We start from the raw sequence: 125,979 nt of genomic DNA on the forward strand, positions 1-125,979 counted from the left end.
TGGCAATTTGAGTCTAATGAATTTAGAGTTTCGCCCTCCTGTGGTGATTTTTATGAATTACACCACTGCAAATCGAGCTTAATGAACATAAAAGAGTTTCGCCCTCCTGTGGTGATTTTTGTGAATTACACCATGGCAATTTGAGTCTAATGAATTTAGTTTCACCCTCCTGTGGTGATTTTTATGAATTACACCACTGCAAATCGAGCTTAATGAACATAAAAGAGTTTCGCCCTCCTGTGGTGATTTATGTGAATTACACCATGGCAATTTGAGTCTAATGAATTTAGAGTTTCACCCTCCTGTGGTGATTTTTATGAATTACACCACTGCAAATCGAGCTTAATGAACATAAAAGAGTTTCGCCCTCCTGTGGTGATTTTTATGACTTACACCGCTGCAAATCGAGCTTAATGAACATAAAAGAGTTTCGCCCTCCTGTGGTAATTTATGTGAATTACAGTTTCGCCCTCCTGTGGTAATTTATGTGAATTACAGTTTCGCCCTCCTGTGGTAATTTATGTGAATTACACCATGGCAATTTGAGTCTAATGAATTTAGAGTTTCGCCCTCCTGTGGTGATTTTTATGAATTACACCACAGCAAATCACGAGTAATAAACATAAAAGAGTTTCGCCCTCCTGTAGTGATTTTCATGAATTACAGTACTGCAAATCGAGTCTAATGATTTTGTTCTGTCCTCTCTGTCCTTCTGTTAAAATATTTTATGGAGACTTTTGTGTTATATAATAGAAACAGGACTGTTGTTGGGTTTGAACCCATATCCTTCTGGTAGTATTATCTGTTGTTAACAAGTGCTTAACCACTGCACCATTGTGGCTTTCATATCTGTTAAAGGTGTTGGGAGCATCTTGTTGGATACTTACAATTTAACGTATGCAAAAGGGGAATTGGAACTTGTGACTCCAAGATTAAAACACAACACTTTATCTCTTGAGCCTGACGTACAGACGGTTGTGTTGGGCTGAACTTTATTGAGGGCTTTGTTTTCTATAATGAAAAGTAATAGTAACAACAGGATTTGAACCAAGAACTCTTGGTATGATAAGCAAGTGATTAACCACTGAGCCACAGACTTTGTGATGTTTGATGAGGTTTAATATGGTTCATTTTCAGTTTAGCTACAGCATTTATTAAAACAATGTAATGTAAGCAATAGTGGGATTCGAACTCAGGACTCTATAATTGAATCGCAAAGCCTTACTGCTTGAGCCATTGAATTTGACACTGCAGCAAATGTTTTGGATGGGTTTTTCTTGAGAGCTTCGTTTTATATGATGGGAAAATGTTTGCAATTGTTGGACTTGATCCAAGAACTCCACATATGAAAGGCAAGTGATTAGCCACTGAGCCACAGACTTTGTGAAGTTTGAATTGCTTTATTTCGGTTGATTTTCAGTTTGTCTACAGCATTAATAAAAAAAAAAAAAAAACAATAAAACAATTTAACATATGAAACAGCAAATGCAATGCTTTACCATTTGAGCCACATGAAAAAAGGTGTGTTCGGCTTGAAGCGGCGTTGTGCAGACCAATCAGTGTAAGCGGTCGAAAGCATTCGTAGCTCTCTGGTCTCTAATCGCTCTTGCTTTACTTTATTGTCCCACACCAATCGGTCTGCACAACGATGCTTCAAGCCGAACAAACCTTTTGTCACATGCATCTTTTTTTTTTAAGTGTCAGTGGTGTGTGTCGCCCTCATGTGGAGAATCTAGGAAGAATTTAACTGAATGTCGCCATCCTGTGGTGAATTATGTGTATTGCACACACGCAACTTATTGTAAGGGCTACAACTCAAGTGCAAAAAAGAAAAATATTTTGCATTGATTCAAAATTGTGTCTTTGCAGTTACAACAGGACATTATGTTAGAATATAACTGACTGAAAAAAATGAGCATTACATTTTATAAGTAAACCGAAAGGTAACAAATCACAACACAACAAATAATGACTAGGGGCTGTCAATCTCCAAAATGATTATAAAGTTGAACTACCTCTTTCTAAGTGAATCTTGATAAATAACATTTCAAACCTGGAAAATGCATTGAGTACATAGTTTGGGTAGAGAACATTTCAGAACATCCTTTGTGCTGAAAGAACAATGTAACAGATGTAAATTTTCAAATTTTGCAATTTGCCTAAAAGATGGCTTTTGGTTACAACCAAATGACAACAAGTTAATTTCAATCTTTAGATTGATGGAAAGCTGGCTTTTACTATAGACTGTGTGTGGCTGTTAAAACAAACAAGCAGGACATAATTATAAAGATATAAATTAATTTGTTTTTCAATATGCTGACTATATTCATTTGCCAGTGTGGCACAGTCAACTACATTAGTAACATTAATGTCGACATTTTAAAACAACATGCAGAACATTCAAAAATAATTATATGTATTATATATTAAATAGTTATGGGATCATATTTTATTTATTTTTATTTGTTTAATAAAATATGTTATTAGAATATCAGAACATTTAATTTCTTAACAGTTAAACAATTGGAAACTTGCATTCTGCAACCAGCTCTAAGTTTGTTTGCTTTTGTTTATTCCACTAATAACCTGTGTAACAATCACCACTGTAAAGTATTACATTGTTATTAGAAGAACTAAAATAGTGTAAATTTGAAATGAAACAATTGCAATTTTATTCAAAATAATTTTGCATTATCCAGCATATGAGTTACATGTTTTTGGGGCTTTCTTTTTCTGGTAGACGTTCTGGAAGACTTTTCCATCTGGCTGAGTTTTCCAAGTCAGTGAGAGAAGTCCACTTATTTGAAACTTCTTCCTCATCTATGAAATTCAAATGAATGAAAATACAGAGAACAATAGTAACACGAACAGCCTTTAGATAACAGCAAAATTTAGTAAAGATGCAGCTCATTGTTCCTCCACTGCTCTCACCTCCGAGGAGAGTTTACTCGTGGTTTCAGGATCATTTGGGTTGATTTTGGGGTCAGTTTTCACCTCAATCCTCAACACCACTTTAACACCTGAGTGTGAGCCCTCGACAGAGCCTCCATCTGTGGAAGTGAATTCTAAAGAGCAGTATGAAAGATGCAAAGTTATATAGAGAAAAATGCAAAGTTAGGTTAGAAAAAGGTATATATATTTTTGATTTGATTGGCACTCACCATTGCAGATGACTCCAGCATCTTCCTGATGCCAGAGGCCGTTCGGCCTCCCACGCTCAAAGTCACATTGTATCAGTGTAGGCTCATTCCCAAAACAGTGAACATAGTTCATTAATATTGGACTACAGTTCCTGGTCCAAAATAAGCAGCACTCTTTGCCTCTACAGCATCCCCACAGCCCAGTTCTCTACACACCACTGCAGCATCTGACAGATCCCAGCCATCATCACACACTGTTCCCCACTGACCATCAAGGAGAACCTCCACTCGTCCAGAACAAATGTTATCACCATCTACCAGCCTGACAGGGGCTAATGGTCACACCGATAAAAAGAACAAAACACATTACATTTTTTTCTGATATACAAATGACAACTTATGGCCTTTTCACTATATATACCTAATGATATAATAACGATTTAGAAAATCATTCCAAATTTAAAAAGCATAGCAGAGTCCACACCACAACTACAAATATATGGTTGAAATCTATTTTAGAACGATTTTTCCAACAGATAAACAATAAAAACAGTCAATCAGAATACATCTGGCTTTAAAGAGCTTAAGCATTTAAAGCGGCAGACAAGAAAAAGGCAGAATGTTATTGTCCGCTGGTGCGGATGCAAATATATTTTAGTCATTGTTCTTGGTGTGAACGGGCCTTTAGTTTACTTAATTTACTATCCACTATCCAACATAATCTGTTCACGTAATAAGTTGCACTAAAATTAATCAATGATGAAATCAGCTTTCAAATAGAGTACCTCAGAGATGACGTGTTTTTGTATGCAAAACCCAGAAGCGAGTTATAGCATTTTAGGACTTCCGGTTTTTCCTAAATCACCTGAAATAAGGTTTGTGGTTAACAAAGCCTCTAAATATTTTCACATTTTGATCTATGACATAAATCACACCAGTTATAACCTGCTTGTGATTTTTTTAAGCCTTTATTGTGTCTTAAAAGCGGCGGTTGCTAACAAGTTGCTAAAAAAGAACAACTTCCTTTGGCGGGGACTTTAGACGTCATCATGACAAACAGGACATTTGGACAGCATTTCTCATGAAAAGTGGATAAGTATTCATACAAAGCATAGATCATAATCAGCGAGAATGTTTTTAAATAAAGTTTGAGGAAGCTTGGTGGTGGTGACGCTGATCCGCGACCATGGTGTGCTGTAGACCGTTTAAAGCCTACTGTTAGCTTCTTATATCTGACGACTTTATTTAGGCTTCAAAATGTATAAATGCTGTGTTAACTTGTAAAGATTATCTTGATAGAAAAAACGTGTAAGTGTCATAACCCTTTGTTAAACACAGAGCTTATTTTTTGCGATTTTCCAAAAGTCTATGGGAAAAATGCATAGGCTTTCGATCGAGGGAACCCGTGCGCCGCTAACTTCCGGGTAGGCCTACAAAAACACGTCATCCCTGAGGCACTCAACGCTTTCTCCAATCCGCTGTCAATCCCACAATGCACCACGCGTGAAGCTCAACTTCCATAGGAATGAATTGAAAACACTTGCTCAGCACCACTAGTGGGGTTAGATGCCATACTGCCGATGAATTTAATGCAGACATCGAGTCTGCGAGGGATATGTGTACAATCTTTACAATGACATGCACTGTATAAAGGTTCTAGATCACATCATTTTCACAACTCAAAACTTTTATGGAGTTTTTCTCTACTGAGCTTTTTTTTTCCCGGAAAAAGTTTCATCAGCTGAACGATTGAATTGTTTTTAAACAGCAGTACAATTCATTGAACGCACCGAATTCTGTTCCTCACAGCCTTGTTTTAATTCCTGTACTTACGCGGACAGATAACTCCGGCATACAAGTCAGGTTGGCATGAGTTTTGTCCCCAGTTGTCTGCTAAGCATTCTGCCAGTGAGGATTCATTCCCAAAACATTTCACATTACTCAGCCATATTTGTCCTGAGATCAGCCCATAATATCCCACTGCAGTCACCTCTTTAGTTCCCTCACAACCCAGTTCTCTACACACCACATTTGCGTCTAACAAATCCCAGCCTTCGTAACACACCATTCCCCATATTCCAGATCGGAAAACTTGCACTATTCCAAAACAGGGGCTGGTGCCTTCAACTAGTCTGACTGAAGCAGCCTTGCTTGACATGGAATTTCCCAAAGCTGCTTGTCATGAGAGAAAAAAACAAACAAACAAACAAACACAGAATCACAAATACGTTACTGCAGTATGTAGGGCAAAAAAAGTAGTTTGTATGTATATGAGCTGTGTTTGAGCACTTACTTTGAGGTAAAATGAGCCAAATGGTGCACAGCATTGCTGCTGAAAAGAAACTGAGAAACATTAAACACTAAAATATATATCAGAGTAACTGAGAACAATGAATGAAATCAGTGGATGAGCAGTACATTTTTGCATTGATTAATGTAATATGTGAAGTTTCTTATTCTAGACTTCCTAATGGTTAAATATAAAGCCTATGAATTTGGACCCCTTTTTGACAGTCAAAAGTAGCCCAATTGACCTGAATTTAAAACAATACAAAAACATATTAAGCTGACAGATCAATACTTAAACCATTCTCTAATTCTATTGTCTACATGAAAATTATTAGTATTGCTACTATATATATATATATATATATATATATATATATATATATATATATATAAAACAGAGAATATTACTTGAGAATCAATCACACTTTGAGACAGGACAAATGAGTAAACCTTTAACAATTAGCAGACAAATAGAAACCGCAGAAGACCTAAAGTACAAAATATGATTAAGAGTTTAAACCTTTTGAAGTGTCCCATGTATGCTTCTTTCTTCTTTCTGTCTCTGAAAGATAAGTTTGTATTTTGGCGATTTATAGTATATTTATCTACAGGGTACAACCTCCTGCCCATATGCTTCCTCCCTTCAAATGACCCTGACAATCACACCTTTTCAGTGTATTATTTTACATATATTTGAAAATTACAGCACAGGTGTTGTAGTTAGCGATTTGAACTCAAGAGGAAGCCGTGACATAAGGATGCAAATAAGTTAGACATCAAGAAACTATATGGTATTGATCACAATAGTTACAATCACTCTGTCTCTTAGATATGATCACTTTCAACTTTCTTTTTTCTGATTAACAAAATTTGGAAATCCTGTTCAAACTTGTGGTTTTGCAAACAAATAGCAATTGCTTGACACTAAACAGAAGGCTGTTCATTGTTTGCATTTTGTTTGGTTGTTCCTCCCTAATTATTCTGATAGGCCCCATTAACAAGATGCAAACTGTGAAGTTTTTTCATACATTTCACAAATAATCCTGCATTCTTTAGGACTGTCTGTCAAGTTTCAAAAAAGACAACAAAGAAAAAGGACTTGTGTGCTTTATTACATGTCTTCCGAAGCTATGTCTCAAAAAAGTGTAATTGTGCATGATGTTCACCTTGTTTTTGAATGGGAATAGGTTGATTTTCCTGCTAAATGTATGCACATGTCTGTTTCCGTTCATTAGCCATTGCAAATGGTTAACAAAACTCCTAAGTATTCGGAAAATACTATCCTGACAAATGAGACACCAGCTAATCAACCACAAACCCTGAGGCTTCAACAGTGCTATTATGACATGGGTGAAAAGATTCATTCTAGTTTCAAAAACAAAAGAACTGGAATAATTACCTAAATATGATAACATGAAGGTAACAGCAGATGAAAACTCACCAGGAAATTCTCACACTGATAACTAAGGCAAATTAGATTGTAACTTTACAATGGTCTGAATCTGATTCATGTTTGAGAATGCAATTAAATCAAAATGAATTATTATTAACTACACCCATTAATTTTTTTACAATTACAGTCTAAAAGTCCAGACAGGTTCATATATGTACAATATTGGCTATCGAGATTAGTGTATATATTACATGTACATTTTGGTTAGCAAGTTAGGATATGACACAAAGATATTATATGAAGCAGTGTTATTATATAAAGCATTGCCATGTATGAAAAGCTTATGTAAGATAATTATTATTTAAATTTATAAAAGGTCAGATTATAAGTATAGAAGGATGCAGCATTCAATTTGCTATTAGCTGATCTTTGCTTTCTTCTCTGTATGCCAGCAATGACCTGAGAAACCAACATCATTGTACATTGTTACTGTGGAAAATATTGAATTCAAAATTAAACAGTTTTAAAGTTAATGTTAAAGTCTTACCAAAATGTCAGGGTGCAATTCCTTTTCTCTTATGGAAGACATTTCCATCTGCCTGAGTTCTCAGTGAGAAAGTTCCATTTATTTGTAGCTTCTTCCCCATCTATGAGATCCAAATGAAAGTAAATACCATGAGCAGCCGGTAGATGACAGCAGTGAAGGATGCAGTTCAGTGTTACTCTTCCCACTGCTCTCACCTCCTCTGAAAGTTTATTCATGATTTCAGCACCATTTGGGTTGACTCCAAGTTCAGCCTTCACTTCAATCCTCAACAGGACTTTAATATCTGAGTGAATGTGAGAAAGTGTGAAAGATGAAAATTCTTGCTCAAAAATGCTGGCATAACATCCTTTCTAAATCCTTTGTAGGTGGGATGTAAATTTGGGAATTTTTTTGGTACTAAATCATCAGTGACATTGATATTTTAAAATGCAATTTGAAACCACACTTATGTGCTTATTAACAATCTAATTTTGTCTTGACATATCCCCAAAAAAACCCCAAACAGGATCTTTATTTGCTGAATACTACTGTTGTGCTCGATGGACCCTTTTCACATTTCCGGGGTTCTCAGAAACTGAAGTCTTCACAGTTGGGTTAACGTCTATAGTGGTGAACGGAAATTACAACAAATAAAATTTTTGCGTTCCCATTTGCCTCAATAGCGCAAAAAAAAAAAAAAGAAAAAAAAAGAAAAAAGATTACAGCAGTCAGAAAAGACTATTGTGACATACTGTATATCTGAGTGAAAACGGCTTCTCGAACAAAAAACTAAAAATGTAGTGCGGGACTTGATTTTATCCATGGAGAATTGATTGGATGTTTGGAACGTTGTGGTTTGCTATTGGTCAATCACGTGAGTGACAGGTTGCCCCGCCCTCGCGCCAGTAACCACGTCATCAGAGAAGAGATGTCGCAACAAGAGGAAGGGGAAGGGGAAGTTATTTTAATTAAAAATGTGAGGGCACATGAATTAAAAAATATATAATAAATAGGGCTGTCAATCGATTAAAAATTTTAATCTAATTAATTACATACTCTGTGATTAATTAATCTAAATTAATCGCATACATAATTTTTGCTGTGAAAGTTTTACATGCATTTTTGTTATTATTAAATTCCTGGGTCAAAAATGGTCTTCGGTGATGACAGACATGGTCATCCACACAAACAGTAAAAAGTGTCCTACCCACGTGATCTGCGAGCCCGATACTGACAATGAAGTACCCGTCACTCTCACTAATTCTTTCTTGCCCTCTTTGCAAAAAAAAAAAAAAAAAGTGATTTTATAGCTTTGTAAGAGAAGATGCTTTTTTGCTAAACCTGAAAAGTATTAAAAAGTAGCATTTTATATTAACTAATAATATAATTTTCTACCATATACAGTTGAATGCACCTAGCTAACAACAACTTGCTTTGTTCTGGTTTCACCTCACTCCAGTCTAAACTAACTGATTTTATAGGTAGGCCTAATTTACTACACATTGTCATTTAAATAACCTGAAAATATTGTGGATTATTAAGGCTAATTCTTGCTAAATGGGGTAAGCACACTTATGTTCTCATTTCAGAGTTGTTCGAGTAAATGATTCATTATAGACCATGTGGACAGATCAGTTGTTGTCATGATTCATTAAAATGAATCTGTTCAAATGAGTCATTAGGTCGCGAATTGGACATTAGCGGACGTTGACGCGTTGCGTGCGAATCGTGATTGTTAGGCTATAAGGATATCTCAAAATATTTGTCAACGCAGAAAACACTTCACCACTGGATAGGATTTTCTTTTTGTTTACTGAAAGTGTGGTTTATGTCAGCTGCACGTGCAGGGCGCCTGTCAGAGAAGATGAGGCGACGTTCTTTTGAGCACTATTCACACCCAGCGGTTATTCAGGAAAAACATTCTCCGAATGCGCCTCGTGAAACATGGATTCGGTCTTACGAACTTTTAGCATTGTGTCAGTTGATTTAGATATAACGTGTGAGGTAGAGAGAGTGCAAAGACGGTGCTTACTTTCTCTCGCGCATAGAGGAAGGAGCTCTGCTCGTTCTGTCCGTCAGCGCAGCAGTCGTCTCCCTCCTTCATTTTACAGTCGAAGGGTGGCTAGAACGGCTCCACATTCAAAGGTCAATACGGAGTGGATTAATCTGCGTTATTTTTTTTTTGCGTGTTATTTTTTCTCAGATTAATTAATCGAAATGAACGCGTTATTTTGACAGCCCTAATAATAAATACTGCAATATTTCATAAAAAATAAAAAATGTCCATTTTGATTTCATGGTGACTTTAAAAATTAAAACAAAAACTTTTCTAGATTTACAGAAATGCATCATCAAAGTTTGTGAAAAGGGTCCATTATCTCACTCGTAACAGTAAAAAATTGGCACTCACATCCACAAATGACTCCGGCATCTTTCTCATGGCCACAGCTGGTTGGACTTCTGTTATATGAACAGTTCATCAAAGTCGACTCATTCCCAAAACAGTTTACATTGCTCATCCATACTGTTCCTGAACCCTTTCCATAATAAGCAGCACTCTTTACTTCCAAAACAGCTCCACAGCCCAGTTGTCTACAGACCACTGCAGCATCTGACGCATCCCAGCCATCATCACACACTGTTCCCCACTGTCTATTTTGGAGAACCTCCACTCGTCCAGAACAGGAGCTGGTGCTGTTGACCAGCCTAACTTTATCTAATGCTCAGACAAAGGAAGGGACAGTTTGAACTTAATGCAAATATACAATCATTTTAGTATTATATTGACTAAATTGTATGCAATGTAACGATGCTTAGATTAGGGATATAAAGCATGCTGTTCATTATTTAATATCAGTTTGAACTCACCCTGACAGATGACTCCTGCATCTTTCTCATGTCCACAGCCCCCTTTCCCCCATCCACTTGATTTACAATCTCGCAGACTCGATTCAGTGTTAGAACACTGTAAATCACTTAGCCATGCAGGTCCTGATCCTTGTCCAAAATAAGCAGCGTTTTTTGTCTCTACAGCATCCCCACAGCCCATCTCTCTGCACACCACTGCAGCATCAGACAGATCCCAGCCAATATCGCACACTGTTCCCCATATTCCATTATAATGAACCTCCACTCTTCCAGAACAAGAGTTACCTCCATTAATGAGCCTGACAGGAGCTAAATGCCACATAAATGAAAGTAAAAGAAACATGTGAACTATAAAAATACATTTTTAGGATGTTTTCTCCCATTCAATGACTATTAATTGACTGTATTTCATTTTCAGTTCAGTCCCACACAGGGCTGCTCTAATCTCTTTTATAAATGAATAGAAATGAGAGAGTAGAAAAGCAGTGGATTTTACTTACAGTCACAGATGACTCCTGCATCCTTCGAATGGTCATACATTCCGAATTTACGTGATTCACAGACACTCAGTGTGGCCTCATTTCCAACACAGTTTACACTGCCCATAAATATTTTTCCTGCACCTGGTCCGAAATAAGCAGCACTCTTTGCCTCTACAGCATCCCCGCATCCCATCTCTCTACACGCCACTGCAGCATCTGACAGATCCCAGCCATCATCACACACCGTTCCCCACTGACCATTATAGAAAACCTCCACTCGTCCAGAACAAGAGGTGCTGCCATTCGCCAGTCTAATTTTAGCTAATGCCCACAAAAACGAGAGTTATAAGTGGATAAAATATGATGACTCAAAGTTTACAAGCTTAGATTAAAGGGTTAGTTCACCCAAAAGTGAAATTTCTGCCATTAATTACTCACTCTCATGTCGTTCCAAACCCGTAAGATCTTCGGAACACAAATTGAGATATTTTTCATGAAATCTGAGAGCTTCTGTATTCTGTATTTTAACAATGTCTTTACCTTTCTGGGCCTTGAAAGTGGTTATGACGTTGCTGCGTATGGGGAGGTCATCGGATTTCATCAAAAATATCTTAATTTTTTGCTCCGAAGATGAGCGAAAGTCTTGGGTGAGTAATTAATGACAAAAATTTCACTTTTGAGTGATCTAACCCTTTAAGGTAATGTTAATTTTTTGTACACGGTTTTGTACTCACGGCGACAGGCGACTCCAGCATCCTTCTCATGTCCACAGCTGTTTTGCCCCCATCCCTGTGAATTACAGTTTCTCAGTGTAGAGTCAGTGGCACATTGTAAACCACTTAGCCATACTGGCCCTGATCCCGGTCCAAAATAAGCAGCACTCTTTGCCTCTATAACATCTCCACAGCCCAGTTCTTTACACACCACTGCAGCACGTGTAGAATCCCAGCCATCATCACACACGGTTCCCCATCGGCCATCATAGAAAACCTCCACTCTGCCGGAACAAGTGTTGGTGCCATTCACCAGCTTAATAAGAGCTAAAGGCCAGACAGAGGAAAGCAAAACAAACAAGCAAACATATTAAGGATAGTTTACCCAATAGATTCAGACTTTTTTTTTTTTTTTACATTAGTTTATAATGCATGGAATGGCAATGGAAGGAACATATACACAAAGCTGTAGATTTCATTATATTGCAGTGACTTACCCTGACAGATGACTCCAGCATTATTTGAATGTGAATTGTACACTCCTAATTTTTTGAACTCACAGGCACCGAGTGTGGCCTCATTTCCAATGCAGTTGACATCCTCCAACCATACTGGTTCCCAGCTCGGTCCGAAATAAGAAGCATTCTTTGCCTCTACAGCATCCCCACAGCCCATCTCTCTACACACCACTGCAGCATCTGACAGATCCCAGCCATTATCCGACACTGTTCCCCACTGAACGTTTCCCCACTGATAATAGAAAATCTCCACTCTTCCAGAACAAGCGTTGATGCCACTTTCAAACTTAATTTTGCCTGAATAATGTCATAATGAGAGCTGTTGTCAGTGGATTGTATATGGTGCACTTTCTCAGATTCATGCATAGATAAGACTTGTGAGTCATGTTAATGAGCTATTCTGGATTATTTACAACCAAATTTCTAGTAAATGGACCAAATTCCATCCATTGGGATTATGTTGGTAGTTTTGTTTCAAATGTATGATTGACAGCAAAAATATTAATTTACCCATAAACGATGGTGTGTATGTTTGTGTGTATTTTACTGAATAATTCATGTTAGTGCTTTAACAAAAATAGAAGCTTCCCTACTTGGCATCCTGCTGCAAAAACAATTATTTTCTGTGGTAATCAACCGCATGCTACAAATGCTGCACATCACCCTAAACATTTTGCATAAAAGATTTTGTACTCACGGCGACAGGCAACTCCGGCATCCTTTTCATGTCCACATGAATTTTGTCCCCATTCCTTTAAAGTGCAGTGTCTCAGTGTAGATTCAGTGTTATCACACTGCACATCACTTAACCATACTGGCCCTGATCCCTGGCCAAAATAACCACCGCTCCTACGCTCGAAAACTTCGCCACAGCCCATTTCTTTACACACCACTGAAGCGTCTGACAGATCCCAGCCATCATCACACACTGTTCCCCACTGACCCTCATGGAGAACCTCCACTCGTCCAGAACAGGAGTGACTGCCATTCACCAATCTGACAAGGGCTAATTTCCACACAGAGCAGTCAGAACATATATAAATCAACTGATGCATTTAATTGCAAAGACAAAACTAGACAACTTACATTGACAGGTGACTCCAGCATCCTTTGTATGGTCACAGTTAAACTCTCCCACTTTCTTCGATCCACATATGCTCAGCGTAGGCTCAGTTCCAAAACACGTCACATCGCTTATAAATACTTGTCCCCAACCTGGTCCGAAATAAGCTGCACTCTTTGCCTCTACAGCATCCCCACATCCCATCTCTCTACACACCACTGCAGCATCTGACAGATCCCAGCCATTATCACACACCGTTCCCCACTGACCGTAGAAGAAAACCTCCACTCGTCCAGAACAAGAGTTCTTGCCATTTACCAGTCTGATTGATTCAGACGTACTTGAAATGGTATTGCCAAGTACTTCATGTTCAAGAAAAAGTACAGTGTTAAAAATGCTAGCATCGTCTCTAAAAAAGTTATGACCGTGCTCGTTTATGTTAGTGTTACTACTTACTCAGAAATGGAATGAGCCACATAGAGCCTGACATTGTTGCTAAACAGTCCACAAATATCATGAGAAGTCTAGAAAAAACTCAACAAGTTAACAAAATGCCATAAATCAGACATAAATATTAATACATACATCCACTTTTATAGAACACAGAAACAGAACAACCATTAGGTTATACCATATATTATCAAAATCAGTACAAAGAACAAATTTTCAAGTAAAAATTTGATATTCACATACACTCTGCAATCATCACACCTGCTTTTTGTCCCTGAATTGGCAAGTCCACTCTTGTTAAAGCGTATGATTAATGAAATGTCACTCCCATGTTGAGGTTCCCTCCTACTCCATGTTAGGAAGTAGACTTGTGATTGAGGTTCAAATTGGTTAAATCTGTTTGGCTCTGGCTCCTCCCACTTCAACACACCCTTTTACTTTCTTTACTTTATACACCTTTTTAGTCCAAGCAATTGCAATCAAATGTGTCTTACATGATAAAGCAAATGCAAGTTAATTTTATCATTCAATCCAAGGTGAAAGGGTTCATCTTCGAAACACAAATGAAGATATTTGAATTGAAATCTGAGAAATTTTTGTCCCTCCATTTACAGTCCACGCAACTACCACTTTGACACTTCAAAAGGTTCATAGAGAGATCGTAAAACTAATCCATATGAAATGAGCGGTTTAGTCTAAATTTCCTGAAGAGACTCAATCGCTTAATATGATGAACAGATTTAATTTAAGGCTTTGTTGCAACTGGCCCGGCTGAAATTAAGTGAAGCCAGAGTTTCATGCATTGAGCTGCTTTGAGTACTATTCAAATTACTTCTTAAATCACTCAACACTCATTTGCTTTACTCAGCAAGTAACTTTGCATCCAGTCTTTAATTTGACCACTAATCCCTCATTATTCCAGCTCTTAAATTGTAGGCCCTAAATTTCATTCATGCTGAAGCCGCTTTGTCCCCCTGTCCATTTACAAAGAATCTGTAGGATATATTTTGCCTTCTGACATATCTTCACAATGTGCCGTATGTGCATCTGTGTGATTAAGCGCAGTTACATTAGCACAAAATTATGCAGTTACAATGACAAAATTAAACTTACTGTTAAATACACAATGGAATTTCACTGAATTTGAATCTTGAAACCCATGAGACAAACATGAGGTGGCATTAATGAAAAATGTGAAAATTTGCATACCGTATTATATCGCATACCGTATTATGTATGGCAAAAGGTATTGCAAATCTGTATCTGTATTGCAATTGTGCAAGTGATCCATGTGGGGTAGAGCATATTCTGAAAAAGAGACTAAAAAAGTGTGCAATGACTAATGCATCTGCCCACATAATATATCCTTCCATGCACTTAAATAAATTATATATAAATGGAGAAAGTATAGTTCCACGAAGAGTAAAGGTACTATTAAAACGTTTGACACTTACCTGCATACAGCAACTATTACACCTGAAATTGTCGCCTCATTTTGCTACTGCTAATCCTCAAACAGTTGTGTTTGCGTATTCAAGAATATATTACCAAACAGCCTCTCTCAGTCTATGGCCCACCTCCATATAATGACGGCATATGTAGTCAACCATCAATCAGGGTCGTCCGAGTGCCACACTGTTTGTCTACTTCATCCCCTGTTGAGTAATAAAAACCAATGAGTATAAGTTCCCATTAATAAATATTCAGTCTAACCTAATGAAAACCTAATGAAAAAAAAAACAACTGATGCTGATCTATACATACGTTTTTGACACGAGTCTTTGGGTTCCGGGGGGAGTATGGTTGCAAAGCTGAAACTTAAAGGAATTGACGGAAGGGCACCACCAGGAGTGGAGCCTGCGGCTTAATTTGACTCAACACGGGAAACCTCACCCGGCCCGGACACAGAAAAGACTGACAGACTGATAGCTCTTTCTCGATTCAAAATGATTTGGTTCCACTGTTTTGGTTAATAACTATGTTGGCTTGATCCATCCAGAATATCAACCTATTTTTCTGATAGACTGTATGGCCTTCACACTTCAAGCTTTAAAAGTATTTCAAACTTCAAACTGAAAACCTTCAAACTTCCAGCTTTTAAAACCACTTCAAACTTTCTGGTCAGGCTTTCTCAAGCCAACATCTTGACAAACTTTTTATTATGTTTAGAAAATATTATGTAACCTTTTTGAGTATACATTATGCTGTTATATTTGCAAAAAAAAAAGAAAAAAAAAAAGAAAAGAATAAAATAGAGAGTAAATATAGAAATGCCTGGAAGTTTTTGGCTCATTAAGGTCTGATTTAATAACCAAATTTTCATGTGGTGAAAACTTCAATGGTCACTGAGAACTTAAAACTGCACATTCTTGTAATACATGCATAAGACCCTCAACAGCAGTGACCTCAGCTACTCAAATATTATTGTGGTGTGTTGTTTTGTTTATGGATAGATTAATGCATAATCTGCTTGGAAAGTATTCTACAACTACTGTACTAAATTCCACATACTCCAAATGTTATTTAATATGTACCTAACAAATATTAATTCTGAAATGTCAATTTGTTGATTGTAATGTTTAAATTATTAAAAGTAGCTCAAGACAGCTATATTGACCGTTGTGAAATAGGCACAGTTCCAGATTAATGGATTATTTTTTAAAAAGTATAAAATCTTCTTAAATTTGTATCTGCTTTGAATGTTATTGAGGCATAGACAATGTGAAATCCACACTAATGGGCTGTTTTGAATATTATTCAAACAACAGTTTTAGAATGATTTGCTCTGCTGAATAAATTATGCAAAGTACCTTGAATCTGACCATTTCCAGTCATCTGCCAATTTTAGGCTACAAATGTATCTTTATTGACTTTTTAGCGATTGTTATATCAGAACTACACATACAGAACTCTGTTTTAAAAAATATTAATGCACTACTTATGCTGTGAAGCTTTTCGTGCAGCTAGGCAGTTGCTTACAGTTAGATGCCAGTAGTATTAATCAAGTTAATGCTTGAACTCCAAATTAATTCTCATTTAGATCTCATTTAATGTGCCTTGAATCCAACTACTTGTAAATAATGGCCTAATAGGAATTGTGAATAATGATATACAAAATAACATTGGTATTGACAGAACATTTATTATGGAAAATATTGTGAATCACACACTGAATCAACTGAACTGACATTTATAGCTTTTAGTTTAACAATTTCATTAAATGTTAATTAACACAAAATGTATTCTATGGAAGACCTCGTGCAGAAGACTTATGAGTCTATGGACTACTTTTATTGGGTTTTTTTTTGACCGTATAAATCAGGAAAGCACTTTCATTTTATGCAAAACAACAGTTTGATGTAAATTTTGGGGTGAACTATCCCTTAAAATTGATAAACGCATACTGCAAGAGAGACATAAAAGATGTGTTTGTATGTGTGCACAAGACACTCCTTGTTTTTCAAACTCAGACAGGCATGCAAAGCTGAACATCTGAGTCTTCATTGATCAGATAATTGAAGAGATCATTGAGAACTGGACAGAGGGGCTCTGCAGAAGCAGAACTGGGAGACTGTTTTCTTTAACATCTCTTTCTGTGTATTATAGATTTAAAATAAAAGTATTTTGATCAGTTTCTCATACCATCAATGGCATAGCGATGAAAAGATTGTTTCTTTTACCTATTGCCCATCTCTGCATTATCTGATAACAAGGAGTGTTGTATGTTGTTCAGCCTCCCTCAACACATACCTGATCGAGACAGAGAAACACAAGAGTTCTACATATTCTCTTGTTCGCTCTTTCTCAATTAGATTGGGCTGTGATGTTTGGGAGGCTTTAGGATGATCATGTGACACAGATCATTCTGGTCCATGCAGGAGGTTTACTGTTGTACGGAATTCGGTGAGTATCAGATGCTGCTTTTCTTTGTTTATTTTCCATTACTTCCTGTCTCTTAATGCTGTTGACATCAGCTTGGTCTGACCATACTGGACTCTCCAGATCTGGACTAAATGAATAAGGGTTCTCCATAACTTTAAGTACCCGCTGAACCTGAAAGGGTTTAAAATAATGTAACCACACTGCAAAAAATATTTTCTTCCTCAGCATTTTTATATAGCATTCCAATCAAGACCTCTGACCTCTGAAAAATCACCCCTTTCAGCTGCTTCGATTGCATTCTGGGCAATGTAATTCCGCAGCACCACGACAGGATTGGTGGAGTTCATCGATCGGACCCGTTCTTTCTCAACTGCAGCAGGGTCGCTCGCTTCATCACATTCACAGGCCAGACGTCTCCTAATATAGTGAGCAGAAAAGGAGCTAAAACTGCTGGACTTTCAGTTCATGGTCATTTTCTTTGCTTTTATTCAATCATTAAAATACACTAATGCGTATATATATTCATTAACACTTATTTATACCTGTAATGTTTGACCCATCTCTGCCAGTGATCTCTCTGCTTCATTTTTAGCTCTACCTCATTGATCGTGAGAAGCTCCTTCAGCCTACCAATCTTCTCAAGCTGCTTGGCAACCTCTGGCTGATTGGCTACCATGTTGAACATACCGGGATTTGTCTCAGCCATGGAGAGAATCATCTCCAACTCACTAAGAAAGGACATAGAGGATCAAGAAATTAAACGAAACCTGTAAAGTGCTCAAGGTCTTATTTTTACATCCTCAGGCTGGCGGTACCTTTTTAGAGCTCATAATACTTTATTTTTATGCTTCAGTGTTTAGCTCCATTTTAAAGGTCGAAACCAATGCAAATTCATTCAGTGAACATACCAATTCTCTTGCCTTGCTTTTCTTGCAATGTGCTGACGGCATCACAGTAAGAGAAGAATGCAGAGTACAGGGAAATTACTTTTTAGCTTAAAACAATAGATTCTAGATCTTTATTTAAAAGAAACACTTTTCTACGATCTAAAGGCTTTGTTAAATTGATATACATGAAATTGTTTATTAGTACGAAGATTGGACCCTGAGAGGGTGCAGGTCCCCTCACCCGGGCTGCATTTTAGGATGGTTTGCCACCTTTAGTTCCTCCAGTGAGGCACACTGTTCCACAATCAGTTCCACTACAGAATCTGTGCTGTCTCTCTCTGCCTGCTCACCGGCAGGACTGGACACAGCACTCAGCAGACGAAATGTGTTTGTGAAGTCTGCACCTGGCAAAGGAACAATATGTACAATATGGAACAATATATACAAGATACAAATATATTAGATATTATTAAAGGGTTAGTTCACCCAAAAATGTACATTCTGTCATCAATTGCTCACCCTCATGTCGTGATGCGTGAAAACAAACCTTTTTGGTTCTTGCAGACTCTTTATCACTGCCCAGAATAAAATGCTACTGTAAATGTTGTCAGTGTGGTAATTAAAGCATATTATGCGTTTATAGATCCATGGACTGTCAATGGAGGGACAGAAATCTCTCAGATTTCATTAAAATATCTTCAATTGTGTTTCGAAGAAGTCTTATGGATTTGGAACAACATGAGGTAAATGATAACAGAATTTTCATTTTTGGGTGAACTAACCCTTTAAGTTATTTGAATCGACTTTTTTAACAGAAAAGCTAAGAGACATGTTAAATTTTTATTCAACGGAAAGGTGGAAATATTTCCTCCCTCTCACTGTACCTGTAATATGCATGGTCTTCAATAAATCAGCCACCAGTTCCACATCCTCTGGTTTTTGTTGTCTCAGAAGACCCAGCTTCCTCCTCATGTTGTCCAGGTAGAAACCCTCATAAAGGCTCATGAACTCATCTAAAATGGCCCCTGCTCTGGCTGGCTGGAGCTCTGTGCCAAGAGCCTCTGCCAAACGTGCCAAGTTCCAGCGGCAGACATACGGCTGAGCTTCATAAGAGTAACGGCCTTTCTTATCAGAGGCGTTGCACACAAACTCAGGGTCAAACCTGCAATTAACAAAATACACTAATAATCAAGCAGTTAGTAAAAGCACATCTTCTTTCAGGATGCATTTTGATTGCTAGACCAACCTGTCCATGAAGCCAAATGGGCCGTAGTCGATAGTGAGCCCCAAGATGCTCATGTTGTCTGTGTTAAGAACGCCATGGCAAAATCCCACACTTTGCCACAGGGCAACCAGTTTAGCGGTCCTCACAGTCACCTTGCAGGTCCACAAAATACATTAAGCCAAGTCAAGTCACATTTATTTACATAGCACTTTATAAAACACAGCAGTAAACAAGAAAATAACATTATTAATGTTTCAATTATTGAACACAACTGAATCAACACTGAACTGATTTGATCTCAATAACAACAACTAACCTCTCTAAAGAAGGTAGCATTCCTCTCTTGGCGGTCTAAATGTCTTCTTTGTATTTCAGGGTAGAATGTTTCAATGACATAATCCAGAAGTTGTGCACGGATATCAGTCCGTCCAGCACTAGGGCCCTGTCTACCTGTGAAGTCATCCACAGGGTGGAAGATCTCAAACGAGCCAAATCTGATGAGAAATATGAGAAATGAGTGCGAACATTTTAAAATACTTAATAAAACCAAAATTGAGAATGCATTTCAGTAGATTTTATTATTCAGAGACCTAAAATTAGTGATACATTAGGTATCAAAGCTTACAAAATACAATTTTACAAAATATTTGGGCTTGAGTAACATCTAAAAAAATAAAAAAAATAAAATAAAAAAAAGACTTCTTGAGATCCATCGCATCTCAGTGTGGGCCAAACCCAACTTCTCTACAATCTTCGCTTATGAGCTTTAACACCAATACCCAGTTTTAAGACTTTAGGGGAGACACTATAGGCTGTTTTTTCAGGCACCTGTCAATTTTGAGATTTTGCACTTTTTGGCTTTTCATAAAGTGTTTTTTCACACTGGTGGAAAGAAAACATCCAAAATACACTTTTAAGTGTACATTTTATAGCACTTGCATCTATAGATTTCAATTACAGTAAATATCTTTAAAGGCCGTTTTCTCAAAATGAGATTTTTCTGCTGCTCTGAGTCAGAAATCTCCACTTCAGCAGAACTTATATACACCAAACTTTACGGTTTTATTCCTATCTATATTCTGAAGGTTTTTACAGAGGGATTTGTTGATATATAATTTGCCTGATTTTATACAACATTTTATTCCTAAAAAAATGGTGAAAATAATTTTTTTTCTGACTGTTGATAGTATTTTCTGATTTATGGAGTGATAAAAAGAGATATCCAAAATGCCCTTTTTAAAAATCTTTGGATTTAATATGTCCAAAAAATTAAATGAGAACTGTGAACCTGACGTCACCAAATATTCAGATTTTTGTTCTAGAAATGTATGCAAATTAGCGCATATTTAATTAGATAACGCCTCATTTCCATATTTAAACATTACATTTTAGAAAACTTGAATTGTTTGCAATTTTTAATGTAATCAATCACCTGGGGTAGTATGGTGATATCTATTAGTTAATTTTTTTACCCTATTCACCTGGGGTGTCTCGCCTTTAGTAAACAGGCCCTTTGTTTTGCAAACTGGCCAATCACAACGCACAGACAGACACTGATCAACGTGAAAAATCACCAGATTATATGTCAGTTCTCCGACATTTCACAACTCGACAAACGCTGACTAAACATGTTCAATTGGCAAAAAGAAGCACTAACCAATGGCAACAAATGCCAACAGGGGTAACACACTGATCCAACAAAACCCAATGAACTGTCTGTTGCCATTGCTCTGTGTCTGTTGGTGCAGTGTGAATTGGCCTTTAAAATGTGCATCTGAGGATAAACATAAATAGATGTGCTTAACCTGATAAAGGTGGGTGCTATTCTGAGAACCACCGAGCACCTCTCTGGTCTGGGATTGCCACTGTAGAACACATCCCTCTGGACATAAAGATCAGAGGTCACCAGTGATCCTGCTCGTGTTGTGGGAATTCCCAGAGCAAACATGGCCTCACTGCACAGGAACTCCCGAATACTGGAGCGTAGCACTTTACGCCCATCAGACTGCCTAAAGTGCACAAACATTTGTTAAATTTTTTTAGCATGTGGGAATTTTTACCCATTTTTGCTGGGTGTGTTTTTTTCTACATGCTTTATTTTTTTTTTTTTTTTGGTGCATAACTGTACACTGTAAAAAATGAATGTGATTTTAACAGTAAAATATTGTAAAAACGCTACGGAAAAAAAATGTAAATAGGTTAACAGTAAGTTCCCGTATTATATACAGGGAAAAACTGTAAAAGCTCTTACCAGACATTTATGCAATTTTCACAGTAAAATGCTGTAAATTTGACAATTTCTATAAGTAAAAGACAAAATCAATGTATAATTTACAGTCAAAATCTGTAAAATGACGTTCCCACAATTCCCTGTCTGACACATTTGAAAGTATTTTGTTTAAATAATCATGTTTCTTAATAGTTTTTGTTATCAGTTATGTACATTAGGGTTTTATGTTACATCTTCTGTTGTTTAATGAATGTTTATTGCATTATTTAACTATAGTGGGTTACCATGATGGTGTTTTGCGTTTGCGTGAATGACTCTTTGCACCTTCTTTATATTATTATATACTTCAGCTCATGGAAAAGCTACTTGTGATGAACTCTGATTCTTCATGTGGCTTTCTCTTTTATCACCTGCATTATTACGGTGGTTGTCAGTATGTTAAAGGTACAAAACAGATTTTAGTAGTAGTGTGCATTGTTGAATTTATTGGTTTACATTCAAATTTTCTTAAATTACAGTTTTATCCTGTAAAATTTACAGTTTGTTCTGTAAATGTGTTTACAGTTTTTCTGTATTTTTTACAAAATTATTCTGGCCACCACAGCTGCCAAAATTATTTTGTAAAAACTACGGAAGTTTTGAGGCATTAAGGGTTTCAAGTGAAATCTCACCGATGGATGAATGCATCTATTGTTATGGATTAAGGGTTTATTTATACTCATTATTCTTCTAAGAGATCTACTTTAGTTAGCATTGTTAGAATTGTTAAGATTGGAAAGTAAAACATTTTAATGTCTTTGCAATGCTTTTACGCATCATAAATTTCTTATTTTTAACAAAAATCCCAAAAGCAAAAAACTTTTTTGTTACTTATAGCCTATACTTCATACGGATTATAACTTAATGCAATGAAGCCAGAGTAACGGTACCGAGAATAAGGCGTCCGTCCAGCGCCTTTAACCTGAATTTCCCACCGACCACAGGGGCTTGTGCTGGTCGGGTCAGAAGTTTGCTCAGCACCGGTCTCCACCTCCCCCAGATAACACACAGCACCGTCACCCAGCTGCCCAGCGAACTGACCGAACTGGTGTCCGCAGTAGCAGTGTGCAGCGGGCTCAGAGCCCGGAATCACCCGAGACCCGCTCAGATATTCTGCCGCGTGCGGGTCACGTAAAACTTCGTCTGCGTTCAGTCCTAGTAAAGCAAGAGCCGGTTCAGATAGCGCGACGATTGTGGGCTTGAGCAGCGGCTGCGGTTTGACACGGGAAAAACACGCTCCTCTCACGGTCCGTGATCCCGGTTCTAGTGATGAATCCAGCGGCAGTTTTTTTAATGCAATGTTGTTGAACTTTAGCCTTTGCAGTGGGGTGAGACTTTGGGCCATTCTGACACTAAATGGAAGTTTTGTCTTGCACTGTGAACCGTTTGCAGCTGCTCTGTTCAAGAATAACATAATCCTTCAGGGGATTAATGACTCAACACCACATGCACACAGTAAACCACAACAAATCCATCCATCCTTCTGTATGTTCATCTATCTCAAATATTCTTCCTATTGCCATCTGCATAGCCTATCATTGTAGCCTAATATATTTTACAGCAAGAGTCATCTGAGGGATCTAATCATAGTTGTCTGTGGATAGAGATGGCTTTCATTCCACTATGTGGCAGGTCATTAAAGAGGTAGACAGCACCTGTCACGGTTTCCAGTGATTCATCACTTGATTGTAATTGCAGCAGGGGTAGTGATAAAGAAATACATACCCTCATAAATAAGCTTGTTTGAAATTGCAGATTGTGGTTCGGCCAGCTATACCTTTGGGGAATCAAAACATAAATCAAGTGTCTATCCATTTCAGAAAGTACAATAAAATGTACCGTTTCGTTTCAACCACACAACCAGATGAAGCTGTGCATACTGGTTTCAAAAGTGAATTGTGTCTACAAAGTTAATAGTTGCTGTTGTTTAACCTTTTTTTTTTTTTTTTTTTGACATGACAGGCACATTCAAGGAGTTGAAATATGTTATTTTTATTTTCTCATATTATTTTCATTTTCTTTTTAAAATTGGTTTCTTTTTAAAATTACATTCAATCTGGCTCCATTCTTTTACGTAATGCACATTTTTCAAGGTCCAATCAGTTCCAATAAATAAAAAACACATTCCGCCATGCATATTTCTCATTTCAGATAATTCAGAATATTAAATTAAATGGGTTGCAAGCAACAATTCACAATTATGAATTATATATTGTTATTATACATTCATTTTTTTAGAAAGTAGTCATATCTTTTGTCTTTTTTTCTTTTAACTTTAAAGTGGCAATATTTATGTAATCAATGTACAGTTATAATAACCTGCCAGTGAAGCATTCAATAGCAAGAGTTTAGAAACCTTATAAGTAATTAAAGGGTTAGTTCACCCAATAATGAAATTTCTCTCATTAATTACTCACCCTCATGTTGTTCCACACCCATAAGACCTTTGTTCATCTTCAGAACACAAATTAAGATATTTTGATGAAATCTGAGTTTTTTTTTTTATCTTCCATTGAAATCAACTAAATTCCCACATTCAAGGTCCAGAAAAGTAGTAAAAACATTGTTAAAATCGTCAACGTGACTACAGTGGTTCAACCTTAATATTATGAAGTGATGAGAATACTTTTTGTGAGCAAAGACAAAACAAAAATAACAACTTTATTTTACAAATTGGTCTCAGTACTGAGCCGGTGTTTGGATGTAGAACCTGGAAGCGCTGCAATGTAAATAATGACATGAAGGTGAGTAATTAATGACAGAAATTTCATTTTTGACTAACTAACCCTTTAAACCCCATGGACTCTACAATCAGTGTAACATTTCTAATGGGCCATTAATAGAAAAACAATTTACAGAATATATATTAAACAAGGCACATAAGCTATTTCTAACTTTTTACACATAACACAATATTTCAGTCAGTAATCGAATAAAACTAAATGTCTACAATCATATCAAAGAGATACCATTCACCGATCTATACATATTACAGAACTCTTGACTTTTTTGTTTTACTTTGGATAACTACTGGACAAAAACACAAGTCATTCAGAGTCATGCAACAATCAAAGAATGTACAAATATTTAAATTATGCTCTACCTAAACATTTGCAGTATTTTTGACTTTTTTTTTTTTTTTTTTGCATTTGTCCATAAAATGTTGACTGCTTTCTTCCTTAAAAACTGATCTAAACGCAAGACACTGCAGCAAGTAAAAGCCCAGGCAAAGGAAATTCGCAATGCTTTTTAATTCAACGGGCTTGTCTTCGCGGTCTGGGCGAAAGACGATTGGCAAGCAGACATGCGAGGGCTATACCTGCCACCTGGATGAAAGCAAGGCCCAGGACTGTTGCTGCAATGTGAAAAACATTGTCATTTACCAAGCTGAAGACTTTGCGGAAACAACCGGGAGCATGAATCCCTGCTAGCTCGATGTTCATGCCTCCATTCTCTGGCAACGGTCTGTTGCGGCAGCCTTTGCGTTTTATGCAGCAACTGTCTGGTAAAGACACAGCAGAGGAATCATTCCCCAAACTTCCTGTTGAGTACACAGCATCTTGGATAGCCCAATCGGACATTAGCCAATCACGCCAACCCTCAGCGCCACAGCACTCCAGCGCCCTCTGAAGGCTGTCCAGCGCATCTGCACGGCCCTCCTCTTCTCCGTAATCTAATACAGCTTTCTGAAGTCCGCTACGGAAACCTTCAGCGATATCCTCCCTGTAGAAGAGCCCCGAGAGACCCGCCGCTAGTCCACCTATGAGTGTGACCAACTGGAAGAAGCCATACGCCCGCAGAAGGTAAGGAAGGTTGGCAGCCACTCCCAAACATCCTAAAAAGCCCCAGGCGGTCACAGCAGCACCTGTGCCTAACAAGACGATGGGCGCGTTAGGGTAGTGGTTCGCCGATAGTAGCATGTAGTCGGATAGCGAAGCCTGCGCCCATATGCCCAGAGTAAAGATTGCAAGGCCTGCTGCCCAAAAAAGGAAGCTGAAAATCAGGAGTGCAAGGCGCAGCAAGGGCATGACTCCCACCGCCCGGCAGCACGGTGGGGCAGCACCAACTGCAGGCACAGGGGGCGCCAGCGAGGCCTCTGAGCACAGTGATAATGAAAGACGTTGCTGCTGGTCAGCGTAATCTCGGGAGGGTGAGAGCAGATAGCCAGGGAGTGCCGAAGGCCGACGGGAAACAGAGGATAGAGCCGGTCGTAGAGGGGAAGATAGTCTTTGAGTAGCGTGCAACTCTCGCTCCCACTCCTTTGCACGGCAGGGACTTGGCCGAGCTGGCAGCGAGTCGTAAGGAGGCGCAGAGCTCATGGCCTCGTCTTTATCTACCACCATTTCACTCTCTCTCTTTTACTCCTCCCTTTGTTTCTCCTCTCTTGAAAACGTCCTTCCTCATCTCTCCCGCCCGTGCTTTATGGCTGGTCATCAACCCACCAGTGCCTATTCACACGCTCATTTCACCATAAATCGTCTTTGGATGAACACATGACACGCTTATCTTCGTCTGCAGATTTTCCACTCACTCTCCGCAGTATTTCGATGTTTATTTGCGGCATTTCTTACACTCTCTTGCTGCTGCAGTGGCCGTCTGTACTGCGTCTCTGACAATATGTGGGGGGGAGGGGGTTTGGTGATTATATGGCTATGATGCTGTTAACCCACACCACCCTGATCTCTCTTTACTAGTGCAGGAGCCCCGGTTCAGCATCATAAATGTCTGTTTTGATCGATATGTGGTCTTAATGGGCCTTTAATAATCTAATGTCTTTACAACACTGGTATTGATTAGTTTTTAGATTAAATCTTATAGATATTCAGCACTACTCATTCATGCTATAGTATGTGTGTTTGTGTGTATAAAATGACACATTTTGTATTAGATATTGATTGTCATAAATATTAAATTTGCTGTCCTATATCTAGATATGCACATTAGCTGAGATTAAATCATAAAACATTTAAACAGCATTGAAAGAGTTATGTTGTATCTTGACTTGTTGGCTGCTTTACCCTCACTATCTGCTCCAAAAAATAATTTTAATACATTTAATACATAAACATGTAATACACTTTATTTTAATTAAAAGTCATTCAGTTTGTTTTATTTTAAATAAGAAAATAAATAAATTATTCATATGCAGGCATAATTTATATATTTGTCTAAATAACATATTTGAAGCATTTAAGCACAAACTTAAGAAGGAAGATTTACATACCTTTACTTTTCCTACAGATGTGATCCATGTACTCCAGTTCAACCATGCAAAACACATAATTAACAGGCCAAAATTAACTCAGGAAAGCTGATGAAACATCTTCAAACAACACAAAATTCTCTAACCTCCTCTCTTGACAGCTAAATTACATGATCCGTTCCATAATAAATGTCCTCTTTCTGAATAATGAACAGCTATTTTGTATGACATTTCCTTAGGCAAACAACTTACCTTGACTGAACCAAATTAACAGTTCAATAATATATATAAATAGCTGGAACTCATTATGTAAACAAAAATCAAATTTAATTTAACAGCTGATGTTTTTGTTTATCCTACACACACTTTGTCACACTCCAGCCAGACTTTGACCTTTTGCATGCATTGCACCCATACAGATTCACACAGAGGAAACACTTAATGGTGATGATCTATGTTTATCAAATCTATGAATAGAGCACTATCTCCTTCAACAGACATTTGAAAAAGCTTGGGAAATGTGACTCTCCTTTTCTAGTGCACCAGCCACCCCCTCCTTCACATCATTCCTCCTTACACAGAACCATGATTCTTCTTCAAATTAATGCATTTTTAAGAAGACATCTGTCAGTGAAAGGCAGTGAAAAGTGAAGGAACACAAAATGTGAGAGAAGCAATATTGTGCTTGATTGGAGACTCTGTATCTATTCTAATGAAGATGTACCTACTGAATCTCACAACTCCTTTGAAATGCTATCAGTAAATCTGAAATATCCATGCACCCATGTCTTTAATTTTCTAGTAATGTGCATTTACTGTTACACTGCTTGATGATACTTACACTTGAGTTAATTCTTTGTTGGACAAAGCTGGACTTTACGTATCACCTATAATGCCACATATCCTTCACTTGCAACATTTTATTTTACAACAGGTGGCAACGTAGGACACTGCATCCGCCAGACCTGATGCGGTGTCGTGCATGTCCAAACACAACAAAAAGCGCGGAATACAGACCCACTTCCGGCTTCTTCCGGTATCCCGTTCGAGTGTTGTTGTTCGTTGCTTCGGTCAACTTCACGACAATCGTCCGCAAGTGCGTTTAACCGTTATTATGGTTTGAGTCAGTGACATGAGGCGTTCAGAGTTTGACTAAAAGAAAGTATAGATTTATTCTAACTTTAAATAATGGAAATCCTTAACGTAGAGAGTCGCGAGGCGGGTGAGTATTTTTTAGCTTGTGAGCTAAATGCTAAGAGAGTGAAGCTAGCACAACCAATCCTATTAAAGTTACTCACACACCACAACTCAAAACACACTTGTTTATATTATTATTTTAAGAAGGGTCTGGTAAACTAAAATCTTAATTTATTCTGTCATTTGCCATTATTGAAACTGTATTATTATAGAAAAGTGTTTTTAAGTAGTTTTGATGCCGAATAATGACTGTTAAAAATACATTTTCTGATTACAGTTCAATTTATATTATTAATTACAAGTTGTATTTAGTCTTTAAAATAAGATTTAAATTATTTAAGTTTTATTCCTACCCAGGTGAAAAAATATAGTAATTTATAGTAAATTAACTATAGTGAACTGATCAACTGTAATAAATACTGTAGTATACTTTAGTTCTTACTACAGTAAACTGTATTATAAAATACCGTATAGATTAAAGTAAACTTAGTACAGTATTGGGTAATGTAATTTGTTTATTACTATATATTACCACAGCAACTATAGATTTACCAAAATAAATTAATTCAAATACTTTACTATAGTATGGTCCAAAAACACTATAGTATTTACTATAAATTACTATAGTATTTTTTTCTCCTGGGTAAGTATAAAGTTTTCAACATGTATGTAAAGTTTAATGTACAACATGCAAAATTATCATCTTATTTGAGCCATGTAGAATTTGCACACAACCGGTTACAGATTCATTTAACATTAACACTTAACTGAACCAGATTTCTTCTTTGATGGAATAAAATGTATTATTGTCTATAGCCTATACTTATAAAAGGATGTGTATGTGTTCATTGTTTATCTAAGAACAGTAACTGTTTAAAACAAGAAATAGACTTATACATCTGAATTACAATGAAATTCATCAAAACTTTTCAGAAATATGAAGATCTATATATTTTCAGCTAATATTTATATTTATCTGCACCACCTTTATTAACCCCCCCCCCCCCCCCCCCAAGCTCTCCCTCTCTCTGCCCTGCGTCTGGTTGTGCCACCTCTTCGGCTGATGTCAGCGTTTCTATGGCAGGTGATACAGCGTCGTAATGTGACGCAGTACGGGAAGCTGGAGCAATTTGTGATGCTGGTGACAGAGACCGTTCCAGACATCATGAGCCGAAGTCTGGTTAATAAACTGATCTTTCACATGCGTAAAAAGGTAAATCTTATTTGTGCAATATTTAAAAAAAATATTTTTAAGTAAGTATTGCACAGGTAACATGGGATTTTTTTTCATTTAGGTGATCTTGGAGCTTTGTCTGAAAGATCAAATGCCAGATCTGTGGATCATTCAGGCACATCTTGATTCTCTTCGGAATCTCACACATAAAGTAAATGTTTTTTGTTTTTGTAATTGCACTAACCATATACAGAAATTGTATTTCAGCAAGTTGTTGCATAAGTATCAGTGTCTTGTTTCTTTGCTTTCAATTTGTTGCAGTGTAAAGATGTGGAAAGTGAAATTATCAATAACAAATTCATTAGAATGGTGCACAGCATTTTAGAGGACACAGAAAAGAAAGAGAATTTCATCCAGGTTAGTCTTTGCTTCATCTCTCTGTAAAAAGAATGTATAAAACATTAATGAAAATTAAGTGTTTCCATGTTTCACCTCTGTTTCTCTGTCCTCAGCATGTCTTCCCTGTAGAATATGGTTCAGGATATGATGCCGTATTACAGAGCCTTGCATGGGAGTTCCTGTCTCGAGTAGAAGACTTGCTGCCAGTGCCCAACCTTAAAGAGGTGTGTCCTCATTCAAAGACTGCATGATGAATGTAGATTTTTTTTTTATCCAGTTACAACAGAAGTAGAACAGGTAAATCCTTCTGTAACTTTGTAAAATTCAAGGTAACTGATTTGAAATCTGATGATTTTCTCAGACAGCCTCACGGCTTTGTGGTGGCCTCGCGATGATGGAGGAGATTGTGCAGCCGCTCTCTGATCCAGTTGAGATAAAGGATGTGCTCCAGCACTTTAAAACCAGAAGATTGCACGCAAAAAACAATGAGCACTCTCAGGGAGTTATCAGTGAAAGTAAGCTTTACTATTGCTACTGTACCACATTTTAAAGGTGCCCTAGAACCAGTTTTTACAAGATGTAATAAAAGTCTAAGGTGTCCCCTGAATGTGTCTGTGAAGTTTCAGCTCAAAATACCCCATAGATTTTTTATAATTAATTTTTTAAACTGCCTATTTTGGGGCATCATTAACTATTCACCGATTCAGCGCGCGGCCCCTTTAAATCACGCTTTTTTTTTATTGTGACAATTAAGCAAATTGTAATTTATAATACTTAATTGTTTATTATTTTAAAGGTGCAGTAAGCGATTTCTGAGAAACACTGTTGATATTTGAAATCAACCCAAACAAACACACCCATCCCTTCATTGCTCCACCCCCAAAATGCACGAACATGCAATGCAAGAATGTATGCTTTAGCTATGATAAAGAGACAAAGTAATGCTTCAATGACACTCAAAACTGTCCTGTTACTATAGCTAACATTACAACAGCAGCATATCTTGGTTCTGTGAAACATAGCAAAACCAATATTACTCGCGTATGGTACAACGCAAACCACATCCGAATGTTTTTTTCTAATATTAACACAGGTCCTAAAGCTCTTGCCTGATCATAATCCATCTTTTTCCAGTGATATTCCTCTGAGCTTCTCTCTTTTGTAATGTCTCTCAGCCATCACTATTTCTACAGTCTTTCTTCAAATCTCCCTCTTGCTCACTCTCCTCCTCCATCATGAGTGGACACACCCCCTACTGCTGATTGGCTACAAGTGTTGTGGTGCTCGGTCCAATCCACATTCAACAGCATTTCTCAGACATCGCTTACTGCACGTTTAACTTAAATTGTGACCTGAACATGATATTGTGAGATTCATCCATAAACACAAAGTTGTATTCATTTCAATAGAATTATTGTGAAGACATCATTTGAATATTTCCTAAGGAGTTTTTTTTCTTTTGGTCTGTACAGTGTCCATTCCTTCTACAGCTGAAGTAGTATGTTTACCTCATCCAATCGTACAAGAAACAGTCTCGCCAGCCATTACCATTGAACACGAGGAACCGTTGCCCCCCACTTCCATTGCACAAGAGACGATTATAATTGAATCAGAAGGCACAGAGAACCAATCAGAATCTGATCACGCGGCCATTGCCATAATGAGCCCCTCTCAGAGTTACACAGAAGAGGCTGAGCCTTTAGCTGAAAGTGAAGAGTTCACAGTGATAGCTGGCACTGAAGAAGCAGAGGATGGTTTACAACAAGAAGAGACACTTTGTGAAGAGAAAGATTCAGGCATCTGTGAAGTCCAGCAGATCTACCTCACTGCCGACGGCTCCGCCGTGGTGGTGTCAGAGTATGAGAACGAGGGAGAGGAGACGACTCAACTGCAGTTCCTAGAACAATCAGAGATGGTGGAAACATCTGGTGTGAGGCAAGTCAGTTTAGAGCAGTGGATCTCAGAATTAACTGGAAAGGGCGTCTCTCTACCGGCTTTGCCTCCAACTCCTGTTGAGATTGTGAGGGAGGAGACAATCTACGTTCCTGTCATAGAAAGACCACCATCTGTAAAGTCCATTATTCACAGAAAGAGCAGTCCACCTCGAGCCGCTCTTTCCAAAAAGGCAGCGGCCGCTGCTTCAGAGTCCCAGACAACGCAGGAAGAGAAAAGACACGCGTGTCCCGAATGTCACAAAGAGTTCCGTTTCGAGTGCCTGCTGAGGAATCACATGCGCACACACACTGGCGAGCGGCCGTTCCAGTGTTCAGACTGCGGCAAAAGCTTCAGGTGCCTCAGCTTCCTGACCAATCACATCAAAACGCACTCGCTCGCCAGACCTTTCAAATGCTCACAGTGCGTCAAGACCTTCCGCAAAAAAGCGGACCTCATCAAGCACATCCGTGTGCACACTGGCGAAAAACCATACAAGTGTACCATCTGTGGAAAGAGCTTCTCCCAGGGCTCATACTTGAAGATTCACCGCGAATGTCACACCTCAGAGAACCTGCACCAGTGTCCTCACTGCGACAAGAGCTTCCCGACAGCATTTAAGCTGTCCATCCATGTCCGCTACCATTCCATGGAGCGCTCGTATCAGTGTAACCAGTGCGGGAAGAGTTTCATCTATGCCAGCCTCCTCCGGAGACACAAAGGTTATCATGCAGGCGAGCGCCAGTACTTGTGTTCCATCTGCGGCAAGTCCTTCGTCTATATGTTCGACTTGAAGAAGCACCAGCGTAACCACGAGAGACCCCGGCTCAAGATCCCGTGCACCCTGTGTCACAAGACGTTTGCGGGACCAGAGATGCTGAGGTGCCACCTGCGCATACACACCGGAGAACGTCCGTTCCGCTGCAAGATTTGCGGAAAAGCCTTCTCTCAGATCGGGAACATGAAGAGACACGAGCGCGTGCACACGGGCGAGCGTCCGTTCACCTGTGAAAGATGTGGAAAGACTTACAAGCACTCATCTCACCTGAAGAACCACATGCTCAGCCACACGGGTGAGCGGCCGTGGCAGTGCTCTCATTGCGGGAGGAGCTTCAAGTTCGCTGGGCCTCTGAAGAAGCATGAGAGGATTCACCTGGCCGAGCGAGGCAATCGCAGAAGGACCTACGACCAAACCCGTGGCCGCGTAAAGCTAGAACCCAAAAGCCCTTGACTGAACATGAACATGCAAATCTGCAGATTTAAAATGACTAGTTAATTTTGTGTCAGCGGATACTTTAAAAAGGTAATGTTTTGTTTTCCAAACCATGCTTGTTTATGCAACCCATATTTGAAAATGCACATGAAAATACTTTATAAATTTGTACTTTACATAGTTGGTGGCATTTATAAATTTAAGTTGATAATAATTGAGTTCTTCAATCAAGAAGGCTTGTTGTCATAGTCATGGGGATGTCTGAATCATGCTGGTCAAGTCATTTCAACAAACAAATAAATAATCTGTTTATTGCACAGTAAAATGCCTAAGAACAGAATCAATGTGGGGTTTAAAAAAAAAAAAAAAATCCTTAATGGTTGTCCACTTGGCCAATTTAGAAGCATATTGGATAAACTCACTCCAGATTGTCTGGAAGAGCTGTAACAATAACACTGTCCGCTCTTCCACCGTCACTGAGCAATGCAATGTGTTTTTGTACACAAACATCCTTTACTGATTCTGATTCTTAAAGGGTTAGTTTACTCAAAAATAAAACTCTGTCCTCAATTATTTACCTGTGAGACTTTCATTCATCTTTGAATCAGAAATTAATATATTTTAATGAAATATATTAATTGTCCCTTCATTGATTGTCCCTTCATTGACATTTTAACGATTCAAAAAGTTCACAAAGAGATAGTAACACTAATCCATATGAATCCAGCGGTTTAGTCCAAAATTTCCTATAAGACTCGATCGCTTTATGAACAGATTTAATGTAGGCTTGTATTCACTGGTGATCTTTTTGAAGCAGGGACAGTGTTTCGAAGATGAACAAAAGTCTTACAGGTTTGGAACGATTTCAGGGTGAGTAAATGATAACAGAATTTTCATTTAACCCTTTAATTTGGCTCATGCCAATACACATTGGGTACACTCTTAAATTGAGATTTAGGCAATGACCTTTGGCATCCTGTGTAACAGTAACTTACATTTGTATAATATATATATTAAAATTTGTTAAATCTAGCAAATATACTTTAAAAGCTAATGCTTTTGTACAAAATGGAAATTATTTTCAGTTTTTTTTTTTTTCTCCATGTAGCACAAATTTGATTCTTTTTATGATACAAATATACAATATAAATCCATTTTCTGGAAGTTTCTTTTTTGGAAAGATTATGCACTCGGTTGAGAAATCAGTCTGCACCAGGAAGAATTCCCTACAGTTATTTCATTATGTTCTAAAATACTTCAGACAAGGTCTTTTTGTTACAATGAAAGAGTTTTGCTACGAATTCATACTGAGTTTTTCTAATTCCTGTTACTACTTGCTGTTAATTGTTCAGTAATAGACGTGTGACTTCAGGATGCAGTTTGCATCTTCCTATGCAAATCCAATAGAGGGTATGCATTGACGTCATCTTCCTGCTGGAATGTGCTCCCTCAGCCAGACTGAGTGGCAAAAGAGCCTGCTGCATGTCTGGATTTAATAGAGGAAACCGCGAAAACGCAAGTAAAACAAACGATTAAACTAAAGGTTGGACATAACAGTGTTCCTGTTACAACCAAAGATCCAGTAATCCATGGATACTAACATCCAGTCAGGAATCGTGTTTACAGACATTTATATGTGCCTGATTCCAACTCCGGGGAAAAACCTAACGCAAATTTGCATGAGAACGCTTATATATATATATATATATATATATATATATATATATATATACACACACACACACACAATATAGGTAGGTCTAAATCCGGGTGATCACTTATATCAATGTTATTTATCGTCCAAAAACTTACATAGTTTTTGTCAGTGTTTATTTAAAAACACTCAATTATGCAGAATATAAGATGGTAAAATTTAACTGATGAGTTGTCAATACAATATATAGGGCATGGTTTTACCCCAAAATTCAACATATTGACAAAATGATAATATCCTTAGATTTTTTTTTGTCAAATCTATTTGTACTGTCAATTGCAAAGCTCTTTCTCATTTTGAATGTGTTGTTTGTTCTCGGCATTCACACTGAAAACCAATGCTGCCGCTCAGTGGGCGTAACGGCAGTCACTCTGGCCGACGGTGACGTCATGTGCATACCCTCAATACTGCCATCCCAGTCACACAAACAGGAAGCGGCCAAGCAGCTGAGACAAACTACATTTCAGCACTAAATTTTACCCTGTGAAAATGTGTGATCAACTGAGACCACATGACAACAGCACCATTAGGCAAATGTCTTTCAGATGTACATAAATATTAATGCAGAGAGAACCTGAACAGCTAAGGTCCTGTATTTCTGTTTCTTGATAGTGGAAGAATGTTTTATTTTTTTTTGGCAAGTTCTTGGTTGGATTTCAGGCAATTAAAGGTCTGTGTGTGTGTCCTTAATCCATCCTCCACAGTCCACATGACAGAAAATACCTTAGTCTGATCTGATTTATATTCCTAAGCCCAGATATCCAGGAGAATGAGTCTCGCTCCCCCTCCAGAGGTGATTCAGGGGCATTAGTGTAGCGTAGTCAGACTGAAAACGTACAGTAACAAAATATGGTTAATAACAAATATAGTAAAATGTGTTTTTCTACCGTTCAAAAGTTTAGGGTCTGTAGGATTTTGTAATGTTTTTGAAATAAGTCTCTTTGGCTCAACAAGAATGCATTGTCTTTCATGGAAAAATACAGTAAAACTGTAATGTGAAATATTATTACAATATATAAAATACCTGTTTCCTATTATTTGAATATTTTTTAAATGTAATTTATTCCTGTGATGCAAAGCTTCAGTGTCACATGATCCATTCTAATATGCTAATTTGCTGCTCAAGAAACATTTATTATTATTATCAATGTTGAAAACCGTTGTGCTGCTTTTTGTGGAAACTGGGATTTTTTTTTCATAATGTTTTGAGTAGAAAATTCAAAAGAACAACATTTATTTGAAATATAAATCATTGTCTATACTGTCACTTTAGATCAATTTAATGTCTTTGCTGAGTAAGACAATTAATCTTTCAAAAAAAAAAAATGTAAAGACCCTAAACATCTGAACAGTAGTGTATATTTAAAAAAAAAAAAAAAAAAGTTTGCATTTACACTTGACATACTTGATGTACATTTTCAATGTTAAAATACATTCTCCTCATTCTCCATTTGTAGTTTGATGCCTCTGTAAAATGTGTGCACTTTATTTTGGTGGAAATTACACACTTCACCTTTAAAATCAGGAAAAAAGTAAACATTTTCACAAGTCAGATTCACCTGAGCTCTGTGCTTTTGCAGACCTACTGGGGTTTTTTCTCCCAACTGCCTCTGGCTCCTGAGCCGTGGTGGTTTCGGTCTCATCTAGAGGGTACTTCTCAAATATTTTATTTAGCTGCTTGAAAAACTTCCACTCCACCTGCTCCCCTTGGTTTCTATGAGTTGAGAAAATTAAAAAATATATATGCAATTCTTACATTTCAATATTTCATTTTTGAGGTCAAAGTTGTTGTATCTACCTGTAATTATCAAGACACTGGCGGTAACTGGCCTTTAGTCTTTTAATCCTGGAGCGACACTGTTCATCTGTCCTGCTGTAGCCCTTCTCGGCCATGACCAGTGCGATCTGCTGGAAAACAGGTTTGCGTTTGACACAGCCTTTCAGCCTCTCCTGGATATGGTCGCTCCCCCAGATGGATATAAGTGTGTGCGTCTCACTGTCACCCCATGCCAGCTTTGGCCCGTCCACAGTTGGCGGTTTGGAGAGAGCTAGGGAGTCTAGACATGCAAAACAAGGCCCAAATGCATCACCTACATATCTTCACAAATTATATTCAAACTGTTTGATATCATGAAGAACTTCCAGTTCTAGAGATCCCCGTTAGAAAGGGAGACAATACATTTGAGAACGCATCTTTTACCTTTCATCCACACTCAAAATGCCATTTCTGCATTGTAGTGTTGACAGTGAAAATGGAGGTATTCAAAAACTACGCATGTTTAGTCAAGTGATGATGTATTGACAGACATCTGTGTTTATACCGGTATGTATTACGTTCCTGTAAAGATGACAGAAAATTTGCCCACAATTGCTGTCCCTGCGGCAAAACACGAGGACCTGGACGCATGTAAGTGGTGAGATATTTTGCCAATACAATGATCATGCCAGAAGAATAGTGTGAGAATTTTATTATGTCTGATCTCTCTGTATCATCATATTTATGCTTGCTTGTGCAGTAAAATGTTTTAAAGGTCCCGTTCTTCGTGATCCCATGTTTCAAACTTTAGTTAGTGTGTAATGTTGTTGTTAGAGTATAAATAAAATCTGTAAAATTTTAAAGCTCAAAGTTCAATGCCAAGCGAGATATTTTATTTAACAGAAGTCACCTACATCGAACGGCCAGTTTGGACTACATCCCTCTACTTCCTTCTTTAATGACGTCACTAAAACAGTTTTTTGACTAACCTCCGCCCACAGGAATACACAAGAGTTGTGTTTGTAGAGTGTGTTAGTCGCCATGTCGTCGAAACGCTGTTATTTTCATCCCGCAGTCCAATCACCGGGTCTGATTCCGGCTCAAATTGATAGGGTAAAATTAAAGACATGTTTACAATAACACTGAGCGCGTGCATCTCCACGTTATGGTAAGAGGCGTGACCTTTCCGGGCAAGGTTCGCTAAGCTGCTGTCGAATCACAACACAGGAACCGCTGGCACAATCAGAACTCGTTACGTATTTCTGAAGGAGGGACTTCATAGAACAAGGAAGTCATCAGCCCGTTTTTATGACAGTGGAAACAGCGGTATACAGATAAGTAAATTATGTGAAAAATACTGTGTTTTTTTACACGCGAAACATGAACACATGTTATATTGCACACTATAAACACAATCAAAGCTTCAAAAAAACACGAAAAACGGGACCTTTAAAGGGGCTATATGTAGAATTCAGAAACCCTTGTTATTAGCAATACCAGTGGCCGTTGAGTGAACTGCAAACAGAAACTTATTGCGATATATTAACGAACATCCGATGCTGCTGAGAGCGACGTTTAGATGAATATGTAAATATGTACCATGCGCGTTCCTCTCAATAACAAAAACACAACAAAAATGACAGCAGTGAGAAAACTGCAGTTAAGAAAGCATCTGATCATTGCGATGTGGATGTTTGCACCAGCTTTGTAATTCACTGGCATCATGTCGACAGATGAGGTAATAAAGTTACAGAGTTATGATATGTTGATTATAAAGTATATTTGAGACTATAGACTGTATAGCTTTAGCTATGTGAGGCAACAGCTCGAATTAATCCCTTTTCTTTGCATGACACATTGACATTACAGTACAGGATAGCTCGTTTGGGATTATCCTGAACATTATAAGCATTCATATGTCAGTGAACGGAAAAGAGGCTCTCAGTAGCGTGCATAAACGTCATATATTTTTCAGTCACGTCCTTCACATAAAAATCAGTTGACAGGCTTTTCATTGACAACCTAGCAGAAAAAAAATACCTGAATCAGAATCAGTTATGGATTCCAGCTCACTGATGTCCTGGTCATCAGCTGTTCTGTCCTTTAAAATAATCTGCTCCAGCTGATCATAGAATTTACACTCCTCCCTGCTGAAAAACGCAGAATTGAAAATAGTATACCTCTATGTTCAGAAAAGCAGTCTACCATACTACATACTATACCACATATTATGCATTTATGCTGTGCAGTTTTCTGAACACAACCTTTAAAAACTACTCATCAATGTAATAACAGACTTCAACTCACTCACCCATCATAGTAAAACTGAGACTTGAGTCTTTTTATACGCGAGTGGCATTGAACGCCTGTTCTGTTGAAACCCAGTGCCATCATTCTCTTTGAAATATATCTGTATATGTGCCTGTTTTTGGGGCAGGACATGAGGCTGTGCTGCACACGGTCATCACCCCAGATGTCGAGCAGGGCCTGCGTCTCCCGGTCTGACCAGGTCATCTTCCTGCCTGATTCAGATACGGCTACCATGGCTGCCTGCTGGTATTCTGAGGAACAACAAGTGGAGAGTGAAGAGTTTAGGTTAATGGAGTGATGTCATGCTGTGATTGGTCTGCTCTGCTCTGATTGGTCAGACGGACCAGTCTGTTATTATGGGAATTTCTCTTTTTGTGTGTGGGGGGGGGGGGGGGGGGGGGTAACCTTTGAGATTCACAATGTATGCATGTATGTATCAATGAATTAATGAATGAATGAATTTCAAATCACAAACCTGCATCCTGGTCATCTTCATCAAAGACATCCATGGAAAAGGCCTCATCACCCAGAACCTGCTCCAGTTTATCATAGTATTTACAATCTACATTCTCTATGCCACATCTAGATGAGAACAATAAAGAGGACATTATGAAACCTCAGCTAAAAACATTTCACCCATTTCATTTTCAACGTCAACAAGCAAAAATAAAGCCAAACTCACTTTTTCCTTTCGTAACACTGTCGGAAATTCTTTGTCAGGTTCTTGATCTTCCATCTGCATTGCTCTGGTGATTTGAAGAATCCCTGACTGTTCAGTTTCTCAGCTATATCAGCAAACACATGGCCATTATGGACGGATCCTCTCAGGGCCTCCTGCACCTCATCTTCTGCCCAAATGTCTATTAGAGCTACAGTTTCAGAGTCTGACCAGGATGCTGTCTGGTCCACCCTGCTGCAGGTGTCCTGGGAGTCTGACAGAAGATGTTAACATGTTATTTTCAACTGAATTATCAAAAACAGGTATTACTACAATATACAAAATCATTTTAAGGTTGAATTTCTAGAAAAAACAAATATACCGTAATATAATTATGTACTATGTTATAAAATGACATCTCATATTCAGTTATCAAAAACTGAAATAATACACATTTCATTTCTGTAACATAGACATTTAAAAGGGACCTATTATGCCCTTTTACAAAGTCTTGATTTTGTTTTTGGGCTCTACTAGGATAGATTTACATGCTTGAATGTTCAAACAACACCTTATTTTTCACATATTTTACATTTTTGCAGCTCCTCTCTTCCCAGTCTGTCAGTAATACTCTGTTTAGTTCCTGTCTCTATGAAGCCCCTCCTTCTGAAAAGCAAAATGTGCTCCGATTGGTCAGCTCGACCAGTGTGTTGTGATTGGTCAAGCATTTTGAGTGTGTTTGGGAAATGTCACACCCCTTAACATAACCGCCAGTTTCAACACACTACTAACTCAACCAGGTCCCGCCCCTTTGTTTTGCACATGCCTTGGCCGGGAATTATTTAATTGAGGAATATTGTGACGTGTTTGTTCCTGGACTACAACGGAGGCGTTTCAGAGAGTTCAAAAACAGTGCGCACTGATATATATATATTGTGTTTTATAACTTCGCAGACCTTATTCAATCTTAAACAGCAACATTACATGCTAAAGAAAGTTGAAAATGTAAAGAAGCACAATAGGACCCCTTTATCAAAAGTACCTGATTTGATGCCATTGTTGGGTTCATTATCTCCTGACACTCTGGATGAAGCATTCTTCTGAAAAATGTCTTCCATCAGATCATAGAACTTAAATTCTATGCGTTCAGCTTCAGGTGAACTGCACAGAAAAAAAAAAAAACACACACTGAAACTATATGCACATTCCATTAAAAATATATTTAGTGCTCAGGCCATATTCACAAATAATGTGCTCCCTTATTTGGTGCTGCATAACATAAATGCACTGACCTGATGCTGTCCCTGCACTGCCTGTAGCTGATTTTGAGTCGTTTGATTCTGGTATGGCATTGCTCAGCCGAGCGCAGGTATCCGTGAGCGTTCAGCTTCTCAGAGATCTCTAAGTAGATGTGGCCGTTGTGAGGGCAAAGCTGAAGGTTCCGCTGGACCTGTTCATTGCCCCATAACTGGAGGAGAATCAGCGTCTCGGCATCGGACCAGGCGACCTTCTTTCTATCATCCATGCAGTTCATTGCGGTTTCTGTGTTGGGTGATGATAGGAGGACATGACACATGTATAAAGACAAAGGCAATTACATCATGCTTAAATATGTATGAATCCCCATCCATGGAAACTGAAATGGCTAGAAGATCAAATCAAGCATTCAAACGTTTAGGGTCTGTAAGATTTTTTTTTAATGTTTTTTTGAAAGAAGTGTTTTATGCTCACCAAGGCTGCATTAATGTGATCAAAAATAGAGTAATATTGTGAAATATTATTGCAATTTAAAATACCAGTTTTCTATTTGAATATATTTTAAACTGTAATTTATTCCTGTGATGCAAAGCTGAATTTTCAGCATCATTACTCCAGTCTTCGGTGTCACAAGTTTCTTCAGAAATCATTCTAATGATTATTATTATTATCAAGGTTGAAAGTAGTTGTTCTGGTTAATATTTTTATGGAAAGCTACCGTGCTACATTTTGTCAGGATTCTTTGATGAACATTTATAAGAAATCTTTTGTAAAATTTAAATGTCTTTACTGTCACTTTTGAGTTAATGCATCCTTGCTGGATTAAAAAAAAATTAATTCTTTAAAAAAAAAAATCTTACTGACCTCAAACATTTGAACAGTAATGTGATACAAAACAATAGTCTACAGGAGAGTAACAGGAACAAAGAGATACCTATTTCCTGGTACTTGTACACCTGATATTCGATGTCTGTTGACTCCTCCTCTTTGATCTGTGATGAGCATGATTCTTCATTAGCCATAATTCTCTCCATCTGTTTATAGAATTTAAAGTCAACTTGCTCTTTGCCCTCAGTGCTGCAAAAAGAATTCAAGAACAGCACTTTCAGTTATTTAAAATACAATAAAACATTTTCACTGCATCATGAATTTTTTAACAATGCCAAAGCACTCACTGTTTACTCTCGTAAGACTGTTTGAAGCACAGCTTCAGTCTTTTCACTCTACTCTGACATTGCTCTGCTGTTCGAACATAACCGTGAGCGGCCATCTTTTTTGAGATCATGGCAAAGATGTGTCCGTTCTGGAGAACCCCTCTCAGCTCTCGCTGGGTTTTGTCTTCTCCCCAGATCCTGATGAGGGTTTGTGTCTCTAGGTCTGTCCATGGGATATTCCTGGTGCCTTGAGAGGGTGCAAGTAAAACTTTGGTTAATAATATGGCAAGTTTTAGATTTGCTGGACATATTGTATGAACTATATGCGTACCCTCTAATCCAACATGACCAAGAACATCCCAGTCAGTGTCGTCTTCTGCCTGCTGTCCTGGGGACTCTTCTGGAATGCTGACATCATTAATTCCGTCTTCCTGTTCTGTAGAGTCTTTACGGCAGATAATTTTCTCCAGAACATTATAGAACTTCCATTCCGGTCTTTCTCCTCTCACACTGCCAAACAAACACAGATTCAGTTCAGTTATAATCAAAGAAAAAAATAAAAAAAATGTTTATCTGAAAAAAATAAAAATCTGAATTCAGTTTTTTGGGTGGCATTTATTTGATCAAAAATACAGTAAAAACAGTAATGTGAAAAAATAAAAGTAAAATATTTGAATACATTTTAAAATGTAATTTATTCCTGTGGTCAAAGCTGAATTTTCAGCATTATTACTCCAGTGTCACATGATCCTTCAAAAATCATTCTAATATGCTGATTTGATTTGAAACCATGATACATTTTTTCAGGTTCAAAAGAACAATGTTTATTTGAAATATAATTTTTTAACACTATAAAATGTTTCTTTACTGAAAGATAAAAGATTTTAAAAATCTTACAGACCACAAACTTTTAAAGGGTGGTGTATGTCATGTCAATGTCTTATGTAAAACGATGGATCCTTTTTTTAACTATACACAAAGTTATTTGTTGCAAAATTGATGTCCCTAGAATATTTCTTGACATTAAATGACATTCACAATAATAACAATAAAACCAAAAACATTGGTTTTTGGAAGTAAGTAAACTTACTAAGGAAGTAAACAGAGGTTATTTTGACTTAATGTCGACTTCAAATCAAGGTTTTTATCATCAACTAAAACTAGAACTATTAAAACATTTCTGTTAATTGAAATAAAGCTGAAATAAAATAACATATAAATATTAGATGAAAAAGGTAAACGAAATGTTGCCTTGACAATAAACGGAAAGTTTCAGTTTAAGCACTAAAATTGTTAACTAGAAATAAATAAAACCAAAAACTAAAACTGAAATAAAAATAAATTAAACCTAAATAGCAATATTTAAAAAGACTAAAAAATTACAAAAAATGTAAGTAAGTAAAAATTAAAAAATAAAAGCTCAACTTATTAATAAACTACAATCGAACTAAAAATAAAACAAAAACTTAAATAACACTTTCTAAATTAACTCACGTGTTTTCATGGCATTGTCGAAAGCTCATTTTCAAGCGCTTTATCCTGGTGTGACACTGCTCTGCTGTTCTGGTAAACCCTCTCTCGAACATCTTCTTAGAGATGAGGTTGAAAATGTGTCGGTTGCGGGCACAGTCTTTCAGACTCCGCTGGACGCTGTCTTTCCCCCATATGTCAATGAGGCCGAACGTTTCTTCCTCTGACCAAGGAACTTTTGAAGCATCAGAGGTCTGGTAGGAAGACTCTTCTGGGTAAATGAAGCAGAAAAGCATGTAAATCCGCTCAGTTGCTCATATTTGCATTATTTGAGTTTTATACTAGATTTTTAAGCTAAAGTCGTCTTCATGATGCTAAGGTTCTGTGGGTATAAGCCAAAGTGTAGCTTATACCATAAAGCCTTAGCAAGTGCCACTAATAAATTAAAATAAAGAGGTGTTTTAAGTGATGATTTAAAGAGGAACTATTACACCCTTTTATAAAGTCTTGATCACTAGAGTAGGTTTTCATGCTTGAATGTTCAAAAAAACCAACATATTTTTCACATATTTGACATTGTTGCAGCACCTCTCTTCTCAGTCTGTCAGTAATGCTCTGTTTAGTTCCTGTCTCCCTCCTTATGAAAAGCACAACGTGCTCTGATTGGTCGGCTGGATCAGTGTGTTGTGATTGGTCAAGCGCTTTGAGCATGTTAGAGAAATGTCACGCCCCTTACCATAACCGTCTCTCAACACTCTACTCCAGGCCCCGCCCCTTCATTTTGCACATGCCTTGAGCGAGAATTATTTAAATGAGGAATATTGTGATGGAAGAAAACTCAAGACTACAATGGGAGCGTTTTTTCATGCTCAAACAGCAACATTACACACTAAAGAAAGTTGAAAATGTAAAAAAGCACAATAGGACCCCTTTAAAAATGAACTGACCTGTGTATGCCCCCAAATGATTGATAAATGTGAACTCTCTGGACACTTCTGCGGCATCTTCTCTTTTCCTTTTAGAGGATTTTTTGGAGGTTTTTTTGGTGTGTGTCTGATTCAGCCCTTCACCAATAGAGCTGTCATAACTGTTCCTCTTTCCTCTAGATTGGGCAGCCGCGATTGGCCAGTTTTGATCATCGTCATCATCATCCTCTTCATCTTCTCTCTCCTCTGTCTCCATTTTGAATTTTCTCTTTTTAGCAGCGCAGCTAGATGTATCTGTATCATCTTTGTCTTGACCATCTAAATCGGCTCCCGATTCAGACGGGTCACCAGATTCTGTGTGATCGCTGGATATGACGACTCGAACCAGCGGAGGGAGAGATTGAGATGAAAATGTACAGCTGTTATGAGCAGAGTGAAGAGACTCTGCAACAAAGAAAGACAAAGAGACACAATTCATTGAAAGTAGTACTGCAGAATACGTAAATGTTCAAATTAAGTGTTTGTTGCATTCTTGATTGCATTTTTAATGTTTAGTAATACTGTTAAGACCTCCCAAATGGTTCACTTTAATGAAACGGTTTCTTTGTAATTCACTGTTCTATTGTCATTCTGACTGTATATGCCATCTGCTTTTACAGCTTCACAAGCACAGATGCAACTGACTGAAATGTCAAAACTGGTTGTTGTATTCACATAATGCAAATGCATCTTATATAATCTTTCACATGGATATGGCACTGTTATCATAAAAACTTCTACCATTGTCCTGAAGATTTCCATTAGCTCTGTGGTGTTCAAGCAGGGTCTTCATTTGCTTCGGGACAGAAACTGAATGAATGCATTCCTCCAGAAGAGACGGACAGGCCCTGAGCCAAGAGACCGTCTGAGGAACAAAATCAGACAAACGGTTAGAGAAATAATACAGTAACAGTGTTCTTTACTAGTGCTTATTGAAGTACCTGTGAAAGGTCTGGGACTGAAATCATCTGGTCCAGCTGTAGGAGGAAGACTTCCATAAGTGTCTGTAGGTTTTTGTCAAACTTGGGTCCGTATTCTTCTGGGAAGATGTTCTATTAATTGCAAAGGGGGAAAATTAATTGCATGGCACTGGAAGAAAAGAGCCAAGTGCGTTGTGACTTTTGTGTTTGTAACCTTGAAGAAATGCTCCCTCTTTTCGGGATTGCTGATAAGGGTCCGAATGAGGTCCAAAAAACAGGCCTCAGATTCCTCCATGTCTTCATCAACAACCTGCAGAAATATACTTGAATTTTTACCTAAGCACAAACAGACAACCTCCAAATGTGAATGATTTGACCTCACTGACCTCACTGTTGACTCGAGGAGCACGGATTCGATCCATGTGAGGCTGAATTTCTTCCAGGTCGACATGATGTTGACCACGACACAGCTCCAGAAGACGCTGTGCAAAATAACAGATACAATACTGGAACTAATGTCTTCTTTAGAAACTGAAAAGCCATTTCTCTTTTACATGGTGGATCCTAAATGTTATCCGTTTTTGTGTACTGTGACATTTCGTACCCTTGCTCTTAAGCCAAGTATAAGCTGGGCTGTTTGATGGTCATTTAGAAGCTCTGGCACAGTCTTTGTCACCATGATTACAAACTCCTCCAGCATCCCATAGTGCTTCACCTGTCTCTGTTCTGTCACCTGCCACATGGCTGCTGACAGTAACCTCAAGTGTGGCACCATGAAGCTCATCAATGAAAGAGGGTCTGATTAAAAACAAAAACACCATTAGGAAACCATTTTGGCCTATTTTATAATATCCACTTTGAAAGATGGTATCCTTAAAAAATTAAAATAAATGATTATAATCTATTCCCAAAAGACGATGCATGATACACGTAAAAATTACTGAATTAATTACAATTCGTTCTATTATTTGAACATGTTGGTTTGTAGTGTTGTATTTTACCAAAAAGGAAAAACAAACTAGGAAAATAAATTACTCACCTTCGATTTTTGTCCATAGAGCTTCCATTGTTTACAACTTAAATCAACTTTAAAAAATCTCGATATTTATATTTTCAACAGCCGTGTAACATGATTCAGAAGAACGGCGATAAAAAAACGGAATACTTTTTAATTTCGATTTAATTTCCACCTGATCATTTCGTTCGTTTCAAAACACTGGACTGAACGACACAGATTCCGGTCTAATCCGCTTTGGTCTGGTCTACAGTGTAGTTCGAGTTCTCCCTCTGGTGGTGCAAAACCACATTATACTAGTTTTGCGAGGCCATCTCACAAACCCAGCTGCCAAACCATTCTTTCAACTCGCGATTGCTTTGTACGCTTTTTACTGTTAATGTGGTTTCATCTAGACTGGTCTGGGACAAGGAGTTCAGAAACATTATCGATTTATGTTCATATTTTAAAAATTATAAAATTAAAGGGCTTTTATTATGAAGGATGTGGCCGTGGATTTAGCTCATGAATATTTAATATTATCATGCCAACGTTGCTTTGGTAACCTTCCTGGAGTTTCAATCACGTGTTCTTATTAATATTCATAAGCCACCAGATCAACGTCTGCCATTGGCGAACGTCGCGTTACGTAATTGACGTTCATGATTCGTCATGATTTATAACTCCGCTGTCTGCAATTTAAATACCTCTGTTGTTTAAGTATCAAGTAAATATAATATACATCAAAACAATGTTTGTTAATGGCTTTAATGAGAATTATAAGGTTTAACAAATAAAAAATTAAGATTAGAGACTTATTTTTTTATAAACTACTTTATTTCAAATCCTAAAAAAAAAATGGTTACAGATAGACAGAGTGAAATAAACACAAAAAGCAAAATCATTTGACTATGTAATATATGTAAGATTTAACTACAACTAACTTCACTAAGTTGGGAGTATTGTAAAATTCAAAGGTTAAAATAGCACCAAAGACAAAATCCAAAAAACATATATCGCATCATAGATCTTTGTAAGTCAAGGTATTTCACAAGCTTCAAAACACTTTGCTATAATCTGAGACAATGTTTATTACAGTAGTTTGGCAGGGGTTGTCATTTAGATAACAGTGAGAAATCTTTCTAAAACATTGATAGATTGCTTTCAAGTGATCAATAACAGCAGACTGAACCAAAGCTGCAAAACAATTTGATTAACCAACCATGACTGCTTTCAATACATGTCTGCCACACAAATAGGCCTATATTTGGACCTGTATTTGGTTTTTAGAAAGAAAATGCTAATCTAGGACTAACAGGACTAGACCCTTCTGTGTCTATGCATGAAGCACTAAAAAGTGAATCAGGGATTTTCTTTATGGAACTGAACGGTTGTGGCCCTGAGAAACCTCATCTACACAGCCAAAAGCAGGGTAATAGGACAGTGGTCACTTCCCATGGCCGTGTTTCGGATCTTGCTGTCGCACAGACCTGGGAGCAATGCGGCCGACAGCACAAAGTAGTCCAAACGCCAGCCGACATTTTTGGCTCGAGAGTTCATCATGTAGGTCCAGAAGGTGTAGGCATTGGCTTGTTCCGGATACAGATCCCGGAAACTGTCGGTGAAGCCGGCCTCAAGTAGCTGTGTGAAGCCCTCACGCTCCTCGGGGGTGAAGCCTGCATTCTTGCGGTTACCCTTAGGGTTTTTGAGATCGATCTCTTGATGGGCCACATTCAGATCACCACACAACACCAGGGGCTTGCGCTGGTCCAAGCCGCTCAGGTAGGCCCGGAAATCCACGTCCCAGGTCTTGCGGTAGTCGAGCCGCACCAAACCGCGGCTGGCATTGGGCACATACGCAGTGACCAGGAAGAAAGATGGAAACTCAGCAGTGATAACCCGACCCTCTTTATCATGTTCCTCTTTACCTATATTCAAGCAGAAATACATATTGAACTTTAAAAAAAATTCAAGATTTGGATCTTGGACAAGAGTTTTATATTTTTTCAGGAAAATGTGAGGAGTCACTAAAGATGACATTTTGAAAAATGTTGATAACAAAACAGTTTCAGTTCCTGTTGACATCCATTGTATTTTTTGTCCATAAAATGGAAGTCAACAGGAATTGAAACTGTTAAGCTACCAACATTCTTCAAAATATCTTCTTTCCACAGAAGAAGAAAAAAAGTTTGAAACATCTTTTCATTTTTGGATGGACTTTCCCTTTAATACTACTACTACTACTACTACTATTAATAATAATAATTATAAAATAATTTTTTTTTTTTTACAAGACAACAATAAAATTACAATACTATTTAAAGCTGTATTTCTTTGCTTTTTTTTTTAAAACCTAACCAATAGAGCTTTTATATTGACAGAAAACAGCAGGGAGACCTTAAAGCATCTCTTTTGCTGATTTATAAACAATTCTCACTACAAATTTATGGTTGCATGTGTTGCGTTTACACTATAAGCAGCACAAACTATCAGTGCTTGCAGAGACGATCGTTACACAATTCACCTGGGTCAGAATCACATCCCTTGTTACACTTACCAATACCGTAGGTGACATTGAGGGGTTCGGTCTTGCAGAGCATGGCCACTCCGCTGTATCCCTCCTTATCCTCTGATCCAGCCCAGTACTTGTGTGGATACTCGGGCATTTCAGTGATATCAGACGGCAGGGCTTTCTCAGCGCACTTAGTTTCCTGCAGACACAGTATGTCTGGGTCCTCCTTACGTACCCACTGAAAGCAGACAAGAAAGGAGTGGAAAATGGCCCATATTTCTAGTAATCTGACATAGACTCTGACACAAATACTAAATAATGAGACAGAGAATACACAGTGTTCAAGAAGGACCATGATATACATGTAAAACACAATCAATGTGTTAAAAGTGCCCCCATTATTACTTTTTATGTAGTCTGTTATAAAGCTGTCTGTGAATGCACGATATATAGAGTTATTGTCTCCTAAAGGAAAGAACTGATTCTGAACTGCCTGAAATGATTCGTCAGCGATTCCAGTCTTACTTCCTGCACAAACCTATGTAGGTTTGCAACAAATTGGCATAATGCCAGTCTATAGTCTTCACCGGCTGCTGCAAATGTTTACTTTGACTCGCCCTCAAACACTGCAGTTATAGCGGAGGACACGGAAAAACTGACGCCATCATTACTGTTCGTATCACTGTGCATCAAGTGCTGAGGAGCTGAAATTCGGGAGTTTTGTTTCTGATATGCAATGCAAGCAGTAGACCAATCACAACAGACTGGGCCATCTGACCAATCAGAACAGAGGAAGCTTTTGGAAAGGCGGGGTTTAGAGAGACAGAAACCTTTACAAACTGTTTCAGACACTGTGTGAAAAGAGCTGATGCTGCAGTGTATATTATGAAAACGTTAAAGTGCTTATTAACCTCAGATGCATGAAAATGAAAATCTATTGCAGGAGACCTCCAAAACAAAATATGAACCTTAAAATTAGCATTATAGGGGCACTTTAAATATTAAGTGCACGAGTCATGTGATCTCTTACATCAAGGCCGTTCTTTTTCACCCATGCACGCAGACCATCCACGTTCCAGGAGGTGATTTTCATGTTGGCTGCACGGCCATCCTTACTGGTCGTCTTATCTGGAGGGTCTTCATACAGAATCGGGGCCTCTGGCTCTTTCCCTTTTTTCTCTTTCTTTGCAGGTGCTGTGAAAGAAAGGTTAATGTTATCAGATGTAATCTGTAAGGATGCCAGCTCTTTTTCTTTTATAGGTATTAAAACAATGTACCAGTTCCATTGCCAGTCTCCCCATCCACAGCTTCCTCATTCTTCTTGGCTCTTTTGGGCATGTTTACAGTTGTTTTAAGGCCACACACACGAAAGAAACTGACAGCACACACACGAACACCTACAAGAGAGGACATGCGCAATGGAATGTGTAAATGTTCAATGAATCGTGCGCTGCAAGCCATGCAACCGTCTACAACAAAGACCGTAAAAGCGTATTTAGTTCGCACACAAGAGATCCAAACACTTACATAAAATGCGTGAACTGTATAAACCAAAATGCATGTGCTTGCAGTAAGCTGAAATAACGAACAAACATTAATTAGCAAACTGACTTTACAGTCTGTAAGTTGGCCAAAAGTGCGGCCTGAATGAATGAAACAATAAGAACCAAATGTCTCGCTCGCTCAGCTTTTGGACATGTTTACATTGACCGCGATGAAAATTCGTTAAATATAAATTTGCATTTCATTATATACAAAAATCTCTTTCTTACCGAACACTTTAATCTTTAGTCGAGATTACACTGAAAACACAATCTGTGCAGAACTATGAATTGCTCTGCACCGACGAAGCTTTCCGCTGCAGTGCATGAGGCGCACGTTTCCACATTAAGAGGTGCCCGATATACTGCCTGACTAAAATAAATGTTTTAAAATGTTTTTTTAAACACCATACATTAATTTTCAGTACATTAGAAAGGACTTGGCAACTTTTTGAAATTTAAAATACATTAATGTATCTTTAAAAGTTTATTATCTCACTTATGCCCATTAATTTCATCCAGGCATTTTTTAAAAGCCATTTTAACTGTTGTTATGGTCTTACAACCAACGAGTGTTTGGTAAGTGTGAAGAAGATGTGGAAAATAAGAGATTAAACAGACAAAATTATCATTTTAGTATATGCATTATTATAATTAACCAAAACCATGATAATCCCGACAGTTAAATCAATATTATTAATGACCAAGCTCTTTTATCCAACAGCATGTGATACAGAGCTCCGTGACAGCCAGACATCAGCAGACAATTCATTAGAAACCATTTATATATAATATACAGTTAATGCAATTATATATAATAAATTTAAGTGTGTATTTTAAACCTGTTAGATTAATATTACATTCACAACACAAGAACAACACAGTGCTATGCAGGACTAACATTAAGACTTGTATAGATATTGGTAACACTTTAGTTTAGGGTAAAATTATCACTATTAACTAGTTGCTTATTAGCTTGCATATTACTAGGATACTGGCTGTTTATTAGTACTTAGAAAGCACATGATATTAATGCCTTGTTCTTCATGACCATATTCTGTCACTAATCCAATACCTAAATCTAACAACTACCTTACTAACTATTAATAAGCAGTAATTAGGAGTTCATTGAGGCAAAAATCATAGTTAATAGTTAGTTAATAATAAGAACTGGACCCTAATCTAAAGTGACCAATTTCTATACAAGTCTTAATGTCAGTCCTGCAAATGTTTTTGAGAAAACAATGGTGATGCAGTATTTTCATTAAAAGATTGATGTTTCATCCTCCCAGTAGACACCATGACTGTGGTGATTGGATTTGAGGGCAGTGCTAATAAGATTGGTGTGGGTATAATCAGAGATGGGGAAGTTCTGTCAAACCCCAGGCGCACGTACATTACCCCACCTGGCCAAGGTGAGCTCATTAGACCTAGATAGTATTTCCTGTCAATCTTTAACTCTAATGAACAGTGTCATTTTGATGTAAAAAGTGCCTCCATGCTTTCTTAGTACTATTTTAGTATTGCATATTCTTATGATCTTCTCAGGGTTCCTACCTGGCGAGACGGCCAAACACCATCGCGGTGTGATTCTCACTGTCCTCCAGGAGGCTCTTGATGAAGCAGGGCTGAAACCTGCAGACGTTGACTGTGTGGCGTACACTAAAGGTGAATGTTTTTACTTATCTGTAGTACATTGTGCATTTTTCCACACTACTCCGCTTATCAAATATCTCCTGTTGTACAGGGCCAGGAATGGGGGCACCTCTGGTGACAGTGGCAGTTGTGGCCAGGACAGTCGCTCAGTTGTGGGGCAAACCATTGTTGGGGGTGAACCACTGTATTGGGCACATAGAAATGGGCCGTTTGATCACCAATGCCCACAACCCTACTGTTCTATATGTGAGCGGAGGAAATACCCAGGTAAGAATTCTAGAATTTAGTTTTTTTTAAATTTGTGTTCTATAATATCAAGAGCAGACATATCAATATTTGCTGACGTTGCCATTCTTACATTTCTTGTAATTGATATGAACATGAATTCTCTACAGGTTATTGCATACTCTGAACGACGTTACAGAATATTTGGAGAAACTATCGACATTGCTGTGGGAAACTGCCTGGACCGGTTCGCCAGGGTCATCAAGGTCAGTGCTTATTAAACTTCAAAACACATACAGTATATAGAATCTTATGATTGTTTGGTTGATAACCTTGTGCGTTTCTGTATTTTTTTGTCTGTGGAGGAGTGGAAAATAATCTTTGATTATTGAATTATAAGGTTTTGATGTAATTATAAGATTTACCTATATTCACAGATATCAAATGATCCCAGTCCTGGATACAACATTGAACAAATGGCAAAGAAGTACGTTTCCATGCACGTTAACAGTTCATGTACAAGCATTAAATATCTAAATTGAATAAAAGCATTTGGTTGATTTATGTAAATGTTTGCATTCTTAAGGGGAACCAAGTATATAGAGCTGCCATATACAGTGAAGGGTATGGATGTGTCATTTTCTGGGATTTTGTCTTATATAGAGGTGAGATGAATGATTGGGAGATTTAGGTCTTTTGTTTCTTAAAAAAAAAAAGAAGCAGCATATTTTCACTCACTAACTTTTTCACATGCAGGATGCTGCTCACAAAATGTTGAGTACAGGTCAGTGCACACCTGAGGATTTGTGTTTCTCCCTACAAGTATGTATTTGAACCGTTGCTCATTATGCTTCCAATAAGACACACATTAATTTATAATTATGAAAAGTGACTAAAAATAACATGTGATTGACAGGAGACTCTGTTCGCGATGCTGGTGGAGATCACAGAAAGAGCCATGGCTCACTGTGGCTCTCAGGAGGTTATGATCGTCGGTGGAGTCGGCTGTAAGAGCTATATTTAAAATATGTTTAGTCTCATTGCGAGAACTGGGTCTCTGTACTGCAGTTTTGTCAGCATCTGAATGCGTGCTGTTTTGTAGGTAACCTGCGTCTGCAGGAGATGATGGCGGTCATGTGTAAGGAGAGAGGTGCTCGAATCTTTGCGACGGATGAGAGGTGAGAAAGATCACCTTCTTTCCGGATGTCACTACTGAAAGTTCTCATTACATTAAGTCAGTGTTGTGGTTGTAAATCTCTTCATGTGATATCGTGCCTTCAGGTTTTGCATAGACAATGGAGCGATGATTGCACAGGCTGGTTGGGAAATGTTCCGCTCGGGTTATGTCACAGAGCTGTCAGACTCCTGGATTACACAAAGGTAAACAATTTCACAAATAACCAACAAATACATCAATATCACACATCAAGAAGCTACACACGTATTTGGTTGATAAAACGTTTTGCTTTGTGCATGTTTTTTGCTTCCCATGAAAGATAACACTGCCATTTTATCATTAGGCCACTGATTTTACAATTGCATGCTGAGATTAAATATAGACCCAAGATAACAGTCGTTTCTCGTTTAACTGTGACTGTGATCATTCATTAACAGTCTGTTGTGTTTTTCAGGTACAGAACAGATGAAGTAGAGGTCACATGGCGAGACTGATGTTTTTGCTGCAACTGATTATTTATGAATATGAATGTCAAGTTGTAATCTATTTCTTTTCAATAAAGTCCATGATCCTATAATTCAGTATTTGTTTTCACAACAGTGACAGAAAAGGCTTTATATCCTAGGTGAAGGCAGAATTTTGTCAAATATTTTGGAAAAACATTCCAAATCTTTTGATTACAAATGTGAAGTGCTGTATAAAAGGATTATACTCACAAACAATCATGCATCAATAGCATTAAACGGATGGACAAACATGGCAGCAGAAATGAAGTACTGGTAATGAATCAGCAAAGATGTAAATCCCAAGATTATTCAGTGCAGGAGATCTTCAGGATGAGCCAAAACATTATGACCAATCACAGGTGAAGCGAATATCATTGATCATCTCCAAACAAAGCCACATATTAAGGTCTGGTTTTGACAAGGGCCAAATTGTTATGGCAAGGCTACAGGGTCAGAATATCACTAAAACGGAAAGGTTTGTGGGTTGCTCCTGGTCAGCAGTGGTGAGAATTTACCAACCGTGGTCCGAGGAGGGACAAACACAAACCGGCAACAGGGTGTTCAACGCCAAAGGCTCATCGATGCACAACGGCAACAAAGGCTATGCCATCTGGTCCGAGCCAACAGAAGGTCCACTGTGGCACAAAATTAATGATGGTTATGGGAGGAATGTGGCACAACACAGTGCATCACAATCTGCTGCGTAGCAAAAGACCAATCAAGAGTGCCTATGATGACCCGTCCACTGTTGAAAGCACCTACAATGGGTATGCGGGCAATAGGCAATGTTCTGCTGGGAAACCATGGGTCCAGCAATTCATGCGAATGTAAATTTGACACATGCCACCAACCTAAACATTGCTGCAGACCAGGTACACCCTTCCATGGTGTTCCCTGGTGGAAGTGGCCTGTTTTAGCAGGATAACACTGCACACATTGTTCAGGAATGGTTTGAGGAACATGAGTTCAAGGTGTTGTCCTGGCCTCCAAATTCCAATTGAGCATCTATGGAATGTGCTGGACCAACAAGTTTGATCCATGGTGGCTCCACTGCATAACCTACAGGACTTGAAGGATCTGCTGCTAAAGTCTTGGTGCCAGAGACCACAGGACACCTTCAGGGTTCTCGTAGAGTCCATGCTGTTTTGGCACGCCGAGGACCAACAGCAGGTGGTCATAATGTTTTGGCTCTTCAGTGTATATTACTGAAACACTCAATGCAGACAAGCATTTTATAAAATGAATGGGATTCTGAATACTATATATCCACCATTTTATTTAGTATACATTTCTAGGTTGTACAAAAACCAAAAGACCATGAATTATTTTAACAAGTTTATTCATTTTTATTATGCAACACTGTTCGATTAAATCTCTGAACACCTTCCAGTGTAAATTATTTGTATGTTTCTTAAAAAAAAAAAAAAAAAAAAAAAAAAAATGAGGTCATACACAGCAACGGATTCCTATTAGGATTTATGACCGACATTCAATCTGGGTGAAATATATATATTAAAAAAACAGCATTAAGACCAATAGACATTTGAAGGTGCTGCCATAACGTGCCAGCTGCACCTCTGTAAACTTCATGAGAACAATTTGTGTGGGAAGAAAGGGATTATTGTGGGAGGGAAGACTGATGAAAAGACATTCAGGATTTGGTTCTAAAAACGAGCTCAGTCTTTAGAGAAAGGGATGACGTGTTCAACTACAGGTCAGAAAGTGCTTGATTTAACCACTCGCACAGTAGGAACAAGGGAGGAATAAAAGGGATTTCTTAACTGTAAAACTGCAGTTCGCTGAAATAAAATTGCAGCTTGATAACGCTTTTTTTTTTCCTTAAAAGAGACAAATCTCCACCATTAAAATGACAGAGGTATGCAGAGGGACTCTGCGCCTGAGGCAGACTCTGTTGTAAGGCAACCGAGAAGTCCAAGACATCGATCTTCAAAGGGGAACAAGTCCAAAGTGTCTCGGCAGAAATGTTGAGGGGACGATAACCTGAGTGCGGGGTGTGTCTCGAGTGTGTGTGTGTGTTTGTGGAGCTGTGTTAGTGTGTGCTAGGCAGGTGACTCCAGGGCGTTCTTGTACCAAACAACCTTTGCAGGGTCTGAAAAACAAAGCGAGTTTGTTAATGACGGTCTAAAAATAGTCATTCTGTTCTTAAATGGAGATAATAGTGGTCAACCGATACATCACCAAACCGGCCAATATTTGGCGTTTTTTAAATTACTGGCTTTGGCAGGTAAGTTCTCTTTTTGGCTGATGTGTCGGTAGTAGGACTTTTATTTTGACAGCTCAAAGAATGCAAGTACCCAAGTGTCTTAGCTCTTATTCTCAGTTCCATAGTATTTTTTTCCTACTATGGAAGTCAATGGCTATAATCAACTCTCTGGTTACAAACATTCTTCAAAATATCTTTTGTGTTCAGCAGAAGAAAGAAAATCATACAGGTTTGGAACAACTTGTATGCGAGTAAATGATTTTTGGGTGAACTATCCATTTAACAAGTCTTTGAATATCTAATAAACGTTTCACAAACTCTGGCGAATCCAGCCATGGGATCTGAAGTGTGCATTTGTAGACTACATAAAAATGTGTAACGGTTGGTTCAAGTGAGTTGGATGTGGACAGGAGAGTTCAACTTCACTGCAGATGCATGATGGGCAAACTTTAAACCCTATATTTCAAAATATACTGCACTATGTCCAGTTGATCACTACGTCTTATTCATGTCATATTCACTGTGCTGTGCATAAAATTAGCGTTACCCATCTTTAAATGACAAAATACATTACCAGATTACTGAGTGCACTGTTGGTTACAGTGTTTACTTTTGTTTTACTCATTTTTCTAAACAATTTCTTTGTGACAAATTCTATGGTAGTATAACAGAATCAATAAGTTACCATATAAAGTATGTTTATTTTTAAGATTTATTTTTATCAAGTTAAAATTAGTTTTTTTTTTCTTCTGTCATTTATTTTAAAGTAAATTTTATGAAAATTAATTTCTATGCAAATGTTTTTACTACCTTTAAATAGTGAGAAATAAATACATATAGAGCAGGGGTTATATAAGATATCAGCATTGGTCATCAAAATAAATAAATAAATAAATAAATAAATATCGGTCGACCACTAATTAATGAAAATTAACAGACACCAACCTTGTTTTTGTTTCCATAATATTGCGTTCCATTCTGTGGATTAAAAACAATCAGTGAGATAAAGTATAGTGTGTTTAGACAAATGCATTGTGCAACCTTAAATTATATCATCTTACCTTGTGTGTGATACTCCAAGGCTTCCTCCAGGTGGCGACAGCTAAGCAGCAGCTCCTCTGAACTCTCAGAGCCTCTCAGGACCTGATCGGGCAAAGACTCAGAGGGTTTTACAGTAACCTCTCCAGCTACTGGGTGGACAACCGGACTCTTCTCCTGGGGAACATCTGCCTCCGGGCCATCGCTGATGAAACTCAGTCCCCACTGGTTCTGCAGCAAAACCCCGATACCAGGTGGCTCTTCTGCTGCCCCAACAGAACCTCCTCCCGCCTTCACCTTGGAGGCATAGCTGACGGCCGGCTGCAGTTTAGCAGGGCTGTCTTTCACAGGGAAAGCAGGTGGAGGTTTGAGCAAAGACAAGCTGTTGTCCACCCATCGTTCTTTCAGACCGGTTCGGGAGTGTCTCTCATCTGAACGTGGCCCCGCTCTCGGGCCATTTTGTCGAAAGCTTCTCGCTTTATTTGGGGTGCGACGCTCTCTGTCGCGGCTTGATGTGAAGGTCTGGGTGTGGCCCACCCCGTTGAGAGAACCTTCCAGGCTACTTGGTGAGGCTTGACGTTTATCCATCCCAGAGGAACAGCCCCCTCCTCCCCCACCGCAGCTGCCAGAGCCGGGGGAGAGGCGACGGTTACGGATCTGTGGTTCTGATTTAGTGGGTGACACTAGGACGGCCGGATCACACAAGGGGTCGGACTCGCACACTGCATTGCTTGACTCCCAAGTACCTAAAGAACAAATCAAATTCAATTATTCAATCATGAAACACGTTCAGTTGTCTAAAATATTGAGTATATCCAACTTTAATGCAATCCCAATCATATCATCCCCAAAACATTTCCGTTACATTCATAACTGTGTTATAGTATAACACAGATCTTAAAGAAATACATGGGAGAATTGCATTCAAATGTCCCAAGCAAAGCAGGGAGTCTTGAATCGGTCAGCCGTAGCAAGACGTAACTGGAAATTTCTATCAGCCGCCTCATTCACACATCAAGCAAACTCGGAGAGGCCTAACCAAAGAAACTAGGACAGCTCTGTAAAATATATCCAACTAAATAACGCTTATTAACATCTCATTACAGTTGACTGATTTCAGCGACTTTTTTTTTGGATTCACGCTTTTTTTACACCACCGGTTTGGAAACGACACTAACACGCAGATATTGGCGCACATTTTATATAGTCTAAATGAACAAAATAAAAGCGTTTGAAAGTCTAACCCACTATTAAATCGCTAAATATGAGTCAAAATATAATTAACACCGTTTGGAGGTTTAAGTGTGTTGAAGATTGCTAACGCTAGCAGCAGGCCGCTTGTGTTTGGATGTTTAGCGCCCATAACAACCGCCTTCAGCAGAACAAACCCGAAGCGTCATATTAAATAACAGCGACTGCTTGTTATTTCAGATCATTCAAAATCTAAGCGACAACAAAGAAAGATGGTAGTAACCTCGGAAAGGTCCAAAAACATCCAGAATCAAAAGTTTCATAAGTCTTGAGCTCATTCCGTCCCGCCTCGAGCACAAACAACTTCTTATTACAAAACACACTCGCGTTTGAACGCTCAAAACTAGCAAAATACAATTTTAGGATGCTCCTCACCTGTTTTGATATGCATTTCGATGTGATAAATCCGGATTTTAAAAGCGGTTTGGACTTTAGTGTGTGTACGTGAGTGTGTCGCGCAGCGGCGTGTTGCTTAATACGATCATACGGAAGTGACAGTCGCCAGGGGGAAATGGGGACGATGACGATTTCCGGTGTGCTGGAGGCGCGAAGAAGAGCGGGAACGGATTTGAATTTATATGATGGATTTTGTCAAGATAACTCTGGTCATTATCATGTAGTTTGTCATTATATTAGAAGCAAATTATGTGTATTTATGTACAAAAAACTTAATTTGACAAAACGGGATACAATGTGATTAACAGATTATACTTGTGGTGGATCCAAAATGGTCAATATTCATATTCATGCATTTTATTTATATTTTATGTAAATCATTTATGGCTTATGATTTATCAATAATACTTTTAATTTCATATATTCATGTACCCCTCCTCCATATATTAATCCTCATCATATTTTGAAGTATTTACTCTTTATTGTACCCTTTATGGTTATTCTTCTTTTATATTTAAGTGTATGTATGCTTGTTATATTCAACTGTTCTTCAAAGTGTTCCAGTGTGAAAGGTCATGTTGACACGTTTGTGGTTAGATATTGGACGCCTGCCAAGTACCGCAGAAGCGATGGTGTTTTCAGAATTAGTTGCTCATTTGAATTTGATGTATCAAAATATGTCTGTTTCCATTTCTTCAGACATGTGATAATGCAAGATCTGCAAAATTTCCTAAAGGGGCATCCCTAAACATCCCCTATATCTATTTTCTTCTATTTTTGACATTTGACCAGTTTATGACATAATGGTAAGTCCATTTGATCTTTTCTTATTAAGCCAAGTTTGAGTGGGATGTAATTTTTTCTATGCTTATGGCATAAAACGGACTGGGTCTTTGATAGTTTAGCTTTTTCTTTTCTCTTTTTGCTTCTCGCATCTCTTCTGCGTCTTCTACTTCTGGCTGCTTCTGTTCTCATTTCATTCTGCAAATGTCTTAATTTTGTTCTTTCTTTCTCTATATTCTGATCTTCATCTATTAGATACAATACTCTAGATTTTATTATTAACTATTAATTAGTTAATTAATTTGTTTGTCTCTATAATTTTTAATTAATAAAGTTGTTATTCCTTATTCAAATTTGATCTCTGACCTAATCATTGCCTGGATCTCATTTTCTCAAGTTTTTGCATCATTGACAAAATGGGATAAAATGTGATTAACATATTGTACTTGTATACAGTATGACATGAAATATGGTTTAGAAAAAGGTATAAAGTATGTTTCATGCTCAGAAAGGAATTTTTAGTGGCTAAATATGTGAAATATTAAAATATGTGTAGCTGTGAAGCTAGTGTACCAAAAACAAATGGACCAAAAATATTGATGACTCATCCTGAACAACACAGATTATTGTCCAATCAAAAGCTCTCTAACGAGAATGCCCCTCCCCTAATACAACTTGCAACTCACTAGGTCATCATGGTTTATTGCTAGATGCATAACTACAGCCTATTGGTTATTCATGGCGTCTTTAAGGAAAGAGAAAATGCACAAAACTGTCAGTCTACACAATAAGTGCATGCATAGATTAATGAACATCTCTGGGGTTTAAACCTTGTCTTACCTTTAGTGTCCATTCTGTCCACTTAATCAATGTGTTTCTTTCATAGATGCAAGTGTGCCATGGGCTTTCCTCTCTGTTTTTCCCCTCAACGTTCTGGTTACTTCTTCCCTTGCTGTCTTTCCTGGTCTCTTCACAGGAATCTCTCCTGTCTTCATTACTTCTGAGTTTTTGTTGCTTTCCCTCAGTTGATTGACCTCTTGTCTCATGGAGTGCATGATCAAGCTGCTTATCTGTGTATTTCTGTTTGTATTGTATTTCGTCACTCGCTTGAGGAGGACACTCAGATTTGCTGATTGTTTGTGGTATTCAGGTTTAAGCTTTAACTATTGTGAACGTTGCCCTTCTCTCTGTGATCAATCTCTCTGAAACAATCACACACACTGAGAAAAGTGTAACACTGATAACAAAGATAAAAATACAGTTTGATTAGTAAATTCATGATTTCTTTTTTCATCACCTATTTTAATATTAAAGAGCAAGATGAGCTAAGCACAACCTCAAAAGTATATAGCTCTGTTGTGTATGAGGGAGTGGCATTTTGGTATTTCACTTTAGGGATTGGTTTATTACAGTATAAACTTCGGACCCATGGAAAAAGTTGACATTACACGTTACAAAACACACCTAACGATGATTCACTTGTGTTGTCCGTTTCAGCTGAAACAAAACTACAATAATGCTCTATGAAAAAAAAATACAGGAATTTGTAACATATATGCGAACCAATGCTAATGTTGTGTTTATGTATTTTGAATGGGAATAAAACACCTACATGACCTATTATGGCTCTAAAAGGAACTTCTCAGGATCAAAGTAAGTTTTTTTTACTTCTTTATATTTATTCACAAATGTCCTCACAGACATATAATGTTCATTATTATTAATGGTTGTTGTTGGAGGAGGAAAGTGACTCACGTACCACAGGTTTTTATATTTATACCCTGTGGTGTTTGTGATATCATTTGTCACCGCACCATTTCTATCTTCATCTATCAATACCTGCTATTTATTATTAAGTATATTTCAAACTTCTTATTTAGTAAGTAACCAATATTTGAGTCAGTATTTGTGTCTTTTAGCTGTCTATTTAGAAGTGCAAGTTACAGCTGTGGATCATATTGGGTCTTTATAAACTATGCATACTTAGATGTATAATTTCAGGTTATATTTTAACTTCATGTCTCACGGTCTTGTCCATTTCTTGAATTATTAATCTGTTACTGCTTGAGGACAATAGAAGCACTGCATATACATTTTGGAAGACACCAGTACTGGCATGTTATATACCCAGCAAACAAAATAAGATCATTTTGCTAATGCTCCCATTAAGTGATGAAAAAGTTATTTCAGAATGTTCTCTGAACTCAAACATTATTAAATATCGGATAACTCTGACTAAACATTCTATTAACTTTACTTGAAGAATGTTTGTTTATAACTTTAAGAGAACCTTGCCAGAACGCCAGCTATAGTTCTTAGAACATCCTTGTTTGCTGGATATTAACCTGAGCTCCGAATAATGTAATGTCTTCTAATCTAAAACCATTGAAAATATATCACACTTGTCTCTTAATCAAGGGAATGGGCAGCATCTGTTTGACTTGAGGATCATCCTACTTGGAGGCCGAAATTCTGGAAAGAGCTTAGTGGGAAACGCTATCTTAAACCAAGAAGAGTTCGTCCTCCATGAACGGACCACTTGCCTGAAAAGAAAAGCTGAGGTACAAGGGAGAAGTGTGATGGTGGTGGATACCCCAGGCTGGTATTGTGACTTCTCAGCACAAGACACACCAGAGCTGGTCAGGAGGGAAATCAGACACAGTGTCTTCCTGAGTCTCCCAGGGCCTCACGTCTTTCTCCTAGTGGTGAAAACAGACTCTGTGTTCATAGAAAAGCGGAGGAGATCCGTAGAAAAGCATCTTGAGCTCCTCGGAGAAAAGGTTTGGGGTCACGTTCTGGTGCTGTTCACAAAAAGCAAAAACTTTGGAAATAAATCATTTGAGGATCATGTTCAGGCATCAGGTAAACCCCTCCAGTGGCTCCTGGAGAAGTGCAGTGGCAGGTTTCATGTTTTTGATACCCAAAAAACATGCAATGCCAGCCAAGTAATGGAACTGATGGGGAAAATCGACAAAATGGTTGCAGAAAATGAAAGACAACATTTTGAAATGGATGTAAAGGCTTTAAAGGAGATAGAGGACAGGAAGAGGGAAGTGGAGCTCAAGGCTCATCAGAGACTGATGAAGATACGCAAACAGAGATCTACTCTGAAGGGTAGGTACACTAAGACAATTAATGTGCAATTAAAAGACAATTCAGTAATATTATTTCTGAATGTTCAAAATGTCCAGTTTTTTTAAAATGTTTTTCATGGTTATGTGAACGTTAAGGAAACATTCCATTGCATCATGTTGCAAATATTACAGGAATGTTACGTTTGAATGTTCTCTGAACGTTCTGAAACAAGTAATGTTAGATGAATGTTCAACTAACCTTCCATAAACGATATAAAATAATGTTATTATTAAAGACCAGATAACTTTGAACGATCATTCTGTTACCATTACTGGAAGAATGTTTGTTCATAACTTTGAGAGAACCTTTAGAATTGAGGAATTTTACATCAGTATCACTGTTATTATCCTGTTTAGTATTTGTATAAAGTGCTATATAAATAAATTTGACTTGACACTAGTATTTTATCATATGCATTTATTTTGTAAAACTTAATAATTCTTTTTCTTCCTCCCTTCAGTGCACTCATCTCAAAACCAAAACATAAGACTCATCCTGCTTGGAGCAAAGGGCTCAGGGAAGAGCTCAACAGGAAACAGCATTCTAGCAGCAGGAAGTGACCTAAGTTTTACAGAAAAGAAGCGGACCACACAGTGCATGAAGAGAACATTAACAGTTCTGGGAAGAGAGGTCACAGTGGTGGACACACCTGGCTGGTGGATGAACTACTTCATCCAGGATTCTTCATCTTTCGACAAACAAGAAATAGTCAACAGTGTTTATTTGTGTCCACCCGGTCCCCATGCTTTCCTTTTGGTGGTGCGGTTGGACAGGTCATTCACAGAGATCTACAGGAGAGCCATTGAAGAGCACATTGAGCTTGTTAGTAAGGATGTCTGGAATCACTCTCTAGTGCTGTTCACCTTTGGCGACTGGCTTGGTGACACAACCATCGAGCAGTATATTGAAAGCGAAGGAAAGACCCTTCAGTGGCTCGTGGAGAGATGTGGAGATCGCTACCATGTGCTAAACAACAAGAGCGTTGGGAATAAGTTCCAGACAGCAGAGCTACTGGAGAAGATAGAGGAGATGACAGCAGGAAATAGCATGAGACACTTTCAAACAGATGAGAGTCTTTTTAAAGAGACTGAGAAAAAACGGCAAGTACAGGAAGACCGGGCAAAGCTGCGACGTGAAAATGTGCTGAGACGAAGAGAAAGCTTGAGAGCTTTTAAGAGTAAGTCAAGAACTTTTTCTTCCTGAATCATCTAATAAATTATGGCACTTTTCCACTGCAAGGTATGGCTTGGTACGGCTCGCTACGACACGAGACACCAAACCCGCTAGATTTAAATAGTCAGCAACAGCCACCGCAGTATCATTTGTTTGCACGACTTTTTTTAAACAACCGTTGCACACAACTTGAAAAAAGAAACGGCTGTATCGTGGTCAGTAGACGAGGAGCAGATGTTCCTCTCGTTGGTAGCCGAGGAGCGGATCCACGGCAGTAGAGGCGGCGCAACTATAATGATTAGTCTATAATCCACCCACTTTTGAAGCAGTACTAAACTTCGGTGGAAAAGTAAAGTGAGCTGTGCCAAGCCGAGCCTGTCGTACCACGCGGTGGAAAAGCACCTATGTCTTATGGGTTTGGAACAACTTGAGGGTGAGTAAATGATGACAGAATTTTCATTTTTGGTTGAACTATCCCTTTAAGAATTTTTTTCTTTCTCTTAACAGATCAAGTGCAATTGCCCTCAGCTATAAGAGTTTTTCTCCTGGGCGGCAAGCACTCTGGCAAGACGTCATCTGCATGCTGCATTTTGGGTAACAATGGACAAGAACCTGACAGCCAAAAACCCATTAGAGGTACCGTTATGTTCAGTGAGACAAAGTTTGAGATCATTGACTCAACAGGCTGGACATCTGAGTATCCAGATATCGCTGAGTTCAGCAGGAAACTTCTCGATGACTGGGTTACTGGTTCAGCCAGCGGGATTTGCATCTTCCTGCTGGTTGTCAATGCCAGTTCCTCATTCACGCTAAAGAACCTAAAAGCAGCTCAGGACCATCTGCGTGTTCTGGGAGGGAAAGCATGGAACAGCACCATTGTGTTGTTCACAAATGGAGACTGGCTCGGTGATGTTAGCGTGGAGCGGTACATTGAAAGTGAAGGAGATGCGCTTCAGGCACTGGTGGAGAAATGCGGAAATAGATACCAGGTTTTCAACAACAAGATCAAAGACAATGGCACTCAGGTCACAGAACTGATGCAGAAGATAGAGGAGATGGTGTTAGAGAAGATGCTAAACAGCGCAGAAAATCGAGGGAACATTCAACGACCTCTGGTACATGACGGATTGAGGTTCAGAGGAAGGATACAGATTGGGGAAGCACAAATGACCCTCCTTAGAAGCTTTACAAACATCCATTATGGCGAGTTATTATTTCTCCTCAGTTTATTATTTAAGCTTATTTTCACCACTGAAAAAAAGTAATTGCTACTTTAATCTCACAATTATAGCTCTTTTTCACACAATTGCAAATCTATATCTCTCAATTGGGACTTTATACTTTGTAATCAAAAGTTTATATAATGTCTCGCTTTTTTTCTTCCAGCTTACATAGTTTATTGCATATAGTTTTACTGCATTTAAGTCATCCTGAAAATGGATTTAAAGTGTTTGTAACTCTTTTTGTATCAGATGACACTGACATTCCAGGAGAGCATCAAATGTGTGGGATTTCTGAACATTTGCTCCCATCTACATCCAGTGATCCGAGAAATACCATCACTGACTCCAGCTTTTTGCAAAATGAAAATGAAGCACTGGCCTGCAGGAGTGTCCGATTAGCCAGGACCTCGTTACCCAGAAACTTTCATCAAAGACTAGTAGTGGTGCTCAACAGATCAGAATGGTTCCACCCAAATGAATCCTGGATTAGTGTGAATAGGATAAATGGGCCTGAAACCGGTTCTCTTGCTGTGCTCCATGTTTCACCAACTGAGCAACCAATGAATGCACAACGATTATTCAGGAACGAATCACAGGAGGAAAGGTTTTGTGGGCTGGGCCTTCCATATTATCACAGCAGTTCACCTTACACAGCTCAAACTGCAAAAGAAAGAGCCTTTATGGATTTTGTCCAATCAGAGAGCCTGCAGAATCTAATTGACCAATGGGGTGACAGTAACATTCAGGAGCTGGAGGCATTCATAGATTCTTATTTTGAGATGGTGTGGCAGGAGACTCAGAAGGAGCCGAAATACAGCAGCATGACAACAGTCAACTGTGAGAGTTCAGGCATCACTGAGAGCGATCACAATCAGAGACTTCTGGCCTCAATTGACAGGAAACTGTCAAAACTTGACATCCTGGAGGGAGTTCAAAGAGACCTGCGGGAGCTGAAGCAAAGCATCAGGCACTGTAGTGGAATATTTCAGGGAGTGAAGGACAGAAGTAAAGAAACACATGACCCCAGCAGACCTTCTGAGGCAACTGCGTCAGCAGTAAGTGAGGAAAGGGGTTGATCAGATGAAAAGTGAATGGAGCTTTCCAGTACTGAAATAACAAAAATTTACTAAAAAATAAACATATTTGTTAAAATGGGTCATAACTTCACAAAACGGAAACAGAAGTTGCGATAGTCTTTGTAGACAAATATCTGAGTGAAACAATTTCACAAACAAGAAAAAATTTAGGGTGGGACTTGTTTTTTTCCATCAGGAATTGATTGGATGGTTGTGGTTTGCTATTGGTGGATCTCATGTGAGTGACAGGTTGCCCCGCCCTCGCAGAAGTAAACATGTAATCAGAGAAGTTGCTGCTGTAAGAGGAAGGAGAAGTTGTTCTGAATAAAGATTACAAGAACACATGAATTTAAAAAAAAAGTGCACTTATAAATCATTTATAATAAATACTGCAATGTTCCAAAAAAAAAAAAAAAAAAGAATTGTCTATTTTGATTTCATGGTGCCTTTAATTTTGTGACAATAAAATGTTAATTTTTCTCTCTAGCAGAAAAAGAATGCAGAATTAAAATGCCCCTGTTAATAAATCACAAATATGAGTAGGTCCTTTAATTATAAATATTTTAATATCAATCTCATCTTTACTCGCTCCTTTGAAGGCATCTTGAGCAAAACCATTTTATATTTAACGAAGCACATACAAAAGACCTGAACCGGAAGCGATTGCTTTACAGAATACAGAAGTTTGTTGCACATAACCTCCATTAGGCTTCTAAGGTTAACTGACCAAATTTCACACCATCAAAAATATGCATTTCAAACAGTTCTGTGTTTGACAGTTTGTGTGTCGTCTCACCTGTGCCCTCAGACTCTGTTTACAAGTCACATGCATTATCTCCACTTTCCCACAATCCATGAGATGTTTTCTCTGAGGACAGACACATAAATGCAGCGAAGGGAGACACAGAAACAGGGAGATAGTGAGAGAAAAATATCTGGACAAATAAGGAAGTATTACAGAACAGCGTATTCACTGGTAGATTTTCTTTGACAACTAACAAAACACAGGTTTGAATGAAATTTTATAAAACCTTAAAAATACATTTAGAAGAGTAAGAACACAATAAGCAAATCAAAATATATAATAAATATTATGTAGGTTTCAATAGTGAACACATATATGATTCAAACACCATTTACACAGAAATATTACCGTTATCAGGGAGTCATTATACAGTTAACCCACGCACATGGTAGTTCAGTTTTGGTTGAGGTCATAATCCAGTCCAACTGCATTTCTGGATCCCATTTTACAATATTTTAAAAATATGTTCTAAAACATTTTGCTAATGTTCCCATTAAGTTCTCTGAACATTCAAAGTGGTTTTTTTTTTTTATGTTTTTCTTAGTTATACAGTAATTTTGAGAACATTCCATTTTATCATGTTACAAACATTATGGGAACATTACTTTTGAATGTTCTTTGAACATTCTGAAAGCAGTAACATTTAAAAAAAAAATGTTAGATGAACAACCAACTAAAACGTTTCAGAAAAAAGTTATATGCATTATATATAAATAATGTTTTTGTGCTAACATTTTGAGAACATTATTAAAGTCCAAAGAACTTTGAACAAACATTCTATTAACGTTACTGGAAGAACATTTGCTAATGACTTAGAGAAAACCTTGCCAGAACATTCTGAGAACGTTCCCTGTTAGCTTTAAATGTCAATCATGCTTTTTTAATAATTTGCATTCAAATCATGTTTAAATTGATAAAAATGTTAAACTAGTAGTTCACTATATAGCTAAAAGCCATTACATTTTTTTTTAAAAATTGAAAATATTCAAAGGATTGTTTAAGAATGTATAACAGTGAACATTTCCACTACAGTAACATTAAATATGTTCACACTTTGAATTACAGATTGACTGGAAGTTATGCAAAATACAAATAATACATTCACCGTTTTACTTAATGTCTTTATTTTGTTCACATATCATATAAAATGTCATATCAGTCATGCTTTTCACTGACACTATTGTCTGTATGGTAAGTAGATATGGTAAGTTGGCAGTTGAAAAGTTGAAAACTTTTGTTCTATAATTAGAAAAATAATCCATAGTGTTGAAGTGTCTCCACCTAGTGGTCGAATGATGAAGCTGCTGTTTTCACATTCAGTCACTAGAGTTGTAGTAGACATGCAGAGGATCATGCTATTCCATATTGTCTTTCAAGGATCCAAAATTGCAAGGCGAAATATAGCTTATGCTATTCACAGAGCACAAAAGAATAAAACACAAGAAAGTCTAAAAATGTAATAGAATTCTCAGACAAAGCTGAAGAGTATGTGACTCTCCTCCATTCAGCTAATTTCCCTGAAAACTCGTGACAGAGAATGTACCTCTGTGCTCAGGGAGCAGAATGCAGACAGATGAACCGTGAACGCGCACAGACCCCTTAAAGGCGCGTGCCAGCTTGACGCCGCTTCCCTTTAAGAGCCTGTTATGCGTCACCTGACCAGGTCCACCGACAAGGCAGGACCTTAACCTGCATTACCACAAAAATAAGCAACTGAATATTCAAGATCTACACGATATATCACTGAAACGTGAACAATAACGTGTCTTCATACCCTCGCCCTTGAAAAGGCTTGAAAAAGACACGTCATCAGCACCATCATCATCCGACCCGACGGGAAGGACACACGGGCTTTGACCGAATATTACCGAGGCTCCGGAATCCCGAACAGGTTTATAGTAAAGGATTAACCAACGGAACGTATTTACAACTGGTTTTCATGCGTTTATTTCTTTAATTCAATTGAAAAAAGGACCAGTTTAACGCAAAACGCTCTGTTATTTCGGTTAGATGGGTTTTTTTAATGCATATACTAATCAAAGGTGACAGTTTGCTGTATTAATTTGATTAATTATTTCCTACGAGAGCCAGAAAATAGCTCGGCGTAGGGCGTTACGTAATAGTGGCATTATCCATGGTGCTGAAACCAACCCGTTCATAGACTCCACGTTTTGTAGAATTAAATATATTTTTGTGCTTTTGAACACCATTTCATGCGCTCTGGTTGGAAACCAAAAGGAGAAATTGACATTGTCGGTTTCTAAAAAGCCACCTTGGATTCCGTCTCTTTTTTTTGTCGGCGAATATCATATGCATTTCGACTGTCCTTCCCCCTGAAGTTGATTCTTGAGGTGGTTGTCGACGCTACCGGGAGAAAATGTCGGGACAGACTCTGACGGATCGCATCGCCGCGGCGCAGTACCAGCTCACCGGATCCGATGTGGCTCGCGCCGTATGCAAAGCCACCACGCACGAGGTGATGGCGCCCAAGAAGAAGCACCTGGATTGTAAGTGAGACATTTTTGACTCACCCTCATTCCTCGACGCGTTCAGTCTCACTCAGACCTGGCGCTGTCCACTTCAGCACCACACCGCAGGCCAACGCGTAGTGTATATGCATGGCTTCTACTCAGTGAGGTTGCTTGCTACTAGTTGCAATTCTGTAAATGCAAAAGGGTGCATGTAATATAAGGAGTGTGTAAGTGTGTCTAGCTGATTGAATTTATTGTTAAGGCAAACTGACAGCACAGAACATACCCTGAAGTGTCTTTATGTGGGTGGTGTGGTCTGGAACTGAGAGGGAGAGACAGAAGCACAGAAGACAGAAGGAAAATCAACTGCATTTAGACAGGACGGAGAGGCTACAAAGCATCTTCGTGTCGCCCTCGAGCTCCGTGTCCTGCAGGAGAAGGCCTTCTGAATTATAAATCGATCAGCCAAAGCATGCATGTATTATTTACAAAGCCAAAGGTGAGGACACTGGTATGCAAGCAGAGGAATCTTGTGTGTAAATATCAGCAATCCCTTCAACAGGGAATCACACATGATGCTTTTGTGCGTAAGATGTGTCCTGATTTCACAGGCACTCCCAAAATCCATAGATTCATAAATCCGCTTGGCACAGTTTAGCATTGTTGGCCTGTCTACAGAAAGCAACACATTTTACTTTTGTAGTATCAGGTGTTTTATGACAAGAAATGAGTTTTTGTCTGTTGAATTGGAAGGCGAGAGGGGTGGTGGTGAGGTTGTCATGGAAACTGAAGTAGATTATTGGGAAAGGGGGAGGGGTGAGTGACATCATGATGACATGGTATCGGTTTGCACGAAAGGGTCTTCACACAGGCAGCATTTGCTTTGAATTAGAAAAGTCGCAGGACAGCAAGAAAGTCGCAGATTGTTAGTTTAACCTGGTTGTGCTGCTCATAGGAGTTTATTTAAATATTAATGCCATCACCGTCTTGTTAGATGCATTAATTAGGATTAATTTGTACGATCTTGCATCATGTACCAATGCACCCGATTGGCAGAGAGTTTAGTCATGTGCTCATACTGATGGTGCATGTGTGTGTGTATTTGCAATGTGTCTGTATTTACACTGTCTGTAATCCGGTCACATGAGCAATTCCATAATCCCAGTGAGCTGCACCTGCTCACATAGTCATAACCTATATGTACAGACTGCCAAAACAGGGACTGCTGCGCCATATACTTTAATATATTGTGACGTTACATGTAGCAACATATTGAATTAGTGGAAACACACACTGTATCTCAGTGTGGTCTAATCTGGACTATTCTTGGCTTCTTAACTCCACTGCAGTGTGCTCTCTAGCAGCCATGACTAACACATTGGCACCCTGAGCACAACGTTATATGGATTTTAAGAAGATCTCCTGTTGGGAAGTATGTCAGGGACGTAATGCGCTCCCATATCCAAACAAATAAAAAGAACATATATTTTGTTTAAAGAAAATCAATCCTGTTTTAGGACTACTGGGATTTGTTTTGCATTATTACATTAGTTTAAACACATTTTCCACCAAATTTCCAAATGTGAAAAATAACGATGCATCTTTTAAAGGATTAGTTCACTTCGGAATTAAAATTTCCTGATAATTTACTCACCCCATGTCATCCAAGATGTTTATGTCTTTCTTTCTTCAGGCGAAAAGAAATTAAGGTTTTTGAGGAAAACATTCCAGGATTTTACTCTATATAGTGGACTTCACTGGGGTTCAACGGGTTGAAGGTCCAAATGTCAGTTTCAATGCAGCTTCAAAGAGCTCTACATGATCCCAGCTGAGGAATAAGTGTCTTATCTAGCAAAATGATCTGTCATTTTCTAAAAATAAAAATGGTGAGCTGGCGTGACGGCAGCCATATTTGCGCCAGAACGTGTGCGGCGTGCGCACATAAATCCGCCTCTCGGAACTAAATTAAGTTCTTTTCACTGATTGTTGTGCTTAAACTGTCAAATGCACACAAAATAATGTCAAAATACCGGTCTTGGCGGGTATTTACATAAACATAGCCAGTTATGTTGTAAGTGAACGTAAACAGTTGAGAAAGAAATTGCATGTGTAACAGTATATTGGATCGGTGCTTCAGGTCTTAAAGTGACAGCAGCCTAATATACCTGCTGCAAAATTATGAGATGATATTAAAAATATCTATGTGGCAGTTTTCCCCCATGGTATCAATGTCAAAATTGTGGCCAGTGAAAATGCTGAGTGGCTAGTAACTTTGCAAAACCACTAGTCACAGTGGCTGGTGAGCAAAAAAGTTAATGTCAAGCCCTGCTTGGGCTACGGGGTGATAGCTGATGTATGTTGTTACATGCAAGAAAAATGCACAGGCATATTGTTGTTTGTCTCCGTGGGGCTGTTTCTTGCTTTCTAAATGCAATTACTGTTATGAATTTTCCCCTTGAGAATCTGTCTGCTGGTTCAATAATCATAAAACTTCATCCCCATTGCAGTATGTAGCTCTGTGGTGGTAAATGTGCGTGTGTTTTGTGTGCAGATCTGATCTCAGCCACCAACGAGACAAACGTGAACATCCCTCAGATGGCTGACACACTATTCGAGAGATCCACTAATGCCAGCTGGGTGGTCGTGTTCAAAGCTCTAACCACGACCCACCACATCTGCATCTACGGCAATGAGGTGAAGCAATACATTACCGTATAAACTTTATTCCTTTTAGTATCTTTTTATCAAGTTTAAAATAAAACTCCCAGATGTACTAGTTTCATTTGACATAAGAGAAGAAAACTGCATGCAGGATTGCATTTGCTTTTATCAAGTTCAGAGTTCATTTGGCATTTTGAGAATACGCAATAAAAAAATGCAATAAAATGCACCACATCTGCATCGGCGGAAATGAGGTGAGGGATACATGACTGATGTATTTACTATGAAACTAAGGGTGTGTCTCAATCAGCTTCCTAGTCCAGTATTCAGAGCACTGATCAGGGAGTCGGCCATTTTAGGGGCTGTCTCAATCGCAAAATCCTTCCAGCGCAAAATGCAAGCAAAATGCAAAGGGGGAACGCAAAACTTTTGCAATAGAACGCAAAATCATTATAATATATTTTTTTTCTCCCATCCCATATTTTTTCCACTACCATGTCCCTTTAGGGGCTCCATAGAAAACAGCATGGAGGACTGCATTTGCTTTTATCAAGTTCAGAAATCATTAGGCATTTTGGTATAAAATAAAATAATGTGTGTTTGAGAAATTTGTCCTTTTTAAATCCCTGCAGAGATTCATTCAGTATTTGGCTTCAAGGACTTCCTTGTTCAATCTCAGCAACTTTATTGACAAAACAGGCTCCCATGGTGAGTTTCTATACATTTGTGTGTGAGTTAAATGGATAAAGTCACATAAACTTCTATCAAATGTCACTTAATTTGTGTTTAATAATTCCATGAAATACTTTAAACTATAAAGCTGTTAATTCCTTTTCTGTCTCCAAGGCTATGACATGTCTACATTCATCAGGCGATATGCACGGTACTTGAATGAGAAGGCATACGCTTACCGTGCGATGGCCTTCGACTTCACTCGAGTTAAAAAGGGGTACGTCGATTGATTCTCGGAATGGAAGGCCACATTTAGACACTAGCTACTCCAAGTTATTCAATATTATGTCAGAGTACATTTTAGATAGCATGATGTTGTTAGAAACACTTTGAATTTACTCCCACAGTTTATAGATCACAAAGTGAATGTCATCTCTGAGTTAGAGCGAAAGAAAGGATGGTTTCTCAGGACTCAGCAAATATATGCAATCATTCTTATGCACTGCTATTTCTAACTATTTCTCCTCTGTGTGTGTGTGTGGTCCTAGTATTCCCTACATTATGTCCCCATGAGGAAACAAGCTTATAAATCATACAGAATGATCTTTTTTGAAAATCTAAAATAGCAGAAAGTTTTCTGTGATGGATAGGTTTAGGGGTAGGGTTAGCGTAGGGGGATAGAATATACTGTACAATATAAAAACCATTACGTCTATGGAATGTCCCCATAAAACATGGAAACCAAACTGTGTGTGTGCACTCAGAGCTGAAGGTGTGATGAGGACTATGGCTCCGGACAAGCTCTTGAAGGCCATGCCTGCCCTGCAGACTCAAGTGGACACACTGCTGGAGTTTGACGTGAGTAACACCTCACACAACATCTGGGACCTTCTGTGAAGACGTCCCATTAACTGAGACTGAGCATTATTTTTTATGTTGTTGTTGTTGCCAGAAACACAAGGTTAAATTTTATTGTTCACATTAATGTTTTAAATGCTCCCTTTTTTCTTTTCCCCCCTCAGGTTCATCCTAAAGACTTGAACAATGGCATCATAAACGCAGCATTCCTGCTTCTCTTTAAGGATCTGATAAAGCTCTTCGCCTCCTACAATGATGGCATCATCAATTTATTAGGTATGTGATAAATCATTTAATATAGATGATCTCAATCTCTGAACTACAATTCATCTTACCATATTTAAACAGTTCTTAAGGCCTTTATGTATAATGCATTATTAAGGTATTCACAATGTATGTTATAATCAGTGTTGAGGAAAGTTACTTTTAAAAGTAATGTGTTACAATATTGTGTTACTCTCTAAAAAAGTAACTAATTGCGTTACTTAGTTTTTTTTATGAAAAGTAATGCATTGCATTACTTTTGCCATACTTTTTCTCACCTTGGTTGGGCTTGCTTGTTTGATTTTTAACATAGAAATACATAAAAGTTATATTTTTGGCAAATGTAAAGACCATTTCACACTAAAAGTGAAATGAATAAGCCTTAGGCTTAAGAAAGTGCAGTCTTGCTCCCGATTTCTCTCAACATGGGGACAGGAGAGCTGTCAGTCTATAAATGGGAAAACAACTTTACTAGTTACTTGAAAAAAGTAATCTGATTACATAACTTGTGTTACTTGTAATGCATTACCCCCAACCAGTGTTGGGGGTAACGCATTACAAGTAACTTGAGTTACGTAATCAGATTACTTTTTCAAGTAACTAGTAAAGTAACGCATTACTTTTTCAATTTACAACAAAATATCTAAGTTACTTTTTCAAATAAGTAATGCAAGTTACTTTTTCACATTTATTGACTGACATGTTGTCCCCATGTTGAGAGGAATACAGTGCAGAGATATTGTGTGCGCTGTGTAAGCAATGATGGTTATTGTAGTTCTAGACTAAATGTGAACATGCATTTACTCATCTCACTTGCACGAAATCATTCAGTATTCCTCAAAATGAATAAAAACAGTGAAATGCAATCTCAGAATTTTTGCAAACCTGTAATAATTAACTATATTAAATTACACAAATATACTTTATGTATTTAATCTCAATTATTAACCAATGTCTTTGCTGCTGACCTTCAATTCAACCATACTAATAAGCAAAAAATACTTTAGATTAGATTTAGAAATAAGAACTAGAACTTCCTTCTACTGTATCTTATTCTTCTTAAATCCAGAACGGCAGCACATCTGAAAGATTTGTTTGAGCTGCGCCCTCTACTGTACAGGTGTAAATATGCTTTTCCTTCAGCCTAAGGCTTATTAATTTCACTTTTGGTGTGAAAGGGCCTTTTTGCCAAAATTAGAATGTTTTTGTTGTTATTAAAAAACAAACAAACAAGCAAGCCCAGCCCTGTTGAGAAAAAGTAACGCAAAAGTAAAGTAACGCATTACTTTTCATAAAAAGTAACGAAGTAACGCAATTAGTTACTTTTTTAGGGAGTAACGCAATATTGTAATGCATTACTTTTAAAAGTAACTTTCCCCAACACTGCCCCCAACACTGGTTATAATGCATTAATCTTTTCATAAATAATTATAACCAAAGTTAAAATGCATTATAATATTTTGCAGATTCCTTTTCCCTTGAAAAAGTAAAGTAAAGGATTACTGTAATTTAATCACAAATACTTCTGATGTAATTGCATTAAATACTGTATAGATTATAGAACAATTCTATATAAAACAATAGTGGAAATTAAACGTCTAATAATAAAAAAGTATGTTTTTAATGTAACCGTCTCACTTTAAATACTTTAGTCAGTTCAAGAATAATTATTTATTTGAAAGAATTAAAAGAGCAGTTTCATGTCTATCCTTGTATTGTTCAACTGGTCGAGGTTGATAGTAATTAAACAGTAAACAGTAATTACACTGTTGAAGATGTAATTAGTAGCTAGTAATTAATAACTTACCCAACATTGATTACATATAAAGCCATAAGTAAAGTGTTACCCAATTCTTATATCCTGAAGGCTCTGATCTGTCTTTTGCATCTACAGAGAAATATTTCAAAATGAAGAAGTCTGAGTGCAAGGATTCTCTGGAGATTTATAAGAAATTTCTGACCCGGGTTACCAAAATTGCAGAGTTCATGAAAATTGCTGAGGTAAGGCCAGAAGAAGAGATTTTTAAAGCCAAATATATTTCCAGAATATCAATTCACTTAGAATATGATTATTGTGTTTCTGTTGCAGCAAGTAGGAGTGGATAAGAATGACATCCCTGACATCTCTTATGTAAGTTACTATTGTAATACTCCAGTGACTCCAGACATTCGTCTTTTCATATGTGCCATTTGTTGGCGTGTCACTAACTCTAAAGTAAGAAGAATCAGGCCAAGTATTGATCTCTTGATGTCAACGGATTGTGAAAAATTTAGTCTAGCTTTTAAAATAATTAAGTAAAGCTTGTGTGAGTGTGATCGAGCTTTTCATCCATCCTAACCGAGCGTCATGGGAATTCCCAGTGTCTGCACCCCCGCGTAGTTGCCGACCTGGCAGATTCAGACAACGAAGACTGTCCCTTTAAAGACTGCCGCAACGAAGAGCCGGTAACCATGGCGACTGATATGGGACGCAGTATGCATCTCAGTGCATTGCTTTTACCTGCTTGTTCAGAAGCCCTTTCTGCCTGAGCTTGTTATTCACAAAACAGTATCGCTGTGTCCGAAATCACATACTGTATAGTAGGTACTATATTTGGTTTGAGACTTGCTTTGCGACCATTAAAAAAGTATAGTATGAACGTGTGTAGTGTGAATAAAATTCAGACGTACTATATCTGTCATGTTGTCACTGTCATGTGACTTACCAGCGTCAGTTGCTCACAAACTCTCTCCCGTGGCCTCATGGGATAGTAGTGTCCATCGAATGAGCATTTCGGAAGTTGTAGGTCTACTTTTCAGCTCCTGTTGTATAAATACTATGAATTCAGACATGGCTCGCATACTGTTTTTTGCCTACAGTATAGTGTGGGAGTAGGCATATTCGGACATAGCGAATGTTTTTGTATAGGCTGGTGGTTTTTAAACATTAAGAACTCATATAAGATGAGTTTCTGCCTTTCCTTTCCTTTCCTTTCCTTTCCTAAAAGGTGTCCTCAAAAGGCAAATAATATGTTCAAGAGCTGGGTAAAGCAATGCACTGAGGTCCAGTTCTGTCTCATGGTTTGTGCAGTGAGCTGATTTTGCGGTGCTGTGAGGAGTGGTTTGAGAAAAGCTTCCCAGCAGGTTTTGGTGTGGTGTTTTATTGTTTGAATTTGCTGTGAAAACTTGAGAGATATTGACATCAAATGTGCTCTGATGGTTTTTGTACTGTCATTGTATTATTCATCATGTTTGTGTGTGTTTTATTCTGCTGTTCTCAGGCTCCCAGCAGTATTCTGGAATCACTGGAGACACATATGAACAGTCTAGAAGGGAAGAAAGGGTATGAGACCCCTGAACTCTTTCTAAATCACTTTAAATGTCAGATGGGAAGTAACTCTGAACTTGTAAATCAAATGTTGCATGCTAGATTGGATAGAGAAGCCTGAGCAAGGCACATGACCATGGTTGGTCACCGTGATTTTGCCAAGTAAAACATGTTAAGTTGATCCTAGAACAACATTCCTGTCTGAAAATATAGCTTTAACCCTTTCCCTACCACTAAACCTAACATCCTTAAAGGGGTCCTTGATTATGATTTCCCTTTTTTAGAGATATTTTATTTTACCGAAATCACCTTTTTAGGACTACAACAAACGGATAGTAGGGACTACAATGAGCTTCTTTCAATGTAAGGCTGAACACCGTTACTGACAATCCTGATTTTGGCTGCATGAGATTCTCCAGCTTTGTTGTTGTTGAGCTGTTAAAGCTCCGCCCTCTTCTGGAAAGGGGGCGGGAGCAGCAGCTCATTTGCATTTAAAGGGACACACACAAAAGTGCGTGTTTTTGCTCACACCCAAATGGGGCAAATTTGACAAGCTATAATAAATGATCTGTGGGGTATTTTGAGCTGAAACTTCACAGACACATTCTGAGGACACCAGAGACTTATATTACATCTTGTGAAAAGGGGCATAACTGGTCCCCTTTAAAATCAGAGGGAAATGATAGGTGAATAACGCTGATGTAGAGGCACTTAAGTTTAGATATGATATAAACTGTACACATGTCCCTCAAATCTGATTGGTTGACTGGAATGTTGATCCAGGAACATATTGTACTTGCTGAAATCACTTTCACCAACCATGGCTTGTCTCTGCAGTTATTGTACTGTACATCTCTAACTAAATAAATATGAATCCTAATTTATGTTTTTTCCTTCTCTTGCAATGGTTTCTTCAGGGAAGGGTGAGTACATTTTAAATAATCTCATCAACATTGTCATCAGTTTTGTTATTTTATATAAAATCATTAATGTCTCTGCTTGTGTCCTTCAGGTCACCCACAAAGGTAAGTCAGCACGTCATTTGTTTATCGTTTTGATTTTGTTCATGGATCTCTCACACACATGCTTAACCTGTAGCTCTGCATTATGTTTTAGGGATCACCCACCAATAACGTGTCTCCAACCTCCACTCCCGCCAAATCTGCTGCTGCCGTCCCCACTTTGGAGCCGCCGCGCACCGAGGCCGCGCCTGCTGCCGAAACTGCCACTGAGTGAGTGTAACCATGCTTCCTGTAGGAATAAAATGCTAATCAAAACAAAAGATGATATCTGACTGTACAGCTTTCATGCGTTTATAAAAGTCTGTCTGTCTCACTGTAGTTCTCTTCTGGATCTGGACCCGTTGTCTTCCTCTGGACCTTCTGCAGGAGGAGCATCAGCTGCTCCCACGTCTTGGGGAGGTACAGTCTAAACACATACACACACATACATAACCAAGCCGCACCAAAACCCAAAATTGCTCAGAGAAAAAAAAAGAAAGAAAAAAAGCCCTTTCTGAAGGAGTAAGCTCAGATGCATGGCTATGCTGAGGTCTGACTCAAAAATCTTGGGAGTATATGTGCTAGCGTGCTCAAATTGGGTTACTTTAATATGAAACCATAAAATATTTATGATAATAACTGATCTTATCAACATGAAACAGCATTCACAAGCCATTTCATTTCTGTAATGTGACATATTTTAGAGTGAAACAGGTCATCCAGCTAGAAAAACTGCTTAAATCATGAATGTGGTCTCAATGATATCAGCTATAAAGAAACGTTTGCATTACATTTGATGAAAAATTATGAAGAGAACATTTGCAATAACATGCACCAGTGAATTTTTCACAACAGGAAAAGATTTTTTTTTTTTTTTTTTACTTTCTTTAGTGCGAAATGTTGCTGTTTGAGCATGAAAAGGTCTTCAAAAGCACTTCTCTATATAAATGTCACTGTTTCTTTTCTTGAGTTTTCTTCCGGGAATGATATATGCAAAATAAAGGGGCGGGGCCTGGTTGAGTTAGTAGTGTGTTGAAACTCGCGGTTATGGTAGGGGGCGGGACATTTCCCAAAAACCCCAATCACATCACACTGTTCCAGCTGACCAATCAGAGCACACTGTGCTTTTCAGCAGAATGGACTTCATAGACAGGAACTAAACAGAGCGTTACTGACAGACTGGGAAGAGAGGAGCTGCAACAATGTCAAATATGTGAAAACATTTTTTAAACATTCAAGCATGAAAACCTACTCAAGTAGACTAAAACAAAATCAACACTTTGTAAAAGGGCATAATTTGGCCCCTTTAATAAAGTAAATTGTATCTATTTTAATTTCATATTGCTCCATGACAAAACCAAACTTGCGGCAAACTGTCCAGAACACATTCCAAAACCAGACCTTTAACACACAAACTTCCTAAAACCTTAAAGCACCTGTTTTACATTCCTCATTACAAACTCTTAATGAATGCATGACCCAATTTGTTAACCAGATCTTTTTCTATCTGTCTCTGATGGGCCGCTGTCACATCAGATCTGCTGGGGTCAGGTAAGCGTTGTTGTCTTTTCATTTTACGTTAGTTGTGTTTTCATGTGATTTGATGTGTTAAATGTCTCATCCATTTTATTAAACATTTTGAACACTTATTATAGTTCATCTGGGAAATTGAAATGATCTATATATGACAAACCTAGTCTCCTGAAAGCCTTTTAGAGTGAGAATCCATTTAACCTCAGTCTTTGCTCAGTAGAATCTCTCTCTCTCTCTCTTTCTCTTTCTCTTTCTCTTTCTCTCTCTTATGCTCTTGCCCTCTTCTTTGGTTCCTTTCCTGGTTATCTGTTTATTTACGCTGTGTTTATATTGGTCCGTTTGGGGGCGTGGCTATGCAGAAATAGGTTCCCTTACTACAGAGACTCTCCTACCTGACCCAACCCTTGCCGTAGACTCCAACTCCTCAGCCACGCCCACCACCACAGCCGCTGAGGCAGCCGTTTCTTTGGCTCCTCCTCCTTCCGCTGCCGGTGCTTCCTCCGGTTCAGCGGATCTCCTCGGAGGTCAGTAGTGAGGTTTCTTCCTTAAGAAGATTTTTCTGGGAGAAGAGGCTGTGCCACATTCTGAAATAGAGGAACATCCCAGCACAGAAATTAAAGATCAGATCAAAATCACAGTTTGTGCTGTTTCATTTGTGGCATTTGTGATGTCTGTAGTCATCAATGATCCATTTCTGTCTGCTGTAGAAATCTAGATATTCTCATTTCCTTTATATCTTCCATGCTGCAGTTTTTATTTGACATTTATTTGCTATCAATGCTCCACAAGATCTTGTGTTAAAATTACATATATGAATTATAATCATTTGATTATTCTTATGTGTAGCTGCATTTTCAGACTGCACAGTAAGATTAATCAGGCTTTCATTTAGTTTTACATTCAGCGAATGCAAAAAGGTTTAAAGTTAGCATGAAATCAAAACCGACCCATTTTACTTTCTAATACATGTTCCAATAATACATGAGCAAGTTCTGTTAACTCTTTCCCCGCCAGCGTTTTTTTTAAAAAGTTGCCAGCCACCACCAGCATTTTTGATAACTTTCATGGTTCCCAAAATATTTGTTTGTATGAAATCTGAACATGCAACATATATATATATATATATATATATATAGAACATAGCCTCTGCTTTAAAATTTGTTAGCTTCATACATTCTTTTTCAACACTTGAATGTAGATACATTTCATAAAAAAGCTACATATTGAACAAAAAGCTGAGAAAATCATGTTTTTTTCAAAAACTACAACGTGCATAAGCAATGCTTTTATCACTTGTTTCTGCTCCTTTTTTGTCTGTGTTTTGATCTGGAGATTCTCTACTCTTTCAGAAGATGTGTAATAGCGCCCCCTACTGTATAACAGTGAAAACATGGAAAGCTGGAAAATCCTTTCAAAACGGAAGGGAAGCGTTGTCTCATAAATGATGGAAAATTCTGTCAATGGCGGGGAAAGAGTTAAAAAGAAAAAAAAATGTAATGCATTTTACATTGATAAGATCAAGTTTAATCCTACTTTCGTATGGTTGAATATCCTGGAAATATGCTATGTTACTAAAGTAAAATGGGTTACGAATATTTCATATTAACAAAATTGGTCAGAATTATTATATAGTACACTCTTAAAAATAAAGGTTCCAAAAGAGTGTTTATGGAGTGATGCCATAGAAGAACCATTTTTAGTTTCTCAAAGAAACTTTCAGTCAAAAAAAAAACCTTTTTCCACTATAACATTCCTTTTGAACCTTTTGTGCGGTCAGAAGGTTCCATGGAAGTTAGAGGTTCTGTCTTTATTTTTAAGAGTGCATGTTATTTTAAGTATGCAGGACATAATTTAAAATATTTCTGTGCAAAAGGTCTTTTTTTCCTGAAATTTGCATGACACTGATGTCTATCGTTTCTTTCTTTCTATGCTCTCTACTCTTTCTATTTCCTCTGCCTCCTTTCACCCTTTTCTTTGGCTATTATCCGTCAACCTTTGGCCCTCGTGTGCGGTACTCCAGACATGTTTGCGGCCCCTGCGGCTGAAACAGCTGCTGCTGCGGAGGGTGGGGCCTCAGCAGCCACGCCCACCCCTGCTGCCGATGGCACCGCAGCAAATGGTGGGTGACAACAGTTCAAGCACATATATGTGAGAATGTCGGTACATAATGGGTGAGAGAGCGAGTGTGTTTGCTTGTGATTGTTTTCATTTACCGGTTTTAAGAAGCACATAGAGCCTCCTCTGCAGGCTCTGCCTCCTCTGGTCAGTCTTGAGTGTTCTGAATTGGCATCAGTGTTGCCGTGGAGATTGCTATCTGTGTTGCTAGGGAAATAGTCTTTGAACATTGGAGTTCGGTTCTCTGGGGGGCACAAGCAGATGTCGACTTGTTAGACAGACAGCGTATCTGACAGATAATCAGCTCTAACTTCCGCAGAGAAAAGAAAATTCTTCGTTTTTTCTTCCTCATTTTTTCCCTCTCTGAAGTTTCATCCTCAGGGTGACTTTATCCACCTTATTTTTAATGTAAGAGCAGGTGCGGCTATTTGTAACTTGAATGTGCAAGACTTCCAGTGTCATTCGCTTCTAGTTATTTTAACAGTACAAAAACAGTCCATTACGCTGTTTGATATTGCATGGTTTTCTATTTTGCTAAATTGTGTGGGAGATTTACTATTTCATTCCCTCGAGTTATAAATTGTGTGCATGATTTAATATATCAAGGGAACGAATTAGTAAATCGTGCACATGATTTATAAATCGAGGGAACAAATTAGCATATTGTGCGCACAATTCATCCTACTATTTATTTCCTGCATGTCATTTGCAGGGCTCCGTAGAAAATATCTTATTCGCGCTTTGCAAAATAATGTCGATATAATAAATCACAACAGTCTTGGAGCCTTGAAGATGTTTTATGTTCACCCTCTTCACCCACTATAGATCCCTTCGCTCCAACGGCAGGTTCTGCTGATAACGCCCTTCAGTTGGACCTGTTCTCCCTGCAGCCAGTAGATGACAGTAATGCTCTCTTTAGCTCAGTGGCGCCCACTACTGGCCAGGCACCTGTCTCCACCTCCACTAGCGATGTAGCCCCCACTGCTTCCCCAGCACCGACGATAGACCTGTTTGCTGGTAAACCCCTTAGGCCAGAAATTTAGCATTTCCCACTTTTTAAAATTTGGAGTGATAATCTTTTCCTCTCCTACTATGTTTTTTTTTTTCCCCTTGACTTTTAAGAGCGACAATTAAAAATATAAATTTAGTTTGATTTGCTTTACCTTATTTTTTTCCCTACATTTTGATTGGTTTGGTTTGTGTTGTGTATTGTATTATTATTATTTGCTTATGTTTGTCTTTATAAATGTCATCTTGTTTTTAGGTTTTTTTGATCCCATGCCAGATTCAACTGTTCCCAAATCAGACCCTAACCCCAGTCTAGACCTGTTTTCAGCAGGTACACGCTGCAGTACATCCATCCACTCATTCCCTGCCTCACTTGATATTATTTTTTCTCCATTCTGTCCTTGACTGCTCAAGGTGAGCCAAATATGCTTCCCTCCTAGGGCAGTCGATGGAACTGTCCATCCGGCACACTCCCTCACTCCCTTGGGCCTTCATTTACTCCTTTTCTTTCCCAATCTCTCTGTCTGTGTTTTCTTGAACTGTCTCCAAGACCCATTAGTTACATTATCCCCACTTAGAGACATTTTTATTTTCACTTGTTCCCTTGGGCTTTCTCTCATTCACCTGCCTTCGTCTATGACCTAAAACTGATAAATCTTACGGGTTCAGTTGTGATATTTTAGTGTCCCTTTTACATAGATAGATGCATAAAGTTACCATTTAGATGTCAACAAAACTCGTTCATGTGCTCCAGATGTGTTTCGTCCTCCTGCCGCTGCTCTATCTGCCCCCATGAGCTGGCCAGACAGTGGGGCAAATCTGGACCTGTTTGGGGGTTGGTAACAACCCAAGTGTGCATGATTTGCAATGGTTTGATTTGCATGTCTTGCTCAGATGGTTGCTGTGGATTCTGTTATTGGGAAATAAAGCTGTTCTGATGGTTGATGGACACCAGACAGCAGTTGTGAGAGATTCCCTGACCTGACAGGAAGAAGTGAAAAGACTTTAATAAGGTGTATGTGTGTGATTTTGTGGTTCTAAACACTTCTTAGACTTTTATTTGTGTGCCCAGGTAACACAAATGTTCTAAGAACATTTTGCTAACGTTCCCATCATTATTTTTTATGTTCTCTTAACTTTCCAGTTTTTTTAAACGGGCTATATGTAAGAATTTTAATGTATGTATTGCTTTTTATTGCCAACATATGAACAGCTTGTAAGGAAACTTAAAAAACGAGACCTTCCCCGACTACCTAGGTTGTCTATGAAAGCCTGTAGAATGATTTTTATGTGAAGGACTTGAGGCATTTTTGCCAGGAAAATCAAAAAGGTGTGACATGTACGCTCGCTTCTGAGAGCCCTTTGAAACATGAAATGAATGCTTATACAATGTTCAGGATAATGCAGAAAAAGCTATTCTTTACTGTAATGTCAATGTGTCATGCAAAGAAAAGGGATTCAAACTATAGTTTCACATAGCAAGATCTGTATAGTCTATAGTCTAGTGGTATTGAGAGGAAAGCGCACAGCACATATTTACATATTCATCTAAACATTGCTCTCAGCGTCTGGATTTTCATTAACAGTATATTGCTGCAAAGGTATTTCCAACTTCTTTTTACTTTTAAAGAACAAAAAAGAGCTTCGCAGTGAGAATATCAAGCCCTTCAGTCTCTTGTGTGCATGAGCACGAGCACGAGCAGTAAGTTGCTGGCTGCGGTTCACTTAATGGCCACCGGTGTCGCTAACAACAAGGGTTTCTGAATTCTACATATTGCCCCGTTAAATGTTTTTTAAAAAAACTTTCTTGGTTATGTTAGAGACAACATTAAGGGAATGCTCCATTTTCTAATTCTGTAATCATTATGGGAATGTTACCTTTGAATGTTCTTCGAACCATCTGAAACTAAGTAGTAACATTTAAAAAACTTTAGACAAACGTCCAACTAAACAAAAAAGATAACTTCGAACTAACGTTTTGTTAGCGTTACTAGAAGAATGTTTGGACATTACAGTTCTGTTAGCTGGGTGATAACATTCTCTCTGTCTCTCTCTCTCTGGGCTTGACTCTCAGCGTAATGGCTTTGGCTCACTCAATCACTCACTTTTTTACCCTCATGCTGCGTGGATGGATCAGAATCTGCGGGTGCTGGTGAGGCCAAACCAGCCCCTCCGGCCGCAGCAAGCGCAGGAGGAGATCTGATGTCAGGTACGTCTCCTGCAGCCCTCGTGACTTCTTTCTTCATGTCATTTTCATGGTTTGTCCGGTGTTCAAAACAGTCACGTTTACAATCTTCATAGTCCATAGCATGGAAACTGCAGCATGTTCACATACCCTTAGGAAAGACAAATCACAAATCAGATCTCAGTATTTTCTCAACGAAAGCAATGAGATTAGATCATGCACTTAAATTCAGCATGAAATGAATCCTATTTTTTAAATACATGTTATAGATCTTATTGTGAATAATGCGTCCATGCACAGTATGTTTCATTTTAATGGTTAATCAAAATGTCATAACTGGTGAAGACTTCTCTCTCGTGACATATGCAGGACTTCTCCAATCATTTAGTCTGCTTAAACTCCGCCACTGAAATCTCGCCACGCCCACATCCAATCAACAACATCCAATTCAGTCAACATCCAATCAAAAACTGATGCCTAGAACCAAGTCCCTGCTCTACTTTTTTCCCATTTTTTTGATAATCCGTTACACTGACTTTATTCTGAGAAAAGAACTTTGTAATCTCACGTCTTTCAGATATGCTCAGATTCGCCAAAGTCTGTAATATATTTATGCAATCTACATTTATTCACTGAAACATAACTGAGAACTCAAATTAAGCTATTTTTTATATATGTCATTTTTTCTCTGGTTGTATGACATTTTAACAAAGCAAAGGTGTTTTTTGTGTGTTGATGTCAGTGTAGTGATGTGTGTGCGCTGTATATCGAGTCTAGACACGTTACATCTCAGTTGTGTTGTGGTGATACTGACATGTTGAGATGAGATCAGTGTTTCCATCTGTTTCTCTCATGCGTGGCGTTTATGTTCATCTCAGCTCTACGTGGACTGAGAAAGCCTTCTTCCCAATGCCTCGCTGCTTAATTCTGCTCTCTCTTTTCTCTCATTCACTCACTCTCTTCTGTGCTCATCTGATCTGTTTCTTCTGCTTGATGACACTTTCTTCTTCCTGATCATGTTCTCTTTCATATGTTCTTTTTCCACTACTTCTTCCAATGTTTCAAATTCCCTCTTTTTATAATTTGTTTTTCCATTTTCCATCTCTTTCCCTCCATCTGGCTCTTGGGTCATTGCTTGCTTCCTCCTGTGCTACTGGTGAGTTCTGATGCTCCTACACCAGCTGCAATCCCACAGTGCATTGCTGCATTGCAGAACAGGGCTTCAGTGAAAACTGAAAGACTGCTAACCAAGCTAGATAATGTATAAGATGGATAGATGAATGAATGAAAGTTTAGATGTTTTGCAAAGATCTCCAGTGTGCGATCCTGTGTGTTAACGCGTGTGTCTAATAGAAACTAATGGTAGTAAAGTGTATTATTAAGAATCAGTGCTCAGTAAGAGCTGTACAGGTTATTTTAGGCTTGTTTCACAACACATGCGTAAGCAGTAGTTACAGGATTCACACTGCACATGTAAGCAGTGCGACGCTGAGCCTATTTTTGCTGTGTTTAGTGGACAGAAAATATGTTGAAAATGCAATATAAACCTATTTATCAACACAATATTTTGCAATATAGCAGCAAAAAATGATTTTTTGAAAAAAGACAAATGTCATACTTGATTCCACATGCACACAAATGACATTTCTATTCAGTAAATCTAACTATAACTATAAAAACCCTGTGTAAAAAATTTTATTTATAGTATTGAGCTCAAAGCACAAAGCGAGCTTTTGGTAATAGTAAGTGCTGCCTATGCGTGCTGTGTGAAACAGGTCTTACGCTTCAGGTGTTTCAAAGATAAGATTAAATGTTATGATTGAATGAATGTTCAATGTGTCTGTGAGTGTAGTCGTGGTGTGTCTTATAACTTACATGATAGCGCTCAGCTTTCTTTCTTCCTGCTCTCGTTCTTACACCATGTCTACACCTGCAACAGTTAGAAGTTGTCCACACCGGATGTGACAAAGTGACCTTTGCAAATACATTTGTTCTTCGTAATAGTATGGGAAGAAGCGAGAGTCTATCGGACGTAGGCCGGTAAGAGCTGTGCCTGCAAACCTCACTCCGCTGATCTCAAGAGGCGCTCTAGCAACTGACGCTAGAAACTGTGGTCTTTACCCTCCTTGTTAGAGTGCCCGACTCCCATGCAGGCAGAACGGGGTTCGAGTCCCGCTTAGAGCTGGCGGTTCGAACAAACTCTTGAAGTACGTCAGGAATAGAACGGGGCATCGGTTTACCATCTGGAATTTGTCACGTCGCATCCTGTGTAGACAGCATCACTGATTAGAATGAGTTCTATTTGCTTTTGTCGCATCGCACTGTTTGCGTCTGGTGTAGACACAGTGTAGACACGAGACTTTTCTTGTACTGGTTGCCATAGTTATATACCCTGCATTAGGGTTTAGCTCCCGTTTCCTTACTATTACTGAAAAATAAGCTCACTATGTTTGTCTTACTCTTTACTTCCCCTTAAGCTTTCGATGGATTGGGTGATATGCTCATGCCAGCTATGGCTCCCCAGGCAACAGGGGCCTCCTCACCAGTCAAACCCATGGGAGGAGGAGACCTGGACTCAGCTATGGCCAACATGGCCAGCAGTACGTTCCCATCCACTTTTAATTTGGTGTACCCGAAACTCATAGCCAAAATAGAATTAAGTTATTACACTTTTTAAAAATTTTAATAAGTTTCTTATTGGCTTCTATGATGCCACACTCTTAAGGTTCCAAAAGGGGGGCTTCACAACGTTGATATAAAGAAGAACCATTTTTGGTTGCCCAAAGAACCTTTCAGTGAACAGTTCTTTAAAAGATCCATTTTTATATTCTTTATGGAACCATTGATGCCAATAAACAACCTTTATTTTTATTCGCAGAAGACCCTTTAGGGGTCTGCTTTCAGTGAACATTTCTTTAAAGAACCATATTTGTGTTTATATGAAGAACATGTTATTAATCTGAAGAACCTTTTGTTCAATGGAAAGGTTCTATGGATGTTAAAGGTTCTAAATCTTAATAATAAAGGTTCTTTATTGTTTTATTGTTCCATAAAGAATCTTTAACATCCTTGGAACCTTTCCATTGCACAAAAGCTTATTTATTGAGGAAAAAGGTTCTTCATGTTTTTCATACAAACACGCAAAAAATGTTCTTTTAAGAACTGTTCACTGAAAGGTTCTTAGTGGAACCCCAATGGTTCTTCTATGACATTGCTGAGGGAAAAAAACAAAAACCTTTTGGAACCTTTATTTTTAAGAGTGTGAAATTTAACATTCATGTAATTTTCCATTACACAAAAGGATCTTTATAGTGGAGAAAGTTTTTTAGAATAATAAAATATTCTTCATATACACACAAAAAAAACTGTTCTTTTAAGGACTGTTCACTGAAAGGTTCCAATTGTTCCAATTAATGGTTCCATTGAAACCACAGAGTGTAAGACTAGATAACAATTGTAAGAATCTAAAGTTGTATACCTCTGTGTGTGTGCTTTCAGATTTGGGAGCGGGGAACCAGAAACCGTAAGATACATTAACATTCTACTCTTGATTTCACCATAATTTCTTGCCCTCTCAAAATACATATTTGTGTATCTGTTCCTTCTCCATTTCTATCTCTCTCTCTCAGGGGTGAATCAGCTGGAGGGGCGAACTGGCAAGCGCAGGTACCCACCCCTAGCTGGGGCGTTACCATGGTAAATGTTGTGTTGTTCTGTAGATGTGGAGCATGGGGGTGGAGTCGCATGGCTTTGAGCAGCATGGCACGGAGCCAATCACAAGCTTCCTCTTCTCCCCGCCTCTCTCTTGGCTCCTATCATCTGAATGAACGGAACTAAAGAGGCGGAGCTTTCTCGTATAAGAAATTTAGGGTTGAAATATTGAAACTCTTGAAATATCAACCATACATTTCTCAACTTCTTATTCTAAACTGCAAAATTCTAAATTCTGGTAACACTTTACAATAAGGTTCTATTTGTTAACTATATTAGATAACATGAACTAATTAATTCTAAAGCATTTATTAATCTTAGTTCATGTTCATTTCAAAATATACTAATACATTATTAAAATCAAAAGTTGTATCTGTAATTATTACATTATTATTACTTTGTATTTTTATTATCTAATGTTAACATAGATGAATAAATACTGTAACATAGGTATTGCTCATTATACATTAATTATACATTTACAAAAGCAATCTTTATCAAACTTTATATTGATAATCTTAATCTTACATACAATTGCATTTGTGTGCAGTGTGAACAAAGCCAAATAGCAGCTTCAGATTCTCGCTTTAGGGCTTCAGACCTGTTATGGCTTGACAGCTGCTTCCTTCTCTTTGTTTGTTTTTTATTATAAACATATGTGCATGCACATCCCTTCTAAAACATTTAAATTCACACTTAAATCAAACTGCTAACCACCATCCCAGTGTGTTCCCTTCTGCGTGTCTGTGTGTCGTGTGTAGAGTCATTATGTTCAGGTGTTGTCCTGTTCTGTGTTGTTTGGTGTTAGTTAACCTTTCCCCCCATCCCTCCACCTGCTTAGAATTCCCCTCTCGGGGTCTGTCCTGTCATGGGATCCCCGTCACCGTTTGGCATGGTAAGAGTGTGTGTTTATGCGTATGTGTGTGTGTGTGCAGCGTATGTGTTTGTTTCTCTTACCGTGTCTCTTTGTGATTCACAGTCTGGAGCAGGAGCTGCTCCCATGATGCCTGGCTCACCGATGATGGCCGCTCAACAACCAATGATGAGGCCACAGTTTCCGGCAGGAGGAGCCCCTGGACAACCGGTATTTTAGACATGCATGCAGTGGAATTTTTCATTTAGGCATTTAGACAAGAAATGCAGACACACATACTTAATTATTGCTCCCGTCATGTGTGCGTTTCCCTCACAGATGTCTCCAGGAATGGCCCAGAGTCCCAGGAAGCCTCCCCCTTCTAAAGATCCTCTCGCTGACCTCAGTATCAAAGACTTCATGTAGATGAGCAGCTGGTGTAAGTTTAACTACAGCTAGAGCAGATGTGCAATCTGACGACAGGACACACAATGAGACACAAGCTGAAATTATGTTCTGCATCTGATGCATATCATTTTTAATATTAAGAATGTAGTTGAAAACAATGTGCTTGCAGGAATAAAACATTAACATGAAACATGGGGCCGTACACGGTTCAATTAAAATGTAATCAATTTATAGTGATACATTTTTTATTAATATCTCTTATATATATATATATATATATATATATATATATACTAAAACCTGTTTCTTTTTTTCTCTATTGCAGTCTTCACACTTATTGTGCAGCCCTGATGAATCAGACGTGTGTACTCTCTTCCGTTCATCACATTCTGGGCCTCCAGTCCCTCCTTCTCTCTCTCTCTTTCCCTCCCTGTCTGTTGTTGTAGCACAAAACGTGGACGTGACTAAGTACATGTGTGTACGTGTGTTTGTATTTCAATGTTCTCAGTTACTTCAGATCTATATATTTAAAAAAAAAAAAAATACTATGAAGAGTAATGGCAGATGCATTCTTGAATGTGCATCTGCAGGTCTCTTAATGATAGATGTGCATTCATTTTTCCTGGCTCGCTTTCCGTGGGAAATCAAATCAAAAGTGTGACGTTTTCTGTGGAAAATGGTTTTTTGCTGTGGTAAATATCACTGGGCCGGTCTGTGTCATCATCAGTCGAGTATTAGTCATCTTTTGACCATGGAATAACTTCTGTGGGAACAATATCAGCGTATTACGAGTTAAGGTAGTGTCTCACGCACTGTTTCTTTTTATCAATGCCCTGATTTTATTCTTTTTTTTTTTCGTATCTATATTGATTGAGTTACATGCAACATGTGACTATTCAATGAAAAAACATATGCATTTTAGAATATTTTAAATGACAGATTGTTTTGGATATCCTTAGTCTTTATTTTGAGATAAAAAGGTTGAATATATTTTAGTTATGTCAGAAGTTTACTTTGCATACTACATGGCTAGTTAGTAAATCCCATTTGTACAAAGGTCTGTGTCCATCACAAGGCACTGTCTGAGCCGATCGAGTCCTGCTTGTATGTACAATATAATATGACAGCATGTAATTCCTCTGTTGTGCAAAGGGGACGCCATTGAGCCAGATCAGATTCTATCAGCAGCAAGTTCCTCAGCCGGTCTTAAAATAGGACTGAACAGAACTGGCTGGCAAGTGTGTTGTTGTATTGCAAGTGAGTGTTTGCTGCAAGTATCAAGGATATCAAAGGGACAAACAGCAGTTTAATGGGACAGTATTGCATTTTATTGATGGCTGTTTTTTTATTTCAATTGAACATTTTGTTGATAAATTTTATTTTTGGATGGAATAACACCCTCTGCCCCTCCCACCTTTGTGCATGTTAGTCCTGTTGAAATGCAATAAACAGTGATCTGGAGAGAAACACCAGAGAGTCATTATTGGGTAAATATCTACGGTTACACTGATGCTTTATAAACTGAATTTGTGATCTCGTAAATACATAAGAGTTCCCAAAAATGAAGATCATATAAACATACATTTAATCCCCAGTCTGTGTCTCTCTCTGATGCGCAAGCATCTAATGTCACTCTGTTACAAAGCAAACATAAAGCAGTGTTCGGACAATCCAGGATGCCGAAGCCAAGATGAAGATGGCACAATGTATTCATGGCTAAAACGACACTGACACTGACCACAACCTCTGAACAAAGCAATGACGAGTGGAGACTGATGGTATGAATGGAATTCAGTCTCCCCATAGCTCTTTCTCAGTCAGTGTTTGGCATGACAGAAAATACCTCTTTAATATATGAAAGCGTAGTAGAAAAAGGCACTGATGGCTAACAGAGCGACGGACAGCATCATGTTCTTCCTGTTCTCTCCTCTCAGTACCTGCAGCTCCTTTTCTGAAGAATAAAACAAAGACATCATACAGAACTGCTCTCCCAAAATATGTTTTCAAGAAATTTGGTCATAATTCAATTAAATTTTTTTGTATGATTCATAACAATTTGCAGAAAATAGGTAAAGAAGTGTATTTGTGTAATCCACAAATTCATATACTGGGTATTATTATAAAATTTAGAAGTGATTATTTAATTGGGCATGAAACGGAAGCTGCCACACAGGGTGGGACTTGATTTCGTCCATTAGGAATTGTTTGGATGGTTGTGGTTTGCTATTGGTCGATCTCATGTGAGTGACAAGTTGTCCCGCCCTCATGCCAGTAAACATGTCATCAGAGAAGACAAGATGTCCTTGCAAGAGGGAGGGGAAGTTTAAAGGGTTAGTTCACCCAAAAATGAAAATAATGTCATTTATTTTAGACCTTCGTTCATCTTCGGAACACAAATTAAGATATTTTTTGATAAAATCCGATGGCTCAGTGAGGCCTGCATAGACAGCAATGACATTTCCTCTCTCAAGATCCATAAAGGTACTAAAAACATATTTAAATCAGTTCATGTGAGTACAGTGGTTCTACCTTAATATTATAAAGTGACAAGAATATTTTTTGTTCAAAACTAAATGACTTTTCAACAATATAGTGATAGGCCGATTTAAAAACACTGATTCGGAGCTTTACGAATCGAATCAGTGACTCGGAGTGCCAAAATCACATGATTTCAGCAGTTTAGCCATTTGATAGGAGATCCGAATCACTGATTCAATTCGTAAAGCTCCAAAGCAGTGTTTTGAAATCGGCCCATCACTATATTGTTGAAAAGACGTTATTTTGGGTTTTTTGCCGCACAAAAAGTATTCTCGTCGCTTTATAATATTAAGGTAGAACTACTGAACTCACATGAACTGTTTTAAATATGTTTTTAGTACATTAATGGCTCTTGAGAGAGGAAGTACCATTGCGGTCTATGCAGGCCTCACTGAGCCATCGGATTTAATCAAAATATCTTAATTTGTGTTCTGAAGATGAATGAAGGTCTTACGGGTGTGGAACGGCATAAGGGTGAGTAATTAATGACATTATTTTCATTTTTGGGTGAACTAACCCTTTAAAGATTACAAGGCTCATGAATAAAAATATATATATTCCTTAAAAAAAAAAAAGAATTGTTCATTTTTTATTTCATGTACGGTGACTTTAAATTCCACAACCAATGGACTAAATTTTCATTGTCAGACTGATGCATTTATACACCCCCAATCATTCCATAAAAGTGACTCACCATATTTCTGTATTCTTTCATTCATTATGGTCATCTCATCTTCCAGCGCGAGCCTGTCAGTACATGAAAAGACTCGTTTGCAACGTTTCTATATTAGATTATGCAGCAAAAAAAGCTTATGTCTGAAACACAGCGATATGTTTATCATAACCACCTGTCACTGTCCGAGAGCTGATGTTTTCTCTGTCTGAACTCTGCCCTCTCCAGGTTGTTTTTACAGTGTAATTTGCGCTCTTCAATGCGGTCAATCTATGAGAGCAAGTTTTGAGCATCATTTTAATATGAGAACAGACATTTTCACATTACAGATAAGACCTGATGGCACAAAAACATTACGTTAGGCGTTATTTTTAGTGCAGATACAGATTTTCCAATAAATTATATCTGGGCATAAATGTAACGTCATCATTCATTGACAATGTATAATGTATGAACCAGTTGACAGATACAGGAATGATGACGTTACATCATTGACATATACATATCTATGGTTTCATACGCATAAACGTGCATGTCTATTAATATGACATTTACCTCGCTTGCCACACTTATTTTCTCTTTCTTCGTCGTCCTTGATTTACTCATTTTGGAGGGTCTGAGGATTTTAGTGAAGAGAAATCGTGGGAATACTTCCGCACACAATTCTCTCACTCACCACAGTCTTGCTTGTCGCTCTCAGTCTATGACGAGATTCATACTGCCACCTGCTGTCGGAGCGGTGACATTTCACATCAGACAAAACAACAACCACACATTCGCTGAAAAGGCTCAAAAAGTCTATTATAAATATAGTCTAAATATAGTATTATAGTAAATATAAATATAGTATTTAGATAGTACTTTATGTCGAATGTCACATGAACAAACAGGAAAACAGGTCTCATCGCATCCGCTTGTTGGAGAAAGAAAGAGCCGATATCTAGTCTATAGATTTTACTGTTACTGTTAGCATTTTATTAAATTCTAATATCCGAATGTTAGTGAGAAGAAGAAAAATACAATATCAATATCAGTCTACTATGCTATGGACATTGGTAATGATCCTGTCATATCCCACACGAAAAAAATACTATAGTATAATTTATAGTAGCTAAATACTAGTGTTTTTGAACCATACCATAGTTGTGTGTAATTCTATAGTTGCTATGGTAATATAATAACTAATAAAATAAAAACATTATTTTTACCCAATACAGTACTAAGTTTTCTACAAATATAGGGTATATTATAGCCTACTATAACACACTACAGCACATACAGTATTTATTACAGTTTATCAGTTCACTATAGTTAACACCATGGTTGGGGAGTAACGGAATACATGTAACGGTGTTACGTAATCAGGATACAAAAATCCAGTAACTGTAATTCGTAACAGTTACATCAAAAAACACGATTGTTTAGTTTTAATAGGTTTTAAAAGTAACCAAAATGCTAAACATTAAAATGAAAGCAGAACAAACATAAACAGAAATGTTTGATCCGAGCTTGTTCAGTTTGGTTATGATCTGATGTCACTTTTATATTTTTAAGCTCTAAATACTAAGAACAGAAATTAAGAACTAATTAAAATTAAATTTAAAAATGGAATTTATTTATAGTAAGTATTTTCAAATTTCTTTTTCTTTCTTTATATAATATATATATATAATATAACCTATTATATGACCTTGAAGTAATCCAAAAGTAATCAGATTACATTACTTTCATATTGTGGTACTTGGATTATGTTACTGAATACATTTTTATGAAGTAATTTCTAACTGTAACGGAATACATTTTTGAAGTAACCCTCCCAAACCTGGTTAATACTACATTAACAAAGTGCTATAAATACTACAGTATACTACAATTTACTGTAGTATGGTTCAAAACACTATAGTATTTACTATAGTATTTTTTCATGTCCAGACAATTATTGTAATCAAAATAAGCATAAATTTATGACAGTAAAGCAAACAGCACAATGTATTTTCCTTTTGATTTTAAGGATGAACATGTTCCAGGTGTGTGACAGGACAGGGTTGTGAGATTTAATCTGTAGAATGTTTAGTCTCTTTGTATGTGTGTGTGAAAATATAATAAGACAAACTATAATATTTAATAACACTGTATTTTTATAATCACATAATCAATAATACAGTTTGTTGAATTGTTGTACAATGTTGAAGCTATTAAAGAGATATACAGTCCTGCTACTTTCTACTCAAGGTATGCCTATATGCAAGTACTCCCACTACCGCCACCAGGGCGGCGCCACCTACTAGCAGCACCGGGAGTTCAAAGGGCGAGGTGGAAAGCGGGCCTGCCTTTGAAACAACCTCTTCCGAAGATGACGTTGTGTGGTCTTGAGACATGCTAGGCGCATTAGTATGGGATTCCTCTGACAGTGTGATTTCAGAGGGTGGGAGATGATCGAAAACCTGTGAGATGATTTCAGGTATGGGAACAGAAGCCAGCGTGAAATCTGACGGCTCGGACAGAAGAGGGGTGTGAGTGAAAACTGGCTCAGAATCCACCTCTGTCTCAATTTCCTCCACAACTGGCTCCTCCATACACATCAGAAGTTCCCCCGTCTGTGGAGGCTTGAGATCTGATTCTGCAGCAGATGTGACATGCGCTCCAATCTCCGCCAGCTCCCTATCGCTGCCGATCATGCTCAGCATGCTGCTCTGAAGGTCCTCTTCATCATCTGACTCCACCCTCTCGTGGAGCTCCGCCTCTAAGTGGATGATGTCAGAGGTGGAGGAGTGGTTCTCGCTGTGGTCCTCTTGAACTAGAACCATCTCACTGGTTTCTAGACTTCCAAGCATTGGCTCCATGTCGCTAACAGACGCCCAGGACTCAGCCAGACTAGCGGTTTGCCAGCGGCCCGAACCACTGCTGCTCTCCTCCAGGCTTGAGGTTAGATCCTGGGGAGGCTCGGGCCCCGCAAACTGCCTGTCCTCAGACAGGATGGAAGATCTTTTTCTCCCCTCTAAAAATCAGACTAATATTCACAGGTTCTGTCTTCAGTGAGTCCTAAAGACGAGAGACAGAATGAATTCAGTCATGTAGCTTATTTGTTAATAAATAGTTGTAAGAAAGAGACCAAACCAAACTGAACTAAATAAATATGATATTCAATGAGTAAAAAAAAATATATATGTGGCACAGAAGATTTGACTAAATCTGTCCTCAGCATTTCATAAGTGTGTCCATGACAAATTACAAAGAATTACAAACATCCTTATCTGTTGTCATGTTCTGATCTATGTATAGGGCAGTAACACATCTGACTGGCTGTGCAGCCTATATATATCTCCATCTGTTCACATGAACAGTGAGTGTCAGATATTTCACATGGCATGACAGGATCATGGTTCAGTTCACGTAGGACATACTCTTTTATGACCACATTTTATTTAATTTGTAAGATTAATCAATGCCTAAACTCATAAATCTCCTGCTGACATGCTGAAGACGCACTACTGCCATTTATTTTAGCGTCCAAAACCGTCAATGAAGTACATAACATGATTGTTACACTGGTTACAGCATAGATAGATAGATAGATAGATAATGTTGTCATTAAGTTATGAAAACATTATTTCTGAATGTTCTCTGAACAATCAAAATGTCTGTTTTTTAAATGTTTTAAAAATGTTTTTTCTTGGTTATACGAATGTTAAGGGAATATTACAGTTTAGAATTTTCCACACATTATAGGAACATTATTGTTGAATGTTCTCTGAATATTCTGAAACAAGATGTAACATTTAAAAACAGACGAATGTCCAACGAAAATGTTTCAGAAAAAACATCCTGTGAACAATGTATAAATACAGTAATGTTAATAATCTCATCCATGAAAATGATTTCTGCCTGAGTCCCATCCCGATTCTTTTCCACTGGCTGTAGACGTGAAGACAACACCTCCCATGATTCCAAAAAATCAAGGTGTCATCAAGCTACACCTTTGTTTTGAATAAGCGACCTCTAGTGGCGAAAATGTACATATTGTGCCTTTAAATGTGTAGATAGATAGATAGATTGATAGTTTAGATAGATAGATAGACAGACAGACAGACAGACAGATTAGATAGATAGATAGATAGATAGATAGATAGATAGATAGATAGATAGATAGATAGATAGATAATGTCATTAAGTTATGAAAACGTTATTTCTGAATGTTCTCTGAACAATCAAAATGTTTGTTTTTTTTAAATGTTTTAAAAACGTTTTTTTTCTTGGTTATATGAATGTTAAGGGAACATTGCAGTTTAGAATTTTCCACACATTATATGAACATTATTTTTGCATGTTCTCTGAATATTCTGAAACAAGATGTAACATTTAAAAACAGACGAATGTCAAAACAAAAAGGTTTCAGAAAAAAATATCCTGTGAACAATGTATAAATAATGTTTTTGTGCTAATGTTTTCAGAACATTATAATTATAAAGACCAGAGAACTTTAAACAAACGTTCTATGAGTTACTGGAAGAACATTTGTTCATAACCTTGAGAGAACCTTGCCAGAACGTTAGCCAAAGTTTTGAGAGTGTTCCCTGTTAAAGGCACAATATATAAGATTTGTGGATTAAAATATCCAAAAACAACTAGAACAATGTTATATATTTTGTTGACTTGTGTACTTACATTATCCCAAATGTTTCCAAGAATGTTTAAATCCAGAGAAATAAGCAATCTTAACCAGGACACGGACTGTGTCCTTGTGTCTCCTATCAATGACATCATACTCACGTTGCGCATTTATTTTGTAGAAACCATGGAAACATCAAAGACGCTTTAATATATTATGAGTTTTGTTAGACAGGTGAGCAACTGTTTGGATACATTCATCGTCAATCTAGCTTACAGTGTGCAACAAGTGTCTCACAGCAGCCGCCGAGCGAACGCTCAGAGTAGCATTATAACAACTTTCAATACACAAATGTATAGAATATGATAAAACAGCACTGCGTTACCCCACATACGCTTGATCGGAAGAAGCGTAAGCGGTCGAATGCAGCATAATAAAAGTTCTGCTGTTCTCGAGACATGTGTCGCGTCTGTCTCTCTTTAGCAATGGCTTCAGCAGCCTTGTTTCAGCTCCCACAGCACTCGCCCTGCTCTGCTTCATACTACATTAATGTTAATAATCTCATCCATGAAAATGATTTCTGCCTGAGTCCCCTCCCGATTCTTTTCCACCAGCTGTAGACGTGAAGACAACACCTCCCATGATTCCGCAAAATCAAAATCGCCTTTGTTTTGCGACCTCTAGTGGTGAAAATTACAGATTGTGCCTTCAAATGAGTAGATAGATAGATAGATAGATAGATAGATAGATCAGTAAACTCTATGATTAAATAATGCCTAAACTATAAATATATTGCTGACATGGTTCCTAAAGACTCATTATTACTCTTCAGTTATTTTCGTGTCCAGTCCCATTAATGAAGTATACATAACATGATGGTAACAGCGATTTGAGTTTGCACCAGCACCGCTCCAGTCACGTCACAGTGAAAACATCTGCAGAGTCAACAGTCAGATTGTGAAGAGATAGTAAACTAAAGCCCATCGGCAAGATCAAAGGTCAGCGTGCTTAAAGGGATCAGATGTGCAAGAAATACTTTGACTTTAACCTCTGACAGAGGCAGCAGAGGTGGATGAATGTGATCCAGTGGAAAGAATGAGAAACAGGAGAGGACGACACCACAGGTCAAATATTTATGAATATTTCGACAGTTAATATAATATACTATCCTCATATAAAACAAACTTTGATAGAAAAGATGAAAGGAAGTATATCATTTGAAATTAAAAATATAAACTGTCCAAGCTTACATTCTGATACTACCCATACAGGAAATTAAAATAATTGATATGAACCATCAAATAAAACACGAGTCCTGATTTTGCTGAGTTAGACGCATTCCTGGGTCAACATTCCTGTCTGAAATTTAATCCTAACCATATAACTTATCTATAAAATCAGAGGGAAATTATCAGTAAATAACACTGATTTAACTTGACAAACTGTAAACTTGTCCCTCAAACCTGTTTGGCTGATTGGAATGTTGTTCCAGTATCAACAAAGATGTTGATCCAGGAACATGTTGCACTGGGTGAAATCAGGTGACAGTAAATTCTGGCTTTGTCATTCACCTTTCTGTTAGAGACAAAAGACTACACAGAGATACACCCAGTCATAAACTCCATATGCCATTTGATATTCTATAAAGCAGCCATTGAAAACAGATCTTACCTTGTCTGAGCACACGGTTTAGTCAGCAAATGAATGCAGACTGAGGCTTGAATAAATACAGAGGAGGGGTCACTGGAGCTTATGGGCATTACTGCAACAGAATGCAATTCAGCGCCTCCCTTTCCCTGTCCCCTAAACCCCACCCCTATCCCATTACATCTGTCCGACTCATGGGGATGTGACAAAGCGGTAAAAACTCCCATCCGTCCACTTATCTTTATTCTGTTCTATATTCAGGGCCATGACACATTGATCTGTCCTACTTTCTATAGGGAAGATGGAAGGATTAAAGTCCTGTTTGCTTGACGTGTTTGTTTAACCAAGTTAGTGTCCACCTTGTGGTAAAGGTCACTGTTATTTTGTTGTATTTTTTTCCTCTTATTTTTTTTTTTTTTAATTAAAGGATTAGTTCACTTTCAAATAAAAATTTCCTGATAATTTACTCACCCCCATGTCCTCCAAGATGTTCATGTCTTTCTTTCTTCAGTTGAAAAGAAGTTAAGGTTTTTGATAAAAACATTCCAGGATTTTTCTCCATATTGTGGACTTCAATGGAGCCCAAACGGTTGAAGGTCAAAATTACAGTTTCAGTGCAGCTTCAAAGAGCTCTACACGATCCCAGACGAGAAATAAGGGTCTTATCTAGTGAAACCATCGCTCATTTTCTAAAAAATAAATAAATGCAATTTTATATGTTTTAACCACAAATGCTCATCTAGCTCTCTTCTTCTTTTCTATTTGAATTCCAGCAGTGTAGACACTGCTAAGTGTATTACTGCCCTCTTCAGGTCAAAGTTTGAACTAAATTGTCATTTACAATATGCTAGTGCAAGGATATTACAATTAGTTCAAACTTTGACCTGTGGAGGGCAGTAATGCACTTAGCAGTGTCTACACTGCTGGAATTCTAATAGAGAAGAAAAGAAGAGAGCTAGTTCAAGATGAGCAATTATGGTTAAAACGTAGGCTATATAATTTTTTTTTTTTTTAGAAAATGAGTGATGGTTTCTCTAGATAAGACCCTTATTTCTCATCTGGGATCGTGTAGAGCTCTTTGAAGCTGCACTGAAACTGTAATTTTGACCTTCAACCGTTGAAGTCCACTATAAGGAGAAAAATCCTGGAATGTTTTCATCAAAAACCTTAATTTCTTTTCGACTGAAGAAAGAAAGACATGAACATCTTGGATGACATGAGGGTGAGTAAATTATCAGGAAATTTTAATTTGAAAGTGAACTAATCCTTTAAAACGTTTGCACTGACCTTAAAGGGATAATTCACCCAAAAAATTAAAATTCTGTCATCATTTACTCACCCTCAAGTTGTTCCAAACCTGTATGAATTTCAATTCAACTCAATTCATATTTATTTGTATAGCGCTTTTCACGATACATATTGTTTCAAAGCAGCTTTACAGGAAAGGAATTTCTTCTGCTGAACACAAAAGAAGATATTTTTAAGAATATGGGTAACCAAACAGTTGATGGACCCTATTGACTTCTATAGTATTTTGGTTACCCTTATTCTTCAAAATATATTTCTTTATGTTCAACAGAAGAAAGAAATTCACACAGGATGAATAAATGTTTTTGTCTATTTTATCATTTAAAACCTTTTTTTGCGAAATGGTTTGATTTTTTAAAAATTATTATTATTATTATGTCAAAGGTTCAAAATAAGCGCATGGCACATAAACCACAATAAAATCCCTACACGCGCACTGACATCTGATTGGTTCCCGGAGAGGAAACACGCGTCACGTGACGAATGTGTCATCGTTGACTGAGAATCAGCTGATCCTTCCAGTCTATTTTCACGGTTCTGACACTGTCACGATCGACCACTTTGTGCGTTTTTAAATCTTTAGGCTTTTTCCAAAATATTTTAACGTCTTCATAAATATAAGACGGCTTTCCGTTGCCGCGACACGAGCCTTTTCTGTCGGTGGAATTTAAAATCCTCTTACAGCAGCAGCAGCAGCAGCAGTCATGGCGCTCAGCGATGCCGACGTCCAGAAGCAGGTGAAAACACGTTCAAATGCATAATTTCATCTTCATTGCAGCATTACACTATAGCGACATTAACCATTCACGGCTTTGCTAAATGCGTTGTTTTAGACGAGCTTGACACGAGCATCGTGATATAATAAGATGATGTGGCCTTCAAGGTTGTTCGTCATTCATTCATTAGACACGCGCTTGCATCACGAGACCTGTCTAAATGATAACAGTGAATTTATATGAATACTTTAAATGGGTGTATTAAAGTAAATGTTGTATATGGAATCACGCACATGTGCATAAAGGATCAATAAGGTAAAATTAAATCAATCAGCTCATCCCAAAGGCAAATGCATCAAAGTAGCGTGATGAATGATATCAAAATATGTATCACAAGATACAGAATGCAGATGCAAAATATTAAGATGTAGGATGTTCTGCATAGTAATAACATGCGTGAAACTTACTAAACACACACACTAGACCGACACATTCCACATCCTTGTGCCAAAACAAGCAGCTCTTATTGCTACTCTGACTTGTTTAATCAGATTTAGGATTATTTGTTTTGATAAAATACATTTTAATGCTGATTTACACTGATTTCAGGTTCCATTATGGCCTTTTCCCCATTGATATTGAATTGTTCTCCTATCGTTTCCCTTATTTTTCCAGATCAAGCACATGATGGCTTTCATTGAGCAGGAGGCCAATGAAAAAGCAGAGGAGATTGATGCAAAGGTAATTTTTTTGTTAAATTATTCCATTAAAACAATGCAATGTTATAGTGGAAATGGTGTATATATATACAGATATGGTGATAAGTGACTCCCCCTGCAGGCAGAGGAGGAGTTCAACATTGAGAAAGGTCGGCTGGTTCAGACCCAGCGTCTGAAGATTATGGAGTATTACGAGAAGAAGGAGAAGCAGATCGAACAGCAGAAGAAAATGTGAGTGTGACTTCCTCTGACTGAAGCAACGCCCAAATCATTACTGTGGAAATTCCCAGTTTCCTCAAAATGTGTTACTTAAACAGGCGTTTCATGCTGTAAAACGGTTTCAGATCATTTAATTATTTATGAAATGTTCTACTTGTTAATTCCATGTCCCTAATAGTGTTTTAATTGTTTGCTTCCTGTCCACAGTCAAATGTCCAACCTAATGAACCAGGCCAGACTGAAGGTCCTGAAGGCCCGTGATGACATGATTTCGGTTAGTTCTTGACTTTTTTTTTTTTTTTTTGTGGCAAATCCGACCTTAAACAAAATGTTGGGTAGGAGTTTCTGTTGTTAATTCTGCGCTCTTTAGGATTTGCTAAACGACGCTCGTCAGCGACTAGCGAATATAGCCAGAGATCCATCTAGATACTCTGCTCTGATGGACGGACTTATCCTGCAGGTGAGCAATAAAGCAAACATAATGTAATCAGGTCTATCAAAGACTTTCTGTGAATTTTATGCTCTAATATTCTCATGTTTCAGGGTTTTTACCAGCTCCTGGAGCCCAAAGTGACCATCCGTTGCCGCAAACAGGATGTGGGGATAGTGCAGGTCTGTAGATGTATATTCAATGACAACTGAAACCAGTAATTTATTTTTATGCAAATTTTTGAATATCGCTCGGTGGAAACTCCAAGATGAGCATAAATTCAAAAAATGCGCATATGCGCTCAAGGCATAAACTACGATGGAAACGCATTTACAGAATAAATCCCTCGATGCACAACAAAAAAACTTGCGTGACTTTGCCTCAACAGTGGATGTGATTGGATCACTGGACTAACCAGCAGACCAATCGCATTGCACAGCCTCTCAAATGTTACTTTGATTATACTGACATGCATGAACCAAAGTCTGTCCTCAAAATAATTTGGTATAATTCCCTCCAAGAAGCGTCTCACACGAATGTGTTCATAAACACCAGGCCTCCGAACACAAGATAACATGACAGAGTTTATTGCGTTCGCGCTCTGAGATGCAAGTAATTTATGATGAAAAAGAGCCACCGTGGCTTCCCCAATTGCAGTAACTTCCATTTTTACTATAGATATTTTTTGGGCCAATTTCCCAGGAAGTGACAATTTTGTTCTTTTGATCACATGGGATGGAAACGCTGCTTTATTTGCAAATGATTTGTACGATATTCCAATTTTACAACTTTGGATGGAAACATAGCTACTGATACTAAAATAACACTGACCTTAACAAAATATGTCTTTTGTTAGGCTGCTGTGCAGAAAAACATCCCCATCTACAAGGCAGCTGTGAAGGACAGTCTTGAAGTGCGCATTGACCAGGACCACTTCCTCTCTCCAGAAATGTAAGCATATGCGCTTCCTAAGCAGTTCCTCATTTATAAAATTAGCCTGAACAATGTTAGCTCTTTTTTTTAATCTTTAAAATGAAAGTTTGTGTGTTTTCTTTGTAGCTCTGGAGGTATTGAGCTGTATAATGCTGATGGGAAGATCAAAGTGTCCAACACTCTGGAGAGCAGGCTGGACCTCATGGCACAACAGGTATACAGCACATGAGGGCTTGGTTGTTTGGGTTTTAGTAAGTTCTATTTAAGGCCCTTTCACACCAAAAGTGAAATGATGCAGGAGAAAAAGGTTCAACACTCTTACTTCAGCAATAAAAACAAAAAAATGACACACAAATGTGATGTTTAACTAAAGTCATTTTTTGCTGCTTAGTATGGTTGAATTGGATCATCGAAAGCCCAGCAGCAAACACATTGGTTAATAAAGTGGGATTAAATACTTTATGTATTATTTAAAATTTTAATTATTGCAGGTTTGCTTAATAGTTTGCATTTCACTGTTTTTATTCATTTTGAGGAATACTGAATCTGTTTTTGTGCAAGTGAGACGAGTAAATGCTCACATTTAGTGTAGAACTACAATAACCATCATGTTTACACACAACGCTTCTGTACTTACTCCTGATTCCTCTCAAAATGGCGGACAGGAGAGGTTTCAGTCACTAAATGGGAAAACAAAGTAACTTGCGTTACTTATTTGAAAAAGTAACTTATGCATTACTTTACTAGTAACTTGAAAAAGTAATCTGATTACATAACTCGTGACGCTTGTAATGCGGTACTCCAACACTGATTGAGAAGCAGTGTTAAAGAAATGCTAGATTTTGATTTGCTTTTGATTTCTTTCCAGATGATGCCTGAAATCCGAGTTGTGCTGTTTGGTGCAAACCAGAACCGCAAGTTCATGGACTGATTCTCACTCGCGGAGGGAACCTTTTAGAACCACGGCAGAACGCCATTGTTTGATGTTGTATTTTTATTTTCATTCTGATGTTAAAGACTCCATTCCTGTGTGTGTCTGTCTGTATTTAAGAAAATATCATGTGTATGCGTGTGTTCTGTATGTGGTGATTCATTATTGCTGTAAAAAGGATCAAAATAGTGTTTTGATTGGCTGCTGGAACTCCGGTCCTGAACATCTCATGTGTTTGATTTAGAATGCAGCTGGAATATAACATGTTTATGTTTACAGAAACGTAAAAATTTAAACTGATGTAGAAATTCCATAAAATTCCAAAGCTCTTATTAGTTTGCAAACTGACTCTAATAACCATTTCGACAACAGCTACATCTTGAACATCCAACAAACTGGTGACACAGACTTCATTATTACGATGTGTTCGGTTGAATGTTTATTTGCTGTCCATTCCTGTGGTGCAGAGCATGACTTGTATATCAGAACCAAACGTGTCTGTTAATACTGCAAAGATTATATTGATGTGAAAATGATATAATAAAAAAAAACAATATAGACCAGATCTTCTCTCATTGTGTTTTACTGAGTCTAATGTGGATGATTGTGGGATAATTGGGTAAATGTCAGTCATTTGGGGAATGTCATAATGAGAAGTGTTTGTGAAGGGTCTTATTCTACGGGTCATTTGAGATTTCACAGTATGTCACATGCTCTATTGTCATCACATTCTCAATATGTGCTGTCCTGCAGAATGAGGAACTTGACAACAGAAACAAGGCAGCTGAAATACATGCTCTCTGAATGCAAGACGAATAGCGGGGAACAAAAAGGGAGTAATGCGTAAAATAAACTTGAAGGTAAGGTCACGTTTAGCATTTCAAAGGAGTTTTTTATATATATATATATATATATATATATATATATATATATATATATATATATATATATATATATATATATAAAATCAATAGTAATATTTTTTACAGGTTTGCTGTTTTTCATACTGCGGAGTATATATTTTCTATATTCGAAATGTCAGTTATTTGATTATTGCAAAAGCTAGGAGTCAAGCTACCAAATTAAAACAATGTGTTGAATATAATAATAGTAATAGATCATGTTTGATCACAATAATAATAATAATAAATAATATTTATTAATAAAATTGATGTAAAAAGATGTAAAATACACCTAAAAATGTAGTTTATGTGCAAATTGTACTAAGTAAAAGAATGTGTAACCATCAGACACATTTGATTAAGACCATTCACTTTTTTAAAATAACTAACAAGCGTGGGAATTTCACTCTCTCATTGTCTCAGGATGTCTGTACCAGCATGAGGTGTCTCTTCGGGCATATCTTTAGCAGGGCAGCTCTGATCATGCTGATTTTACTGTGTATCAGAGAGTGTAATCCAATGCCAGACCCCCATCAGAGGGATCTGATGCTGAAGCAGGAGATCTCCCAGCAAGTAGGGGGCAGAGTGGAGCTCACTCCAGCCGAACTGCAGCTGGATTCACTCCTACACCAGCTCAAGCTGAAGGAAATGATTTATTCACCTTTCCCACCTGCCAATCACTTCTTCAAAGTGCGGCACATTGTGCAAAAAAGCCCTGTTTTCAAACTGCTACAGAAAATGCCAAAAGGTAAAAAATGGTTATATGTTTGGGATGTCTGATTTTTCCCCCCAAACCTGTTCAGCGCAAATCCCACCCGAGGTAATTTCATTGGTTAATGGGGACCTACTATCCTCTTTCACAAAGTCTTGATTTTGTTTTTGGGGTCTACTTGAACAGGTTTTCATGCTTGAATGTTCAAAAAAACAAACAAAAAAAACATTCTTTTTCACATATTTTACATTGTTGCAGTACCTCTCTTCCTAGTCTGTCAGTAACACTCTAGGTGTGTCCCAGTTCACATACTTATCCAATATTCTATGCTGTTTTGTAGTATAAATAGTGCAAATAGTGTGTTCACTTTAAATACCCGGGTAATGTACTTAATTAAAGGTGCTACAGAGGATCTTTTCGTCGACTGAGAAACCAAAGACTGTTAGTGAGTTTTTGAAATGAGCGCATGCGTAAGAACAGCCCCCCTCCTTCACGGCTCATTTCGAGGCAACGCCTCCCAAAACTCGTGCACGAGTATTGGAACACGAGTGTTTACCACTGGCATTTGCTGTGTCATGTTAGTGGATTCATTATGTCGGACTCACCGCAGGTAACTCATAATCTGCAGTTGTTACTCCTGTCTCCTGACAAAAACACTGCATGCGGCGCCTGTAGAGTGTGGAAAGTTACTGGAGCGCACTGGAGCGCGCAGCCGCGCACATATCTCTCAAGGAACGTCATGGCAGTGATTGACAAGCCAGAGGGCCAATCCGCGCACATCTTTCACAAGGAACGTAATGGCAGTGATTGACAAGCCAGAGGGCCAATTGTTTACGCGATGATCGCGTAAACGATTGGCTGATGTTTTTAAGGCCCTACTTCGTGCACAGATGATGTATAATAATATTATTCCTTTCAGTGCACCTAATAAATAGTCTTTTATCAGTTAGTAAAGACAGTTTCAAGTAATATTGCAAAAATGTATAAAACAAAACATCCTCTTTAGCACCTTTAACTTAAAAAAAAAAAAGAAAAAGGAAGTGTTTAATGTTGGACACTTTATGCACTCATACACCAGTGTGTTATGATTAGTCAGCTGCTTCAAAAGTGTTTGAGAAATATGCTCCTTACTATAACTGTGAGTTTCAATACCCTACTAACTCAACTTAACCAGGCCTGGCACTCACTTTTTTTAATTATTAAAAAGAAAGAAAACTAGAAGAAGACTACAATGGAGGCGTTTCAGGGAGCTTAAGGTGTATAGGTTAGGGTTAGGGGTTAGCATTTGTTGTAACATTGTGTAGACAATCAGCAATGTGATTGACATGACCAATGAAATCTCTGAAAGTTTGTGCTGAAATGGTTTGAGAAAAAAAAAATTACATATTTGGGGCACTTCTGTCCTTCAGATGACAAAATTATTCTGTGCCTTGCAGGTGCTGCCCTTCACATCCACAGCTCTGCTATGGTGAGTGTGGAATGGCTGGTGCTGAATGCAACATACAGGCCTCATTGTTACATCTGCTTCACGTGGGACGGGTCACTGCAGTTCCTTTTCTCTACCACTATGCCCTTTCCGCGTTGGGGATGCTTTGTCTGGAAACGGCTAGACATGCTGAGGGCCAGTCTCAGTGACGTCTCTGCCTTTGATAACAGGTGATTACACTTATTTCAGCATCAGGTATAAAATAACAACTGATACAATCAAGGCCAGTGGCCATTCAGGATATGTTATTGCTATTATGCAGTTCTGCCCTGAAACTCTAGATGGCGCAGGCTGATGAGTCCTTAATGTAACTGCTGATATTTACATTGTTAACTACATGGCACAAGCTGATTGTTTCATGTCGCATCTGCAGCCACTGAACCTGCTGCTCAACATTTAAATAGCTGGTTAGCATTCACTATAGCACTCTATCAGAGTTCCTCTGAAACCCTCCTCCTTCCCCAGCTCCACCTGTATAGATCTGCTATGGGTAATTATATATATTATTAGTGCAGCATTAGTATGTCTTACATGCTCATAGCAGCCTATCTGTGTATGTATTGGCAGTAGCAAGTTCTACAACAACAGCAATAATCAACAGCAGCAGTGTGTGTGTGCGCGTGTGTGTCCAAATATATTGATATTTAATTATAACCAGTTCTAAAACCAACAAACTGAAAATAGACTAAATACATGAATTCAATTTCTCAGTTTAATGCGGAATCTTACACTCTTCACGGAAGACCCGGAGACATCTTATCCAACACAAGATGCAGCATGGGACAGGTTTGAGAAGATTTTTAGTGCTCTATCTGGGCTGATCAACTATGCACCTGTTTTTAAGGACTACATTTACGAGGCTCTGAAGGAGCTTTATGAAGACAACATCATGTACCTGGAACTGAGGGTCGGACAGTCCAAGGTTTGCGACTTTTAAATCACATTACCATAAGTTTATACAGTATGTGCTCTAAAATTTACTTTAAGTGCCTCTATTATGCTATTTTAAAGGTTCTTAATTTTCTCCTACATGCATCCAAGGACAAAAAAGGCTTTCATTTTCTCACAATATACATTGCAGCATCACTTCGGCTCGATAAAGGATTCACGCTGTGTCTTAATATAAACGATATTATGTTTAGGCGTATGAACTGGATGGCACTACTCATGACAAAGCATGGTCTCTGGAGGTCTACAGAAACATCACTGAGCAGTTCAGAGCAAATCATCCAGACTTCATAGGAACTCGTATAATCTTCACTGTCCACAGGTAAAATAATGCTTCCTTGAAACATCAACTTGAGATTACAAAAGCAAAGACACATGCCATAAATTACTGCAGAGTAAGAACAAGAAACATTTTAGTGAACTCTCAGTTCAAAAAGATGAATTATATTGTCTAAGATTTTGTTTCGACAGGAGGATTTAATAGACTTTTCTGCTGATCTGAATGCATACGCAGGAATCTTTATGTGTATCAAGTGAAGCAGGCAGTGCAAGAAGCCATTGAAATGCAGCAAAAATATCCAGACATCGTCGCTGGATTTGACCTGGTAATCCCCTTTTTTAAAAGTATGCTAAATTTCTTTTTCACAGGGAAATTAGGCTTGATCAAGTCCCTGCATGTAACAGTTGTATTATTTTTTTCTCTGATTCAATCAATTTATTGCTGTAGGTAGGTCGTGAAGACACTGGAAGATCTATCTGGTACTTTCAAGATGCCTTATCACTCCCTTCAGAAATGAAAACACAACTTCCTTTCTTTTTCCATGCTGGAGAAACAAGTGAGTATTGTAGCTCACTTCATTTTCACAGTTACAAATCCCCAGCAAACAAAAATATGTTCTAAGAATATTTCACCAATGTTCCAATTATGTTCTGAAAACGTTATTTCTAAATGTTCTCTGAACATTCAAACGTTTTCTTGATTGTGTGGATGTTTGCTTTTAGATTTAGATGGGACAGATGTGGACAGGAATGTGTTAGATGCTCTGTTGTTTAACACCAGCCGCATCGGACATGGCTTTGCGCTGGGACATCATCCCCTGGCCAAGCAGCTCTCCAAGACGAGAGGGGTGGCCGTGGAGTTGTGTCCCATTTCCAACCAGGTACAGCTGCAGTGGAAAAAACACATGGGTGGGGGGTAGTTTGTCCCTCAAATAAAGTTTGTTGTACTTCACATGGTGTTGAATTATAGAGAATTATAATGTCAGTGTGACTGGTTGAATAGACAGTGTTTGGTTTTCTCCAGGTGCTACAGCTAGTCTCGGATCTGCGAAACCACCCCGCCGCGGCACTAATGTCAGACGGTCATCCCATAGTGGTGAGCTCTGATGATCCCACCTTATTCGGGACCACAGGGCTCTCCTATGATTTCTACCAGGCCTTTGTGGGTATTGGAGGGCTGAGCGCAAACCTGGGCACTCTAAAGGAAATTGCGATGAATTCAATCAGGTGCAAGATTAATTCATACACTTTCATTTGAGAAATAATTTCAGTTACGTAGACAAATTAAAGCTTGCATTTTCTTCCTTTTTAACAGGTACAGTTCCTTGTCAGCACAACTACAGGATAAAGCTATGACGATATGGCAGGAAAAGTGGAATAAATTTGTAGCAGAGAATTCAAAAGTTACTTATAGTTAGTAGAATGTTGAAAGTGGACCATCAAAATAAAGTGCAACCCATTTTGGCTGGATGTTCGAATGTTTAAAGAACACTCAAAAGTAAAATTCACATAATGAAGTAAAATTCCAATAATCAAGTTTGATCTGTGAGGTTTATACAAAGTGTCTCACATTTCAACAGCATTTATATAAATGAATTACGCATCCTACATTTCATAATCCTGAATTACCTACTGTATCGTCCAGTTTTGATTTCTGCACCCCTGAATTAAAACTTCATATTTTCCTTTGTGGTCATCACTGTTCTCCAGACAGCATTTAGTACCTTTGTTCTGTATAGCCCGTCACTAAGAATAAGAAAAAGCACCAGGTATATCCTCAAAAGTATTTGAACATGAGCGTTTTGGATGCAGAGGTTTTGGCATTATACTTTCTAGGTCATGATTTATCACTTGTATGAATTCCTAGTATGTGTTGCTTAAACCTTTTTGTATCTGAACACAAGTACAGCTCTGGAAATCAGCCTGAGCCTGGATCAGTTAGACAGCGGGCAGATTGGTGTGAACTGGACATATGGAGACCAATTCTTATCTTACTGCTTACTGTATAATAAAACACCTGTGTGAGGAGAAATATATATAATCACTGGCCACTTTATTATACAACTGCTGTTGTACTGCTCTTTAACGCAAATATCTAATCAGCCAATCACATGACAGCAACTCAGTGCATCTTCTGGGGCATATTTTCTTGGCTCACTTTGCCATAGAACCATTTTGGGTTTCCTAAAGAACAGTGAACCGTTCAAGAACCATTTTTGACTGGGTGAGAAGAACATTTTAATAAAGTAATACTAAATATACTTTTTCACTATAAAGAACCTTTTGTGCACTGGAAAGGTTCCATGGATGTTAAAGGTTCTATATGGAACTAAAAAAGAACCTTTATTTTTAAGAGTGTAATCATTTATAGATAATACACAGGTAATATCGTCTAATAAAACTGCTTCACACTAGTTATGAAATATTGGTGAACATCGTCGAGCTGAGCAAATATTGATTTAGGCTGTGTGTCCACTAAAGATGAAAATGCCATATTCACGCCCAGTGCGTCTACAGAACAATGACAAAAGTAAACTGGGTGAATCTATCAAAAATTTTAGAGCTTTTCCATGAACGACTGAAACTCACCTGTGGTCTCGAGTGTCCGGCAGCTCCCGATCCAGAGACATCTGGTCACTGAGGAAGGCATTAGCCGTATTTCTGAAAGAGGTCCTTATTTCCTCTGATCGTCCTTAGAAAGTTCCACAGTCCATTTCATGAAGAGATACGAGTTCTTTACTGGCTTCTTCTCATTTCTCACTTTGAGTTTTCTCTCCTCTGCAAGAATTTGTGTTCATTGAGAATTCAAATTCTACAACAACATTGAAGCAAAATAGATCTCAGTAACTCACCCACGGCATACAAATGAGCCTCCAGTTTGTCCAGCTTCTTGAGGAGAAGTGCACTGTGTATCGAGAAGCTCTGCTGGACTTGGTGAAGCTGCTTCTCTTGAGTTTGGATTTCCATCCTCATCAAACTCATATAGAGAAACACCACAGCAACAGACAAGACTGAAAACAAACTCTTCACACAGTAATTCTCATCATTTTGAACGCTCGAGCATTTCATTGAATAAAGACTTAAACTTTGACCTGTTCATCACGGTAAGTTATCATATGGTTTGAGAGAACCAAGAAATACACAAGTCATATGGACTATTTTTAGTCCTTTTTGGAGCTTCCCACTCATTTGTTGTATGGAAAACAACAGTCTGGATGTTCTGCTAAATATCTCTATTTGTGGTAAGTAACTGATGAAAAAAAATGTTTGGTTACTCCTTTAATAGACATTGACATTTTGTAACAACATGCCCCATTGAGGGCTGTTAGGAATAGGACAGATTACATAGAAACATGAAACCATTTCTAAACATTTCAGTAGTTTAAAAGCACATTTGCATATTCACACATCTCTGATGTCAGTTAACAGTCACATGACATGCAAGTAAAATTTTCTTGTGTTTTATTTTGATTTTTTTTATTTTAAAATTTGTTACAGCTGCAACATAAATGAATGCGTGCTCACTCACAAAAAAGGTCATATCAAACAAAAATAAATTAAAAATATTATAATGAAAATCAGTAACAAATGGATCAAATTCAGAAGTGGAAAAGTACAAAATAAACAAAAATAACTAGATTTAGTTCCCTCTAAATTACCTTAAAAGAAAAAGAAAAAGAAAAAAAAAGCACATCAAAAGAAAAATACAACACAACTTCCCTTACTCCCTTAACCCAAAACATAGAACAAACAATATATGCAAAAGAAATGGCGTCACACTCCCTACTTCCCATAACTGAGAATTTACAAATGTAACAGCAAGTACACACAATCAGAGAGGAAACTAAGACAGAGCAAAACAAATGACACGCATTAAGGTCCTTTTCACTGATACCTAATCAGATCTCTGCTGGCTTGAGTGCAGACCACACCTTCTCCTGCACAGACACACTCAGAAACACAACATACACATACTTCTAAAAGACATCAGATGTAACAAATTATTTATTTATGGGGCTGCAAGAACTGTGTGAATTTGAACTGTGAAAATCATAATTTTTCTCTTAAACCCTCTTTCCGATTATCAATTCTATTTTTACTTTCTCATCAGCCATATAATATTTTTGTGCCATTTTTAGTACCTAATTTTTTTCAGTTCGTAGCTGCATTAATTTTTTTAGCACCAACACTATCTGTGATGTTTCTCCAGCGGGCTCCAGTGTGTCAGCTGCGTTTATCTAAATTGATTAAATCTTGTGTTTCATAAGTCCTGAATTAAATTCTGTATCCTCCAGTGCTGGTTTCTGCACTCCTGAATAAAAACGTTTTTTTCATATTTTCCATTCTGCTCAGCGTTGATCTCCAGACAGCGTTTGGTTTCTCTGTTCTGTATGGCCTCTCCCTGAAAAACAAACAAGAAGAAGAACATTTTCTCATGCAATATTCAGATTGTGATATACCACAGTATCCTATCAGTATTTGGGGTTTGTTCACCTGTTTGAAATCCCAGTACATATGTTTTGTTTTTTCAGTGTCTGAACACCAGGACAGCTCTGGAAACCTGCCTGAGCCAGGATCAATTAGACAGCGTCTCCGATCATGTAAATGTGTTGGCAAGTGGCCATGAAGTATCTCACCATTTGCTGTATAGTAAAATACCTGTGTGAGAAGAAACTGAACTGCATCAAATATTCCTCAAAAATAAAGAGAAGAGAAGAGAAGAGAAGAGAAGAGAAGAGAAGAGAAGAGAAGAGAAGAGAAGAGAAGATTACCTGTGAGGAAAAGAAATGACATGGATATAAAATGGGAGTGTTCTCCTCATCTGGCCCCTTATCCAAACATAAACTTTTTTGCAGGTCATTAATCAGCTGTGTGATAGAGATAAGGACATTATATTAAACGTCTCTTATGTAAAAAATCTCTTGAGTCAAAGTGAACTGTATGTCACTCACCGCTCCATAAGCAATTATATACCTCTGACTTAACTCAGTATAGACATTTTCCAGATACCATTTGAATGGTTTGCATTTCAGTCTCTCTCTCAGTTTCTTTCTCTCTGAAACATCACCGATGTCTATTCCATGATTCTGTGGGAAAACAAGAGAACAGATAAGCTCAAGACTCCTAGAAGTAGTCGAATCTTTTCATTAGATTTACCTGTATGGGGACACCCCAGGCCATGTGGACATTGCTCTTGTATTCGTCCATCCAAACTTCTGCCACTCTGAGGGCATTTCTCTTCATTACACTATTAAGGTCAGGCATGTAGGGTTTGTGCGCCCTTTCAATGTGGGCAACTTTAGAGCAGGGAATAATCTCTATACTTCCTCCACAAAGCCACACCTGAGCCAAGAACAATCAACACTGAATATAGTAGAATATATAGAGTATAATATAAATCAGTAGTATGTTCATGCACTTTACCCGTATTCCTAATTCAACATTCTCTCCTCCATACACCTGCATCCCTCCATCCAGAGTCCCAATCTCTCCAAAGAACAGACGATCAACCACGAGTATTCCCATTACAGAGGGACTCCTGGAGAACAGGCGGAGAGGACGGATTTAATAGAGTACAATTCAGCAACATCAGCTCAACAGCACGATTGTCAGCGTGAAACTGCTTTCATGCAACAAGAACTTAAGGAGGCCATATGATGCTATTTTAGGTAATTAATTTGTTTTTTGGGTGTACTAGAATAGTTAACATGCTTTAATATTCAAAAAACACACTATGTCCAACAGACTGCAGCCCCTCTATTCCCAGTCTGTTGGACATGCTCTGATTTCCACAAAGCCCCTCCTTCCAAAAAGCCTAGAGAGCTCTGATTGGCCAGCTGACCCACTGCTTTGTGACTGGCCAAAAACAGAGCACAAAAACTCCATAATCGTGTCTCACCATCTTTATTAATACACCTTATAGTGGTGCAGGAATGAGGTCAGAACCAGTGTGTCTCAATCAACTCCCTAGTTCAGTAGTCAGGGAACTGATCAGGAAGTCAGCCATTTTAAGGGCTCTCAGTTGCAAAATCCTTCCAGGGCACTGAAACCTTCGCTCCTTAAAAAGTCCCATAATGCCCCATGAAAACCAGGGAGCATCGATGCTCACGTGAGGCAACCCACTACACATATAGTGTAATACACAAAATATCTAATTAGCAGATAAGACAGTTTGGGGTGTGAGTGTGTGCAGTTTACGTTGTAGAAAAAAATCGTATCGTCAAGTTGTTTACCACAGGCTTTATTTTAATCATAAATGGAAAAAACCCTATTATAAATCCCCTTTATTTCAGAGGAACCGATGGCGAATTAGTCCAGGTTCTCACATGATCCCGATGCTGTGAGGGACAGACTTACCATGTTTTCAATGGCATTCAATGTAAAAAGCTGTATTACGCTCCTAGATTACTTATAACTTTCCACAGCTTCCATGTTGTCTGGAGTTTTTTGTCAAGTCAAGTCAAGTCACCCTTATTTATATAGCGCTTTTTACAATGCAGATTGTGTCAAAGCAGCTTTACATTGATAATTGGTATATAATTTTCCTTTTAAAGAATAGTGTCAATGCAGGCAGATCAAAAGCACTGTTGAATAAATGTCAAGGATACTGTTGAATATCAAATGTCAAGTCAAATTAAATTAAATTAGGGCTGCACAATTAATCGTATTTTAATCACGATAACGATATCTGCTTCTCCCGATTGATTTCAAATAACCGTCATGATATTGGCCCACTCTATGAAAATGAACATAATTTGGAAATATTGGAAGTAATATTAGGAATTTCGCTGTTTTATCTTTTGAAGTTTCTAAAGGTTTCACCAGTTTTCATAATGTTGATCAGCTAGAAATGATTGTTCTTTGCTTTACAAATTTGCCGGGCAATTTGAATCTGGTTTGTCTTATTGCAAACGAATTTTTGTTGCTTTAAAATCTAATGTGAATACATATTACAAAGCGCTCACCAAAACCATGTTTTGTATTGATTTACCATCTAACGAAGTTATCATAGTTGGTTAAATTAAGTCGTTGTGCCACCTACAGGCCTTTTGGGTGAATTGTAGGTTGGTAAAGAACTTGCAAAATAGCCATAATTACATTACTCTTTTTGATAGAATAAACGTAATTAATAATCGTGATTATAATTTTGAGGAAACTGTGGCACTGGCTGTCGTGTCGATGAGGCCTTCACAATGGATGATCTAGTCGACTCGATCTCTGCTGATACAGGGCTGCGTTGTGGTCGTATCAAGGCGCCGGTCCTCGGTCTCATCTGGATACGGCCCGAATCCGGTTGACTACAGTAAACCTCGGGATAAACAGAAAGACTAATATTAGCGTAGATGCCATTCTTTTTCTGATGTAACGAGTACATCTGGTGTTATAGGAAGTGTTCCCGGTTCCGGCTGAACTAATTTATGCAGCCTAATAATCCTTTAATGGATTTGAAAATATAAATTTATAATGTGTTATGTGTATGCCAGGTTAAAGAGATTTTTAGTCTAGATTTAAACTGACAGAGTGTGTCTGCATCCTGAACAATGCTAGGAAGATTGTTCCACAGTTTAGGTGCCAAATAGGAGAAGGATCTACCACCTGCGGTTGATTTTGATATTCTAGGTATTATCAGCTGGCCTGAATTCTGAGATCGCAATAAACGTGAAGGACTATAATGCATTAAGAGCTCGCTTAGGTACTGGGGGCTAAACCATTTAGTGCTTTGTAAGTAATTAACAAGATTTTAAAATCTATACGATGTTTAACAGGAAGCCAATGCAGTGACGACAGAACTGGGCTAATATGGTCATACTTCCTAGTTCTAGTAAGAACTCTAGCTGCTGCATTTTGTACGAGCTGTAGTTTATTTATCAAGCGAGCGGAACAACCACCCAGTAGAGCGTTACATTAATCTAACCTCGAGGTCATGAACGCATGAACTAACTGTTCTGCATTCTTCATTGAGAGCATATGCCGTAGTTTAGATATATTTTTAAGATGGAAGAATGCGTTTTTACAGATGCTACTAACATGGCCTTCAAATGAAAGATTGGTATCAAAGAGCACACCCAGGTTCCTAGCTGACGACGAAGACTTAACAGAGCAGCCATCAAGTGTTAGACAATATTCTAGGTTATTACGTGAAGAAGTTTTCGGTCCAAAAATTTGAATCTCTGTTTTTTCTGAATTTAGTAGTAGGAAATTACTGGTCATCCAGTTTTTTATATCAGCTATACATTCTGTTAATTTTGTGAATTGGTGATTTTCGTCAGGGCGCGAAGGAATATAGAGCTGAGTATCATCAGCGTAACAGTGAAAACTAACGCCATGCTTCCTAATGATATCTCCCAAGGGTAGCATGTACAGAGTGAAAAGCAACGGTCCTAGTACTGAGCCTTGCGGTACTCCATATTTAACTTGTGATCGATATGACATCTCATCATTTACTTTACATTTACAAACTGATAACGGTCAGATAAGTATGATTTGAACCATGCCAATGCAATTCCACTAATGCCAACATAGTTTTCAAGTCTATTTAAGAGAATATTGTGATCAATAGTGTCAAATGCAGCACTAAGATCCAGTAACACTAATGGAGAGATACAACCACGATCTGATGATAAGAGCAAATCATTAGTAACTCTGACGAGAGCAGTCTCAGTACTATGGTACGGTCTAAATCCTGACTGGAAATCCTCACAGATATTATTTCTTTCTAAAAAGGAACATAGTTGCGATGAAACTGCCTTTTCTAGTATTTTTGACAGAAAAGTAAGATTTGAGATTGGCCTATAATTGACTAATTCTTTAGGATCTAGTTGTGGTTTTTTAATAATAGGTTTAATAATAGCCAGCTTAAAAGTTTTTGGTACGTATCCTAATGACAAAGATGAATTAACAATATTAAGAAGGGGATCTATGACTTCTGGAAGCATCTCTTTCAATAGCTTAGTTGGTATAGGGTCTAACATACATGTTGTTGATTTTGATGATTTAACAAGTTTAGACAATTCTTCCTCTCCTAAAGCAGTAAATGAAATGAATTTTTCCTCAGGGACACTACAATGCAAGGTCTGACACGATACTGTAGTAGACGGTTGCATGGTTATAATTTTCTCTCTAATATTATCAATCTTGCAAGTAAAGAAGTTCATAAAGTCATTACTGCTGTGCTCTTTGGAAACATCAGAAGTTGAAGCTTTATTTCTTGTTAATTTAGCCACTGTATCAAACAAATACCTAGGGTTGTGTTTATTTTCTTCTAAGAGTTTTGAAAAATAGGCAGATCTAGCAGTTTTGAAGGCCTTTCTGTACTCAATCATTTTCTCTCTCCACGAAATGCGAAATACTTCTAGTTTTGTTTTCTTCCAGCTACGCTCCATTTTTCTGGCTGCAGTTTTTAGGGCCTGAGTGTGCTCATTGTACCATGGCATTGGATTAAATTCCTTAATCTTTTTTAAACGCAAAGGAGCAACTGAATCTAATGTGCTGGAAAAGACAGAGGCAATAGTTTCTGTTGCAACATCGAGGTCTTCTAAGCTGTCTGGTATGCTAAGGCGATGAAACTGATCAGGAAGATTATTTATAAAGCGATCTTTAGTGGTAGAAGTGATGGTTCTACCATATTTATGGCGGGGAGGCAGTTTAGCCGCTTTCACCAAATGTAATATACACGAGACTAGATAATGATCTGAGAGGTCGTCACTCTGCTGCAGAATTTCAACGCCATCAATATCGATTCCATGTGACAATATTAGATCTAAAGTATGATTACGACAATGAGTGGGTCCCGACACGTGTTGTCTAACACCAATAGAGTTTAGAATGTCTGTAAATGCCAATCCCAATGAGTCTTTTTTATTATCTACATGGATATTAAAATCACCAACAACAAGGACTTTATCTGCAGCTAGTACTAACTCTGATAGAAAATCAGCAAATTCTTTAATAAAGTCTGTATGGTGTCCTGGTGGCCTGTATACAGTAGCCAGCACAAATGTCAGCTTACATAATGTTACGTAAAGCACCATCACTTCGAAGGAATTATATTTGAAAGACTTTTGACTAATACTGTAAATATTACTATAAATTACAGCAACACCTCCCCCTTTGCCTTTCTGTCGAGGATTGTGTCGATAATCATAACCTTGAGGGCTGGACTCATTTAAAGTAGTGTAATCGTCCGGTTTTAGCCAGGTTTCTGTCAAACACAGCACATCTAGATTATTGTCTGTGATAATATCATTTACAATAAGTGTTTTTGAAGAAAGTGATCTAATATTTAACAATCCAAGCTTTATCATTTGTTTATCATTATTATCTCGATTTTTTATTTGTTGAACATCAATAAAAAATTTTCCATTAAATGGGTTTGGAAGTTTTTTGTTTTTATTAATTCGGGGTACAGACACAGTCTCTATGTGATAATATCTAGGTGTAAGAGTTTCTATGTGTTGGGATTTATCTGACTTCTGTAACGTGAGGCAGCTAGCAGACGGTCGGTTTAGCCTGTCTGTCTGCTTCCTGACCTGGGATGTAGTTTGTCATGTTTCAGCTCTAAGACTATGTGCCATATTACTAGAGAGAAGAGCAGCACCATCCCGGGAAGGATGAATACCATCTCTTTTCAACAGGTCAGGTCTGCCCCAAAAACTTTTCCAATTATCTATGAAACCTATATTATTCTGCGGACACCACTTAGACAGCCAGCCATTGAGTGATGATAATCTACTAACTATCTCATCACTCCGACGAACAGGAAGGGGACCAGAGCAAATTACTTCTCCTGACATTGTACTTGCGAGTTCACACACCTCTTTAATGTTAAGAGGTCGTTAAAAACGATGTTTTTTTAATGTTAAAAACTGGCGAAGTCAAACATCATTTGTGCCGACGTGAATAATAATTTTAGAGTATTTACGATTAGCATTAGCCAGCACTTTTAAATTTGCTTTGATGTCAGGTGCTCTGGCTCCTGGCAAACATGTGACTATGGTGGCTGGTGTCTCTATTTTCACGTTCCGTGTAATAGAATCGCCAATTACTAGGGCACTGAAAGATTTTTGTCTACTGAAAGATTTTTGCTGTGTTTTGTCAGAAGAACAAAAACACATTAGATAAAAGTAGAACCAACTGAAGAGATGTATGTCTATCCCTCACAGCCTCGCTTTCATTCCCGTTAAAAATCATAGATGGTGCTGGTGTGAATAAGTTGTGGACTTCAGTCGGTGCGATAAGAATTGTGGACTTCTTATCTGGATTTCGGTCGATGCGTTTTGGGCAGGACTGGAGCAGTTCTCTGTTAGATAGAATAAATACCTTTTGTGGCAAACTATGAGCTTTGTAAATTTGCAGACCTTATACATGCATTAACAGATATGAAAAGGAAAACATTAAAAAGAATCAAATTGCCTCTTTAGTACGGAGTCACATCTTAAACACAATATTGCACAAGACATACTCACTTTCCTGGCTGTGAAGGATCGTTTTGATCATACCACTTCTTTGGGAATGCCACGTACATGCACCAGAGAGCCCAGTCAAAACCATGAGCAGAGGCAGCATAATTTGTCACTTCCAAGTCATAGTAATTCACTTTGTCAAACACGGGGCTCAGGACCAGTGTGCGATCAGCTTGGATACGTGCAAGCAGTGGCTCCGCCCTAAAGTGAGAGAGTACTTGAGAAAATGTGATTTCATTATTACACTGTCATTTGAGCAAGTTTACAAGCACATCAGTAAGGTGATAACTCACAAATATCAGCTTATTGAAATAACCAGTTTCCTCATTTACATGCAAACAATGCAAGTAAAATGCATTTTCATGACTTTAATAATAAATCAAGCTATTTCCCTATAGTGACGTCAAAACAAACGTTTACATGCACACAATTATGCTGATAACTCACAAATATCAGATAACTGAAATAACCAGTTTTCCCCATTTGCATGCAAACCAGTAGCCTGACAACACAAATAAACTGTTTACATCAAGTTTCAAGTTTCCTTTATTTATAGCACATTTAAAACCGCCACAAGACTGACCAAAGTGCTTCACAAGAGAAACAGCATCATAAGAGTAGTAAGATCACTTAAAACATACTATAACAAAGAACCAGAAAAAAGAAATAAAACACAAATAGGAAATATAATAGGCAGGAATATAAAATCTAATAGGCCAATGAAAACAGATGGGTTTTTAGAAGAAACTTAAAAATGGTCTGACTAGGAGTCATTTGGATCTCCATAGGCAAGTCATTCCAGAGGCGAGGACCGATTACAGAGAAGGCACGGTCACCTCTACGCTTAAGTCTGGAGTGAGGGATTAAAAGAAGGTTCTGGTCACCAGATCTCAGGCTTCTCGAGGGGATGTACTAATGCAGCAATTCAGATAGGTAGCCAGGTGCTTGATTGTGTAATGATTTAAAAACAAACAATAAGATTTTAAAGTGTATTCTAAATTGAACAGGCAACCAATGAAGGGCCTTTAAACGCGGAGTGGCGTGATCCCTTTTTTTCTTTTTTAGAAGAAATCTAGAGGCAGCATGACTTAATAAATTAACAGAATTATGGACTACTCCCCTGAAACAGGGAGATCTGCGAGTGAATTGGAGTGAGTAACCCCGTTCTATTATCCCCAAAATCTAGGCTTGTCATGCCTAGAGTCGAGTGGCAAATGGCTGAAGTGCCTCAAGCTGCATTTCTTGCTGAAGTGGGAGAACAGCACCTGTTACAATATTGAGAGAAGGAGGAAAGCTTGTTTGTGAGAATGTAAAAATTTTGTTTGGTTCGCTATCACAGCGATAGGGGGTTTGGGTGCGCAAACTTCTAGGGTGGGCCCAGAACTGGCAGCAATTACATTGTCTCTCCAGTGCCATAAACTGAAGAGGAGACCATAAGGTAGGCACGTTTTGAGGGTGGTCCGGCCTCAGCAGGACATAACCATTTCCTCCTCCATCCTGAGGCATCAGGACTGCTTTGGCTGTACAGGGTTCAGTTCTAGCTTGGGGCAGGGCCCATGCCGTTTTGGAAACGGGTAGCGTTTTGCTGGACGGAGGCATGGCTTGACTTCAGGCCCCCCTTGCGGCTGGGGCTTTACAGGGGCTGAGGCTGGCTTGGGTCGCTACTGAGTCAGCTGGTCCTTCTTGGAGCGCCTGGAGGCGCTGGCCCATAGCCTGCGATGACCTCTGTGCTGTGACATAGCACTCCGCGAAGCCATTCACCACAGAGCTGAACAGGCCTGACAGTGAGATGGGGGAGTCCAGAAGAGCCATCCTGTCAGCGTCTTTAATATCCATGAGACTGAGCTATAAGTGCCGCTCTAGCACCACTAGGCTGGCCATTGGCTTGTGCAGTGGCTTTAGTAGCGTGCAGGGCCAGGTTTGTTCCGGGCCGAATGGAGCTGGACGCTGTAGAGTCGGCTGCTGGCGGTGCCTTGGCTGCAGGAACCATTCGGCTGCGGACGGGCTCTTCTGGGGCCAACCAGTCTAAGCCGAACTCTTCTACAGCTTTTGAGAGGACTCAGTTTCTTTAGGTGGCGGAGGGGCAAAGTCATCACTGGAGTTCGCCCACTATTTGCACTCAGAGGTTTTCATCAAACTCGTTGTCAGACCTGCCGAACAAGACCATGCCACTCGCACTAGATGAGGGGCACTGATCTTTGTAGGTGAAGAGATCAGGGGACTCACGCCGTTGAGGGAGAGCAAGGCATGCAGGCACTGGGCCTTTGTGGGCTCACTTCCGCCTCGCTGCTCAGCCTACCGGCACCGTTTTTTCGTACGCCTTGGCTCAAGAGGGGATGGAGATGAGTGAGCAGACGGGTCACTGAAGAGCATGATCCATGTGCGCACCGTTGCAAAGCTCAGCTTCTCACAGTGTGGGCAGCTGAAATCCAGAAGAGCCATCTCAGCCTAGGCACGGCCTACTCTGAGTCAGATACGCAAGTGATTGCGTTTTGATGTCACTACAGGGATATAACCTGATATATTAATAAAGTCATGTAAAAATGGTTTATTTGCGTTGTTAGGTTACTGGTTTGCATGCAAATGAGGAAAACTGGTTATTTCAGTAAGCTGATATTTGTGAGTTATCAGCTTACTGAGCTTACTATTAAAATAATTTTTGTTAATTTAAATAAAGCTGAAATACAATGAAATATAAACTTAAAACATAACAAAATTACTAAAACTAAAAAAAACCCTAAAAGCCAATTCAAAATATTGATAAATAGGCCTACTAGTTTATAAAAAATTCTAAAAGAACACTGCTTTGCCCCAGCAATATTGTTTCAAGACAGAACATCGTTTAGCTGAGCAAATATTGATTTTATTGCCAGACACTGAAGTCAGCTGAGCAGTTTCTCACCATTTGACATGGACCTCAATGTGGGCGTCCAAAATGGCAACCACATCCCCGGTGGCAGCCTTCCAGCCTGAGATTCTGGCCTGGGCCAGGCCTTTCTGCTCTGGATGGGTCACCATCTTCACCAGGCCTGGGTGTTTCTCATTGATGGAGCTGATATAAACATGCAGCTGTGTCTTCAGGTCTTCTGTGAAGACATACATCCAGAATGACTCAGTTTGTGTAAAATCTGAGACTATAGGGTTTGATGAGGTTTTGAGAGGAACAAACCATTTTTGCTGTGGTCGTCCACCATTATGATCTCTTTCAGCAGGTGGGCTGGAGTTCTGTTGATGATGCTGCAAATGGCTCTTTGAATGACAGACAGAGCCTCATCCAGATAAATCAGCACAACGCTGATGGAGGGCAGATTGTGTGGATATTCACGTCCAATGCATCTACAGAACAATGACAAAAGCAAAATGGATGAATCCATCAAGAACGTCAGAGCATTTCCATGAATGACTGAAACTCACCTGTGGTCTCGAGTGTCCGGCAGCTCCCGATCCAGAGGCAACTGGTCACTGAGGAAGGCATTATAGCCGTATTTCTGAAAGAGATCCTCAGCCTTCCTCTGATCGTCCTCAGAAAGTTCCACAGTCCATTTCTTGAAGAGATATGAGTTTGGAAACAGCTTCTTTGCTGGCTTCTTCTCATTTTTCACTTTGAGGCTTTTCTCTTCTGCAAAAATGTTTGTGTAAGTCAATAAAACTTTTTATTCTGGTATACCAATGTGTCACAAATTCTCCATGTCTGGACTCTTGTGGTATTTTCTGTTGTGTGTTTTGTATTGTAGTTCATTGTAGTTTTTTCATGTTGATTTTAGTTCTCCAGGCATTTCCTATCTGCCACGCTCCATTGTTACCTTGTTAAGTTAGTCTTCCCTGTGTATTTATAGTCCTTGTGTTCACTCTTGGTTATGAGTCATTAACGTTTATATGTGGTTCTTTGTTTTCCGAGTTCTGTTATTAAATGTCCTTGCACGTCTGGCTCATTCCACACCTAACGTTACACAATGAAGTTGAAACATTACAGCTCACTTTTACAGATTTCTGTTGTTTTATCTAATTGAAAATCATTGTGTAAGGCTTGATTTTCCAGATAAGGCAAAAGCTGAGATCAAACACCCAGCAATAAAAACTCATCTGGAGGGAAGATCTCAAAGAAATGGCACAGGACACCGCCTTGCCCAAACTCTCCTCACTCATCTATGCAAACCCATTGGGAAAATTCTATATCCAGAAACCTCCATGCAGTGATGTGTGAGTGTCTTAAAAACACTCACGCACCACTGTGTGTATGCACTTCTTACTCTTAATCTTTGAGCAATTGATGTTATGTATTATTTCTGGATTGGCTTTAAATTGTCTAACTATGTAATTGGCATGATACATTTTTACCTAAACTGACAAAATGTTATATTTGATTCATTCTGGACTCTCCTGAAATTATTATGACCAGTAGATTACGAGGAGGCTGGTGCAAAGTTAAACTGAGGGCTCATGAATGAATGGAGCAGTAGGCACGTCATCTGAAGACCTTTTGATTTCACTTAAAAAAATTACACTTTTTGTTATGAGCAAGCAGTGCACGGCCTACTTAAAGGTAATATATAGCTCACCCTGCATCCTCAGAGTAAGAATAATAACTGTTTGTGTCTGTGAGATCTGCGCAAACCCGGGGAATGTGACTCTGTGCTGCATTGGATCCCTAATGAACGAATAATTTAAAGTACATCCCGTACCCTGAATAATCAAAGATCTAAATGAATACATAATCAATAGTTATGATTAATTCCTAATTGGAAACACAATCAAAATTTAATAAACATTTGAAATTGGAGTCAAATTAAGTGCGCAGCTAAAGTAAAACTGAAAACTAATTTTAAAAATTAAGTGAACTTCACAGGAGCGCTGAAAGACATACACACATTATACCTTCGCCCAGACCGTTGGGCTGATGGGTGGTTCTTACAATTGTCTACAATTTTTCTTCAAAATAGTGATTAGAATAAATTTTATTTATCTCAAGAGTTGAATAATACTTTTGAAAAATGTTTATCATCATGTTTTTAAAAAGATGTTTAAAAAGAGATAGCCCAGTCATATTAGTGACCTACACTTCTGAAAATTAATCATGGTTTTATAAGTGTAGTAACCATGTTAACCAATGGTTAAACTATGGTTAGTGTAGCAAATCCATGGTAAATTTTTAGTTACCGTGGTTTAACTATAATAACCATGTTTTTTTGTTTTGTTTTTTTTTGTAGTAAAAAAGGTTAATATAATATTCGTAAGCAAGTCTGCTCTCACATCAACACAACACGCATGCACCCTGATGCTCTTGTGAATGTGCATTGGAGATTAATATTTTGTAAATAATGTGATAAATAATTTTTTTTTGCACAAAGCACTTGCATCGCTTCATAAGATTGACATCACAAGATTACTTTTATGATGTTTTTACTACCTTTTTGGGCCTTGAAAGTGGTAGTTGTGTAGACTGTCAATGGATGAATAAGCTCTCAGATTTCATTAAAAAGAGCTTCATTTCATTTGTGTTCCGAAGAAGGTTTGGAATGACATGAGGGTGAGTAATTAATGACATCATTTTAATATTTGGGTGAGCTAATAATTTAAAATTACATCAGACATAGATAGATAGATCGATAGATCGATAGATAGATAGATAGATAGATAGATAACCAAATCATTGTTTTGAGTGTGAAAATATAGCAAAA

The 125,979-nt window shown here is 38.1% G+C and overlaps 15 protein-coding genes and 1 long non-coding RNA gene across 42 annotated transcripts in view; 6 read left to right on the forward strand and 10 right to left on the reverse strand.

The window, feature by feature from the left end:
- Nucleotides 1-6,522: 6,522 nt before the first annotated feature.
- si:dkey-14d8.20 (deleted in malignant brain tumors 1 protein) lies at nt 6,523-15,348 on the reverse strand. The gene is made up of 11 exons (XM_048154733.1): nt 13,449-15,348; nt 13,016-13,354; nt 12,627-12,935; nt 11,909-12,226; nt 11,433-11,738; nt 10,717-11,019; nt 10,217-10,525; nt 9,759-10,064; nt 7,564-7,652; nt 7,370-7,469; nt 6,523-7,281 (listed from the first exon to the last, which is right to left on the reverse strand). Exons 1-10 carry the CDS (start codon nt 13,507-13,509, stop codon nt 7,377-7,379), a joined length of 2,433 nt encoding a protein of 810 aa, XP_048010690.1. The 5' UTR covers nt 13,510-15,348; the 3' UTR covers nt 6,523-7,281; nt 7,370-7,376.
- A 1,205-nt stretch (nt 15,349-16,553) lies between these two features.
- Nucleotides 16,554-23,132, reverse strand: selenoo2 (selenoprotein O2). 2 transcript variants are annotated; one of them, XM_048154739.1, is made up of 9 exons: nt 22,596-23,132; nt 21,242-21,445; nt 19,753-19,930; nt 19,458-19,588; nt 19,096-19,373; nt 18,453-18,615; nt 17,867-18,052; nt 17,585-17,741; nt 16,554-17,495 (listed from the first exon to the last, which is right to left on the reverse strand). In XM_048154739.1, the coding sequence occupies exons 1-9, from the start codon at nt 23,117-23,119 to the stop codon at nt 17,280-17,282; spliced, it is 2,037 nt and encodes a 678-aa protein (XP_048010696.1). In that variant the 5' UTR covers nt 23,120-23,132; the 3' UTR covers nt 16,554-17,279. The 2 variants fall into 2 exon arrangements, with proteins under 2 accessions (XP_048010696.1, XP_048010697.1); XM_048154740.1 differs by having other exon boundaries at nt 17,289-17,495.
- A 1,817-nt stretch (nt 23,133-24,949) lies between these two features.
- On the reverse strand, nt 24,950-27,945 carry LOC125244644 (tetraspanin-7-like). The gene is made up of 2 exons (XM_048154786.1): nt 26,930-27,945; nt 24,950-26,314 (listed from the first exon to the last, which is right to left on the reverse strand). Exon 2 carries the CDS (start codon nt 26,046-26,048, stop codon nt 24,960-24,962), a length of 1,089 nt encoding a protein of 362 aa, XP_048010743.1. The 5' UTR covers nt 26,049-26,314; nt 26,930-27,945; the 3' UTR covers nt 24,950-24,959.
- On the forward strand, nt 27,943-33,427 carry si:dkey-14d8.1 (zinc finger and SCAN domain-containing protein 12). The gene is made up of 7 exons (XM_048154735.1): nt 27,943-28,130; nt 29,122-29,318; nt 29,401-29,490; nt 29,601-29,696; nt 29,792-29,902; nt 30,040-30,193; nt 31,151-33,427. Exons 1-7 carry the CDS (start codon nt 28,097-28,099, stop codon nt 32,839-32,841), a joined length of 2,373 nt encoding a protein of 790 aa, XP_048010692.1. The 5' UTR covers nt 27,943-28,096; the 3' UTR covers nt 32,842-33,427.
- A 1,252-nt stretch (nt 33,428-34,679) lies between these two features.
- On the reverse strand, nt 34,680-46,458 carry zgc:113263 (uncharacterized protein LOC503753 homolog). Of its 3 annotated transcripts, XM_048154711.1 has the most exons (20): nt 46,067-46,457; nt 45,632-45,825; nt 45,414-45,509; nt 45,242-45,337; nt 45,049-45,159; nt 44,849-44,972; nt 44,090-44,512; nt 43,167-43,413; nt 42,004-42,182; nt 41,694-41,919; nt 41,453-41,595; nt 40,554-40,803; nt 40,304-40,422; nt 39,286-39,535; nt 39,079-39,185; nt 38,605-38,854; nt 38,334-38,443; nt 36,336-36,594; nt 36,097-36,251; nt 34,680-35,363 (listed from the first exon to the last, which is right to left on the reverse strand). In XM_048154711.1, exons 1-20 carry the CDS (start codon nt 46,092-46,094, stop codon nt 35,359-35,361), a joined length of 3,372 nt encoding a protein of 1,123 aa, XP_048010668.1. In that variant the 5' UTR covers nt 46,095-46,457; the 3' UTR covers nt 34,680-35,358. The 3 variants fall into 3 exon arrangements, with proteins under 3 accessions (XP_048010668.1, XP_048010667.1, XP_048010666.1); XM_048154710.1 differs by lacking the exon at nt 34,680-35,363 and having other exon boundaries at nt 35,988-36,251; nt 38,334-38,440; nt 46,067-46,458; XM_048154709.1 differs by lacking the exon at nt 34,680-35,363 and having other exon boundaries at nt 35,988-36,251.
- A 378-nt stretch (nt 46,459-46,836) lies between these two features.
- apex1 (APEX nuclease (multifunctional DNA repair enzyme) 1) lies at nt 46,837-50,449 on the reverse strand. 2 transcript variants are annotated; one of them, XM_048154791.1, is made up of 6 exons: nt 50,306-50,421; nt 50,061-50,108; nt 49,811-49,930; nt 49,564-49,727; nt 48,579-48,771; nt 46,837-47,949 (listed from the first exon to the last, which is right to left on the reverse strand). In XM_048154791.1, exons 2-6 carry the CDS (start codon nt 50,092-50,094, stop codon nt 47,435-47,437), a joined length of 1,026 nt encoding a protein of 341 aa, XP_048010748.1. In that variant the 5' UTR covers nt 50,095-50,108; nt 50,306-50,421; the 3' UTR covers nt 46,837-47,434. The 2 variants fall into 2 exon arrangements, with proteins under 2 accessions (XP_048010748.1, XP_048010749.1); XM_048154792.1 differs by lacking the exon at nt 50,061-50,108 and having other exon boundaries at nt 50,306-50,449.
- A 77-nt stretch (nt 50,450-50,526) lies between these two features.
- Nucleotides 50,527-53,709, forward strand: LOC125244647 (O-sialoglycoprotein endopeptidase). Of its 2 annotated transcripts, none has more exons than XM_048154793.1 (12): nt 50,527-50,653; nt 51,367-51,489; nt 51,623-51,742; nt 51,822-51,997; nt 52,126-52,221; nt 52,393-52,442; nt 52,542-52,620; nt 52,712-52,777; nt 52,872-52,962; nt 53,058-53,133; nt 53,237-53,335; nt 53,587-53,709. In XM_048154793.1, exons 2-12 carry the CDS (start codon nt 51,375-51,377, stop codon nt 53,624-53,626), a joined length of 1,008 nt encoding a protein of 335 aa, XP_048010750.1. In that variant the 5' UTR covers nt 50,527-50,653; nt 51,367-51,374; the 3' UTR covers nt 53,627-53,709. The 2 variants fall into 2 exon arrangements, with proteins under 2 accessions (XP_048010750.1, XP_048010751.1); XM_048154794.1 differs by having other exon boundaries at nt 50,586-50,653; nt 51,370-51,489.
- A 1,342-nt stretch (nt 53,710-55,051) lies between these two features.
- On the reverse strand, nt 55,052-58,706 carry si:ch211-214j24.10 (uncharacterized protein LOC558894 homolog). Its single transcript, XM_048154797.1, has 4 exons — nt 58,527-58,706; nt 56,924-57,646; nt 56,808-56,840; nt 55,052-55,748 (listed from the first exon to the last, which is right to left on the reverse strand). The coding sequence occupies exons 1-4, from the start codon at nt 58,540-58,542 to the stop codon at nt 55,699-55,701; spliced, it is 822 nt and encodes a 273-aa protein (XP_048010754.1). The 5' UTR covers nt 58,543-58,706; the 3' UTR covers nt 55,052-55,698.
- A 2,126-nt stretch (nt 58,707-60,832) lies between these two features.
- Nucleotides 60,833-66,204, forward strand: si:ch211-214j24.15 (GTPase IMAP family member 8). The gene is made up of 5 exons (XM_048154717.1): nt 60,833-60,983; nt 61,749-62,444; nt 62,926-63,642; nt 64,146-64,841; nt 65,111-66,204. Exons 1-5 carry the CDS (start codon nt 60,953-60,955, stop codon nt 65,935-65,937), a joined length of 2,967 nt encoding a protein of 988 aa, XP_048010674.1. The 5' UTR covers nt 60,833-60,952; the 3' UTR covers nt 65,938-66,204.
- Nucleotides 66,205-66,310: 106 nt separating this feature from the next.
- LOC125244672 lies at nt 66,311-89,601 on the reverse strand. Of its 7 annotated transcripts, none has more exons than XR_007179347.1 (8): nt 89,486-89,601; nt 84,738-87,082; nt 79,902-83,613; nt 78,312-78,403; nt 78,103-78,226; nt 69,500-69,641; nt 69,274-69,402; nt 66,311-66,805 (listed from the first exon to the last, which is right to left on the reverse strand). It is a non-coding gene; the product is annotated as an uncharacterized LOC125244672 (long non-coding RNA). The 7 variants fall into 7 exon arrangements; XR_007179343.1 differs by lacking the exon at nt 89,486-89,601 and having other exon boundaries at nt 66,319-66,805; nt 79,902-81,868; nt 83,350-83,613; nt 84,738-87,301; XR_007179342.1 differs by lacking the exon at nt 89,486-89,601 and having other exon boundaries at nt 66,319-66,805; nt 79,902-80,093; nt 81,723-83,613; nt 84,738-87,301.
- snap91b (synaptosome associated protein 91b) lies at nt 69,117-91,256 on the forward strand. Of its 12 annotated transcripts, XM_048154760.1 has the most exons (26): nt 69,117-69,249; nt 71,765-71,907; nt 72,507-72,582; nt 72,721-72,823; nt 73,311-73,404; nt 73,569-73,680; nt 75,563-75,669; nt 75,758-75,799; nt 76,929-76,990; nt 77,893-77,898; nt 77,988-78,000; nt 78,092-78,207; nt 78,317-78,396; nt 79,513-79,527; nt 81,530-81,628; nt 82,450-82,641; nt 82,889-82,963; nt 83,387-83,467; nt 84,770-84,841; nt 87,295-87,417; nt 88,316-88,340; nt 88,447-88,513; nt 89,370-89,423; nt 89,508-89,612; nt 89,721-89,820; nt 90,115-91,256. In XM_048154760.1, exons 1-25 carry the CDS (start codon nt 69,120-69,122, stop codon nt 89,805-89,807), a joined length of 2,079 nt encoding a protein of 692 aa, XP_048010717.1. In that variant the 5' UTR covers nt 69,117-69,119; the 3' UTR covers nt 89,808-89,820; nt 90,115-91,256. The 12 variants fall into 12 exon arrangements, 11 of the variants coding, with proteins under 11 accessions (XP_048010717.1, XP_048010706.1, XP_048010707.1 ...); XM_048154749.1 differs by lacking the exons at nt 82,450-82,641; nt 82,889-82,963; nt 83,387-83,467 and adding an exon at nt 79,869-80,033; XM_048154750.1 differs by lacking the exons at nt 82,450-82,641; nt 82,889-82,963; nt 83,387-83,467 and adding an exon at nt 79,869-80,033 and having other exon boundaries at nt 88,447-88,483.
- Nucleotides 91,095-93,767, reverse strand: ccdc167 (coiled-coil domain containing 167). The gene is made up of 4 exons (XM_048154817.1): nt 93,556-93,767; nt 93,176-93,270; nt 93,022-93,074; nt 91,095-91,740 (listed from the first exon to the last, which is right to left on the reverse strand). Exons 1-4 carry the CDS (start codon nt 93,604-93,606, stop codon nt 91,637-91,639), a joined length of 303 nt encoding a protein of 100 aa, XP_048010774.1. The 5' UTR covers nt 93,607-93,767; the 3' UTR covers nt 91,095-91,636.
- Nucleotides 93,768-95,115: 1,348 nt separating this feature from the next.
- On the reverse strand, nt 95,116-99,412 carry si:ch211-214j24.14 (uncharacterized protein LOC559160 homolog). Of its 2 annotated transcripts, none has more exons than XM_048154814.1 (2): nt 99,281-99,412; nt 95,116-96,042 (listed from the first exon to the last, which is right to left on the reverse strand). In XM_048154814.1, exon 2 carries the CDS (start codon nt 95,841-95,843, stop codon nt 95,217-95,219), a length of 627 nt encoding a protein of 208 aa, XP_048010771.1. In that variant the 5' UTR covers nt 95,844-96,042; nt 99,281-99,412; the 3' UTR covers nt 95,116-95,216. The 2 variants fall into 2 exon arrangements, with proteins under 2 accessions (XP_048010771.1, XP_048010770.1); XM_048154813.1 differs by lacking the exon at nt 99,281-99,412 and adding an exon at nt 99,073-99,201.
- A 1,625-nt stretch (nt 99,413-101,037) lies between these two features.
- atp6v1e1b (ATPase H+ transporting V1 subunit E1b) lies at nt 101,038-105,077 on the forward strand. Its single transcript, XM_048154810.1, has 9 exons — nt 101,038-101,301; nt 101,956-102,021; nt 102,121-102,230; nt 102,426-102,492; nt 102,589-102,678; nt 102,762-102,830; nt 103,505-103,599; nt 103,708-103,795; nt 104,450-105,077. Exons 1-9 carry the CDS (start codon nt 101,269-101,271, stop codon nt 104,510-104,512), a joined length of 681 nt encoding a protein of 226 aa, XP_048010767.1. The 5' UTR covers nt 101,038-101,268; the 3' UTR covers nt 104,513-105,077.
- A 139-nt stretch (nt 105,078-105,216) lies between these two features.
- On the forward strand, nt 105,217-110,524 carry ada2b (adenosine deaminase 2b). Its single transcript, XM_048154778.1, has 10 exons — nt 105,217-105,372; nt 105,838-106,162; nt 107,563-107,782; nt 108,324-108,534; nt 108,755-108,882; nt 109,075-109,165; nt 109,288-109,396; nt 109,563-109,720; nt 109,864-110,066; nt 110,155-110,524. Exons 1-10 carry the CDS (start codon nt 105,352-105,354, stop codon nt 110,255-110,257), a joined length of 1,569 nt encoding a protein of 522 aa, XP_048010735.1. The 5' UTR covers nt 105,217-105,351; the 3' UTR covers nt 110,258-110,524.
- Nucleotides 110,525-112,105: 1,581 nt separating this feature from the next.
- Nucleotides 112,106-125,979, reverse strand: part of LOC125244623 (probable polypeptide N-acetylgalactosaminyltransferase 8) — a 14,700-nt gene continuing 826 nt past the window's right edge. The window contains exons 2-12 of one of the 4 annotated variants that reach the window (XM_048154743.1): nt 123,716-123,920; nt 123,471-123,637; nt 123,204-123,384; nt 120,305-120,502; nt 119,974-120,138; nt 114,264-114,378; nt 113,997-114,182; nt 113,792-113,926; nt 113,612-113,707; nt 113,334-113,498; nt 112,106-113,241 (exon numbers count right to left, since the gene is read on the reverse strand). In XM_048154743.1, the coding sequence (XP_048010700.1) occupies nt 113,101-113,241; nt 113,334-113,498; nt 113,612-113,707; nt 113,792-113,926; nt 113,997-114,182; nt 114,264-114,378; nt 119,974-120,138; nt 120,305-120,502; nt 123,204-123,384; nt 123,471-123,637; nt 123,716-123,920 (1,754 nt within the window). In that variant the 3' untranslated portion in view covers nt 112,106-113,100. Of the gene's footprint in view, nt 113,242-113,333; nt 113,499-113,611; nt 113,708-113,791; nt 113,927-113,996; nt 114,183-114,263; nt 114,379-119,973; nt 120,139-120,304; nt 120,503-123,203; nt 123,388-123,470; nt 123,638-123,715; nt 123,921-125,979 lie in introns of all 4 variants that reach the window. The other 3 variants (XM_048154742.1, XM_048154745.1, XM_048154744.1) reach the window with 3 other exon arrangements.

The sequence above is a fragment of the Megalobrama amblycephala genome, linkage group LG14 (genome assembly GCF_018812025.1).
Source record: "Megalobrama amblycephala isolate DHTTF-2021 linkage group LG14, ASM1881202v1, whole genome shotgun sequence".
In the NCBI taxonomy this organism is placed as follows: domain Eukaryota; kingdom Metazoa; phylum Chordata; class Actinopteri; order Cypriniformes; family Xenocyprididae; genus Megalobrama; species Megalobrama amblycephala.

Bases quoted from the DNA above. Each gene is read 5' to 3' on its own strand.
- si:dkey-14d8.20 (XM_048154733.1), bottom strand. From the start codon at position 13,509: ATGATATTTGTGGACTGTTTAGCAACAATGTCAGGCTCTATGTGGCTC. The intron at 11,020-11,432 runs GTGAGTACAAAA...TGTGGGCATTAG, and splicing joins TGCTGGAGTCGCCTGTCGCC to CTAAAATTAGACTGGCGAAT. The intron at 10,065-10,216 runs GTGAGTTCAAAC...TCTGAGCATTAG, and splicing joins TGCAGGAGTCATCTGTCAGG to ATAAAGTTAGGCTGGTCAAC.
- selenoo2 (XM_048154740.1), bottom strand. From the start codon at position 23,119: ATGTTATTCTTGAACAGAGCAGCTGCAAACGGTTCACAGTGCAAGACA. The intron at 19,374-19,457 runs GTTGGTCTAGCA...TGTTAATTGCAG, and splicing joins CCATTTGGCTTCATGGACAG to GTTTGACCCTGAGTTTGTGT. The intron at 17,742-17,866 runs GTATAAATAAGT...TCACTATATTAG, and splicing joins AGATGGGTCAAACATTACAG to GAGACGTCTGGCCTGTGAAT.
- LOC125244644 (XM_048154786.1), bottom strand. From the start codon at position 26,048: ATGGTGGTAGATAAAGACGAGGCCATGAGCTCTGCGCCTCCTTACGAC.
- si:dkey-14d8.1 (XM_048154735.1), top strand. From the start codon at position 28,097: ATGGAAATCCTTAACGTAGAGAGTCGCGAGGCGG. The intron at 29,319-29,400 runs GTAAATCTTATT...TTTTTCATTTAG, and splicing joins TCTTTCACATGCGTAAAAAG to GTGATCTTGGAGCTTTGTCT. The intron at 29,697-29,791 runs GTTAGTCTTTGC...CTCTGTCCTCAG, and splicing joins AGAAAGAGAATTTCATCCAG to CATGTCTTCCCTGTAGAATA.
- zgc:113263 (XM_048154709.1), bottom strand. From the start codon at position 46,094: ATGGAAGCTCTATGGACAAAAATCGAAG. The intron at 41,596-41,693 runs GTGAGTGCTTTG...TTCTTTTTGCAG, and splicing joins CAGTCTTACGAGAGTAAACA to CACTGAGGGCAAAGAGCAAG. The intron at 40,423-40,553 runs GTCAGTGCATTT...TTTTCTGTGCAG, and splicing joins CAGTGCAGGGACAGCATCAG to TTCACCTGAAGCTGAACGCA.
- apex1 (XM_048154791.1), bottom strand. From the start codon at position 50,094: ATGCATTTTGGTTTATACAGTTCACGCATTTTAT. The intron at 49,931-50,060 runs GTAAGTGTTTGG...CCTCTCTTGTAG, and splicing joins ATACAGTTCACGCATTTTAT to GTGTTCGTGTGTGTGCTGTC. The intron at 48,772-49,563 runs GTAAGAGATCAC...GTCTGCTTTCAG, and splicing joins TGAAAAAGAACGGCCTTGAT to TGGGTACGTAAGGAGGACCC.
- LOC125244647 (XM_048154793.1), top strand. From the start codon at position 51,375: ATGACTGTGGTGATTGGATTTGAGGGCAGTGCTAATAAGATTGGTGTG. The intron at 52,222-52,392 runs GTCAGTGCTTAT...CTATATTCACAG, and splicing joins GGTTCGCCAGGGTCATCAAG to ATATCAAATGATCCCAGTCC. The intron at 52,778-52,871 runs GTATGTATTTGA...TGTGATTGACAG, and splicing joins ATTTGTGTTTCTCCCTACAA to GAGACTCTGTTCGCGATGCT.
- si:ch211-214j24.10 (XM_048154797.1), bottom strand. The intron at 56,841-56,923 runs GTAAGATGATAT...TTTAATCCACAG, and splicing joins CTTGGAGTATCACACACAAG to AATGGAACGCAATATTATGG. The intron at 55,749-56,807 runs GTTGGTGTCTGT...TTTGTTTTTCAG, and splicing joins ATTATGGAAACAAAAACAAG to ACCCTGCAAAGGTTGTTTGG.
- si:ch211-214j24.15 (XM_048154717.1), top strand. From the start codon at position 60,953: ATGGCTCTAAAAGGAACTTCTCAGGATCAAA. The intron at 60,984-61,748 runs GTAAGTTTTTTT...CTCTTAATCAAG, and splicing joins AGGAACTTCTCAGGATCAAA to GGAATGGGCAGCATCTGTTT. The intron at 64,842-65,110 runs GCGAGTTATTAT...TTTTTGTATCAG, and splicing joins CTTTACAAACATCCATTATG to ATGACACTGACATTCCAGGA.
- snap91b (XM_048154760.1), top strand. From the start codon at position 69,120: ATGTCGGGACAGACTCTGACGGATCGCATCGCCGCGGCGCAGTACCAG. The intron at 73,681-75,562 runs GTATGTGATAAA...TTGCATCTACAG, and splicing joins TGGCATCATCAATTTATTAG to AGAAATATTTCAAAATGAAG. The intron at 83,468-84,769 runs GTTGGTAACAAC...TGGATGGATCAG, and splicing joins AAATCTGGACCTGTTTGGGG to AATCTGCGGGTGCTGGTGAG.
- ccdc167 (XM_048154817.1), bottom strand. From the start codon at position 93,606: ATGAGTAAATCAAGGACGACGAAGAAAGAGAAAATAAGTGTGGCAAGC. The intron at 93,075-93,175 runs GTGGTTATGATA...ATGTACTGACAG, and splicing joins CAGCTCTCGGACAGTGACAG to GCTCGCGCTGGAAGATGAGA. The intron at 91,741-93,021 runs GTGAGTCACTTT...TTTATTCTTCAG, and splicing joins TGAAAGAATACAGAAATATG to AAAAGGAGCTGCAGGTACTG.
- si:ch211-214j24.14 (XM_048154814.1), bottom strand. From the start codon at position 95,843: ATGGAGCCAATGCTTGGAAGTCTAGAAACCAGTGAGATGGTTCTAGTT.
- atp6v1e1b (XM_048154810.1), top strand. From the start codon at position 101,269: ATGGCGCTCAGCGATGCCGACGTCCAGAAGCAG. The intron at 102,831-103,504 runs GTCTGTAGATGT...GTCTTTTGTTAG, and splicing joins AGGATGTGGGGATAGTGCAG to GCTGCTGTGCAGAAAAACAT. The intron at 103,796-104,449 runs GTATACAGCACA...ATTTCTTTCCAG, and splicing joins TGGACCTCATGGCACAACAG to ATGATGCCTGAAATCCGAGT.
- ada2b (XM_048154778.1), top strand. From the start codon at position 105,352: ATGCGTAAAATAAACTTGAAG. The intron at 108,883-109,074 runs GTAAAATAATGC...ATGCATACGCAG, and splicing joins ATAATCTTCACTGTCCACAG to GAATCTTTATGTGTATCAAG. The intron at 109,721-109,863 runs GTACAGCTGCAG...GGTTTTCTCCAG, and splicing joins TGTGTCCCATTTCCAACCAG to GTGCTACAGCTAGTCTCGGA.